We start from the raw sequence: 143,363 nt of genomic DNA on the forward strand, positions 1-143,363 counted from the left end.
TGTTCTCCTTCCTTACTGAGAGACCCTTTCTTCTTAACATTTCCCTACATCATCAACACACCATCCCTTCTCTCCAGGTACCTTCATTCATTGTGAAAATGGGAAAAGTCTGTCTCATTGATTCTTCCAGAATTCATCTACCTCAGAACCTTTGCATTTGCTATTACCACCTACCTGCTACTTTCTTCCCTGAAATGTTTGGTTACTGAATCCCTCAGCTTCTTCAGATCTGTGATTAAATGTTACTCTGGCAGAGCAGTTTAATTTGACTACTTAGAAGAATAGCAATTCATCCCTTCCTTCCTTCTCTCCCTATTTTTTATCCTGATTTATTTATATTCCTTAGCATTTACCATAACCTAGTGCATTTTATATTTTTCTACAGCCTCTCTCTCCTCTCCAGAACCGAACACTAAAAGGGAAGGATTTGGTCTACATTTTTTCATTGTTGCATCCCCAAAGCCTAGGATTGTGACTAGAACATAGCAGGCACTGAAGAAATGTCTGTTGAATGCATGATTAATGGATGAATAAATGAAAACCCCTTACATGTCTGTATGTTGGTGTGTATCTGTGTCTGGGGTTGCATGCTTGTATTTCTGGGCTAAGAAGGTTCTATTTTTAAATTGCATGTTTGCTTCTGCATATGTGCTTCTGAACCCATGGAGGATTCTCTGGGTCTGTGCATATTGTGCTTCTGAATATGAGCTTATGTATTTTTCTGCTTGTGTCCTCTAGTTGTGTGTGAATGAGTCTGGACCACTCAGCCCAGTGTCAGGATCCTCGGAGGAAAGAGGATTTGTAGCTGTCTTTCACCAGGAGAGGGCACCAGAGAGCCATGCGCCTCAGCTCCGGGGCCGAATCGACAAATCTTGGCGGGGAGTGTTAGGGACCCAGGAGACCTAGAATCTGCAAGAAAAGAGGTGCAGAACTCTCCAGGCCAGCATTATTGTAAAGTTGTGCAATTCCTGTGGCTCCTCTGTTATTTCCCCTCGATTCATCCCTTAGACCGCCAGGCACCCTCAGCACCCCTGAGCGGTATTTGGTTAAGGGTTGGAAGATGAGCTGGTTGCCACACTGAGCCCTTTAGAGGAGACCCTCTCCTGAATGTCCTCATTACTCTCACCAGAAATCCCCTCCCTCCCAGTTCCTCCATCTCTCGACCCTAAAGGATCTCCAACTCCTGCGTGCTTAGAGATCTTCCCGTGGCTGCTCTGTCTTCTGGCCAGTTTTCCGAGAGGCGGGATGAGACGAGAACCGGAGGCCTTGGCCCTTCAAAGCCGTCGAGTTGGCTGGCTCTCCCTCTGGATGGGTAGATGCCCAAGATGAACAAAGGAAGAGTCGACTGTGCCTCTTCGCAGCCGCTAAGGACTCCAACGCTTAGTCTGGCCCCACAGTGGCTGAAAGAACCCCACTACCCCACCCCTCGCTGCGCAGGGGTTCAAGGCCAGACCAAGAAGATTCTCCAGCTCCGGGTTCTGTAGGTGGGGAGAGGACTGTTCCTCCTTGACTCCAACATTTACTAGTCAATTGAGAATTCTTAATTTGGAGAATCTGGGGTTCTTAATTTGGAGAATCTGGTGTGGATTTTTTTTTTTTTAAAGAGGTCTTTAAGCTCTTTAACACGCCCCTCCCACACACACATACTCAAACACATACACTCACATGCCCTTCCCCTCACGGTCATCCTCTGGGTTAGAGGGTCGTCCTCAGTCCAAGTCCCCCCACCCCATCCACTGCCCAGTTCCGTCGCCCGGGAGCCAAGATTGTGTCTCGAAATGGGAGGGGCGCGGGAGGGCAGGGGTCCGGGCCGTCCTGCTCCAGAGCTCACGAGCTCACGACTGTCGCGTTCTTTACCCCCTATGCCTTTGCCCTCAATTCCTTTCTCTGCTCTCCTGCCATCTCAGTTCCAGCGAGTGGAGCGAGTGTGTGTGCGCGCGCGTTGGGGGGCAGGGGGAGGGCTGGCGGAGGGAGGCGCCGTCGGAGGGAGAGTAGACGTCAGGAGGAGGGAGGGAGGGAGACCGGGAGACAGGGAAGGAAGAGAGGGGAGAGAAAGGGAGAGCGGCGCGGAGATCGAAAGAGACCCGAGATAAAGCTTGAGAGCAGAAATAATTGAGGCGGGGGGCGGGACGAGAAGAAGGACTGGGAGGAAAGAGAAAGAGGCGCGGAGGAAGGGAAGTGAGTTTGTGCGCGTGAGTGTGTGCGTGTGTGCAGGGCGGGCGGGGGGCGGGCTCCGGGCTCCCTCCTCCCAGCCCGCTCCTCTCGCTGGCTCGCCAACTCCGGGCCCCAGCCGCGGGCGGGCGCACGGCGGGCGGGCAGCATGCTGAGCCTCCTCGTCTGGATCCTCACTCTCTCCGACACTTTCTCCCAAGGTAAGCCCCCCACCCCCAGCCAGCCCCCGAAGCTCGGCCCCACCTCGGGGCCCGGGGCGCGCCGCCGCCGGGGAGCTGGGGTGCCGGGGTGCCCGCGCCAGGCGCCGGGGTCCAGACGCCGCGAGTCCTGGGGGAGGGGGCGCGGAGTCACCGCGCTGGCTAGGAGTTTTCCGTTGATTTGCCCAAGTTGTTTCCTCTGGTTGCGCGGGAGAACAGAGAATTGGGGCCGCGAGGGCCGGGGTCGGAGTGAAAAGGGGACCCGAACGCTCAAAGTCTTTCTTGGAGCCTCCGGCAGCCCCGCCTGCCCCTCTGTGGCCGGGGGTCCGCACTCCTGTACCCTAGCTAAAGAAAAAGCTGGAAAGCGGGTGGGATTTCAGATTTGGGGTGGTGCGCGGAAAGCAGGGGACCCAGTCTCCCGAAGATGATGCTGAGGGATCTCCCTACTCCAGCCCAGCCCCTGGGTTGGGGAGAGGAGTCTGACCCGCGGTTCTAAGCTGCCCGGGGCTGCCCTCTCTGGAGGAACGCGAGTGCTTGGGGCCTCTGGTGGGGTTTTGGAACCGCTGCCCTGGAAGAGGGGGAGGTTCTGGGCTGGGAGCGGAGTTCCAAATACAGCTTCAGGCGAGGCTGATGGGGAGGGGACACTGAAAGTGGTTTGGCACCCACTTGGGGTCACAAAAGAGTTGATGTCTGGGGGCTCATTTGGAACTGGCAGGGGAGAGCCTGTGGTGGAGAGAGATGAGGATGTTGTTAGTGTATCCTGAGCAGGGCTGGTGTGTGTGTGTGTGTGTGTGTGTGTACACACCAAAGGTCCAGACTCCAGCCAGGACTGGGGTCTGTGGGAGAGGGTTCTGGCATCCTGGGTCTGACTCCAAGGGAGATTTAATCCTCTGAGCTCCACTCCCCACCCCGAATAGAGCTGACACACAGAGAGCAGCACACAAACACTTAAAACAGTCACAGACATTGAGACAGACTACTCACCTACTGAGACATAGACATACCCACAAACGAACCCCACAACGAGACAGACACATACACAAAGACACAGACACATCTGAGGAAAACAGATTCCTCCCCCACAAATGGCACACACTTGCACATTCATATACCCCAGCATCCAAACTCATATGCACAGTTCATGTATGCAGGCGGGCATTCACAAGGACATGGAACCCACTTATGCACACATACACTTCCACATACATCAACCCTCGAGCAAACAAAGAAACTTGAAGAGACAGTCACACAGGCAGACACCTATGGAGTCCACAAAATGGAGGAGGTGGTCTCTTTTGGGGTAGGGGCTGATCTGAGAAGAGGAAAATCCGCTTGCATGGAAGAGCCTCAGGCATAGCCCTGCTCAGTTCCCTTCCTGGTTTGTGGGTGTGTGTTGGGGGTGGGGTGTTTCACTGGACCCCTCCTCTCCTTGCCAGGCCCCACCCCAGCTGCGAAGGCAAAGCCCAGTTGAGTTGGTGGGGGCTAGTCTAGCCTCATCTTTTCTCCCAGGGCATCCAGCCCACCCCCCAAAAAAACACCCTTAAGGTATGGGAAAGCTCACACATCTGGTGGAGTGAGAGTGGGAGGTGGGGTTGGGGGAAAGGGGGAGGCCTGGCCTCCTGGGTTGGCAGGCCAGGCCAGCCACTTGGCAGAAAGTTGGGAAGATGACTTAAGATGACTTAAGTTCTGACTTTGTTCAGCCAGGCTGTGAGGGAGGGGGAGAAGGGGGAGGGCTGCGCCGTGGGGGAGGGCTGCGCCGTGGGGGAGGGGCGGCTGGGTCAGTATTGGCCTGTGTTGGGGGCAGGCTTCTGTCTGTCCCTCTCTCACAGCCCTCCCGTGTCAGCAACATGGATACGGATGGGCTTGAAGGAACAAAAGCTGCAGTTAGCAAACAGGAGAGACATGTGGGTTGAATCAGGGACAGGAATGGTCAGAAAGAAATGTGTGTGTGTGTGTGTGTGTGTGTGTGTGTGTGCCTCTCCCCCTTTGGAAAGGGGGAAGGGGCTGGGGAACTCAGGAGCTCCTCCCACCTCCTGGCCTCCAACTGTGGTGTGTGAGTGTGAGTGTGTGTGTGTGTGAAAGCTGGACCTCATGAAAGTGTGCAAAAGTATTTGGGGTGGAGGGGGAGGATACCAAAGAAAGGGAAGGGAGGGAATAGTCCTGAGAGGAAATCACTGTCGAGTGTCCAGGGGAAGCTCTGCAAGGGGCTGGGAGGCTGGGAGGGAAAAAGCAGGAGTCTGGGGAGAAGGCAACAGGCTAGGGGGTGGGGTGGCAGGCCCCCCTCTCCTTAGTCGCCGGCCTTAGAAAGGAGGAGTTCTAGACCAGGCACCGGGGCAGGGAGGGAGGAAACAAGGGTGCTGCCATGGGGTTGAGGGATGGGGTTGGGGGTGGCCAAGAAGGCAGCAGAATTGAGGGGAGCAGAGAGAAGGAGCCAAGAAGGGGAGATTCAGCCTAGGCCCAGAAATAAAAATCGCATTTTAAAGAATTTCAATGGGCTTCATCAATCTTCATTTTTCACTAAATAATTTTCTGTATCTTATCTAAATGAAAACCATTATCCTTCCCCCCGTTTCCATCATGCGCTGGCTCCTCAGACTGATTGCGCCGAAAATTGAAATATTTATTCATTTTCTGGGAGATTTTCTCGCTCCCTAGTCTCGGGGAGGAGAAATTGAAAAAGAAAGATTATAGCTAATCAGAGCAATGTGGGATGACAGGCCAGCTCGGGGCGGGAGCTGCCGCCACAGGAGGGGTGGCTGTGGGGGTAGGGTGAAAAAAATCTGTCCCTCTCATCCCCAGAGCTCCCCCTGGCATTCCTGCTATTGCTTTGGAGGGGAGTAAAGGGTAAAGGGAAGAGGCCCCAGGGCCTCCTAAATTCCCAGTATTTAACTCTCTGAGCACAGCTACATCCTGGCAGAGAACAGCTAGTCTGGGAAGGTACTGGGAATTGGCCCTCCCCTCCCGGTTCTGCACATGGATACACACACACTCCAGATGTCCCACTTCTGCCCAAAGCAGGGCATCGAGCTTGGGGAAGAGGCAGGGGAGACTGGTGGAAAGCAGAATACCGGGTCCCCCTCCTTGACCTTGATTGGACTCCACCTTCTGTCTTCTAAGTGAGTACTCAGACCCAAAGGGAGGCCAAGTTCTTGGTGCCACAGTCCTGGAACCAGATCAGCTAATCCGGAGGAGACAGAACCCAGTCCTTCCCACCTTCTTACCAGAACTGGGTGTTGGCCATCCTGGTTGTACCTTTGGCTCTCTGGTGGGGTAGCGGTGAGTGAGGAAGCCCTCTGCCCTTATCCCCTGCATGCATAGAGTGTCAAGCTCTGATGAAACTCCTCTAGGACCCCATTATGTAAATGGGGACCAACTCTTCATTTCTTATCCTATAGTTTCTAGTTCAGTGTTGTGCATACAGTAAATGCCCCTTAAATATCTGATCAATGGATTGATTCGATGACATTGCCGCAGTGTTGGAGGGAGGCAGGATTAAATGGTGATTAAATCACAAGTTGGTACCCAGCTACCACCTTGGTAGTCATGCAAGCTTAACCAAGTCATGTGCTCTACCCGTGCCTCAGTTGGCACATCTATAAAGTGAGGACAATCATAACGCCTTATAGGGCTGCAGTAGCCATGAAATATGTTGATCTGTGGAGAGTGCATGGAACAGTGTCTGGCACAGAAGTGCTCAGTAAATGCTTCATGTGGCTTTGGGTTTTGATGTAAGTGGATCAGTAGTGGAGCTGTCTGTGCAGACTTCTCTTTAGGATTCTCCTTTTGTTTACTAGCCCCAGCTCCCCTGATTCTTCGCCCTGGGCTTCAGTCAACCTCTGCTTTGTATCTCATGGAAAGAAGCCAGTTGTGGCCAACCCAAAGAAGAAAACTCAGCACACACCCCCTGCCCCATTTCAAGACATCAAGAAAGGTCACAGGAAGGGACTTGTGGAGAGGGCAGAGTAGAAGGGGGTTGGCATTCAAGTGATAAGGAGCCAGGGCTCTCCTGTGATGAGGGACGCTAGCTCCAAGGTGGTGCATTTCAATCTGGAAATAATATGAATCATTTATTGAGCCCTCATGCTAATTACTAATTATGCATTAGCTAATCTAATCTATACAACAATCCCTCCGAGATCTACTCTGTCAGTAACCCATTTCATGGATGAAAAAAACGAGGCTTGTTTATTATTTTTGGTACTGGGGATTGAACCCAGGGGTGCTTTACCACTGAGCTACATCCCCAACCCTTTTTATTTTTATTTTGGGACAAGGTCTTGCTTAGTTGCTGAAACTGGCCTTGAACTTGTGATCTTCCTATGTCAGCCTCCCACATGTTTGGGATTACAGGTGTGCACCACTATACATGGCTAAATTATTCCTTGATGCATATGACAGTGCTTCTAAATGACTTTTAAAGAAAAGGATTTTATTGGCAAGTAAGTTTTGCAACCCCATGTTTTTTTCTAATAATAAACACAGCCTTACAGGCCAGTGAATTACAAATTGCAAACTATCCCTGTACTTCCAAGGCTGATTCCTGGAGAGGCTCAGAGGCACACAGAGGCCTGGAGTGAAGCATTCGCAAATGTCAGCTTAGAAATCGGTCCAATGCCTGGCACACAGGGAGGCCCGGGCCTTGAAGCCTTGTTCCAACCTGCCTGATCAGGCCCTCAGCCCTGCTTCCTAGCCTGTGTCTTGCCTGGCCAAGAGTAGAGGGAAGGTGTTATGTGAGGTCAGCTCTCAGCTGGAGGTGGCACATGACTATTATAATACAAGTGACTCAGAAGGCTGAGGCAGGAGGATCCCAAGTTCAAGGCCAACCTAGGAAACTTGGTGAGATGCTGTCTCAAAGTAATAAATAAAGAGAGTCAGTGGTGTACCTCAGTGGTAAAGTGACCCTGGGTTCCATCCCCAAACTAAAACAGAGTTACATGGCTTGCCACAGGGTTGAAGTTAGAGTTGGAGGGAGGGACTAGAAGGCAGCTTCCTTAATATCCCCAACTTCTGGGAGTTGTTTCCATCAGAATAGGGAAGTTCCTCTCCATGCTTCCAGAGATGAGAAAGCTGTGCCCCTTTCTGACCTACTAGTTCCTGTCGGGTTTCTTCCCAGGGTTACCGGCCAATTGACTTGGCAATCTCCCAGAAGGAGCTTTGACCTGGAAAAGGCTGGGGGTGCAGCAGTGGCTCATCAGTGAAGGAGGAGAAAGAAGCCTCTGTGTCCTTGATCCTGAAATGTGAGGCCAAGGAGAGGCAGTCCTAGGAGTCGAGAAGGAGAACCAACCCTTCAGAGTGAAGGAGAAGACCATTTGCTTTTGTGGAGGGCCTACTTTGTGTTTGCATATATTAGTAACTAATTTAATACTGACAACAATCTGGTAAAGATAGATGTTAATCCCATTTTACATTTGGACAAAGAGGACTCAAAGAAGTTAATAAGATTTTATATTATAAGATAAGCTAGTAGGTGACAGAGCCAGGGCTGGAATGCCAGTAGGGCAATTGGGGTGGCAAATAAGGATGGATCCCAGAGGAAACTTCTGAAGGCCACATGTCTATCTCTTTTGCTTTACTGATGCAGGCAAGCCTATGGGTGCAGGCTCACTTTATGCACATGATATAGTCAATGCCCTAGTGCACGCTCCCACACACCCATTTTTCACCCTCATGTGCATTTGGACAGTTATCTCTTTCTTTACCCCAGTCCTTCCATTCACCAGATGCACTGGTGTGCAACAGTGTAACATTTCTGTGTATCATTTTCCCTCAAACTGGAGTCTTGGAAGGCACTACTTCCTGCCTCCTCTGGCATGCTCTGTGTCCTCTCTGATGGATGCACACTCTTCCATATTGAGAAAGTCAGAGCCCTTGAGATCCTGGTTCTCTGACTCATGTCCCTTTGCATCATTAGCCTCAGCTTTTATACCTTCCTACCCCTGATTTTCTAACAATGGCAAACCTGATTGAGTTCTTGGAGCACCCAGGATGGAAGCTTCTTAACTCCCATATGGCCTGCCACTGAACATCAGTTCTCTTCCCTCTTTCCATCCCACTCACTCTCCCTACCATGCATCAGCCTCTTCCCTTGTGGAAGGAGCTCCCAGATTCTTCTCCATGTTTAATTTCTTCAGCAACTTTTATTAACCTTTGTCCTCTCCAGGGTCTGCAGTCCTATCCCTCTCTGCCCTTCTTGAGCCCATTTAACAAAATTGGGATGGTATTGAAATAAATGAGCCTTGCAGTCAGCCAACCTCCTCAGGATTGAAGGTCTTAAATCCAAGGATGGAAATCTCTGGCACTCTCCAGCAAATTCCATTAGTTTCCCAGGAGACCAGGCTGCTGCTTCATTCCTCTGCCCCGCCCCCTCCCAAGGTGATGGAAGAGTATCCCAGAAGCCTGTGGGGCTTGGGTTTTGAGGCAGGGAAGGGACACAGGAAACTGAGTCTCAGAGGTGCTGTTCAAGGCCCAGCAGGGCTGTCCCAGGAGACTGCCCTACCCCAGGCTAGTTTAGAAACCATAGAGACTTCTCGAGAACAGAACCATTTGTTTTCTCTCTGCTGTGTATTTCCTTCTGAGGGATTCTGAGTGGAACTAGTACAAACTTTGTCCCTTCACTCAGCAAAAAAGTATAGTCACGAGTTGTTTAACGATGGAGACAATTTTGAGGGATATGTTATTAGGCGATTTCCTTGTCGGGTAAACATCACAAAGTGTACTTGCTTAAACCAAAATAGCTGTGGCATCAACTAGGTGACATAATTTTCTGCAGCCACAGTCGTATAGGTGGTCTGTCATTGATGAAAATGCCCTTTTGTGGCACATGATTGTGTATTTGTGTCGCAAAATGAATAAAATACTATCCCTGCCCTTAAGGATCTTCCTTCACGATTTAGGTGCAAGTTATTTGACTTTAGTAGACTTTAGTTTCCTTTTCCACAGAATGGGGACAACTTTTTTTTTTTTTTTAAATCAACAAATATACATTACTATACGCAAAACATAGTGGTAAGAATTATGTGGCATTAAAAAAATGATAGCAGAAGATCCTTCCCCTTCAAGAAGTTAAAATACACATACTGGAAGTTTCCTTATAATGCAGAAATAGAGGGGGCAGTTGGTGGTGCCGGAGTAGTGTGCAGGTCAGAGCTGGAGTGTTCAGGACGGGGGAGTTTGCTGTGAGCTCTAGTGACTAGGAAAGGCCCCTTGGAGGAAGTGGGCCTAAGGATTGGGCCCCACGTGGGTGTGGCAGGCAGAATGATAACATCATCAGTCAGGCCGACTCCCCAGCCTAGGTGTGGCTGCCTGCTGGGTTGCATGGAGGTTGGCTGAGGACGTGGGCTGGAGAGAAATGAATGAGGTGGTCTTAAGCAGTGGACTAGGGTCAGACCCCAGAAGAACGGCCAAACCAGGTGTGCGGTCCAGGCCTGTAATCCAAGCAGTTTGGGAGGCTGAGGCAGAAGCATCCCAATCAAATTGCCTGGGGGCAACTTAGTAAGATCCTGTCTCAAAATAAAAAGTATAAAGGGCTGGGGGTATAGCTCAGTGGTAGAGGATCCCTGGGTTCAATCCCCAGTACCCAAAAGGGCCAAGTCAAAGACTGTCCTGTAAGAAGCAGGGAGCCAGGGACTTCTGATATTTAAGCAGAAGGTATGTTAGAAACAGGTATGGTCCCTATCTCACTCTTTGTGAAACCCTCTCCTCCCCTTAAACTCTCCCCTGCTCTCACCTCGTTCTGGGAATTGAACCCAGAGATGCTCTTAACACTGAGCTACATCTCCAGCTCTTCGTTATTATTTTATAAAATTTTGAGACAGCATCCTGCTAAATTGCCCAGATTGGCTTCAAACTTGTGATCTTCCGCCTTAGCCTTCAGAGTCCCTGGGATTACAGGTGTGTCACTACTACTCCTGGCTCCTCTTAAACTCTTTATTTGCTGAAGCTGCTGTGGAAATTCGCAGCCCCTATAGTTAAAAAAAAAAAAAAAAAAAAAAAAAAAAAAAAAAGATGAGCTAGACAGATAATCAGGGTTTGGTCGGACAAAAGGAGCAGAAAGTCAGAGAAATATCAGTTCCTCCGTGGGAAGTCTCTGATCTGTGACCTGAGTTTGGGAGGACGAGGAAGTCTTTTTCTCTGTGAATTCTTGGGTATAAGATAAAGATGCCTGGAGACAGAGTTCAAGGGAGATAGCCAAGAGGAGAGCCCTGCAGCCTCTAAGATACCTGAATCTGAGTCAAGGTCCTTTGTCATCTGTACCCGGTAAGCCTGGGCCACATCTACAGGACCCAGAGTCAAGGGAAACATCTGATTCCATTGGCGGGAGGGCCAATTCGTGTTTAGTACCTTCAGGGTCAATCCTAGGCTGTCTGCACTGGTCAGTGGCCTTAGCTCTAAGTGCATTTAGGGGCTGAGCCTAGAGATTCCAAAAACCTCTGCCAGGAAGTGAGCTCTGGGCTTTCAAATGGAAACCTTTGAAGAGGGGCCCGCTGGGGGGTGAGAGCTTGTGCTCCTAAGCAAGCCATTGTTTTCGTGTGTGTGTGTGTGTGTGTGTGTGTGTGTGTGTGTGTGTGTGCGTGCGTGCGTGCTGGTCCTAGACCAAACCTGGGGATAAAAAGGTGAGTGAGGTTTAGTCTCTGTCCTTGAGGCATTCTTAGCCTGGTGTGAGATGGAAGTATAAACACATATTGACAATTCTATAAGATAAAGGTTGTAAGAGAGGTATGTGAAAAATGCTGAAGTCTAACTGTCCGAGTGAGGGGGAGCGGAGGCGCGAGCCGGCGGGGGAGGGGACGTGCACAGATGTGAGCTCCGGGGCTGCCCGGCCTCTGGAATGCAGGCCGTTCAAGATATCCTGGCTCTGGACAATCCCTGATTGTACCCCCTGCTCCGGATGGAAGGAGCCGAGGAATCCGAAGGAGTGAGCCGCGGGCCCTCCCGAGGATTATGATTTCCAGGAACAAAGGCAGTTTATATAAAGCACACTTTCCCCAAATCTCCCATCCTCTTGTGTCCAGCTTCCTCCTTCCGACCCCCACCCTCACCCAGTAGGGCTGGTTTCTAAATTAACGTTGTTCTCCTAATCATCATAGCAGAGGTATTATTATTGTTGTTGTTGTTGTTGTTGTTATTTTGCCCCCTCCTTCCTGAATTCTCCCAGGAACAGCCTGGGGCCCTGCTCGCTCCATTACCCAGCATTGTCAAGCCAGGAGGTGCTTTTAACTGCTTCTTCCCATTCGATTCGCTTAACTGGGAGGTTATTAAAAGGAAAGGAGCAGAGATGGGCCAGCGGGAACAGAAAAGAGAAGAGCAGAGTGGGAGAAGGCATTTTCCAAGAAGCAAAAACCCAGGGACAGGGAGTTTGGCAAGTGAAGCTCTGGGTCTTGAGTCCCTGAGTCCCTAGACATCCAGGGAGACTTCCTGCCTGGACAGAACTGGGTTTTAATCCCACACCCTGAGCAATTGACCTGCTGCTCTGTGCCTCACTCAGCCCCGCCTCCCGCCCGGCCCCTCCCCCACACCTTCCCGCTTGAATGCACTCAATGTGGGATAGAGTGGGGGCCAGACACCCTACACTGCCCTTTGTGCCCATCTCTCCCCCCACACTCCAACCGGCTGCTGCCCCTGCTAACCCTCCCACCCCGCTGTGAGGAATCCCAGGTCTGTACTCTGTGGATGATGTTGGATTCGAGGCTGAAGTACCTATCGCCCAGCAAACATCTGGGATGTCTGATGAGTCAGTGGGTGAAGTGAGAATGCAAACTCATTTTAATGTCAGTGTGAGTCAAATATAATTAGAAAGGAAAAATCTGACTTTGCAAAATAAATAAATAAACAGATTCAATGCAAAGCCAAGTTGAAATGGCTTCTGGATTATCTGGACAAGTTGTTCTGTTTATGCAGAAAATTGAGAAGGGAGCCTGTAAAGCTTGAATTGAAGGGATTTAGTTGGTACACACTGCCTTGGGTTTCTTACTAGGGTTATATCAAGGCACTATGTAACCCTGAGAATGCCCTAGGACCTCCTAACCAGAGAGTCTGTGGGAGGCTCAGCCTCTCTGCCTGTCACTTACTTGGAGCCTCAGTTTTCTGGTCTATAAAATGCAGATGACTATTCCTACTTCACAGGGTCATTGTGGACTTATTCAGACTTATTCAGAATATATTAAGGAACAGTATCTGGTACTCAGTAAATCATAGTTATTAATATTGCACAGTGCTTGCTTTTCACAGTACACAGTCCAAGGCAGACCTGAGGGGAGAAACAATAGAATGAGAGATGAACCAATAACAGGCCAAATATAGATAAGTCTTTGCTAATGGTGGAAGTGACCAGCAATGTGGGTAATCCCTGTTCTCTGGGGTTCAGGGATCTTTGGGGAGGCCATAGGAAATAATGGAAAGCACCCTGGTTTATAGTTAGGTCTGTGTCTTAGATTTGGAGATTGAATGAGCCTCTGTTTCCTCATCTGTAAAATGGAGTGATTTCACCTACCCACCTATTTTAAGCCCTGAAAAAAAAAAACACTCTCAGATATCGGTGCAATGGTACACGCCTGTAATCTCAATGGCTCAGGAAGATGAGGCAGGAAGATTGCAAATTCAAAGCCAACCTCAGCAATTTAGCGAGGCCCTGTCTCAAAAATGGGCTGGGGAGGGGTTGGGGTGGTAGCTCAGTGGTAGAGTTCGGTCCTTAACACAACATAAAAATAAGCAAATAAAATAAAGGCATGTTGTCCATGTACAGCTACAAAAAATCTAAAAAAATAAAAAAGGCTGGGGATGTGGCTCAGTGGTTAAGCACCCCTCGTTCAGTCTCTGGTAAAAAAAAAAAAAAAAAAACAAAACCAAAAAAGCACTCAGAACAGTGAACCGTAAGCTTGAGTATCATTTTAACTACTTTCTCTCCAGAAGGCTTCAACTCATCGTGTGTGTTAGAACAGAGGCTTTCAAATTTTAGTGTGCTTATGAAACATCTGGGAAAGCCAGGCCCAGTGGTGCATACCTGCAATCCTAGCAACTTGGGAGGCTGAGGCGGAGGATTGCAAGTTTAATGTCCAGCCTGGGCAACTTAGCAAGACCCTGCCTCAAAATAAAAAAAATAAAAAGGCTGGGGGGTGTGGCTTGGTAATAGAGCACCCTTGAATTCAGTCCCCAGAACTGCAGAACAAAACACCTGGGTATCTCCTTAAAAATCAGACTCTGGGGCTGGGGTTGTGGCTCAGTGGTGGAGTGCTTGCCTAGCATGTGTGAGGCACTGGGTTCAAGTCTCAGTGCCACATTAAAAATATATATATATGTATAATAAACAATAAAGATATTGTGTCCATCTACAACTAAAAATATTAAAAAACAAAAAACAAAAAAAGCAGACTCTAATTCTGAAAGGCTGGGCCAGGTGGAGGTTGGTGGACGTTGTGCATTGGTGCCAGACTCCTGGTGCGGCTGATGCTGCTTGTCCTTAGGACCACACTCTTGAGGTGTGAGACGATGCTTTCCTCTAGGGAACTAGATCTGCAGCCATTCTAATGGGAATCAAGAGAAAATAGAATTCATTAACAGAATTCGCTTTTCAGCCAGCTTAGTTGTATAACACAGCCCTGATGGATCATTGATTCAGGAGTCCTGATGTGTTTGTTTTAGGGAAGCTGGTTGTGGGACAAGAGAGGGTGCAGAGCTTGCCCAGCTGTGCCTGTCCTCAGCTGCTACACTGACCTGTCCATCTCCTCCCTGCCACCTCACCCACTCCCTGCCAGATCTTTACTCATGCTGCCAGCTGCGAAGTTGAAAAGCAACCAGCCAGTGTGTTGGTGGAAACTCTTCCATGCCTGAGCCAGTTATTTCCATTCATTTTTTTTTTTTAATTGAAAAGTCCTCATAATTCTTCTCAATGGGAGATTCAGGGGGTATCATTTTGATAGAGCATCTTGTCAGGGTCTTGACCCTGTTGGTTTGACTTGAAAACTGGGTCAGGAGCAAATTGTGTGACTTGGGAAGGAAGGGATGTCCTCAACTGGGGGCATGATTTGTGGGGAGCATTCTCTGGGTATGTCAGCTTCTCATCCTATGACCTAACAATTGCTCAGCCAACATGATGTGCTGACTCAGTCTCCCTCCCATCTTCATTGCTGTAAGAGTGCGAGGCTGCTGAGGAAGATCTATAGGTCAGAGAGGAAAGACCCCTGCCTTAGGGATCTCCTGGTTCTGTGAGGAAGCTTGAACAGGAACACCCATTGACTCTCCTTTATCCTCTTTTCTTTCCCATGAAACTTTTACACATTTGACCATCTGCAGTTGTGCATGGGAATGCATGCAGACTATGAGCATCAGTCTTGAGGGGTTTCATAGTCAATAGGGAGGGGATGAGATGGATCAGATTTGGCTTCTTGGATGGAGAAAAAACCTGATGTCAGAAACGAAACTCGACGGACAACTCTTTAAGGACCTCAACATCAGCCAATACGATGTCTCATACCTGTAATCCCAGAGTTTGGGAGGATCAAAGATTTAAGGCCAGTTTGGGCAATTTAGTGAGGCTGTCTCAAATTAAAAAATAAAAAGAACTGGGGGTGTAGCTCAGTTGTAGTGCCCCTGGGTTTAATTCCTCCTACTACCAAAACAAAACAAAACCCTCAGCATCTTTGAACTCTTAAGATTAATATCTCTCTCTCTGGTATGGGGATTAAACCCAGGGGGGCATTGAGTTACATCCCCAGCCCTTTTTTTTTAATGTTTAATTTTGAAGCAGGGTCTCACTGAGTTAGTTGCTTAGGGCCTTACTAAATTGCAGAGGCTAACCTTAAACATGTAATCCTCCTGCCTCAGCCTCCTAAATCACTGGGATTACAGGCATGGGCCACTGCACTCAGCTTCAAGATAACTCTTTTTTTTTTTTTTTTTTTTTTTTTTTGGTGTGGTACTGGGGATTGAACTCAGGGCCTTAGTGCTTGCAAGGCAAGCACTCTACCAGCTGAGCTATCTCCCCAGCCCAAGATAACTCTCTTAATACCAAATTAACGGGAGTCAACCAGGACATCCATGTTTAAAAAGAAAGGAGTTTCATCAGCTGTCTCTGTACTCACTCTCATATCTGATACTCTCTGGTAAGCAGGAAGTTCTAACCTGAAAACTTTCCATTTCCTGCATGGAAATGGGACTGTAACAGAATACATCTTCGGCCTTCTCTGTCTGATACATTTTCTCAAACTTCAAGGCAAAGTTCCTTATATTAAGAAACAAGCCTAGAGAGGTCAGAGGTGAGGCTGCTTCTGAGGCCTCATGTGAACCAAAGAAATTTCTCTCATTAGGAGTCAGATTTGCTTTCCGACAAACCACCTAGACTGCCCTCTTCAGTGTCACCAGCCAGGGCCAGAAAGATGGAGTTCACAGGAACCTGACTGAGTCACTGTGCCCTTACCTGTCCAATTTCCCCTTCTCTGCAGCTCAGAGCAGCTGGGGGCCTGAGAGCTCTGGTGTCCTTCCTGTATCTCTAACCATGGCCTGCAGGCCCCTCCTCCTCCCTCCACAGGGGGCAGGGGTGGCAGGCTGAGAGAGATACTGGCATCTGCTCCTGAAGCCAGGTAGGTAGGGAAGTGGGCACAGAGGGTGGTGGTGGGGTGGGCTTAACCCACAATCAATATCTGTTTTACAGGAATATTTTCCTCTTGGAATCACAGGGATGTCCTCTGCCCAGCTTTGTGTGGGTGGATACCAAGTAATATCAGTGTGGACAGAAGAAGGAGAGGATAGGGCATCAATGGGGTGCCTGCCTTTGGAAATCTCCTAAATTGATGAAGGGGTTGGGCATTTCCCTGGGATACAGGACTTATTAGATAACTGTAGATTCTTAGCTCTGACCCTGAACTTGAGAGAAGAGACTTGATTTCTGCTATTAGATAGGTAATTACAGTAGGGGAGATGGTAACCCATATTTAGAGGATAAAAACACAAATAACTAGATTATCACAATAATGGGTGTAGATTTTGAACCCTGTTATGCATCTGCACAGAAGAGGATAGGAAGAGGTACTAGAAACCATGTATAATGGTGCACTCCTGTAACGCCAACTACTTGGGAGGCTGAGACAGGAGGATCACAAGTTCAAAGGTCAGCCTCAGCAACTGAGCAAGACCCTTAGCAACTTAGTGAGACCCTTTGTCAAAATAAAAAATAAAAAGGGCTGGGTGTATAACTCAGTGGTAGATCATCCCTGGGTTCAATTTCCAGTACTGATGGGGGTGGGGGGAAAAGAAAAAGAAAATACTAAAAATACTGCAGCTGGGCAGTCAGGAAAAGTTCCTTGGGAGAGATGGAGGAAAGGGCAAGAGGGAACAATGGAACCAGGTGGGAAGGAGTGACAGGAAGGGAGAAAAGTAGGGGAAACCACCCTGTAGGAGGAGGGCTTGGTGGGAAAAGAGTGGAGTCCAGGAAAAGCTCTGGAGGCTCTGGGGAGCTAAGAGCCCTGGTATCACCTTGCTGAGTGCAGCCCCTACAGCATTCACACCAGCCTGTGACAGCTGCCAACATGGACAGGCAGCCCTGCACCCTGGGTGAGGTCTGGTCCTCAGGCAACTCCTGGTCCCTTGAGGACAGGGTGGAATGTAAATCCTCCAAGAGGGTAGGCCTTTGGTCCCCCCGCAACCAAAAGGAGTACAGAGGCCTGTCCTGGAGGAGACAGTGACAAGTTATGTGTGTTTCCAGTGTAGAGCCTGCCTGTGTTCAGGGGTAGTGTACCCTTTTTCAAGGGTAGGAGGATAGGACAGCCATGGCCTGGGGTCCTGGAAGCTCAGCCTGTGGTCTGGCACCCGACAATCTGCACAGCCTGCTGTGTGGCTTCTGTCCACCAGCAGAGCCGCCGGCCCCCATGCTCCAGCTCTCCCTGCCCCCCAGCCAGATGCTCCCTAGGCCTTCTTCCTCCTGCTGTCCTTCCCTGTCTGTCGGTCTGTCACTCGGCAGGAGTGAAATGCGCCCTGCTCCTGAAGCATTTGGTGCTTGATAATTTGTGGATTATAGCTAACTCTCGATAAAGATTCCCCTAATTGCTTGGCTCACCTCAGGTTCTATCATCAAAGCAAAGCCGAGAGGCCCCCCTCTCGCCCTCCTTTTCTTTTTATTATCTCTTAATTAATCACTCTGGCTTTCACACTTAGCAGATAATTACAGTCTCCTGGGCATGCAGCTCATTTTCATAACCTCCTGCTCCAAGCCAGCAGCAGAGGGGGTGGGGAGGAAGAAGGAGAGAAGGGGAGAGTGGGCAGAGCCATGCTGGAGGAAGGTGGGGGTGCTGGCAGCCAGTGGGTGAGACCAAGGGGAAGAAGAAAGGGACATGGGGAGGAGAGCAATGGGGAACAGACTACGGGAACCAGGACCCTTGGCCTGCCTATCAGGCCCCAGGAGGCCCTGCCACTGGATAGGAGGCCAGTGGTGCCTGCTGAGGAGGGCCCCACAAGGGGACACAGTCTTATCCTCTGAGCTGTGTGCTTCTGGCTCCCTTGGCCTGCTCTGAGGTACAGCAGGAGGAGCATAGGTCAGAAAGCCTAGGAGGAGCTGGAGATGGTCCCAAGGAAAGTTCATGCACCCATGTGCTGCGAAGTGGGGTGCATAGAAGTGGGAGGCTATGACAGGAGAAAGAGACGGCAGTGCCCTCAGATTAGGACCCAGGCCTGGGAACTTTTCTGCTTTGGAGGGAGCAGAACACACACACTGGGACCTGAAGCCATGGAAAAGAAGAGGGAATGTTCACTGCGTAATAAGGTCAGAAGAAGGGAGAGGCCAGAGAGCTTAAGCCTTCCTTTCCCAGGTGGAGGCTGTGCCAGGTGTTTCCAAACCTGCTCATCATTCCCATTTTAGAGGTAGGGAAAACTGCCATGGCTCAGGGAGAGTAATGTGTCCGAGCCACACCAAATTCAATCCAGCCTTGTCAGATTGACTGAGAAAGGTTCTGTTCTTTTTGTTATTGTTGTTCTTTTTTTTTTTTTCCTTTTTGGTAATAGGGATTGAACTTGAACTCAGGGGCATTTTACCACTGAGTCACAACACAGCCCCATTTTATTTTAAAACAGGTTTTTGGGCTGGGGTTGTAGCTCAGTGGTGGAGAGCTTGCCTAGCATGTGTGAGACACTTGGGTTCAAGACTCAGCACCACATACAAATAAAATAAATGTCCATCAACAATTGAAAACAACAAAAACCGAAAACAAACAAACAACAAAAAAACAGGGTCTCACTAAATTGCCTAGGCTGATCCTGGCAGCCAGAGGGCGAGACTCCTAAACAGCTGGGATTACAGGCATGTCCTACCCAGCCTAATGAAAAGGTTGGTTCTTAACCATGGATGGGCCCAGTCTCCACAGGGTCAGAGCACAGGACAGGAAATAAGGGGAAAAGGGAGGGAGAGGATGCTGTTCCTGCTGGGCCCTCACCTCTGGACCTGAGCGCCCACAGCAGTGCCGGTGCCAGCAGGGCTTTCCTTGGATTTCCAACCCAGAGAGAAGCAGAGAGACCACAGGTCCAGATTATGGATCTGAGAGGCCCAAGATAAAAGTTTATCCAGTGAGTTAGACAGAGCGTCTAACTGGGATCCAAACCTCCAGCGTGTGTTCTCTATCCCTCATTCCTGTGTCTCAGCAAGTCTTTGTGGCCTGGGCTTCTGCAAATACTAAAGGAGGAGGTGGGGGCTGCTATCCCAGTTGCCAAGTAGGTTGAGGGTGGAGATGGAAGTTCGAGGCCAGCCTGGGCAATTTAGTAAGACCCAGTCTCAAAATAATGAAGGACTGAATAATGAATGTAGCTCAGTGGTAAAGCACCTTTGGGTTCAATCCCCAGTTTAAAAAAAAAAAAAAAAAAAAGAAGAAGAAGAAGAAAGGATGAGTCCTTGCTAGTCTAGATGTGGCTTTTAGCCCCATTTATGCCCCTAATGGAGTGACCCTACTCAGTGACCTGGGTCTGTTTTCTTATCATACAATGGGAAGGTTAACCTCCAGGATTCTTTCTGGCTGCCATTTTCTGACTGTTTGCTGTCTTGTGGGAGTCCACCAAAAGGACTGGCCTTTCCCTAATGAGGCCCTGGACCTCTCTGATTAATTTTGTGAACTATGTATGGCCAGAGGTCCTGATTTCAGAGGGCCAGAGCAGGGGTATCCCAGGAGGAGCAGCGTTTGCTCAGGAACCAGAGTGGAAGCAAAGGTTTTATACATGTTCAGATGTGGTCTGGACTTGGGGTAAGGTGAGCTGGAACTCTGTACCACACCCCCTAACACCTACCTACACCCACATTGTCCTGGGGATGGCCCAGCCTGCTAGAGGAACGTGGGGATCTGACCAAGGGTGTGGGTGCTTACGTGTGCGTGTTGATAAGATTTTCTCCCTGAAGAAACATGTTCTGGCTTTGCCCTGAACTTTAGCTTTGGTCTATGAAAAGGTTTTGCAGAGTCTTGTGGGAACATAAATATTTGGCAGATTTCTTTCCCTGAAAGCTATTTCTTCTCTTTTCTTTTTCTGGGAACTTTAGCCAGTAAGATCAAGGCCCCTCCACCCTGCCCCTCCTTCCTCCTCTTTGTGAGACACCCAACCCCCTCTCTCTTCTTCTCCAAAATCAAAACAAAGTTAACTGGTGTGTACTGGGAATCATCCTGGGGCAAACTGGGCCAGAAGAAAGGAGTGAAGCAAACAGCTCTCCCAAGAGGAGAAATTACAAGGGAGGGGAGAGAGAGAGAAAATAAGAAAATGCATCAGTGGTGAAAAGCGAATTCCAGACATTTAAAATTCTTTTGGTTTTAATCATCTCAGAGGCCTACCAGAGCTGAGTTGTGGGGGAAGGGAAAAAATGAAAACCAGGGCCATCTACTCCCAGCTCCCAGGAATCTGGGAGCCTGTCTGTAAAGACTAAAGCCTTCCACTTCTCACTCTTCTCTGCCCAGACCCCCACGACCTCCCTCTGGCTTCTGACCGGCTTCTGACCGCTGGCATCCACTGGAGCTCAGAAGGTTTTCCTCCTCCAGAGAGCCCTTCCCGACTAACCCTCCCTTTTATCTCATTTTACAGGCTCAGTTTACACTTGGTTTTAAAGCATTGACCTTTCAGTTTTCTAGCCAGATTGCAAGTTCCCCAAGGCCCCGGATTATGTTTTGTTCAAAACAAAACACAACTAACAAACAACAAATACCAGCCTCTTTCAGAAGCCATGCCTGGGCCCCCCTTCCTGTGGGCTGGGGCCCTCAGATGAGGCCTCTTTTCCTCATTAGCGAAGTGGAGGCTTTAAAGTGTAGAGAGCCCAGCAGAGCCTGGAAGAGACTCCAGATGGAGTGGGAGGTGTGTTCCGTTTGCCACCTCAGAATTCCCTCAAGGACTGCCCTGTGGGAGGGTTAGCCTGTCCCTTCCTCAGGGACAGCCCCTGACACGGTGGCTAGACAGGGTGGGTGGGATGGGATGGGGTGGGGTGTGTGTAGGCACTTCCCTTTCTCTGGCCTGCATGGGTGTTGAGGTGAGGGAGTGAGTCAGGAAATTTTGTTAGCCAGGGTGGTTGGATCAGAGGGAAGCAGAGTCCAGGGAGGAGAAGCCAGGGAAGCCAGATGTGAGCATGTCCCAGCAGCCTCGCTTGGAAACCTCCCCCAACAGCAAGTTCCCTATTTCTCTGTTTTCATCTGGAGGCAGCCCTCTTCTTGTTCTCATGACCACAGCTGTTTGTCCCACTCCATATTCCTCTACCCCTCTACTTTCCTGAAATTTTGATTCTTGGGGCCTTTGTGGGTTTTTTTGTTTGTTTGTTTGTTTGTTTGTTTGGATTGAACCCAGGGGTGCTCAACCATTGAGCCACATACCCAGCCCCTTTTTATTTATTTATTTTTATTTAGAGACAGGGTCTCACTCAGTTGCTGAGGCTGGACTCAATCTTGCAGTCCTCACACCTCAGCCTCCCAAGCCACTGGGATTAGGGCATGAGCCACCAGGCCTAACCTTTTTGTTTGTTTGTTTGTTTGTTTAATATCAAATCTTCCACCTCCCGCCCCCTGCTTCCTCAGGGCTGATCTCAGGATCTCAGATGAGGATCTTAGGTTGATTTTTAGAGTTGATCTTAGGATGGAGTCCGTGGCCTGATTTTTTACCTCTTCTTGGACTGCTTCTTCCTAGAGGAGTTTTGTGCTCTTTCAGAGCCTCCGGCTGCTTGTTTGCTCACTAAAAGATGCTGATGATGCCAGAGGCCCAGAATGAATGTGCTCTTCAGCTTCTGGGTTAAAGGGCAAGTCTGGAGTTCAGACTGCTCTGTTCAAATCCAGGACCTGCCCCCTCCAACCAGTGTGACTTTTGTGCAAGCTGTTTCACCTCCTAGCAGAAGAACAGTGCCATCCACCTGGAGTGATGGAAAAGATTGCACAAAATAATCTGTGTAGAACCCGTGGCATGGTCTCTGAGGTGTTTTCAGAATTTGGTATTAGTTAGTTCTTATTGTTTAATTGAATCCTAACTTCTTTTTTGTTAAATCATTTTTTTTCTTTTTTTAATGATACTGGGGACTAAACCCAGTGGTTCAGTGTACCACTGAGCTATATAACCCTAGCCCTAAGTTGCTGAGGCTGATCTCAAACTTGTGATCCTCCTGCCTCAGCCTCCCCATCTCTGGGATTTTAGGACTGCACCACAACGCCCAGCTCAAATATTTTATGGTACAGAGTGATTTAAAAAGCCCTGGATTTGTAGTTAGGAGACCTGGGTTCAAATTCTGTCTTCTTAGTTTTGGCTCAGTGATCTTGTGCAAGTCTCTTTTCCTAAGATGACATGGGATTCAAGAATCCTATTGTGCGACATCCTAGCTTCTGCCACCTGCAGCATTGGGAGTTAAAAATGTAAGGTAAGGTGAAGTCCTTGCGGGCAGGGTCCCCTTCTCTGATTGGTCTTGCATCTGCTCCCCAGTGCCTGGCACCAGCACGCCAAGAGACTGGAACAAAGAATATAGGAATGACTTGCTTTAGATGGGCACAGCTAACCCTGTTGTGGGATCTGTTTTCCTTGCTAGGGTGTGTGCAGCTGCATCCTGGGCCTCTACCCACTAAAAACAGTGGCACCTCCCTTTCCAGGTGCAACAATAAACAATCCTCCAGCCAGTGAGATGATGCATAATGAGATGATGTAACCCCAGTTGCTCAGGAGGCCGAGGCAGGAGGAACACAAGTTCAAGGCCAATCTGGACAATTTAGTAAGACCTTGTCTCAAAATAAAAATGCAAAAATGACTGGGGATGCAGCTCAGTGGTAAAGTGTCCCTGAGTTCAGTCCCCAGTACCAAACAAGACAACAAAACAATAACAAAACAATAATAACAACAAAAATCCTCCAGATGATTTCAGATGTACTTCAGGAAGTAAAATTTTCTGACCTGATATCCACTGAACTAACCAGAGGAAAAACAGGAGCCAAAAATCAAGTCCTCTGATTTCCCATCTATAGGTTTTTCTAAAATGCCACATCATGATCCATTTCCCCCTTTATCCAAATATTTAACCTTGACCTTATGCCCCATATAATTAAGAGAAAGAGGCCAGGTATGCTAGCACACATCTATAATCCCAGTGACTCGAGAGGCAAAGGCAGGAGGATCACAAGTTCAAGGCTAACCTGGGCAATTTGGTGAGACCCTGTCTCAAAAGGAAAAATAAAAAGGACTGGGTATGTAGCTCAGTGGTAGAGGGCCCTTGAGTTTGATTCCCGGTGCCTCAAAAAATAAAAGAGGATTCTATTGTTGAGATATTTTGTTGTCCAGTTAATTTTAGAAATGTTAAGGTTTCCATATAGGCTGTGACTTGCATATCCAAGGTTTGGGCTAGGGAGACAGGCAGGTGGCAAAGTCACCTGGGTAATCCACTGGTGGCGGTGGGGGTGGGGTGGGGTGGGGCATGAATGGAGGCCCTGACTTCCTCTAGGAATGTCTGAAGTTTGTGATAAGGTGCACTAAAGGATCCACCACATCTCTGCTCTACGCAGGTAAAAGCGGGAGTCCTGGTCCTGGTGGTACCAGGTGCTTGCTGTGCCTGCTCACCTTCCACACAGCCTCTCAGCCCCTCCATGACCAGGACACCTGAATACAGTTGGAAACTCATAGATTTAATCCAACCCCTCACTGCAGGAAACAAAACCCAGGACCTAGAGGGTGAGTGACTCACTGCCCCAGAGCAGGGGTTAGAACTGGAAGTTCCACCTTAACCTCCTCCTCCCCAGCCAACCAGCATGCTCTGGAAAACTACTGCTCCCTCCAGGTCTCTCCACAGATGCCCTGCCTTCCCCCCTGTTGCACAGATCAAAAAGTCCTTTCTGACAGGACAGGACATAGTGGCGCATTCCTATCATCCTAGTGAAGGGCTGAGGCAGGAGGATGGCAAGTTGGAGACCAGCCTCGGCAACTTAGCCAGACCCTGTCTCAAAATTAAAAAAGGGACAGGGGGTGTGGCTCATTGGTAGGGCCCTTGGGTTCAGTTCCCAGTATGGGGGTGGATGGGGGCACTTTCTGGGGGTGCTGGGTGGTGACAGAAGGAAGCTGCTTGCCCATTAACTACTGGAGAAATTGAGGCCCAGGGATGGTCCTGAGCGCCTACAGGCTGGCACTGCTCCTGAGACGTCAGCAGATCCCCCACCGTCCCCAGATATGCCCTTATCTTTCCACCTCTGCCCCCATCCCTCCTCAGCACCCCCTCTTGCTGTCATGGCAACCAGGGGATTAGGACCAGCTTGGAAGCCCAAAGATATGGGAGAGGGCTTAGAGAAGAGGCAGGTGGAAGGAGGTAATGAGAGAAGGAGGTGATGATAAGGACACAGCTGGGTCGGGGAAGCGGAGGGCAGAGAGGAAGGTGAAGGGAAGCCAGGAGAGGAGAGAAACCTCATCCCTAGTAAGAGAGGAAAAGGAGGAGGGGGAGAGAAACCTCAACTTTTATTTAAAATCAGAGAGCAGTTGTACGCCTGGAGTTGTTGCCATGGCAACGGCAAAGAAAAGGAGATAGAGAGCTTGTGAAGCCGTGAAAACCCAATAGGGGTAAATGTTTAAAGCCAGGAACAAAAACCATTCAGAGATAATTAAGTAACAGGCTGCAGGTTCCATACTCCTGTCCATTGTCAGGGGACTGGGCCTGAGATTCCAGCCTGCTCTTCCCTCTCTTCCTTCTTTACCCTTCACTCCTTCCCCTGGCTTATGAAGAGGATTTCAGAGAAGCAGCCGGGGAACACACCAGTCCTTCACCCCATTTTCTGCCCCCAGTCCTAGCACCTCACCAAGGCTGGACAAGTTTTCTTTCCCTACCTTTTTTTTTTTTTCTCGGTACTGGGGATCTCTCCCAGGGGTGCTCTACACTGAACTACACCCCTAGCCCCTTTCATGGAATCTTCCCAAGTTGCCCAGGCTGACCTCTAACTTGCAATCCTCCTGCCTCACCCTCCCAAATTGCTGGGCTTAGTAGGTTTATGTCACCGTGTCAGACTCTCTCCCTCCCTGTTAAGAAAAATATGATCTTTGTAGGGTGAAGAGGTCTTTGGTCAGATAAATGGGAGGATTTCTGGACATTGAGTACCTGATGAATGAGTTGTGAGCTTGCTCCCTTCCTGGGTTGCTCCAGGAGAAAGGTGAGGACAGCCTCCACGTCCAACCTCTGTGGACTGTGACCTCCTGCCACTGGATTGTGGGGGTGCTTGGGTTGTTCCTCCAGGAGAAAACCTGCTAGCCAGGCCTTCTCTAATGCCACCTCCAATTCCTCTGTGACTGTTTCTTAGGATTTTTCCAGGCTAATCTTCCCAGACCTCAAGATGCCAAAAACTAAGCTGATATTTATGGGGTTAGGTACACTCTGCAGCATTTCTTTCTTTCTTTTTCTTTTTTCCCCCGGAACTGTGGGGAGAGTTTTCTTCTTTTTTAGATGAGTCTCTCTTGGGCCCCTCATCCACCCCAGACATCACAATAGCCGGCTGGCCCCTTGCCCCATCTCCTTAGTGAAATAATCCTTTGAGTTCTCCCTCCCCCTGTCTTCAGATGCCTCCCAAGAAATCGTGAATATCAGAGAGGGCTGTGATGTCCTTTCCTTCCTCTCATCTCAGGATGCAGCTCTGAGCTGGGGGCTAAAATAGCTGAGTCGGAAGAGTCCTGTTTTATGTCTTCAGCTCTCCCTCCCACGGTTGTCACCCACCTCCAGTCCGTTCCTGTACGAACTCTCAGTTTTATCCTTGGACTAAGCCAGACAGTTCCAGAGTTGCAAACCGAGACCGAATGGTTTTGGCCCCTTCAAGAACTGCTTTTCCTGAGCTGAGCATCTGGCATGGTGCCACCAGCCTGCACTGAGGAATGTTCTAAAGAGCAGCCCCATGAAACTCCTCAGTATATTTATGGTAGGGATGTCATCCAGGATATGGTTCAACACATCATAGTGTCCTTTTATGAGGATCTATTGGTGAAAGTTCCGTAGCGGTACTTTTCCTAAGTCATTGGGTGGTTCTTATTTTATAGATACAATAAATTATGTCACAAAATTTGAATCTTTCCTCTTTGCATCGGCTGCCTGGAAGCTCAAGGCTGAACCTTCCCATCGTCTCTGATGAGGCATTTGGGATCCTATGGCATATGTTTAGTTCATTAGCTTTACCCCAACCCAACCTCAATTTATTTCTCATGTCCTTATTTACTTTCCCTGCTTCCCTAATCACCACCCTGCCCTTCCAATGTCTAGTCTTTTCTCTTAATTTGTATTTTATTTTATTTATTTCTGACTATTATTTTGCCGTACTGGGGATTGAATTCAGGGGCACATTCCCTCTGAGCTACATCCCAGCTCTTTTTGTTGTATTTTGAAGACTGGGTCTTGCTAAATTGCTCAGTCTGAACTTGAATTTACGATCCTCCTGCCTCAGCCTCCTCCTGAGTAGCTGGGATTATAGGCATGTGCCACACTATGTCTGGCTTAATTTATGTTTTGTATCATTGACCAAAGGTGTCCGAATGTGTTGCCGCAAATCCTTTTTGGAATGAGTAAACTAGTTAAATGAGTTAAACTATACGAAACATGTAGCATTGTGCCTGGCAAATTGTAAGAAAGCAATGAGAATGTTAGCTACTATTTTAAGGAACAAATATTATGAATTGTCTCTAATCTTCCTTTAGAGGCACTGTAAAGATGGACCAGAGGCTGCAGAGAGCTGTCCAGAGTAAAGGCCGTCTGTAAATATAGTTAACACCCAATTGACCCAGTAGAAGGGAGAGCCTTGACATGGACAACACCCACTCTCTGATTCTTTTTTAACCTTTTTTTTTTTCCAAACTTTGGAATGCATCATGGTGATAACGATGATGATAATAATCAGATTTGCCTTGCTTATTAGAGTTGACTTGGACTGCTATTTAAATGAGTTTCTAATTCCCTGCTCACACCAAGACTGACAACCGAAACATCCTGGGTGGCAAAGGGAATCAGCCTGCCCAGGATTAAGATTTTTCCATGGATAATCTCCAAAGTGAGGATCCCATGTTTGAATTATTGAGAGCTGACAGCATTTCGTTGGATCAGTTTTGCCTAGCCAGATGAGGGAGAGTACAGTCTCAGGAAGACAGAAGGGTGAGATGAGGGGTTGACACAGGGGACCTCTGTTGAATAGCCTTGTCCCCCATGCCCTAGCTCAGGGGAGGCCAACCCTGAATTCTTGGTTTCTTTCTGGTCTGTTGGTTTCCACTGGACCTTTCCTTTGGCCCTGGGGGGCAAGGAAAAAGAAGAAGAAAAAATAATTGCCATGACAGCTCTGTTTTTTTTAAATCCACATGTATTGAGCACTTACTATGTACTAGGCACTTTTAGGTACTATGGATGTGCCAGGACCCTTTAAGCTCTTCTTCCTGTTTAGGGTGGGATTCTAGTTCATTTCTTACTTCTAAGTTGGAGAAGCTGTTGAGTGGCTGCACAGTCCAGGAAATGGGCATGTCTTCTAACCCTCCCCACTCCTTCTGAAGATCTTTGCAACCCTTTCTCATTTTCTCTGTTACCCTTTTAACCTCACCCTCCCTCTCAAGGACCTTCTTTTTCCTTTCACATGTTCAAGATCTCTCTCCTTTATTTCTAATTAACTAATTATTTTTGGTACCCAGGACTGAACCCAGGGGTGCTTTACTACCAAGCTACATCCTCTGCCCTTATAATTTTGTATTTTGAGGCAGGGTCTCTCTAAGTTACTCAGGGCCTTGCTAAGTTTCTGAGACTGGCCTCAAACTTGTGATCCTCCTTCCTCAGCCTCCCAAGTTGCTGGAATTACAGGTGTGAGCCACCACGCCTGACCCAGCTCTCTCTCTCTCTCCTTTTTATTTCCAGCTCTCCATTATTTCTATTAAAATAAATTCTTTAGAAAGAACATAGTTCCACATTGATTTTTTTTTTTTTCTTTCTATCCAAACAACAGAAAACCTATTTCTCAATTACTTACAAGGAGGGGGAAGACACCCCTTCCAATCCCTCAGTTGTTTTTTTTTTTTTCTTACTAAGAAGACAAAAGATCTTTCAGAATTAGAGAGTAGAGGGGGAAAGGAGGAAAAAAAAAAAAAAGAATACGAAGAAGAAGGGATTCCAGTTAAAAATCTTCATCAGGGTTAAAAACCTGACAGAAAAGCTTTGTTTGAAGGGAATGTGAAGTGGGGCGGGGTAGTGAGGGAACTGGCAACTCTCAACCTCAGAAGGCAAAAATCTTGAGAGTTGAAGGAAATCTAGAGATAGTGAACATTCCCATTGAAGTAGTAGACTAGCTTTGATTTCCTTTTTAACAGGAGTCTTGTTCTTCTGAGGCCGGTAGAATGCGCTGAGAGGAAGGACTGGGGGCGGGAAGGAAGGGGAAGCAGGAAACTGCCATTTTAGTTTCATCCAGGGTCAGAATTGCCAAGAGTGTTTGGGAGTGGGGGGGACAGGCCTGGAGGCCTTGGGCCACGTGCTGCCCCACCTTCCCAGCCTACTGCTTGCTGAGAGGGGGTAAGAGAGGAGTGGAGTTGAGGTGAGGCCCTGGGAGAGACCTGTGGGCAGGTGGGAGGCCTCCTGGCCCTGATGTCCTGGTCCCCTGGAAGGGGATGGGGGTGGGCAAGAGCAGAGTGTGGTGAGAGGGCAGGTGATGTGGGAGGAGGAGAGGTGTGAGACCAGGTTCCACCCAGTCAGCTGCTCTGGGACGTTGGGCAGACAAGATCCAGTTTTAAAACAGCAGAGGTAGAGCAAGAATGAAAACCAAGGGGGGCAGGAGCACTGTTGAAAGGGTTAAGAATGGGACAACTAACCTGGCGCTGTGGAGCACACCTGTAATTCCAACAACTAGGAGGCTGAGGCAGGAGCATCACAAATTTAAGACCAGCCTCAGCAACTTAGTGAGACCCTGTCTCAAAATGATCAGGTCTGGGGAGGAGGCTCAGTGGTAGAGTGCCCCTAGGTTCAGTCCCCAGTACTGCCAAAAAAAAAAAAAAGAGAGAGCGAGTGGACAGCTAGATTGAAGATGTGAATACAAAAACGGATACCTGGACCTCAGGGAGGACTGGAATACAGAGGGGAAGAGGAGGGGACAGGATCCCATTCTGCATCCAGTCCACATTGAGGCTGTTGGCTCGTTCAGGTTGAGAACTATTTGTGGCAAGTGTTTTAAATCCTAGGCTGATTTCACCCCAGCTCCTGGTATCCAGCCATCGATTGATGTGTCATGAGAGAATATGAACCAATTTTAATATTAGCCAGAACAAAACATAATTAGGAAGAGAAATTTGCTTCTGTTATTGCTGCTGCAGCAAAGTTACATAAGATTCATTTAGATGACTTGGGAGCATCCTCCCCATTCCTGTCCCCATATCTCTGGCTTGAAACAGAGGCACAGAACCTCCCCTCTGCCTTCTAGAAGTCCCAGAGACAGACATGCTGCCCGGGAGCACGCCTGTCTCTGGGCCTGGAGCGGATACTGAGCAAAGAAGGCAGAACGTGTGGGCTCAGGGGAACAGAGGGGGAAGGGGCAAAAGACAGAGGAACGGGCTGGAGGGGGAGGAAATAAAGAGCCCGGGCAGGCTGGGCTCCTGCGGTGTTAGGAAGGGAAGGCAAAAGCAAACGAACCAAAAAAGCATCGAATTATCCCTCGACAGTTGTAGAAGGACAAGGTGGCTTCAGGAGGGGATTGACTCTGTCTGTCCTGTATTGGTATTATCACTACCACACTCAGGCAGAGGAAAGGCTGTGGAGCATTTTGGCAGAGGCACCGCGTGATTGGAAGTGGGTGAGAGGGGGTGGCACCTGGGATGACTTTGTGGGGTGCCGTTTGTGCTGGACGTTCAAGCCGAAGACAATCCAGTCTGAGCTCCACACTGGCCCCCTGGGCGCTGCTTTTCACTTGGGCCACTTAGCTTGGGTGGAGGGAGGCAGGAGTGGAAACTCCAGGCCTAATTGCTAGGTCTCTTTCAGCTCTTCCAGGGAGCAGGGGGCAGGAAATTCCTCAAATTCCAGGCTTGTAGGATCATTGCTGAGCGTTAACCGCAGAGCTAGGGAAAGAGGCAGGGAGGCAGAGAGAACTGCCTCCTCTCCATCTTCTTTTCCCTTCAGTTTTAAAACAGCAGCAAAATTAGAAGGGTGTAGAGGGGCTGTCCCCTAAGAGAGAGACCTCAAACATAACAATGCCCAGGTGGAGAAAGCCCCAGGTCTGGGAATCCCAGAGAAATTAGCCCAGAATCCAGTAAGTTTGAGGTTCAAACACACACCACTGTGGACAGGGATAGGAATGTTTTTCCCAGGGTGAATTTTTGAGCTCTGAGGAATAACAAGTGGAGAGGAACTTGCCTCTGGAGAACCTAGGCAAGAACTGTCTTGTTGAGATAAAGGATGACCCTGCACGGAGCGCAGGGAAGGGGTGCTAGAAGGGGTCGGTCCCCAGATTTAGAACAAAATTTGCATTTGCTCTAAGGGGAAACCCAGGCGAGTCTTTCTCCTATCCCAGCCACCCTCCCAGCACACCAGGTCATACCACCTCACTGTTCCCTGGGCAGTGTAGACCTCCATTGGGATTTGACTTCCAGAGGCACTTCAGAAGCCACAAGAAAGCAGTCTCCTTACTCCCCTGCCACACCCCCGGCAAAGAATTAATTCTTCTTTCCTTTAGGCTTCCAGAGCAAATGGCTCCTACTTGGACGGTATGTTCCATTTTCATCACAGGGCCTTGTTTACCGCCATCTCCTGCAGGAGACCAACCCTCCTTAGGACTGAGAAAATGACTTCTCATTTGTAACTTGCCTGCCTCTCTTTCCTCTTCTCTCATTGCATAGGAGAGTGACAGCCCCATAGTAAATAAATACACACAGGCTCACACAAATTCCTGTTGAGTGAATATCCCAGTTCTTAGAGGGTGGATTATCCACTCGTTAGGCCCCCATAATGAGGTTTAATTCGAAGTCTGGTTCCTTTTCCAACTCAGCTCTTCACACTATCACTTAATACGTGCTCAGAGAATGCAAACACTTTTTTAATATTATCTTCCGCGGCACATAATTAGGTGCTGCTAAAAATTCATTATCATGCTTTCCGATGCCAAAAAGAAATGACTTTTGCATTATCCACACCACTGCTTTCCCTCAGTGGTGTGGTTAACCGAGATGTGACTGTTTCCATTGTAATTGATGATGGGGACCCCCTTAAAGTGCAGTTGGATGTAGAGGTCTGAGGAGGAAGAAGTAGTGGCCCATGTCCTCTGTAATCCTTTCTTCTCAGTTTGCTGAGTGTCCTGGGATTTGCATAGGGTGCAATCTGAAAGTGGCCATTGTAGGATGGCATCTAGGAAGGCTCTCAACCCAAACCTCAAAAATTCAGTCAAAAATGCCAGATCCCACTGGGCATGGCAGTACATGTCTGTAATCCCAGCTACTCGGGAGGATAGGGGGGCTGAGGCAGGAGGATCAGAAGTTCAAGGCCAGCCTGTGCAATTTAGTGAGGCCGTGTCTCAAAATAAAAAGGGCTGGCGAGATAGCTCTGTGGAAGAGCAGCTCTAGGTTAAACCCCCGGTACTGGGAGGGTGCGGGGAACAGAAGATGGATCCCAGAGCTGGTAAATTCTGCTTCAGGATGGGATTATTGGATTTCTTTTCTTCTTAAGACCTGTGTGACCCTCTTTGGTTATCCAGACTCTGGTAGATGAACAGGAGAGATTTTTTACTGCATGATAGTGCAGATTCTCCATTTTTTAAAAAATGCAGAATCAGGTTGACGGTGTGATACCAATATAACTCCTTGATCGTTGTGATTTAATCAACTGGTGGAAATATCGTGGTGTTGTGGAAAGTATCCTGTTTGATCCTTTACTCTTATCTTAGTTTCCTTCCTGACTCTGCTGTTAATGAGCTGTGTGACTTTGAACAAGTTGCTTAACCTTGCTGGGCTTTAGTAACTCCTAACATAAGGAGGTTGGGCTAGCCAAAGGCTCTTTTTAGCTGTAGCTTTTTGTGTAAGTCTGTAATTGAGGTTGAAAAGAAATGTGCATATACATGATTTTTGAGTGAAACTATTTGCTTTCTATAATAGGTTACCATAGGTTATAATAGCTTCTATAATAAGATACATTATAAAATGTTTTCAACCCTTCTCTCTCCTCCCTTTCCTGGGGAAGACTAAAGTCTTCCCCCCACCCCAATCCCCCCAGGCTCAGTGGGTGAGGCAATTGCCGATTAGGGACTTTTTTCTCTTGATACTGGGGATCCAACCCAAGGGTGCTCTATTAACTGAGCTACATCCCCAGTCTTTTTTATTTTTTATTTTGAGGCAGGGTCTAAGATGCCCAAGCTGGCCTTGAACTTGGATCCTTCTGCCTCAGCTTTCTAAGTCCCTGGGATTATAGATGTGCACCATTGCTCCCAAATGTGATTCACTCTTTCCCCCAGATCTCTCTGCACCGTCTACCCCTGGTTCTTTATGGGCTTTAGGCAAGGGACTTTCCTTAGTGCTTTCTGTTCATTTCTAAGTCCCAGAGGCAAATTATGCCTGTTGCTACCAGGATATATGTAAACAGCCTCAGATAAATATAATGCAACCCTAGGCCTTAAATACTGAAGAGACAGGAAATAGCCCTGGGTGTGGCGTGGATGGTGCTGGTTTGGCCAGACTTCCTTAAAGATGTCTGCAGCAGGGCTCCGAAGGAGGGGACAGGGCACAGGGCACGGATTGCGGGGGAAGAACAATGCACTCCAGGTGCGTGGGGGTGCAGTTGGGGTTGGTGAGGCTTGGTGGGTAGTTGTTAAACCCTTATGCACCTGGATTCTTAGTGGGAAGCTTTTGTGGGTTCTCCAGAAGGAGGTCGATGTAATGGAATTTGAGAAGCTCCGTTTCAATTTCTGTGCACCCAGAAGTGAGGAAGGCAAAAAGCAAGAAGCTAGGAGGATTAAGAAGTGTCATTATCATCCATATGAGGCCTGGGGTATGCCAGAGGTGTGGAGAACATTTTAAATATCTGGAGGAAAGGAGTCTCAGAAGATATCTATACAAGCTTTGACCTGTGCTAAACAACTATTGTATGCTGGGGTGTCAGATGTGGAAGGGACCATAGAGGTGATCTAGTTCCTGAATTAAGAAACTGAAGACCTGAGAAGGGTTCCAACCACCCCTGGCCCTAAGCCACTCAACTGACTCTGAGCCAGTCTGGGCTAGAAGCCCTGATTTAGGATTCCCATTATAGTGCTCCATTCCAGGACTTTCTCTCTCTCTCTCTTTCTCTCTCTTTCTCTCTGTCTTTTCTTTCTTTCTTCTAGGGATCGAAGCCCGGGGTGCTCTTTTGAGACAGGTTCTTCCTAAATTGCCCAGGCTGTCCTCAAACTTGTGATCCTCCTGCTTCACCAGGGCACTTTCTGTTACAGCTAAGTACCACCCATAGACTTTGATCTCTGCTTCCCTGTTGACTTTGCATCTAGTGCCCAAGGGGCTCCACTGGATAAGAGGGACCTTAACACACATCCCAGGATCCCTATAATACATGTGTCGCCCTCCTATGGTATGAAGTCAGGATTTGCTTCAGATCCTTTCCAGCTACCCAAATCTCAGGCCCTATGATTAAACTCCCTATACAGCCTCCAGAAGAAATTGCACAATAATGTAATCAGAAAGGAGGGAGGGAGGGAGGGCCCAAGTGTTCAGGCAAGTACTGCTCAGCTAGGCAACTCTACCGCCATCCGCAATTCCTTTGACAAGTATGAGGACATCTGCAGACCTTCTGCCCAAGTGCCAGGGGCCCCAGCCTCCTTCCAGTCTGTTTCTTCCTGGGGAACTCTCATCTGCATATGTTCAGTGTGTGCAAGTGACAAGAGATCTTGGATTGGGTCCAGGAGGAGCAGGGAGGAGCTAGTATCGACCACCCTAGATGATGTTAGAGCCTGCAGGTGTCTTCTGAAGTTCTTTCTGGGAGCCCGTATGGCCCCTACCCTCCCTTCTCCATGGCCTGCAGCCATGAAGTAAGCCACCCAAATGCAAAGTTCCTGGCCTAGACGGTGATACCATTCCCCCATGGTTTCAGAAAAGGCAAAAAAAGTGCAAATTGTGTCCTGAGGATCTCTTCCCACTACCCCCTTTGAGAGGCTCCCTAGGGCCTGGGCCACGCTTTGTCATCCTTGTCTACAAAGAAGCTTCCTCACCCTCTGGCTGGAGGGTTGGGGGAAGACTGTAGTTTTAGACAATCAACAGTATGTCTTCATTTCAGTTAGCTTCAATTTGCCAAGCGTTCATAGAGAGCCAGACACTGTTAGTTTGCTGAGGAAACAGAGGTGAATACAATATGGTTACCTGCCTTCCAAGTGCTCACAGCTAAGAAAGTTTCTATTTAAGATCAACAACACTGGTCTGAAATGTAGCAGAGACCGACTATAGAGAGAGGTACTTTGAGGCAGAGAACAGGAAGCATAATAATTGAAATCCCGTGACCACCAGATTCTCCCCACTACCATCAATTCTCTCTTCTCTGGTGAGCAGACAGGTTGGTACAATGGAGGGAACACAAGAAGAGGAATCAGAAGACTCGATGTCTTCTCTTAGCTTTGCCATTAATACACTATGTGCACTGGGTAAATCATGTAACTGCTCTGGCTTTCAGGGCCCTAATTCTAATAACTCGGATTTTTTTTTTTTTTTTTTTTTTTTTTTTTTTTGGTGCTGAAGAACCAGAGATGCTCTACCACTGAAGTATACCCCCAGCACTTTTTATTTATTTACTTGCCTTTAAATTTTGATACATTCAGTTTCCCAGGCTGAACTTGAACTTGGGATTCTTCTGCCATGGCCTTCCAAATCACTGGGATTATAGGCATGCACTACCATGCCCAGACCCTAGTTCTAAACTGAGATGGGATTAAATAGTTTCTTAGATCTCTTCCAGCTTGAAGGTGCAGTCTGTTCAGGAAGGCTTCCTAGAAGAAGTACAATTATATATTTTTTATTTTATTTTGTGGTACTGGAGGTTGAACCCAGGAACACTTTGCCTCGAAGCTATAGGCCCAGGTTTGTTTTTTTGTTTTGTTTTGTGATTTTTGGGTACCAGAGATTGAGCTCAGGGGCACTTGACCACTGAACCACATCCCCAATCCTATTTTGTATTTTATTTAGAGATAGAGTCTCACTGAGTTGCTTAGTGCCTTACTTTTGCTGAGGCTGTCTTTGAACTCGTGATCCTCCAATCTCAGCCTCCTGAGATTCTGGGATTACAGGTGTGCACCACCATGCCCAGCCTTTATTTTTATTTTGAGACAGAGCCTTGCTAAATGCCAAATTGGGCCTCAAACTTACAATAGCTGAGATTACAGGCGTGTACCACCACACCCAGCCAAGAGGTGCAATTTTAGAAAATAGGAAGGAAGCCTTCAGTTATAGTGCTGGAGCTAGGCCCATGGTGCACACCTGTAATACCAACCACTAGGGAGGCTGAGGCAGGAATATTGCAAGTTTGAGGCTATCCTGGGCAATTTAATTAGACCCTGTATCAAAATAAAATGAGAAGAGCTAGGGGTAGAGCTCAGTGGTAGGGCACTCCTGGGTTCAATTCTCAGTACTGCAAAAAAAAAAAAAAAAATAAAGAGAGAGAGAGAGAGAGAGATAGAGAGAGAGAGAAAGTTATTGTGTTGGAAAGACATCCTGCTGTCTAATTTCATCTTGGGAAGAAGGAGACAGGAAATGAAAGTAGGGAGGGAGATGCAGGTCTGGACTCACATTATGAGCAGTGGTGTTAGAATGGTGGACCTGGGGGTCAGGGTGGCTCCAGTTGCAGAAGACATACTGGACAGCATAAGTTTTCATAGTAGAACTGGCAACATGCCAGGTAAAGGCCATCCGGATGACCTCCTGTGGCAAATCCCCCTCCCTCCAGCCCCACTGGGCCTGTACTGACCTTGGAAATAAAGTCAGCTCACCACAGGCTACATTTTTAGATGGAGTGGGGGCGGTGTGGCAAACCAAGTTGAATAACTCCTCAGAGGTTGGAACTTCTTGCCCTAAACTATGGAAACCAAATCCAAAAAAGAGGTCCTCCCTTCAGTCCTCAGCAACAGCTGCGGATGGCCCAGATGTGGCTGGGATGCACCTGTTGCCAAGATGATCCAGGTGACGCCTACCTGAAGCCTTTGCTCCTGCCTCCTCTGTGTGGAGATGGTTTCTCCTTGACCCTAACCCCATGAAATGTTATGTGTCACTGGGCTTCATATTGGGGACCAACTAGTGGATTTTGAATGCAGCAGGGCACTTAGGTTGCGAGAAGTCAGATGCCTCCTTCCCCCATATTCTCTTCCCACCAGGAAAGCGAAGGAATGTCCACAAGTACTGATTTCAGTGTGGCAGAGAGGGGATTAGGAAGAGGATAAAAGTGGGAATGGAGGAGACAGTAAGGAGAGGAAAAGAGAGACAAAGAAAGCAGAGTTGGGAGTAAATGGAGCAGAAGAAAGGTGGAGCGAAAGACCGGAGATGCTAGGAATGAGAACTGGGAAGCCAGGGACAGAGCCAGCTAGGGATGCAGCAGGGAGAAGGTCACACAGCCAGAGAGAGGAAACAAAGGAGGGGAGGGGCCCTGGAAAGGTGGTCTGGGGAGAAAGCTGGCAGGGAAAAGAGGCAGAGAAAGAGGAGGAGAGGAGAGAAGATAAACCTGGCAGGGGAGCCATGCATCCCGGAGCCTACAGAGGCCAGAAGGGTGAGGTGGGAGAGGAAATGGGGGCAAAGGAGATGCAGAGGAGAGGGCAGGGAAAAAGGCAGAAGAGGCACGCATGGCTAGTTTAATGAGCCACTCTGCTCTCCCACTCCCCAGAAGAAGCGGCTGCTAATTATGCCTCCATCCTCCGGGCAGGAGGAGGTCAGGAGGGCTAAAGAAATGCCCTAGCCAGGCCCACAGCACTGAGTGGGGTGGGGCAGGGGCAGGAGGGAGTGCTGAGCTGGCAGGACAGCAGTGGGGGCCCCTGCCCTGCACCACCCACGCCTCTCCCAGGCTGCCCACATGCACCAGGGGTGATGGTGGAGGGGTGCACCTATTTTTCTTGATGCTTTGGCGCTACTTTCCGCTAGGGTAAATCATAAGAAAGCAGAGACCATGAGGGAAGAGGGGACTGAGAGAAGGGAGCTACAGGCAGGGCTTTCTTCTATCCACTCCTCCACGGGGCCTTTTTCCCTCTCCAGTGTCTGGTCTGGATGCTTCCCTTCCACATCTCACAGGCACAGAAGGCAACCTGGGGACAGGTGGCACTTTGGGCTCAGATCTGTCTACCAGTCTCCCTACTCCTGTCCTGCTGGGTGACTAGGAGTGCTCTATATACCTGACCCTGGACTTGCTTGTTTGGGCTCCCTGAGCAATATGCTCTACAGAGAGGTAAAGGAAAGATGACCACTGTCCCAAGAGGAGTTTATAACCTAATAGGTACTGGCGAGAGATGAGGGACAACATCCTTAGAGAAAAACCAGGGAATGAGAGAGACACTGCATGAAGGTGGAAAGAGTATGGACTTTGAAGCCATGTACTTGGATATAATCATTTATAGGTCTTGGACAAATGTCTTCTTCTCTTTTTTTTTTTTTTTTTTTTTTTTTTTTTTTGTGGTGTTGGGGATTGAACCCAGGGCCTTTTGCTCACAAGGCAAGCACTCTACCAACTGAGCTATATCCCTGGTCCTTTGGGCAAATTTCTGAGTATCAGTTTGTTTACTTGCTAACCATGTGCAAGGCATCTTTCTTTCCCGTTTCTTTTTTTCTTCCACTACTGTGGATTAAACTTGGGAGCACTTTACCACTTAGCTACATCCCCAGCCCCTTTTTTTTGTTTTTATTTTGAGACAGGGACTCACTAAGTTGCCCAGACTGGCCTTGAACTTGGTGATCCTCCTGCCTCAGCCTCCTGAGTAGCTGGAATTATAGGCATATCCCACTGCACCTGCTTTTCCAAGCATCTTTTTAAGTGATATTAGTGCATTTGACTTTCACAGTGATCCTACAAGAAGAGTAATTATTATCCCCATTTTACAGAAGGGACGCCTGCAGCACAAAGTTAGGTCACTTGTTTAAAGTCTCACAGCTAAGATGTGACAAAACGGCTGAGATTGGAGTTAGACAGACTGACCTGGAGATGGTGCTCCTAACCCTCTCTTGGAGATGGGGATAATGTAACTAAGTGCACAAGTGTGGGGAGAATTAGATGAACTCAAAGTACTGGGTGCGTAGTAGGTCCTCAATATGTTTGTGTCCTCTCCTATCAAGTCAGTAAATGCTGAATTATCATGTGAGTAGCATAGCCAGAAACCTCAGAGCAAGGACAAATCACTTCCTATTAGGGTGTCTGGAAAAGACTTGACCTTCAGAAAGAAATAATAGCACTTATATAGAACTCAGTCTTAGGAATAGGACAGGGGCAGCCCCAGGGAACATGTGATAATCCAGAGACTACTTCAGAAAGGAGCCGCACTCCTGCCTCCCCCGTGTCCCATGTGGGTTCTCCTGAGGCTACTTCTGTTACTAGCCTATTACCATCCACTGCCATAGGGTCTGCTCACTCCTGCCTCCATGTTTGGAACATCCAGGGTAGACTGCCCTGTCTCATTAAACCACCAATCCTTGACCTTCATCTTGTGCTAAACCAGCCACAGTTGAACCACGACTTGATCAGTCTTGTCTGCCTGCTCAGGTCTGCCTGGGCCTGGGTCCTCAGGGGTACCCTTGTATGGTAATTTGCACTAGTTGGGCTATTGCTTAAGCCTCCCTAATGCTAGGGATTGTGTGACTGTGGCTGTGTGGTGCATCCCACCCACAATAGCTAGAGATAGGCCAGTGAAATTTAGGAAGAATTTGGGCTATATCTTTCCTTTTTAGTTGTTTCCAACATTGGATATAAATCTAATTTTTTTTTTTTTTCTCTCAGTACTGGAGATTGAACCCAGGAGTACTCTACCATTGACCTACATCCCCAACCCTTTTTATTTTTTAATTTTGAGTCAAGGTCTCAATAAGTTGCTGAGGCTGGCTTTGAACTTGTGATCCTCTTGCCTCAGCTTCCTAGGTAGCTGGGATTAGAGGTGTGTGCCACCATGCCGGTCACAGATCTGGCTTTTAATTAATACCAGCTTTTGCAAGGATCTCTAGAGTATTCATCCCATTTGCTGATGTTGTATCAGATCTTATGCAAGGCACCGAGGATAGTGAGTATGACAGTTTCTGTCACTGGGGATGGAAAGCCCAGAGGACATCTTCCTGGTGATAAACCCTGGGATGCTACAGCATCTTACAAGTTTGCTCCAGTTGTTATTTATTTATTTATCTCCTTTGTGGTGCTGGGGATTGAATTCAGGTGTTACGTGTGCTGGGCAAGTGTTCTACTACTGGGTGACACCCCCAAACTCTGTTTTTCTCCTTTTTAACTAAGTAATTGAACATAGCATTTTTCCATTTGCTAAGGATTTCATAGTCCCTTTATTTAATTTTTACCGCAGTACCCTGAAGTGGATATTATCTCCACTTTATAGGTGGACAAACTGATAATGGAGAGGGACCAATTCTCTCGCCATCGATCTAATAGAACCAGGTAGAGGCAGGGTGCAGAGCCTGACCTTTCTCTGGGTATTAGTGTACGTTCCACTGCCCAGCACTGTCTGCTGAAAATTACCCTACCCGGAGGCCTCATTTCCCTTTAAGTTGGAATAAATGACCTTTATCTTTGTGGTCATCTGCACAAACCTTTATTAAGCACATAATTGTGTCTGGCTCGGTGTGGATATGGTATGAAGAGATGCGTATGGTCTGGCCCCTGCCCTCTGGGGCTGCAGTCCAAGTCAGAGGCACTGACATGGATAAACCTGTACAGGACATGTAGCCAGCAGAATGAAAACAATGATGTGAATTGACAGCGAAGTATTTACAAGACTGTGCAGGGCCAGGGTACGTGTACTTTAGAGATGGGACAGAATGAATAACTCTTGCCAAGCTGCCTGGGTGGATCTCTACAGTGCCAGATCATGGGGTACATTTTCAATGGCCATTCTAATTCTCTCTCCTTGCTATAACAAAAGTTTCTGTGTGTGTGTATGTGTGTGTACTTTTAATACTTTTTCTTCAGGCAGCCAGTGCACAATTGGGTTGGTTGTAAGGAAAGTAGTTATGGGAGTCCTATATTTAGATAATGATTGGGAAAATTTTAGCCCTCCTGTAGCAATATAGTGCAATTTATTCTCCTCCAATATTCATCAAGTTTATCTCTTAACACTGAGCTTTTATGAGATAGAATGAGCACCTGTAATATAGGAGGGAGAGAAAGCACTAAGTAGCAACTCTGAAATCAGAGAGATATGAATTTTAATCCTCGACCTGATAATATTGAGTCACATCCATGACACTGGGTGACTTATCTGAGCTTGCTGAGCCTCAGTTGCCTCATATGCAGTTGGGAAAATTATCTCTACCTTGCAGGGCTGTTTGGAGAATTAAGTGAGATTGTGTGTGCAAAGCATTTTATCACCTTGATGGCTTAGTGTATTTTTTTGTTAAATTTTTAATTTTATATTTTTAGGAGGTAATGCGCATGGTACAAAAGTCAAAAAATGCAAAAAGGGTAAACAGTGAAAATACTTCTTTCTCATCATTTTCTTCTAGCCACCCTTTCTTTTTCCTTTATGTATTTTGGTCCTTATAAAACCCCTGTGTGCTAGGCAGGGCAGAGTTAATGATCCTCATTTTTCAGGTATGGAAATTGAAACCCAGAGAGGGTGAACAAGTAACCTAAGGTCATCCAGATGAACATGGGGAGATTAGAACCCAGGTCCTCTTATTGGTAGCCCCACTTTTTGGATTCTACATTTCACATTAGAAGTCATAGTCAAAGATCAACCCCAAGTCTGTGGGGCCATAGACTCTTGAAAGTCCAATGAAAGTTACAAATTGCCTCCTTCCTTACCCCTCATATGCACATGCCATTTGCACTCTTGTATATAATTTTATTTATTTATTTAGTACTGGGGATTGAACCCAGTGATGCTTAACCACTGAACCACATCCCCAGCCCTTTTTAAATTTTAAGACAAGATCTCTAAGTTATAATCCTCTTGCCTGAGCTTCCTGAGACGCTGGGATTACAGGCCTGCCCCAACACACTCAGCTTGCATGTAATTTTAGATGATTCTTCAACCACTAGAAGCCCAAGGAGCCAAACCATCCCAGTGCCTTGTTTATATCCTGAATAGGGTTTTAACTTATGGGGCTTCTCTGGGAACAGTAGAATATGCCCAGTGACCTGCAAGCCAACTCTGCTCCACAAGAAGCTTGGGGTTTTGAGCCAGAAGTTCTGATGTCCACTCTCAGCCCCAGTATGTCTTCACTTCCTGACCTTGGATGAGTCCCTCAGTTTCTCTAAGCATAACTTTCTTTGTCTATTAAATGGGATTGTTGTAGTTCGTCCCCAAAGAGTTGTGAACTGACATTTATGAAGTCGTTTTGCAAACTGTGAAATTATAAACAAATCTGTGGTATTACTTCTGGAGGAGGTGAAGAATCCAGAAAAAAGTAGACTCATGCTCTCATTTCACCTAGCAGCTTGAAGAGTGCCATTGTGTTTGGGGAAGTCTGTACAGTCATCTACCCCTCGTGTGTGTGTGTGTGTGTGTGTGTGTGTGTGTGTGTGTGTGTGTGTGTTTGTCATGGTCCTGGGGATCAAACTCAAGTGCTCTCTAACATAGAACTACATTCCCAACTCATTTTACTTTTTTTTATTTTGAGACAGGGTTTTGCTAAATTGCTGAGGCTGGCCTCAAACTTGCAATCCTCCTGCCTCAGCCTCTTGAGTCCCTGAGATTACAGGTGTGCTCCACCTACCGCACCTGACTATACCCTTGTGGAGTGGGCATCCTGGAACCAAAGTCCCCAGCCCTAGGTGTGAATCCTGAATCACGTACCATCATCAAATCTCAAACTCCATCTGCTTATCCCAGTCCACAGTGAGCAATAATCCCATTATTAAGATGTGTCTCATTAAGACATCGCTAAGATAGAGCAAGCAAACAGCCCAGTAGAATGGAGGCTGCTGCCTGGAAACACTTCCCTCCCCTCCCCCATTCATTAATGATTATGGGAGGTTTTATTCCCCCCAACAAAAGTGTTAATTAGATATCATTCTGAACAGGGATATTACACAAATGAATTAAATTCAAACCAATCAACAAGCCAGCTCTGTGGTTCAGGTCCCCTGAAGGAGAAGGGAATTGAAGGCTGTAATGGGAAGCAAATGGTGCGATGTCTTCCCTAATATAGAATAATAGGTAGGAAAGTCTCCTTCAGTTCTAGCATCGCTTCTTTGATGGCAGATACCTTTATCCTCCCACCTCTTCTGCCTTCTTTTTCCTTTCTCCCCTTTGCTGAACGTGTTTGGGCACAAACACCCTGTCCATGAGACTTGGAAGATAAGGATTCCCTTCATGTGTCTGAAACTGACCTGACTCTCCAGTGGTATATTTTGAGTATGTTCTTTAGGCCTGGGGGCCAGTTGTGGTTGGAAAGAGACTATGTGAAGACAGAAGACTCCCCCTAATCCAGTGTCTCTCTGTCACTCATCACCTTTTTTTGAGGATGAGGCCTTGATTTTTTTTTTTTTTTTTTTTGCACTGGGGATTGAATTCAGGGGTGCACTTCCACTGAGCTACATCCCCAGCCCTTTTTTGTTTTTATTTTGAGACAGGGTCTCACTAAGTTGCCTTCCTGCCCCAGCCTCCCCAGTAGCTGGGATCATAGGTGTGCACCCGTACCTCCAGTTTATAGACTGAAAAGTCTTTTTAAAACATTTAAAACTGGGAGCAATGATGCACATTTGTAGTCCTAGCAACTCAGGAAGCTGAGGCAATAGATCACAAGTTTGAGGCCAGCCTGAGTAACTTGGTGAAGACCTTGCATCAAAATAAAAAACGGAAAGGACTGGGGAGGCTGGACCCAGTGGCTCATACCTGTAATCCCAGCCGTTCGGGAGACTGAGACAGGAGGATCGAGAGTTCAAAGCCAGCCTCAGCAAAAGTGAGGTGCTAAGCAACTCAGTGAGACCCTGTCTCTAAATAAAATACAAAATAGGGCTGGGGATGTGGCTTAGTGGTTGAGTACCCCTGAGTTCAATCCCTGGTACCCTCCCTACCCCCAACAAAGGACTGAGGATATAGCTCAGTGGCAGAATGCTCTTGGGTTCAATCTGCAGTACCAGAAAAGAAAAGATCAAACATTCAAATGAGAAGAAAACTGGACAAAATTAGATATTAGACACTTGGTATGTGATGGTAACTGGGGGACTGGATCTCTTGGGGAGACTAGAGCAGAATCGAGAAATAGAGGCAGGAATTCTTCTTGTGCTGGGAGGGAGGCCACCTCTGCAGGGCTAGGTGCTGGGTGGGGGTCAGGAGATGAGCTGGTTGTGTTTGAAGCAGGAAGCACGGGCCTGGGAGCAGGCGGATGAGTTAGGGTACCAGGGGGCTGGTTGTGTGGGGACTCACTAAGGGTGGGGCTGATTTTCCTCTAGTGCCTCAGTTTCTGTCACATAGTAGGTGCTCAAATAAAAGTTGTATTTGATGTAAATGGTCTGTAAGGGAACTGGGACCCCATCCCCTTTTCTTTGGGATCAGTAATAGGAGTCACAAGGGAATGAATCCAGAATTTTAGAATTGTGTTCTTGAAGAGAACGCAGAGGTTAGAAAGCAGGTCCATCGGTCCACCTAAAGCCCTCCTGGCATGTTTGAGAAGAACTGTGCTCTGTAGCCCCTCCTTTAACTCCAGGCAGGCTGCCCCTAGGAGGAAGAACTCACCCTTCACAAAGTCCCTTTCACGGATTGTCCCCAGTCTTTACAGATCATCCCCAGAAAGGATGGGGGATCCCTCTTCCCTTTGAGAGCACCCCACCACCATCCCTGAGCCTCAACTGCACAGGAGATATCACAACCACCCATGAGCACCACCTTCCCTTTCCAGGGGCACCCTGCAGCTCTGGGCCGGGTCTTGAGCTTTTGGGTGCCATTCCCCCACTGTCCCTTCTCTTCTCGTCTTGTAGTTCATTTTGTTGACCTTTCCACCACCACTCCATTCAGGAAGTTGTTGAATTCTTGTCTCAGCCTGACACTGCAGAGTCTTCTTTCTTGTATAGCCTTTGTCTATACACTGTGGAACCAACGCTAGAGTTACAAGAGGAAGTTTTATTTATTTATTTTTTTAATTTTTAATTTTTAATTTTTTGGTACCAGGGATTGAACCCCAGGGCGCTTAACCACTGAGTCATATCCCCAGCTCTTTTTTATATTTTATTTAGAGACAGGGTCTCGCTGAGGCTTAGGGCCTCACTAAGTTGCTGAGGTTGGCTTTGAACTTGCAATCCTCCTGCCTCAACCTCCTGAATCACTATGCCACTGGGCCCAGCTACAAGATGAGGTTTTCATCCTCTTCTTTGATTCGATTTCCCACAGATTTCCTTTTCTCAGTTTCTACTTTATATCCAAGTAGTTGGCTTTCTTTATATTCCCCAAACCCAAGCTCTACTAGGATCCCAAGCAAATGTCCAAAATTGAAGGGAGTTGTTGTCCAGCCTCTGTTACCATTTATCTGGACTTCTACTTTGCAGTACAGTTTAGGGGAAAGAGAATGTGTGTTAGGAGTGTTAGTTTTCTATCACTGTTAGAAAATACGTGAGATAATGAACTTTAAAAAGAGGAAAGTTCAATTTTCATTAACGGTTTTGGAGATTCCAGTCTTTGGATGGTGGACTCCATTGCTTTTAGGCCTGTGGTGGGGCAGTAACTCATGAAAGGAACTCATGAATGGAGCACATGGATGAGAAAGCCATTCTTCCCTTCTTGTGACTGGGACGCAAAGAGAGGAAGAAGATCTGGGGTTCTAATATCCCTTTCAGGGACAGGTCCCCAGTGACCTAACTTCCTTCACTAGGCCCTACTTCTTAAAGGTTCCACCACCTCCCAATAGTGCCTTGAGCTAGGGACCAAGCCTTCAATGTATGTCCTTTGGGGGACATTTCAGATCCAAACTATAGCAAGTAGTCAGATGTGAGTTCAAATTTATAATCTCACCATCTGTGTAACCTTAAGGAAATCACTGAGCTTCTCTGAGATTCAGTTTCCTTGGGATGAGTTTTTGTGGTTTGAAAAATAAAATGGACATGAAAGTACTTTGTGAATTATAATCCGTTCATCAAACATAAATGGTGTGTGTGTGTGTGTGTGTGTGTGTGTGTGTGTGTGTGTGTGTGTGTGAGAGAGAGAGAGAGATGAAGAGAGAGAGATGAGGTGACTGGGGATTGAACCCAGGAGTGCTCTGCCACTGAGCTACATCCCCAGCCCTTTTCAAAATTTTTATTTTGAGATAAGCTCTCGCTCAGTTGCCTAGACTGGCCTCAATTTGCCCCAGCCTCTTAAGTCCCTGGAGTTATAGGTGTGTATCCCCACTCCTGTCCACATAAGTGATTCTTATTGCTTGCTATTCCTATGTTAGTCCTGGTGTCAATTACACAGTTAGGAGGGATCGGGGGACAGGGATCCTTGTGGATGATCTACAGTTTAGATAGCTAGAGTGGACATGGTTTTGGATATGGGGATATCCAGTAATTACTGAAGATAATTTACTTATGCACATTTACTTCTCATCCCAGCAGATATAAATGAATATTATTTTTTTTAGTAAAGAAATTCAAGCATGCTAAGGAAATCAACATTTAAATTCTCTCTGTTCTATATTTTCTACCTAACAAACATCTATATTAAACTGGTTGTGTGTGTACCAGCACTTGCATTTATTTTTTGCCATCTTTCCCCCCTTGCCTTCTTTTCTTCCACCTCTTTGGGTATGTCTCATATCTTGGAATCTGGGAATTGAAGCAGGAACTGGTAAGAGCTATCCCTCACTGCCTTCTGGCTAGGTAGCTATTCAGGCGCCTACCCTGCCTCTTTTAAGGGATCAATTACTTACCATCCGTCAGTTTCTTTTTTCTTTTAGAAGGAAACCTGTTTAGAACAGCCCCCCTGGGACTGGGGCCCCCGGGCAGGGTATCACAGCATCGGGAGGTCCAGATGCTGTATGTTGATGTACAGTTGCAACTGCACACATGCAGCCTGACAGCAAGAATCGCAGAGCGTTCTGCACCGTCTTGGGCATGCTTCCACCATGAGTAGAGGGACAAGGGTATTAAGACTGAGACAAGAGCCCACCCTGCACACCAAGAGGGTGGATCGGGGGAAGGAGGGAAATCAACAGGGAGAGAATGAATACATAACGAGTACCTATTCTGCACCAGACACTGCTAGATATTCTACTTACTGTTGACCCATTTAATTAAATTCTCATAGAGCCCTGTTAAATAAGAATTACTAACCCTGTTTTCTGAAGGTGTTAAGACCCAGAGTAGTGAAGGGAGAACTGGGATTCAAACTCAGGCCTCTGACCCCAAGGTACTGACTCTTTTTAACCAGTTTATGGTCTCTTAGACCTTCAGTGAACCTCCTTATTGAAGGAGATAGGCCATGACCCTGCTAGATGCACATCATATGGTTAATAACACTAATTGGACATTTGGAAGATTTTAGCCATAATCTATATCCCATTAGCAATAGTGCCAATTATTTGGGAGGAACATAGCTTTTTGCCCCTTAAATAGACATTTTACCACCGGATATGGTGGTGCACACCTATAATCTCAGCCACTTGGGAGGCTGAAGCAGAAGGGTTGCGAGTTCAAAGCCAGCCTGGGCAACTTTGAAAGACTGTGTCTCAAAATAAAAATGAAAGGACTGGGGATGTAGCTCATTGGTAGGGTGCCCCGGGGTTCAACCCTCAGTACTAGGGCATGCGGGGACATTTTCCCACCTCAAAATCCCAGAAACTTAAAGACTCCAGAGAGCCAAAGGATGGATTCATGCATTCATAGAATTTACACAGTTCTTTTTTTTTTTTTTTTTTTTTTTTTAAAGCAAATGACAAAGACCCAGTTTACCAGCTTTCTTAACCCTAAACTTAATATTACATATTTAAAGAGTCCTCAGTTCTTAACAAATACAGACCACCAAGCTGTGGAGAGATACTTCTCTAAATTGACACTCAAAACCTAGAAATACTAGGAATACTCCAAAAGTATTATGGTTTTTTTGTTTTAGATATAGAAGGGACCTTGGGCCTTGACATTGTTAGTCAAGGGACATGAGTCACATAGACTACAATGCAAATGGTGCCCCCTGGAGCACAGAATCAGTATGGAATTCCACAGTTCAGTCATTCATTTGTTTGTTATTGTTTTTGACTTATTTTCTGGTTTTGATCCATCCAGATGGATATTATGGTAAGCTTGAGGCACCAAGTATGTGGATCAGCTGGCTTGGGAGGAGTTGGGGATTTTTCAGGGGCTTAGGGAGCTACTCTGGGATGAAGGATGTGCAGCTTCTTTACAAACTGGACCTTGATGGGATGTGTGTGTGTGTGTGTGTGTGTGTGTGTGTGTGTGTGCGCGCATATATATATATATATATAGAGAGAGAGAGAGAGAGAAAGAGTTTTTATATATATAATATATATGTAATATATATATTATATATATATATATATTTATATAAAGAGAGAGTTGTTTGGTTTTTGTTTGTTTTTTTGGGTGGTATTGGGATTGAATCCAGGGGCACTTAGCCACTGAGCCACATCCCCATCCCTTTTTGTATTTTATTTAGAGACAGGGTCTCACTCAGTTGCTTAGGGCCTCACTAAGTTGCTGAGGCTGACTTTGAACTTGTGATCCTCCTACCTCAGCCTCCTGAGTCTCTGGGCTTACAGGTGTGTGCCACTGTGCCCGGCTTCAATGGGACGTATTGATGTTCATCTACTGGGTGACCCGTATTTATAAATGGTGAAGGGACTTGAAGAATAAGGGCAATCTGAGAAGGCTCCTGGATCTCTCCAGGCTTAGGCAAGGAACAGGGTCCATGGAGGGGATTCATGAATCCATGGAAGGGCATCCCATGAAAGGGATATGGCTTGATGGTGGGGATAAACTCCCACAGACCAGGGAGCCTGGAGTAACCTTGGTTAGCCATTGGTGTTGAATCCTCCATTCTTAAAGTGAGGGGTTGGATTGGAAATGTCTGAGGCCTCCTGACAGCTGCAGGAGGCTGGGGTCAGAGAATTGTAAGTTTAAGGCCAGCCTGGGCAACTTAGTGAGACCCTGTCTCAAAATAAAAGATAAAAAAGGGCTGGGGATGTAGCTTAGTGGTAGAGCGCCCCTCAAGTACTGCCAGAAAAAGAGAGAGAGAGAGAGAGAGAGAGAGAGAGAGAGAGAGAGGAGAGAATGTGTAGAGTGAGCCAGTGGGGGCAGTCTCACTGAACAAGAGTGGCCAGCAGTTGAGCTGTGTGACTTTGATCTGTCTGAGGAGCCTTGTGGGGTTTGCCTTGAACTTCAATGGGTCCTTGGCTGGGATCAATCTCAGCTGTGTCCCTGAAGGCCCCCTGTGTCTCTTTCAGATCTCCTATGGTAGACAAATTTCAGAGGATGCCATGGGGCCCTCTGGTGCAAGGTCAGATCTGGAGTCCTGGACGCCTGGGTTCAAGTTCAACAGACTGGGATTGGACCATGGCCAAGTTGTATTATTGCCCAGGCTTCCCTGTCTGCATTTGTGGGAGGGGTCAATCATACTGACTTCTCAGGGGATTGTGAGCATTAAGTGACTCATTGTCCATAAAGTAGTTAGCAGAGTGCCCAGCATTCACACGTGTCCAGTGAGTGACCAGTGTTTTAATTATTGTCATCCATCAAGTCTTGTCTCTCCTTTCTTTAATTTTTTTATACTGGGGATTCAACCCCAGCTGCTCTATCCCTGACCAACATTCCCAGCCCTTTTTATTTTTTATTTTGAAGTAGGGTATTGCTAAGTTGCCCAGATTGACCTGGAGCTTCTCCTACCTCATCCTCCCTCGTGGCTGGGATTTCAAGCAGGCATGATGGCAGCTGAACGTGATGTACTCGTTCCCCAGATCTCTCCTGAGGGCCCAGAGAAGCTGCCTGCCTACCTGTGCTCTGGTCTAAGTCCTGGATGCCTCCCTGATTCACCCCCTGCACTACTCACATTCCTCCCCAGCCCCCAGGAAATAGTCCTAGACTCTGTCAGCTAGACCCGGGTAGGACCAGTATGCCAGTTGCTGGTGGCTATAGTTGAGTCAGCCTGACTCTGTGCCCACAAACCTTCCCAGGAGGCTCTCCTCAGGCCTGCCACCCATCTGCTGGCTGATGAGGGAGGGAGGCCAACTCTTTCTTCCTGCCTGTGGAAGAGGTCTGTGCAGAGACCTCAGCTCTTCTCCTCTGTGCAATCTGCATCCTGTGCTTCCAGCCATGTAGTCCTCAATTCAACACATGTTCATGAGTCTTCTATGTGGCTTGCCCTGCTCTGCTCCCTAGGGATCCAACTGAGATGAGGCAAAGAGGACTGTGCCTTGGTATAGCTGGAGGGGGTCAGTCAGTGGTGTTGGGAGTGGGTAGAGGATAATAAGTGAGCAAGAACCTATAACTAGGGATAGGTATTGTGGTGTGGAAGATAAAACAGGTGACATGAAAGAGACCGGCATCTCTGGGACCCTTTAATCCTTTGTCTTCCTAGCCCAGCACGGTGGCACACACCTGTAATCCCAGGGACTCAATAGGCTGAGGCAGGAGGATCACAAGTTCAAGACCAGCCTCAGCAATTTATCAAGGCCCTACACAACTTTTGGAGGCCCTGTCTCAAAATAAAAAGTGAAAAGCAGTGGGATGTAGCTGAGTGGTAGAACTCTAGGTTCAGTCCCCAGAACCACCCCAACTTTCTCTTCCTCTTTTGAGGGATACTTCTTGGTGTGTAGTAGGAAAAACTGATCTTAGCACACAGAGATCTCACAAACTGAAGACTCAACACAAATGGGGTTCCAAAGGGTCTGGGGTTCCAAAGTGAAAAATCCTAGGTCACATGCAGGACACCTAGCTGTGTGTCCCTCTGCTTCAGAATTTAGAATACATCGCAGGTCCTCCATAACTATTCACTGGCTGAACTAGGATGAAGGGCCGTGGCATTACAGAGAGACGGCATTCCACAGACATAAAGAACAGCTTTTTAATAGCTGGAGCTGCTGGTGAGTAGAAAGGGCTGTTCCATGAGGCAGCAAGCCCTGCAGCCCGAGAGGGTTCAGGAAGAGCCTGGATGGCCACATGCTGGGCATGCTGGAAGGGTACTTCCGATTGAGAGGGAGGTTGGACAAGGTGACCTCCATTGTCCCTTCCAACACTGAGGCTCTGCCATTATCACCACCCCTCCCCAGGCTCTGCCTGCCCGGTCTCGCGTCATGAATGCCTGGACTTTGCTGAGGACGCCTGCGTCTGGCTTAGGATGGAATTGTCCACAAAGAGGAGCCCTGACTGCTCGGCAGTAAAAGAGGGAAAAAAAAAATCACTTGGAAATATACTTCCCTTTACTGACCCTGCAGCTCTGTCCTCGTTTTATTTTTCTGTATCAAATTGCCAACAGTAAAATTGCTGGATGCACAGCATGTGCTGTTTGCTTCCTTTATGGCCCCTCGTTCCCACCAGTTGGCCAGTGGAGAAAACAATTAGCGGCATTGGCTCGAGACTCAGGCTGGAGGACGCGGGAGCAGCAAGGGCCGAGCGGGATGTGGGAGCCCAGCAGGCTGGGGGACGGGGGCCAGGACGAGCGTGCACTCACGTCTCCATATGCCTAGATTCTCCCACAGCACACCTGGCTCCAGTTCATCAGGCTGGGCTTTTTTCTCCAGTCTCTCCATTTGTCCCAGCGCCCACTGTCTTGAGGGGCCTGGTTGCTGAGCGCAGTTGTTCCCTTTCCCTCCCCACTGCCTCATGTCTCCTGTTGGGCCCGTGCTGTAAATACAGTCTGGTCATGCACTGTTCGGATTGTCTATTTCCAGGCCCTCTTTCCAAATGGCCTAGATGTTGCTACCTGTGTTGTGTGTTGGTCTCAGAGGGAGGTCCCAGAGGGCAGGGAACGTGTCTGTCTTGTTCTTTATAGAGACCTGTGCTTGTCACCTCTGGGTGTTGTTGTTATGTTTTTTTTTTGGTTTGTTTTGATGTGTTTGGTTTTCTGTTTTTTGGCAACCAGGCCATCTCCTTGTGGCTGTTGATTTGCTTTGAAGGCAGAGCTCAAGAGAAAAGAAGGTTGGTGCACAAGAGGCTCCCTGTTGAGAGCCTGAAACTGGACCTCCCCTGTGTGCTTGTCCTCAGGACAGTTCCTCCATCTCTGCTCACACCTGGGGAGTGATGTCACTCTCGGTTCCTTCCTTCCTTCATTCACTCATTCATTCATGCACTCACTTGTTCAGTTAAGCACGTTTACTGAGGCCCTTTATAAGCCCAGTTCTGGGATTGGCCTCCAGGAACGCAGACACAAGTAAGAACCAGTCTCTCACCCTGCCTCTAACAGGGGAAGCAGTCATGTGAGCTGAGAAATGCTGAAAAGCACAGCGAACAAGCCTCATAACAGAGGTGAGGAGGGCTGAAATGGAGAAGAAACAGGAGCAGGGATTGGGTGGACCAGGGTTCAAATTCCAGCTCCAACTTTCCCAAGTTTTTCGCATGAATGAGCTAAGGTTTAGTCAAATGGTGGTATCTATCTTCTGGCACTGCTGTGAGGGAAAATTAAATAGATAATACAGAGCCTGAACTCTACAAACACAGAGTTGTAAATTCTCTCTGTTGTTTGGGACAACATGAAAGGAATGACTCACTTTGCCTGGGCAAGTTAGGAGGGCTTCACAGTGGAATTGGTTGTGAGCTTTGAGCTTATAACACAGAGAGCGTTTTCCCAGGTAAAGATGGTGAGGAAGCCGGGCATGGTGGTGGACCCCTGTGATCCCAAATGCTCGGGAGGCTGAGGCAGGAGGATCGCAAGTTTGAGGCTAATCTAGACTATTTAGAGAGTCCCTGTCTCAAAATAAAAAATAAAAAGAAACTGAGGATGTGACTTAGTGGCAGAGCTTCCCTGACTTCAATCCCTACTGAAAAGAGAGAGAAAGAGAGAGGGAGGGAGGGAAGAAGAAAAGAAGGAAGGGAGGGAAGAAGGAAGGAAGGAAAAAAGGATAGAAAATGGAATGGAAAAGCATTCCAGAAAGTGAGAAGAAGCATTCCTTTAACATCAACCCTAGTAAAGGAAAGGTCTGGCCGGCTCAGAGAAGGAATGCTGTGTGCTAGGGAGTGGATGGCCGAAGATAAGGTGGAAAGGGGGTTGGGGACCTGGTTATGCAGGCAGTCCAGGTAAGGATTTTGAATTTTGTTGTCACCAGCAGGGACATAATGGAGGTTTTTAAGCAGCAAGGGATGTAACCAATTTTGTGTTTAGGATAATATCTCTGGGGGACAGTGTGGAAATAAGAGTGGCACCAGGGGAGAGACAACAAAAGTGGGTGTAGATCCAGGAGAGGCTACATGCAGTCATTCAACAGATGTTTATTGAGCAGCTGTTATGTGCCAGGCACTCCACTGAGCATTGGGGTACTAAGATGAATTAAATAGGATCCCTGGGGGAAGAAGATAAATAGAGAACACAATAAGCTATGGCAAGGTTCTGCTTGAGGGAGGCACAGGTCCTGCTGAGACTGAAGGGAGGGTCAGCTCATGAAAGAGGCTATGGTGGAGGCCCCGCTCATTCATCCACAGAGGCGGGTGTACATTGCACAATTCAGGGGGGTGTCATTCACGCAGATAACTAGGCAGGGTGGTCCTGGTGTCGAAATTGTCCAGGAGAGAAGGAATACAGGCTTGAACCAAGGGAGAGACCATTCAGGAGAGAGGAAGTCTTCGATTCAAAAAGGGTTCCAGGGTGGGAATTGATAATTAACTGGAGGTAAGATTTGAGGGAGAGGAAGGCGTCCAGGTCCCCAAGGGCACAGTCCCTCTGGAAGGTATGAAGGATCAAGTGTATGAGGGGAAAGCAATGCTGGCAGATCCTCAAGTGGGACGGACCCCTGCCTGATGGGCGTTACTTCTCCCATCCTAGAACTAACCCAGATGGGATGATTTCTCCCCACCAGCCAGATCCCTCTGTCAGTCCTCTCCCCAAACTGGATTCAGGTCTCAGCTCTTTACCCGCTAATGCATGGACAGTGGTAGCGAATCTCCCCTTGGGTAGGGGCAGGGTGATGAGGAGGGCTTTTTACGCTGTCCGCCTCAGCCTGGGGTTCGAGTTTGGGCTGCTGCTCTTGTGGGCAGCAGCTGGTTTGGATGGCGGGGAAGGGAATGGGGTTGGTGAGCTGGGGATGGCGAGGAGGCTTAGGTAATTGGTCTGGTTCAGAGATTTTTTTTCTGGGGAAGGTGGTGAGAAGAGCAAAGTGGACCTTAGAAGTTCAAGGGCCTTTGCAGGAGCTCAGAGCACTTGCTGCAGTGCCGGGTTTCTAAAGCTTGAGATGTTAGGGGAGCATGGAGTATGGGCCAGGGAGAGGAAAGAGCCACCCGCAGCCCTGATGTCAGAGGCCGGTCCCGGACTGTGACTAGACAGTGGTGGTGTGACCCTTCCCACAGACTTGAGCCTGTGTGTTTTTGGCTTGGAGAGAGTTGGTAACAGGACAAGGTTTCCAGGTGAACACACAGGTGAGGAGCAGGGGCCAAGCCTGGGAGTTCAAGGGACAGAGTGAGGGTGCCCTTCTATCACTTCCTGTTCCATCAGGAGGCAGTTATTCAGAAGGAATGTTTAACCTGGTCCCACAAACACTTGCGTCTTTGGCTCTGCCCTTACACTGTTACCCGGGCCTCAGTTTCCCCATGTGTAATATTGGGTGCCAGTTTCTCCCTCACAGGGGTGTCATGAGGTGAAGTGAGACTATGGAAATGCAAGTATCTGATAACCTGCAAAGCTGCACCCTGCTGTAGCAAGAGCTAATGTTACAGAGACCTTACTAAGTGCCACACACTGTCTGTGTGCTTCACACATACACAGGGCCTCAGTTACAAGTCACAGTGCCTTGAGGCAGGGACAGTTATTCCCAGTTCTGTAGTGAGGACATGGATGCTGGGCAGCTGGGCTCTGGTCTGTGCCCTTCACTACCTACTGTACTCTCCTTGTGATGGCGTGTGCTCTGCCACATGGAGGATGGTCACCGTTGCGGGGATCCACAACCCAACTCTAGACAGAAGCAGATGTGGAGAAAAGCTGTGTGCAGAGTGGGCTGTGAGGTCCACTGGAGAGGCTGGAGATGGGAGAAGACGTGATGGCACACGCCTGTCATCCCAGCGACTCTGGAGGCCAAGGCAGGGGGCTTGTTGAGTTCAAGGCCAGCCTAGGCAACTTGGTGAGACCCTGTCTCAAAATAAGAAATAGAAAGGACTAAGGATGTGGGTCAGTGGTAGAATACCCCTGGGTTCAATCCTCAGTACTATCAATCAATAATAAACAAATGAATGAATAAATAGATAAAGGGAGTGTTGGGGGCTGGGGTTGTGGCTCAGTGGTAGAGCGCTTGCCTAGCATGTGTGAAGCACTGGGTTTGATTCTCAGCACCACTGAGAATCAATGGATCAAATAAAGGTCTATCAATATCTAAAAAATATTTTTAAGAAGGGGGTGTTGGAAAAGAAGAAAATGAATGAAGAACTCCTTAGAAATAAAAACTGTCACACATCATTGTTCCTGCTAGCATCTCATCTCTCTTGTGGAGGGAGAGGATTAAAAGACCCTGACTCTGCACTCCCTCCTCCATTCCTGCCCCTGTGTACCGCAGTCCCTCCCTTGGCCCCTTCTGCTGCCTCCCTGCCCCCAACCTGTGGCCTCCACCCCAGCCGGATCAGATATGGCCTTTGTCTTTCTGCCTGGCTGCTCCCTTTCAGGGGATAAAGGCCTCTGTGTCTGGGAACACTGGTAGTTCAGGGGAGCGTGGGGGCAGCTTGGGGATCTTTCCTTGTCACCCTGTTGTCCCTGTTCCCCATCACCCTCCCCTATCCTGGAATGAGTTCGGGACAGTGGAAATGGCCTGTACTCTCTTGGGTTCCTGCTCAGGGGAGAGGGAGAAGCAGAGCAGAAAATGTGCTTTCTGGAGAGGCCCAGGGGAGCCGGGGGTGCTGATCCTGGGGTGAGCCCTCCCTAGCTCACTCCATCACTCCCGTCAGGACTAGCTATGGCCATGATGAGGGGGCTGAGGTCCTGGCAGCCCTGTGCCATGTTGGGTGGTGGCTTATCCTGTGGGGACATCATGTGCTCCCTCAGGTGGTGGAGGGGTAGTAACTGTAAACTAGCTTAAGGTGAGCCAAGAACCCTGATGGTGATGACAGAAAGGCTAATGCAATTTGATGTCACTTTGTAATCATAATTATTACTAATAGCTACCATTTACATAGCATTTACTATGGCTAAGCACTTTATATTCTTCAGTTCATGTAATTTTTTTTTTTTTTTTTCCCCCCCAGTGGTGGGGATTGAATCCAGGAGTGTTCTACCATTGATCCACACTCCCATCCCTTTTTTATGTTATTTTGAGACAGGGTCTTGCAAAGTTGCCCAGACTGGCTTTGAACTTGCCATCCTCTTGCCTCAGCCTCCTGAGTCTCTGGGATTACAGGCCTGCACCACTACATCTGGCTAGTTCCTCTACTCTTACAGTCATATTTTATAGCTGAAGGAATTGAGGCTCAGATGTTACTTCACTTGTCCATGGTGACGTTATCTTTGAGGTGATATGTCAATGAGGCATTCGTTATCTAAATGACCATGCTCTTAATAGCAGAAAGATCTCACATTTTATCCTGTTTTCCTTTCCCAGCTCTGCAAATTACTGGCTTTGTGGCATAGGCAGATAACTTAATTTCTTAAAGCCTCCATATTTCCATCTGTACTATGGGATTAATAACATGTATTATTAATTAATTCCATTAATTATGTTATGATTAACAGTGGGTGTGGGCTGGGGATATAGCTCAGTTGGTAGAGTGTGTAATCCAAGGGACTCAGGAGGCTGAAGCAGGAAGATTGCAAGTTTGAGGCCAGCCTCAGTAACTTAGCAAGACCCTGTCTCAAAATGAAACATGTAAAGGGCTGGTAATGTAGCTCATTAGTAGAGCATCTCTGGATTCAATCCCCAATACCAAAACAAAACAAAACAAAAAAACAGAGAGATGAGCTTGATGTCTTCAACATTCATTTATTCGTTTGTTCATTCATTCATTCAGTTAGCAGACGCAAGCTAGCTGTGCTCTATGCTGGGGACTGTGCTGCATGCTAGATGCACAAAAACGAGCCAGGTGGAGACTATACCTGCCTTTGTGCAACCAAGCTGTCTCTGCAAAGCATGATAAATGCCATATATAGGATATACTGTATAAGAGACAGCTGTCAAAAAGTGGCAGAGCAAGAGGTGGACCCCCTGCTGCCTGTTACTAGCTTTGGGCTTACTGTAAAGTCTTCCCTGGGGGAGGGGACAGTCCTCTGCACTGCTCTAGAAGTTCCACATCCTTTCAGGACACCCACTTTAATGGGAAGTGAACCAACTGGACTTCCCTATAGGAGGACAGTGGGGAAGCTTCTAGAAATCATGTCAACCCACTTATTCATTTAATATTTTTAAAGCACCAAGTACCTTTTCAGAGTTTATAGCAAGGAAAAGGAAAAGAAAACCCCTACCCTCACAAACTTTATAAGGCTCATGTCTAGGAGACAGCCAATAAGCAAATTAATAAATAGAACATTATTAAGTCAGATAATGATTAGTACTATAGAGGATAATAAAGCAAGAGAACATGGTGGGCTGTGCTCAATTTTAGGTAATGTGATTAGGGGATGTGTTGGTTAGCTTTCTGTTGTGGCAAAATACCTAAGATAAACAACTTAAAAGGAAAAAAGTTTTATTTTGGTTTGTGGTTTCTATCCCTGGCTGGTTGATTTCATTGGTTTTGGACCTATAGTGAGGCAGAAAATCATGACAGAAAGCACGTGGTAAAGTCCCAATGTCTCCTTGCAGGGGACACCCCCAATGACCTACCTTCCTTCCACTACCTTCTACAGATTCCTCCCCTCCCCCCCAACAGCACCATAGGCTGAACTAGCCTTTATCATACAGGCCTTTGGCAGACATTTAAGATCCAAACCATAACAGAAAAGAACTTACTCAGAAGATGATAATCAAGAAAAAAACCTAAAGGAGATAAAGAAGTAGGCATATTAACAGTAAAAAAACATTCTAGGCAGAGATCAGCATGTGTAAAGAACCCGAGATGGGAATGTGCCTGGCACATTCGAGAAAAAGTCAGTGTGGATGTAGTGAAGCTAGCGGGGTGGGGGTGGGTGTGCAGACCCGTGTGTACATGGTACGTGAATAATGAAGGGCCATAAAGCTGCAATACATTTCTGACACCAACCACCCAGAGTTAGTGCACACTCCACAGGTGAAGGGTACAGCCCCCAACATGATTGCCCCCACTTCAGATTCCAGCCTCAAGTTCAGGAGTTCCTAGGCCACCTGCACTTCTGATCAGTTGGCTACAAATGCAGGTGTTTCCAGTCTGATTAATAGAATGACTTAGGAAAGTGCTATATTTAGTTATAGTTTTTTTTAATTTTATTTTAATAAAGGATGTGGATTGGGAGCAATCAAATGGTCCTGAGGTCTGAGAGGGTCCACATATGGAGCTTTCATGATCCTCTAACTGTGGAAGCAAGACTATCACTCCTCCTGCATATCACTGTATTCACCAACCAGGAAGTTCCCATGACCCCGGAATATCCAGAGTTTTTGTGGGTTTTCACTACTGAATCATTGGCTTGTGATTGCATTCAGCTTTCTGTCTCTCTTCCTCACTTTGAGGTCATCAGGTCAGGCTGATATTAACCCTGTAATCACCAGCATGGCTAACCCTGTCCAGTCACCTCATTAGCCTAAACCCAGGTGTGGTCCAAGGGTCTACCAAGAGTAACAAAGACACTCCCATCACTTGGGAAGTTCCAAGGGTTTAGAACCTGTGTCCCAGGAACCAGGATGAAAACAGACAGGTTCTTTATTGAAGGAATCATGGGGACTTCTGTCCTCTTCCCACCCCACCCCCATACTAGGGATTGAACCCAGTGGGTGCTCTACCACTGAGTTTTATCCCCAGCCCTATTTATTTATTTATTTATTTAGTCACTATTGACCTCAGGGGCACTTTACCCTGGGCTAAGTCCCTGGCCCTTTTTTATTTTTTGAGACCAAAATTACTGAGGCTGACCTTGAACTTGCCATGCTCCTGCCTCAGCCTCCCAAGTTGCTGGAATTACAGGTGTGCGCCACTGCAGTCAGCTCATAGGGACTTCTTTAACTTTGAATGATTCTAGAAGTCATTGGTAGATTTTGAGCAGAGGAGTGACATGACGTAATTTCTATTTTAGTAGAATCCTCTGGCTGCTATGTTAAGAAGAGACTGTATGAGGAAAGGGTAGGGGCAGGGAGACCCACCAGGCTTCTCCCTGCTGCAGTTACCCAGGCACGAGATGATGGCAGGGCACCTGTAAAAGCTGTGTGAAGTGATCAAGGTCTGGAGTTATTTAGAAGTCAGAACCAGCAGGATTTACTGATGGATTGAATGCAGGGTAAGAGGGACAGAGGAGTCAAGGATGAAGCTGAAGCTTTGTCTTAAGGTCCTGGAGGAAATGTCATTTACTGAAAGAATGGGACTTCAGGGTGGAAGATCAGGGATGTTTTGCTTTTTCTTTTCTGTTTTTTTCTGGTGGTACTGAGGATGGAACCCTGAGCTTGTTCATGCTAACCACGTGCCCTGCCACCGAGCAACACCCCCTGTCCAGGAGCTCAGTTTTGAACATGTTAAGCATGAGATGCCAATTAGATGCCCAAGTGGAGATGTTAAATAAGCAGTTTGACAGATGCAACTGGGGCTGGAGGGAGAGATCAGAGCTGGGATAGAACATCAGAAGAGATGGCATTTAAAACCACATGACTGGAGGAGTCCACACAGGAGCAAAAGGGAAGACAGAACAGGGCCAAGCGAGACCCTGGGAGTGTGGGACACTCCAACAGAAGATGAAGCAGGCTGTGGATGGGGCAGGGGAATAGGTGGAGAGTGTGGGACCCCGCAGGACCAGTGGGGAAAGTCCTTGCCAAGGCAGTGATTGACCGTAACAAGTGCTGCTGTAGGAGGACTTAGGGCTGGGGGTCGCTCAGTGGTAGAGCGCTTGCCTAGCATGTTCTATCCCCAGCACTGCAAAAAATTTAAAAAAAAAATTTTTTGTTTTTCTTAATAGATGAGGACTAGTGTTGGATTTAGCAACGCAGAGGCATCTAGTGACCTTGACAAGAAAAGTTCTGGTGTTAGCTCATGAGAGACTGGAGGAGAAAGATTGTATACATTACTGTACCGAGCACTTTGGCGATAAAGGAAAGCAGAGCACGGGGGCAGGGGTGGCTGGATGTGGGGTCAAGAGAGGGATTTTTTTTTTTAAGCAAAGAGAAAAAAAATGCAGCCCATTTGTATGCAGATGCCAGTGGAAATAGCAGTTTAAGAAACTAGGGATGTTTGGTCATGAGTACAGGAGACTCTGGGGGCATGTCATAACTCTTCACACATGCTTAAAGGACTGTCATGTGGAAGAGAATTAGATTCATTTTATGTGACTCCAGAGAAAAGAATGAGAACCAATGGCTAGAAGCTACAGAGAAGGATTGTCGCACAGCCTAAATGGCAATTTTGTGCGTCCATTCATTCATTCATTCGGGGAGTCAGTGTTGGATGCTGAGTGTGGGGCCAGCACCAGCCTAGGCACTGGAGCACCATTGTCATGAAAAAATCAGCCGCTTCTAGCAGCCGAAGAGAGCAGCACAGAGAGGCAGGGTGATGCGGCGTGGAAATTGCTGACTAGGTTGGTGGGGGACAGGGTTCAGGAGAAGGTCAGGCTGGGCGGGGAAGCCATAATGGTTGGCTGACGATCTTCCACCTTCTGATAACTGAGAGCCTGTTTGGCCTAAACAAATGAGGCTTAAAAAGGCACTTGGACCTCAGTTATCAGGTACATTTTCTGGATGACTAGGCCTTGTAGATAAAGCCTTCGTAAAAATGATGTCTGATAGATGGGTGGTGCTTTATCATTTCCAGAGCAATTTTAATCCCCAGAGCAGCCCTGCCAGGGTTGTTGTTATCCCTGCCATATAGTTGGGTTCACAGAGGCTCAGAGCAGTGAGCCTTGCCTAAGGTTGAAAAATCGGGATAAAGATGGAACTTTAGGCATGTTGGTGCATACCTGCAATTCCAACACTTTGAGAGGCTGAGGCAGGAGGATCACAAGTTTGAGGCCAGCCTCAGCAATTTAGTGAAACTCTGTCTCAAAATAAAAAGGACTGGGGTAGTTCAGTGGTAGAACTCCCTTGGGTTCAATCTCTACCACCAAGGCGGGGAAAATGGAGCTGGGGCCAGAAATCAAATCCACAAGTCCCTTGTCCAGTGGACCCACCCCTACCAGAGCTGCAAAATACTGACTCTTAATTTACCTGCTCTCTGCTCCGCCCATGCACAGGGGTGCTTTGGGGCCAGGGTTTAGGTCTCAGATAAAATATTCCCTATCACACACCCCTTCATCCAAATCTAGTTTCCAGCAAGAATTTGCTGTAATCAAGCCAGATGGTTTCCTTCCTCTGCCAGGGACTTTCTCTCCTTTCTCATGCTCTTGCTTCACATTCTCTTACTTCAAGAAATTCTCTGGGGCGTGACTGTAATCCCAGCAGCTTGGGATGCTGAGGCAGGGGGATTGTAATTTTGAGGCCAGACTAGGAAACTTAGAGAGACCCTGTCCCAAAAGATAAAAAGGGATATACATCAGTTGTAGAAAACCCCTGGGTGCACTCCCCAGTACCAGAAAAAGAAAAAAGGAAAAAAAAAAAAAAAAGCATAATAAGAAGAAGAAGCAGGAAGTTTTCTGATGCTCAACAGTGGCTTAAGAAGATGGCATACCCTGTACTTCCCGGGCCTGCAGTCCTTGGGTTTCTCAGATATTGGTGAACTCTGTTGAGCCCAAAAGATCAAGGAGAGTCAGACGTCTAGAAACCGTAAATCAGAAGGGTGGAAAGAAGGAGAGGACAAGAATAATAATGATGATAATTAAAACTTACCTAATACTAATGTCATCGACATTTTACAAATGAAGAAACTGAAGCACAGGGCCATAAAGCACATTGCCCCAGGTTGACTAGTAGACAGGGCTGCTGTGTGGACAAGCTTGACCACTGTGCTGTACACAGGGAGGGTAAAGCAGAGAACCAAGGCCAAGAAAGGCTTTTGTTCAACGTGATTGTCTTGAGCCTTCAGTGGCTGAAGCTGTGGGGGAAGAAATTGATCTAGTTCCTGCTCTCCATCAACTCACAGCTATAGAATCCCAGAGCATCAAAGTGGGATGAGACCTTGGAGGTGTCATCCAAAGTGGGACACAGGGAGGTGAAGTGAAATGCCCATGAGGGAAAGGAGAATGCACGCCTTTACACGCTCACAAAAATAAGATGAAACACAAGTGGGCATCAAGGCAGGCCATTAACAACTGCAGTCAGCACCTTTTACTGTCAGTAAGGGTGCTGGGTGCTGCTGCAGAAATGGAGCAAAGTCCTTGCCCTCTAGCTGGAGAGGAAATTGCAAGGGTAGGAAAGAGTATGATCTTGACCAAGAGAGTGCAGAACCTTTGACATGTTTGAGAGAGAAAGAGCATGACTTGGAAAGCTGAGGCAGGAGGTTCACAAGTTTGAAGCCAGCCTGGGCAACTTAGAGACCTTGTCTCAAAATTAAAAAATAAAAAGAACTGGGGGCTGTTGCTCAGTGGTAGAGTGTTCATGTAGCATGCATGAGGTCTTGCATTTAATGCAAGTACCACCCCCCCCCAAAAAAAAAAAAAAAAAAAAGATGAATTGAAAACATAGTGTCCACCTCACAGGACTTCAGTGCTTCAGAGTTGGAGGATGCACTGTTCCATGGGAGCTCAACTGGGACCTTGGCCTGGGCTGGGGGCCTTAGGAAGCCTGAACTGCACTTTGAAGGATGATGAAGGGGACTTCAAGGGATGGGAGGGGGTGCCTCCTAAGGTAGGGAGGGCACTGAGGTCAGAGGCAGCTTGGTGTGGATAGGAGTCTCTGAGAGCCTGGGATTTCTCGAAGGTGAAGTACGCAGTGGAGAAAACAGAAGAGAATGCTAAAGAGGTAAATAGCAGCTAGATTGGGCAGAACCTAACCTAATTTGTACTTCATCTGAAGTCAATGGGGAGCCATTGAAGGGTTTTACGCAAGGTGGTGCTATCATTAGATTTGTGCTTTAAAAAGATTGTTCTGGCAACTGTGTGAAGAATGGATTTAAGAGGAGCAAGCTGGAGGCAGGGGAACCAATTAGGAGGTTATTGCAGTAGTCCAAGGGAACGATGAAAAGGACTTCAAACAAGGTAGTGGGGGTGGAGAGGAAGGGATAACATCAGGACCTATTTAGGAGGGATATTCAGTGGTACCTGCTATGACATAGAAGACAGGAAAGAGTCTGGGCTGAGTCCCAGGTTTAATGAGGGTGAAGAGGTAGCAGGATTGCTGGGTAGAAAGTCTTTAAGGAAGTGAATCTGAGAATATCCATATCAGAGCAGTGAGCTAAGGAGGGTCATCAGAACAGTCCACAACTTTTATAGACTGAGCTGATCTCAAGTGATGATAAGAAATTCCTGGGAATCCCTGGATGAGGACCAAGGCTTTGGCAGTTCTTCAGGTTTAAAAACAAAAATCAATGTCTGGAGGTAGGGGCTGAAGGAGAGAGGGATGTGAATGTGAGTGTGTGCAAGCCCACATGTCAGTTGTGGTTGAAGGGTCAGGGTTCCTGGGTTCCAGGGACTCTGGACTCCTACTGTACATTTGAGGTGTCTGCAACAGTTCTGCCTTACACCGGCAGTCTCCTAGTCAAATAGTGCATCAATCCAATTCCCTCCATGCCAGAGTTCTGCAAGGGGTCGAGGAAATCAGATAGAGGGCTTGGAGGCTAACAGGAATACAGGAGAATATTGCCCATTAAAGCAAGAAGTCACTTGTTTGAGAGGCCACTGAGCTGACTGCAGTTCAGTGTGTTAGGGGACCTTTATGGTGACAGAGAACTTGAGGGCAGAGGGAGATGATGATGGCACCTGATTAGAAGTCCAGAGGGAGTGACTTATGCTTCTAGCTTGGCTGCTGACCAGCTTGATGATTCTAGGAGATTCTCCTCTATGGTCCTCTATTTTTTCATTTGTGTGGCTAAAGGATTAGGTTAGATTGTGGAAATCATGTGGGTTTCTCCAACTCTAAAATTTCATGATTCTGAAAGATGCAGTCAGATCCTGCTCTAGGGGTGCTCTGGTTGATCCCTCCCTGGTCTCACTTTCTATACTTTTCCGAAGTCAGACCTTTTCTGAATTCTTGATAATCTTGAAATTGAGGAGTTCTCCTTCCTGTCTACCTACTCTTTCTCCTGAAGCAGAGGGTGACATGAGAACCCTCATTACCAGCTTCTGCTTCCTGCTGTTATCTATGATGGCAATTGATAAACTATTATTACAAATAATAATATGTAATGGTCATACAGTGAATATCTATAGATGACAGAGTTGGCATTAATGAAACAAACATCAGCTAATATTTCAGAACACTTACCATGTGTAATCTTGTTAAATCCTCATAATTGTCACCGTTACCAACAACCAGCACACGGCCACACCCCCACTGATACTAGGCAGCTGTTCCTGCTCTTAACTTCTGGTTACCTCCTTTGGGAAGGGACACAGTGAATGGATGCCCACTGTGTTTTCTCCCTTCTGCCCTCTCCCTTCTCCTAACTCATTCTTTCTTGCTTACTCTTTTCCTGGGAAGGGGGAAAGAATACAATTTTAAGAATCTTCCCTTCTGTGGCACCCCATCATCTACAGAATAAAGTACAAACTTCTGAGAGTGACCTTGGATGGCTGCTGGGCCAGGGATCCTTGACCTCTGCCTGCCCACCACCCTGCCAGAATTCCCATAAATACCCTCGCTTGCTGTCTGGTTATCCAGACTGAAAGCGAACCCTGCTTTCCCTCAGGTTCTGCAGTCTTCCAACCATGAAATCCTGTTGATTCTACCCCCTTGGTATATTTCATATCCATTTCGTTTCTCTTCATTCACTTACTTTGACATCCTTATAATTTCTCTCAGGAGCACTGTAGCCACTCCCTGCTGTACCCCGCCTCCCGCAACTACCGGCAGCAATGTTCTCTTTAATCGCTTCTCTTAAACACCAGGACAAAATCCGAATTGATCCGGCATAGGAAACTCCATAGGATCTGGCTCCAGCAACCTCCTTTGCCTATCTTTCCTCTCTCTCTTGAACTCTAGCTAATCAGAACAGCTGGTGGATGCCACAGTCCACTGAACATCCCTGCCCCAGTCTTTGCTCACATTGATCTTCTGCTTGGAAGAGCCCCCTGCCCCCAACACTCCTCTTGCTGCTTGGGGAACCCCTCCCACATTTCAAATCTTCATCTAAGTGATGTTCCTTCTGCATGTCTTCTGTCCACCAACCTTGCAGACCTCTTTTGTTGCACCTGTAACCTCATGCTGTATTTAAGTGTGGAAGTCTGTACTTACCTGTAAATTCCTTGAGAGCAGCAGACGTGGGATTCCACATCCTGTTTCTGTCTTCAGGCACAGATCCTGACACATAGTAGGGTAAATGTGCGTTAAATATTGAGTGGGTGACTGGGTGAAGTGGCATGTGCCTATAAGCCCAGCTGAGGCAGGAGGATCACAAATTCAATACCAGCCTGTGCAACTTTGTGAAAACCTGTCTCAAAATAAAATTAAAAGGTCTGGGGATGTAGCTTAGAGGTTTGATCCTGGGTTTGATCCCCAGTATCACCAAAAAAGTATATATATAAATATAAAGTATACATATAGCATATAAATGGTATTTATAATATAAATATATGTGATGAATGAATGAATGAATGAAATTATAGACTTGCTACAATCTGATCCCAGTCCACCTGTCTTTTTCTTATCTTTTGTAAACAATAAAAATGCAGCTCTTTATAATTGCCATATACAAGTTGCTTGCAAGTGTATCTAAGGGGGTTATCATTTTTAATCCTCACAACCCTGCCTTCCCACAAATACCCAATGCCCAGCAATGCCACACTATTTTCCAGACACACCACATACTTTCTTGCCTTTACCCTCCCTGCTCCTTTTGCCCAGGTGTGACACATCTGCTTCACTCCCACATCTACTGGCTAAAGGCTTAACTTTGCCCCTTGCAAAATGCTCAGATTCACTTTCTTCTTTTTTCATCATTGAAATTAATAATTTCTTTCTTACCCACCAAAGCTGATGATTGACCTAAGCAGTCTTCTTCTTCTTCTTCCTCTTCTTTTTCTCAGTACGGGGATTTAACCCAGGGGCTCTCTATCACTGAGCTATAGCCCCAGTCCTTTTATTTTTTGAGACAGGGCTTTGCCAACTTGCCCACACTGGCCTTAAACTTGCAATCCTCCTGCCTCAACCTCCTGAGTCTCTGGGATTACAGGTGTGCACCACTGTAACTGCTCAGCCTGAGCATTCTGTTTCATGGATATTATTAATATCTCAAGGGCAAGTCTTTATCTTAATAACCGTTATGTTATGGTGTTCATCATGAACTCTGGCACATAGTAGGTCCCCAATGTTTAATCTGCTGATAGAATGGAACAGAATTGAACTGAATCTATTATATAAGTTTCAAAGTTCTGCCAGTTTTCGCTGGGATCACAGGCCAAAGGAAATCAAGAAAATGGTGGAATTGATTTGGAATGAGGGTAAAGGTGGACCCAGAGGGGAGACTGCTTCAACTTGATGGAAACGTACAGAAGTTATAAACAAGACTTCTTCTTTCCACCATGTTGCCTGTGAACATTTATGGAAGCATTGTTATTACTATCATTTAATTTTTTATTATTTTAGCATCCTGAGCTCTGTCTAAGTGGTGTGCTGATGGTTAACCTATGCCTGTGCTGGGGACTCATTCATGGCTCTTTCTCATTAAGGTTCCCAGAGTCCCCTCTTTGGCCTCAAAGAACTCACACCATCTTGGGAGTTGGAAGACATCTTCCAGATTTTCTTTCTAGCCCATCACTTTACAGATGAGGATACAGGGCCGGGAGTTGGGGTGCTGGCTCTCCCACAGTTTCCCTGGTAGTAACTGGAAGAGCTGGAGATTAGCCCAATTCCTCTGATACCAGTGGTCATATTTATGTTGTTGTCATTTGTGGTGCTGGGGAAGGAACCCTGGGTAGAGCTAGGCAAGTGCTCTATCCCTGAGCTACACCCCCGGGCCCCAGAGGATATGTTCTTTGCTATATTCTCTCTACTAAAATCTGCCCCACCAAGTTGCTATTAGAATTCCTCATATTCTGTCTTCATCAATTCTGTTCAATTCCACAAATGTTTATTTTATCAAGTATCTACTCCTGCAGAGAGATCTGTGCTGGGGGATATTGAAATAGTAAAGCCATGGGGAAATGGTGGTTGCTGCTCTTGACATGTTCACTACCTAACTGTGTCTGAATGTGGGGATGCTCCCCGGGCACACAGGGACCTTCTTTCATAGAGCATGTCAGAAGGCATCTTCCAGGTTGTCTCTGAGGGGGTTCTTGCCACCCCCTTTATCGAACCATCCATCATCAGTGTTTTACCACTGATGAAACCGGAGCTCAGAGTCTCAGCTGGAACTTGGTTGTACCTAAGGTACGAGCACTTGCAACTCTGCCACCTGCCTTCCCCTCTGAATGGATGAGAACGAAGAAACCCAGGGTTGCCTTGCCTGCTGTGGCGCACCTGAAGAAGATGGTGGCAAAGAAAGACACTAAGCCGAGGAAGGGGAGGGGCTTCTCCTGAACTCCTGAGCCTGACATTTGCTGTCATCACCAACAGCTGTTTGCAGCTCAGCGGCTCCACTTCCCTTGGTTCCCTCAGGCCCCTTCCACTTCCTTCTGGAAGAAACACATCTTAAATCTTTTATTTTTGCAGCTCTAACAGAGCTGGGGATCCAGGAAAGATAAGAGAGATAAGGTCTGGGGGACCTGAATCTGGGGTATCTTTGTTGAGAAGCTGAGGGGTACTCTTTGTGGGTTGCCTCAGTTCCTCCAACCTCACAGGGAAGAGCAGCAGCCCCCTCCCTGTGCCCTGGCCATCCAAGTGTTGTCTCGGGAATACCAACACGCTGTTAATTTGTGTGCCTTGCAAATACTTTATTGGCATCTCGTGGTGTTGAAAGTCATGTAATTATGAGCTGAATTTATATGTCGCCAGGGCTGCCTGGGCGCCCTCCCTGCATCTCCTTCCAGGCACTGCAAATATTGAAGGCTGGCTTAGAAAGGAATCAAAACCTACCCCTCTTTATATCTGTGCACCCCGTAGATAAGGTTTTAATTGAAAATTGGTTCGTCTGTTCGCCATGCCTAATTATAAGCTGCCTGCACTGCCAGTGGGGCACACGGACAGAAGCCCAGCACCCTCAAGGAAGACCTAGGGTTTGGGTCCCGGATGGGGATGGCATTGACTTTGGCAGCTTTCCCTCTTCCATATCCACCACCTGAGGCCTGACTCTGCCTTGCCTCCCTCCTCCCTTCCTCTCCATGGCTGGTGCTTCTCCAGTGAGAACAGGATGTAGCACACTGACAGCTTCCTCCCTTCTGCCCTGCTGGGAATGTACTCCTCCCTCCTCATCCTGCCCAGTCTTTTCCTTCCACCCCAAATGGGCACAACCAGTTCCTCTGTGTCAGCACTATTCCCTCGGCAACTACTCCACAACACCTCTGGGTCTGCCTGGAAGTCACTCAGTACCATCTGGGCACTTCTTTCACATCTAGCTTTGTACCCCCCTCCTTCACAAGGCCCCGTAGAGCAATGACAGACATTCTGCCCTTGCATACCCCTCCAGAGGACTTGCCTCTCCCATGGGGCTGGAGCATCCTGCACCCTCGGCAACTCCTCACAGGCAGAAACAGGTTCTGCACCTGGGGAGGTGCTTGGCAGCACCTGGGAAGTGGTCTTGGGCTCTTTCTGCCTTCTGTCAGGCACCCCCGAAGGCTGATGACCATGAGGGAGAGAGGTAGGGATCAGGTTGGCTGCCTTGCCTGGACAGCGCCCATATGTTTAATTCAAGTCCTTGTGCAGAAGAGGAGCACCCAGGATCTGCCCAGGTGGGTGTCCGTGGCCTGCACCCTCAACTGCCCTCTTGTCTTGGTCCCAGTCACATGTCGTTGCTGTCACATTTGGCTCCAACAATAACTCCCTTGCTGGAGAGCAGGAGGAAGAATTCATTTTCCAGCTCCAGCAGGGTGGCTGTGAAATATGATTTCTAAAGTGTTAATAATGCATCACGTTTAGATAGCACTTTACATCTTCCAGAGCAGCTGGCTGGGCAGGGGGGCTGACAGCCTGGGCTTGGGGGGGCTGACGCCTGAGTCTCATCTCTGGACTCCTGGAACACATGCTTACTCCTTGGTACCTTAGTTCCTTTTCCTGAAATGGGGAAAGCAGTCCTTCAGTCTTCACTTTCTCCCGAATACAGAGCTGCCTCCCCTTCTACCAAACCTCTGTTTCTCTTTCATTCATCTCCTCGCATGTCTCCAGCGTTCATTCCTTCGTTCACTCAACAAACCCTGATTAAGTGCCTGTTGTGTTCGAGGCCTGGAATGCAGAGATGCCCCTCTCTCTGGGGTCTCTTGGGGGTGGATGGGACAGAGAGGGTAAGGCTCCTCTACCTTCAGCACTGTGGCCTAAAGTGAGAACAGCGGAGGGATAACACCTCCACTCTGCTTTATTTGGTGACTATGGGATGCTCTCTGCAGGCTCCCAATGTTTTTTAGGGGAACCCAGCAGCTCACATCTATGAACCCAGAAAAGACCTCCGCCTGTCTTTTGTGATCCACTCAGAGTCCCTAAGCCTTTAGGGCCTTTGACCCTTTAAGACCTGGATCATTTCTCAATCCATGACCCCTGTGCCTTTCACATGTGAACAAGATAAATAACCCCATCTGATCATTTTTCTCCAGGGTTTTCATCCCCATTCATGCCACAGAACCCTTTCCCACCATCTCTCCATCTTCTACCCCATAGCCACAGCCACGTCTATAGCCACTGTTTCCAGAAAGCCCTCCGATGGTGATCTGAGGAAAAGAGAAGATATGTAATGGCTAAGATGGCCACCCCAGGTTTCCCCATCATTTCCACCCCAAAAAGCAGCTGCCCTTGACATTCCAGCATATCTAGGTACTCCCCTCTTTGGAGCAGTTGGCCCCCTGAAAAGTATCCCGAAATTCTGTTTTTGTAAGTTAAAATCATATTAATTTTTAGGTGACCTGGATTTCTAATTTCTGGAAGTCCTGCTTCTACCACCAACACTCTGCAGTGTCTTTGGACCTCAGTGTCCTCATCTGAAAAATGAGGCCATTGAAAAGGTGGTCACCGGGGGCTTTCTCTAACCTTTGATGACATTGCTACTTCAAACAATTCCTGAGTGCACTAATAGGGAAAGAAAAGAAGTCCTTTGATAAGCATGTAATTGCATTCCCATTGGTTGATTTCACAGGCCAAGTTGTGGGGATGTCTTTCCGGAGAGGTGTCTTGATGGTGCTCTGTCATGACCTTAGAGATGGCTGGTGTGTCTTCAGCCATGCCTGTGACCTGTGGATCTGGCCCAGAGTGGATGCTCCCAGAGGGCCAGGCCAGGGGCTCTGTGATTCTGTTTGTACTTTGTCCTGCCCCGCCGGCTAGATACTAACTGGAAGCTCTTTGGTACCTGGGATGAGGACTCTTCCTGCCTGCTCTCATCCCCTCTGACTTCTCTTGCTTCCTAGGAAGACAATTCCTCACCAAGTTTTCCCAACGGGTTGTGCTGCCGCTGCTGTTGAGCTGACACCAGAGCTGACGAGTTATTAAAAATCCTTCATTATTATTCTGTACTGCCTCCCTCCCTCCTCCCTCCCTGCCCTGCCCCAGGCTTCCAAGGCCCATGGCTGTCACTGAGAAATGCCTGGAGGCCCTTAGCCAAGAGCAGAGGCAAGCTTTCCCACCCCCCTCCTCAAAGTGGCCCCCACAGATATTGGCAGCTGGCCAGAGGCAATGGGTCCCACTCAGGGCTAGTGATTATGACACCAAGTTTCCTGATCTTACTTTCTGCAGGACTTGGGGAGCTAGTGCAGGTGTTTGGGGGCTCAAAGCTCTTTGTAACAAGAAACGGTTGGAAGCCAGGAGGGATTTTCAGTCTCCTGGGATCTTGGTTAGGGAGACATCTCCTAGGTATGCACGTTCCAGATGACATCTGGGACCCGATGCTTCAGCCCCTGGGGAAAGCGTGACAGGCTAACTCCATCATCCCACTCCCTGAGCTGGGGGTCCAAACTCAGCTCATCCATCACACGTCCCCATAATCAGATTTGGCTGCGGCAAGAACAGAACATAATACTCGTCGGATCCTCTCCCAGGCGCAGCGGTGACAGGTCCTAAGAGATGTGGAGAACCTTGCTCCTTGGAGATGTGAGAGGGTGGGGTGGGGCCTGGAAGCAGAGGTCCCTGCAACAGAGTCATGGGGACAAACAGGAAGAGGCTCCGGAGGAGCATCTCAGCACCCTGCATGGTACCCTCGCCCCACAGCCTTCCTGAGCACCCTGTAAAGTACCCCCACACCCAGGATCTGGGTAAGGGGTCAAGCTTTGGAGTCTGTTCACTTCCTCTGGCAGATGTCTGTCTACGCAAATTTGCCTGTTCAGATTTATTCTTATTGCTGTCTTGAGTATCACGTTCCTTTGTTCTGTGGCTCATAACGTTGGACCAGTCCCCAAACCCATGTTCAGTCCCGGTTTCTAGGACCTAGCCACTGGGTCAAAGGGGTAGAAAGCTTGGGTGGCTGGGTTAGAGGCAGGTGAGAGCATCCATAATTAGTCTGAGAGTTCTGGGGCCTGCCTCCCACCTCCATGGTGCCTCCAAGTTGAGTTGACACCTTTTGTTTGTCTCTGCCTTTGATGCCCTGAGTGAATTCTAAGGACTGCATCCATCCAGGGGTGTGGGGGCAGAAAAAAACTGGGGTTAGAGTTAGATGCAGTCGGAGTTAGGCACAGTGGCCTTTAGGGTTAGGGTGGGGAATAGTCAGAGCTGGGATTTGGGATTGACTAATGCTAAGTATGAGGTTGGGAGAGGCAGGAGGGGTTGGGCTGTAAGAAGGGGTTCCTGGTAAGGACAGAGGTGATGGTTTAGGTCATCATGTATTCCACACACATCTGTTGATCACTTATACTGTACCAGGCTCTGAGGGGACTCTGCATGCTTTACCTTCAAGAGGCTCATGTTCTATTTAACATTTGGGGCTAGAGTGATTATTAGGGTCAGTCTGGGCTTGGAAGGAGTGTGGGGTTGAGGTTGGGAGAGGGGTGACTGTTTGCAGTTAGGATTGAGGTAGGAAGGCAGGTTAGTTGTGTGTCGCCATAACGGCTGGTGTGAGGTTTCTGTGGAGGGTCTTCCTCCAAGGCTCTGCTCCTTAATTCTCTCCTCCCAATGCTTACCCAAGCTTGTCCGTGCTGTCTAAGGCTTCCTGGACTTACTGGAATCCGTTTAATGACAGCGACCATCTGCCACCCCTCCTGGTGATCAGCCCTTCCCCTTCTCTCCTGCTCCTCCTCTGCTTTTCCCTGTGGGGAGTCTGCATCCTGTACTCCTGAAGGGGGATGCTGAGACTTCTGTCCCCTCTCACAGCTCAGGTGGGGGTGGGTGTCTGTGACCCTTGCCCTCCTTCTTCATCTTCTGTAGTCACTAAGATGCACCATTTGTGCCCCATTCAGCTCTCCTTCCCCTCCGACGCTGCCCTTCGCAGCTCTAGGTTCTCACACTCTGTCTTTCACGCATGTGGGACCCTTCTGGCTTCGGCTTCGGTGAGTTTGAGTTTTCACCATTTTCTGGGGAGCTGGCCTCTCCTGGTTTCCCATTTGGCCTTTAAAGCAGCACCTTCTTGTCACACCCTCCTCCTTTCCCCTCACTCATTTCCCAGTCAGGGCAGAAGCCTCCTGCTTCTCTTGTTTCCATCTGCTCTTCCCCCTCTGTCCACCCACTTCAGAGTATACTACCAGCCCAGCCTGGCCTCCTCTGCTGCCTCTTGGGCAGGGGAAATTTTTCATCATCTCCCGCTCATCAGCTATGTGGGACAGAATCCTTGCCCACCAGTCAGAAGCAAGTGATTCTGTTCGAAATAGTCACTTCCATGGGTTTGAGATTTGAAGGAATGTTGGAGTAGGGGCATGAGGCAGGAAGTGTCTCTTCCTCTCATTTCATTCCAGGTAAAATAGCATGACTCCCAGGCTGTCCCCAAGCCCAGAGTGTGGGGGGTGAAATACCAGGATCAGGAGTGGTATGGGAAGTAAATTTCACCAAACCCTCTAAGGAAAGATCAGACCTCTCCCATCCTCACCTTCCATTTCTGAGAATACTGCACATGAACTCACTGAGGACCTGGCTTCAGCAGGCTCCTTTGTGCCCTGCCCCCTCCTCAGCCCTTCCCTCGCTCTTGGAGCACTTCTGGGCTCCCACAAGAACCTACCTCCTGTCCATCCATGGGAGACTGTGAGTTTGATTGACTCTGATACCAGGGAGGGCAGAGGCTGCTTGTTGGAATGCACGTCACCCTGTCCCCCTCTCTGGGAGATAATCGAGGGGGAATATTGGCTCATCCAGGAAACGAGGTGCTAAATTTGTTGTGAGATTGGTGTCACAAGCAATCAAAGGGAGCCTCTCCGCATGGAGGGCTGGGCAGCGAAATGAGAAATCATTAGGTTATTGCAGCAACCAGGGACAGCAGAGGTTGGGGAAGAAGAGACCTCCTCCCCATTGCCCTGGAGCGGTGTTGGCAGGAGCAACACAGGGAGATCAAAAAAGGAAGGAAGGAAGCAGAGGTGCGGAGAATGAATGTGAAGAAAAGGCAGGCTGCTTTCTCAAGGTTTCTCCTGTCCCTGGTTGTCTGCATCCTCATTCCCACCACCCCATCAAGCACCTGTCTGCAGCTTTGTATGAAGCTTTAGGGAAAACCTTCATCGGTAACATGCTTCTGGCTCTTCCTCTGGTGTCTGAGCTGTCCTGAGACAGATGTACTGACCCAGGACAAAGAGGCAAGTGAGCAAGGTTGGGTGTCACCAGATCAGTGAAGTATCTTGGTGAGTAGAACAATTGAGAAAGGCATGCATGAGACAAAGGTCCAGGCTGGAGCGGCTGGTTTGGATGGAAAGGAAATCCAGGCCTCCTGGATGCTGCCTGGACTAGGGGATCTGAAGACTGAGATGGGTGTGGGTCTGGTGCAGATAGCAGAGTGGCTAGCGTGAATACAAGAAGATTGTCCTCCCTTTTGCTAACCTCTTGCTTCCTTATAGAAATAAGGTCACCAAGCTGCCCTGGCTTTTATGTGCTCTGGGGTCTCAGAAATAGCCATCAGATCAATATGCATAATCTTGAAGAAAAAGTCTCTCATGGCCTCTTGCCATGGCCTTGCAATTGGTCACTGCCACCATGTCCCCACCAGTGTTCTAAAAACTTCTGAGGGTGGTTAAGATGAATGGTTTGGGTCTTCCTGGTCCTTTTCTGCTTTTGGGGCAATTGTGTTCCACCTAGCAAGCAAACCAAGACAAGCAAAGCAGGAAAGATCAGGGGCAGATACGAAAAGCCCAGAGTTCCCCACGTAGTTCCTAGCCCTGGAGGCATCAACCTGAAGGCTACCTCTGGGCACTCCCTTCCCTGTGCAGGCAGGCTTCTTGAATGAGCCATTAATTATGGGGCCTCCACTTCCAGCTCCCTCAGCTCCCTGCAGCAGATTAACATTCTGTGCCCCTTGCACGTGTAGAATGAACCAAGTTAGATGGATCGATTCAGCAGCTGGTTGGAGCTGCTTTTACTTTATGCAGGATTGATCTGGATGACCCCAACTTGGGGCTTCTAGAAGCGCCTTTGCGGGAAATCTTTTTAATGGAGATTAATTGGAAAAGCCTAACATGTCCTGGTTATAGGCAGAAAGTGTCCTGGTCTCCCTTTTGATGACTACATACCAATATTTGTATATAGATGTGTAGTAACACCACATGCTTACCTAGACAGGTGAATGCCAACCGGGACTCACGTACCTGCTCTATGCACACATAACACTTACCACCACATACAGCTTTATTCCTCCTGATGCTTCTCAAACCTATCCCCAAACCTTACCAGTTGACACATGGCTTTTGCAACTGGCATCAGCCACAGTCTCCACTTTTCTTTTTCTGAATCTGGACTTCTCTGTGTCCACTGTCCCTCAATAGCTCAGAAGTTTCTGGAGGGCAGAGACTGAAGAATGCCCAGAAAGGGAAAGTGTTAAATGTTTTAAAATGTCTGATCTTGTTTCCAATTTCTTTATGTGCTTGAATCCCAGCCACTTCCAACTGCTCACTGGACTTTCATGTCTTCATGTCTTGACTCATGCTGTTCCCTTTGTCTGAAATACCCTTCCCCCAGTTCTCTGGCTGTTGAAATCCTGCTTGTCTTCAAAGCTCAATGCAATTCTCATCAGTAAGTGTGTATTTATTGAATGTAATACACATATTATACATAGACCAAGAAAAGCCATGAAGTATATGGCTATAAAAAGAGCAGACAATGGCCAGCAGGGTCTGGGTCTTAGCCTGAGGGACTACCAGTTTGGAAGCCAGACATGGGGCAAAATGCAGTTAATTGACCATTCAACAAACTCCATTAAGGTGTTCATTCAGCAAGCATTCATTGTAAGAACCCTGTACCCATGCTTACAAGAATATTTAGGGCCAGGTGTAGTGGCAGACACCTGTAATCCCAGCGACTCAGAAGGGTGAGGCAGGAGGTTCACAAGTTTGAGGCAGCCTGGGCAACTTAGCAAAATCCTGTTTAAAAAAAACAAAAACAAAAAAAGAATGAAAAAGGAGGGAGCTGGGGATGTAGCTTAGTGGTAGAGTGATTTCAAAAGAATATTCAGGTGGACCAGGTTGGTGCCACCACCAAGCCCACCCTGATTTCATCCCCAGCATTGGTCGGTACTGCATAGCATGACACTGGTAGAGTGTTTTTTAGCACTTAACTGGTTATTAATGCAGATATGACTTCCTGTTTATCTTGTATGCCCATCCCAGAGAGCACAGTGTCTGGCTTACCAAGACACTGCCAGGCTGAGCTATTTCCAGGATCCTAAAGGCTGTGTTTTCTCAATTTCACTGTCCATGACCTCTGTCTTCAGAGAACACTTTTCCCTTCTCACTGGGATGACTCCTACTCATCCCTCAGAGCCCCGCACAGATATCACTTCCTCTAGGATTCTTTTCTTGACCTTGGGCACTTTTCTCCATGTTGCTCCATCACAGTGCACATCACACTGTGTTGCTTGGATATTTGGGGATGCCTACTGGATGGTGGAAGGATTCCCACGTTTGCCTTTACAGTCTAGGGTCTGGGACAGTACCTCATATGTAGTGTGCACTCAATATGAATAAATATTTGTTACATGAATGAATGTACATTAAATTGAGTTGACTTTTTCTGTTTTAATCCATAAGTCATTAGTGCAGATAACAAAATAATAAGCATTTATCGAGCACTCAAGGTATGTAACACTCTATTGTACCAGTCATTTTAGAACATGCACAACTATTGCTTCCAGGAGTTATACCATTTAATCATCTCTAAAAGGAGCCATAATAAAATACAGGATAGCTACAAATGAGACTACAGGTCTACATCGGTACTATTATCTTCAAGTCCCATCACTACCTTGTTGAAGTTGCTTGGTTAGTTGCCATGGTATGAAAATTTTACTTACAACTTTACCTTCAGTTTCCATCTTAGACTGTGTTTTGACCAATTCTTTTCCCTCCAAGATGCTTCTGTTCACAATTCCCTCCTTTAAGCTTCAAGTAAGTCCACCTTAATAGTACAAACTGTTGTGAATTGATTATTTGATTGGGCGTATGTCCAAAGTAAGAAGAAAATGTATGGATATAAATGTATGGACATAAACAGAATCCTAAATATCATCAAGTGCTCTCTGGAACATGGCTGCCAGGTGATTACACAGTTTTATCTTGGACACCTGTAGTAATGCAGAGCGCACAGCTATGTGCTATTAGAAAGTTCTTATGTGAGTAAAAATATCTGGGATCTACAGACGCTAACGTGTGGCCTGCGGTTTGTATGGAAGGTGCAGTCATGGGGCCTGGACTATGAGCTTGTAAAGTGTCAAGTCAGATGTTCACAGGGGCACTAGTGGAGAGCCAGGTGCCCCTGTGGAGAGCATTCATCAGAACCCAGGCCTCTGCCCATATTGGTTGCTCATCTTGTTCACTCGCTCAGATGGTCCACCTGGAGTGCCAGAGAAACCTGCAAAGTCATCGTGATGATGTGTTCCAGATTCTGGAAGGAGAATAATATTTACACCTGGATCTGTTGGTCTTTTTTATTTTTTGATGGAGAAGGTGGGGTCGGGGCTATGGTAACATAAAAGCTCATTAAACTTGAAGCAGAGAAGTGTCCTTAGGAGCACCTGCCTGGTATCAGAAGATCTGGATTTCCTTTCCAGCATAGAGAATGCTCCCACTGCTGCCCAGAGCTTCCTAGATCTCTTCAGTGTTGAGGCTGTTTATTTAGGAGATTGCTCCTAAAAGTGCCAGGAGAGCTTTGGAGGGATCCGGGCCCAGCCTGAGTTTCTTCCTGGGCTTCGAGCCTGTTGGGGGAGCTCAGAGGTACCATTTTGGCTCCACTCGGGCTGTACTTTGAAGCTCTGTTCATAATGGCGTTAACTAAGAATTTTTAAGCGGGCGGAGGAGCGCTTTCACAGCAAACTGGCGCTGTCTTAATTATGGAGCCGCAGGGAGGCGGTGCGCCCCTCTGCTGAGGGAGGGGCCGGAGGGCGTGGCTCTGGAGGAGGAGGACCTGGGGCCGGGCCCAGGAAAAGGTGTGTCTGCCCCCGGGGGGGGGGGGGGCAGGAAGGCAGGACGCGAAGGGGTAACTGGCCTGGGTCCTCAGAGGGCAGGGATCAGAGCGCTTGAGGGTGCTTGCGGGAGGGAGGGCTCAGTGGAACCGGAACGAGTCTTAGCTTGGGGAAGTCAAGGCCCCTGACCTCGGTGGCCTCCTAAATTGCTTCAGATACAGCCCACCACCTTCTCCTTTCCTCCTGTTCTTTGGCTAATCCTTTCATAAACTCCTTCCATTTCTCAAGGATTTCGCTCCTTTTCTTTGACCTAAAAGCTCAAGACCTGTAGAAGAGGCCAGAAGGTGGTAAATCCACCAGACCCCAGGCCCTGTGCCCGCCCGTCTTCACCTCCCTGGGTCTTCTCCAGTTTTTCCCCCTGCTCCTCTCTCCTTTCTTATCTTTATTCTCATTGCTTTTTGTTCTTGATTCTCATTTCTTATTTTTTATCTATCATCCTGTCTTTTCTTCCACAATTCTCTCACGGTCCCTCCTTCGTTCCTTCTTTTGCTGCAGGAGCAGTTCCAGGGAGAGGAACTTGCATCTTGCCCCAGTGCAGGAGAAGCATGCTTTGGGATGCGCCCAAGTCTCTAGAGAGGGGTTTCTAGAGAAGCCAGCTTAGAAGCCACTAGGAATTTGGAGACATGCCCACCCCAAACACCGCCCTTCCTCACTGTTCCTCTGTTTCTTCAAAATAAAGGGTGTTGTGTTGGTGATCTATAGGCCTTTCCTTTGAGTCCTCTTTCCTCTCTCTCTCTTTCTCTGTGTTTCTCTCTCTCTTCTTCCTTTTGTACTAGGGATTGAACCCCCAGAGACACTACTGCTGAGCCACATCTCTAGCCCTTTTTAATGTTATGTTTTAATATAAATATATATTAATAAAAATATAAATATAAATTATATTTTAATATTTATATATTTAAGTTGCCCAAGCTGGCCTTGAACTTTTGATCCTCCTGCCTCAGCCTCCCGATCTGTCTCTTTCATATCATAGTACGCCTTAGCTCATCCTTCCCTGTTCCTTCCTTACCTGATCTTTCGCAGCCTCTTTCTCACTCCTCCTGCCATCAGCTCTCTCTTTATCTATTTTGCTCTCTACTTTCTAAGATGTCTTCCTTCCATCCTATCTCTCTCTCTCTCTCTCTCTCTCTCTCTTTTTGTGGTGCTGGTGCTGGGGATCGAACACACAGCCTTCAGAGTGCATGCTAGCAAGTGCCCTGCTGCTGAGCTCCAGTCCTGGCCCTCCTTCTGGCTTTGCGTCACTTTGACTATCCTGCGTCTCCATTTCTTTTCCTCCCTCTGTGTGTGTTCTGAGACAGCAGAAGGAGCAGGGGTTGGCTTCTCATCCAGCTGCTTACATGGTTGAGGGTGAGGTAAATGCGGGGCTGGATGCAGGGGGGCAGATGCTCCCCCTTCTTGCCTGCCTTCTCTCCTAGCTCTGCCTTCCCTTATCTCTTGCAGCCTTCTCTGTCTCTGTCCTAGTTTCTGTTCTTTTTCTTCTTAGTCTCTGTCCCCTGTATGAGCTAAGTCCTGGCCTGCCACCTGCCTGCCCCCTCCACCTCTCTTCCCTTGCCCACTGTAGCCAGATGGAAATTCAGGTTTTCTACAGAACCATCCACCAGCCCTGCCACCCTCTTTCTGCTCCCGCCTGTCATACCTGCTACAGCCAACCTCACTTGGGCTCACCATGCTATTGTCCTTCTCATAAAACATTCTCAAGGTCCCCTGCCAGGGCACATTTGCATAGAGCTGTCAGATCAGGTCTGGCCCAGGTGCCTGGGGGTTGGAGGCCCAAATGGGGCAGGTGGGAGTGCTTCCAGTCACACCTGCCAGTCTTTTTCAGTTGGAGCTCAGTGTCCTTGTGAGTAGACCTGGGCTGGCAGGTGGCTTCAGTGACCCAGGCTTGCCTGTCCTCTCTCCTCCATTCAGCCACCATGAGCCCTGTGGAGGGAATGTGAGGAGCTCTAATGGGGACTTATTCAGGAAAACAGTAGCTTCTTTTTTTGCTAGGATGCCCCATCTAAGTCTTCCCTGCCACTGTCCTATTGTCACAAACCCACAGACTTCCCTCTATACCCTTGTCTGAGGGTGACAGGACATGGGACTGAGTCCTTAGGCGCATCCTCAAGTCTCCCAGTATTGGAGACTGAACCCAGGGCCTCGTATGTGCTAGGTAAGCACTCTTACCAGTGAGCTGCATCCCCACCTTTCAGACAGAGTCTCAAAATAAGTTGCTAAGGCTGGCCTCAGACTTGTAATCCTCCTGCCTCAGCCTCCCTAGTAGCTGGGATTACCAGAATGAACCACCCACCAGGCTGTCCTCAAGGTTTGCTGAAGCTCTGGACAAGAAGGAAGCAGGAAAAGAATCTTCCAGGACATCAGAGTTAGGGAGGCCCTTGGGAGCCAAGTTATTCAGCTCCTCCCTTTTACAGTGTAAGGAAGCCAAGATCCAGAGGGGAGGTGTGACCTCCCTTCCCCACAGCTGGTTGGTGGCAAAGCCAGGACTAGATATACCCACTCCTCCTGACCTCTGGCTCAGGGGCCTCTGCCCGTCCCTGGCAGGGCTGTACTAGCCCATCCCCCTTGCCTTTTTCAGGACTCAGTTCCTTTCTCTTTGGGTGACTAATCCACTGGCCCAGACTAGTAAACCCAGTTGCTCTGTCACTGTGAACACCAGCCAGCCCCTTGTCCGCTCAAATGCAAGGAAACCAGGCCAGACTGTGACCACTTGTAAAATCCCATCTGGTCCCTGGAAAGAGTTCCCTTTGGCCGTCCTCCCTGTATCACCAGCCTTAGAAATGGACATTGGGGTGCTGTGGCCAAGCAGGTTGGGGTGAGGTAGGAGAAACTGGGTCCTCTGCCTGTGGCTTGGCTTCCTGAAAGGACTGAAAGGGAGAGGGTGGTAAGGGAGCGCCAAACCCGGGCATTTGAATACCCTACTGCTTGGAGTCTTTTCCACTTGCATCATAAAATGAAGCCAGAGTGCTCTGGTGGGCAGGAGCGTGGAGGTGATGTTAGTCCTTGAATATTTGGACTTGTCTGGGGGCGGGGCGCTGTTTGTCATTTTGGATTCTTCATCTGATATACATAGTATCTCACATCTACTCAGACATTTCTCTGAGCCAGTCAATGGAGTTTCCTGACCCTTGAAGTCTTATCTGTCAAAGGAGTGGCTTATAGTCTCTAAAGACAGTCACATCAAATTTTGACATTATAGGACTCAAGGCTGGGCCCTGTATAAGGCAGAATCAATAGACCAGACCCTCCTGCCTGGTCAGCTGGGTGGGCACAGACCTACCCCACTGGGGAGCTTCAGGTCTAAGGGTCGGCCTCTGTGGGCCACAGCCTGGCCAGGGTTTCTGTCTTTCTCCTGTCTTTACTCTGCCCAGCTTCAGCCCAGCTCCCTCTCTCCCTCTCTTTCTCCTTTCCTCCCTCCTCCTCTATCCAGAAGTGTCAATCTCTCCTCTCCTTCCCTCTTTGCTGGCCCAACCCAGAGAAGTGAAATCCTCTTTTCTCCATGAGAATCCAATGTGAGGGGCTCTCTGGCTGTTGTATTTTTTATAGAGCAGGAGAGGAATGACTGGGGTGGGGGGAGTCCAGTGGGGGTAGGGGAGAGCCGAGATGTGAGAGGAGAGAGGGAGGGAGAGTGGAGTGTGGAGAGATTTAGTTCCATCTGAAAGCTGTCGGTGCGAATCAAAGGCTTCCCTTTGAACCAGCAGCAGGATCTGGAGTGGAGAGCTCAGGGACTGCTCCGGCCCAGGGGGTTCATTACTGCTCGTTTGATAAATCCGGGGAGACAGGGCCTGGCCTCCACCATCCTCCTCTCCTGCAGCCCTGCTCCCTGTCTTCTCATGTGCTTGGCCCCACTCCCTCTCCGGTTCTGAGCCTGGCAGGCAAGGCTCTGGGAACATGACCACCAGGGCACACGTGCCAGGACACAGTAGACGGGTGCCCATGGGTGCAGAAGCAGATGTATACTTGCATGTAGAGCTGCAGGAGGGTGTACCTATGGGCCTGTGAATAAATGTGTGTGCTTGCGTGTTGTGGTACACACATGCCCATAGGAAGTATAGGACTAGCCAGGCACGGAGCACCTGTAATCCCAGCTTCTGTGGGAGGATTGCAAGTTCAAGGCTAGTCGTGCAACTTAGCAAAATCCTATCTCAAAATAAAAAATAAAAAGGGATGGGCATGTGGCTCAGTGGTAGAGCACCTCTGGGCTCAATCTCCAGTTCAAAAGAAAAAAAAAAAGTGCATGACTGTGTGAGACCGTAAGCTGTTCCATCCCATGATGGATTTAGAGGCCACTTCCTAGTTCTCAATTAAAAATGGGATTTGAGGGCTGGGGGTGAAGCTCAGTGGTAGGGCCCTTGCCTAGCATGCATGAGGCCCTGGATTTGATTCACAGCACCACAAAAACAAATTAAAAAAAAAACCAAAAAATGAAATTTGACTTCTTGGTCCTCCCCAGGCCCAGTGGGAACAGGAGATGCGTTCAGACACAAAGATTGGCTTAGCTCTGTACTCTAGTGCTGTGAGGAAGGAGGGGGAAGTTGGAGAACAGAGCTGGAAGGCTAGTGCCCCATGAAGGTCGGGGCTGAGAAGGGGCAGTGGGTGATGCTGAGGAAGAGGAGAGTGTATCCAGGTGAGGGGACAGCATCCAGGGGAGGCAGGGAGGCCTCTGGGACAGGTTTGTGCAGTGGCCAGAGTCTGCGTTGGGAAGTCCCAGAGGAAGGCACCAGTAGCCAGGCCACTGAGGTGACACTGCAGGGGGAGACTGGAGTTCTGGTCCCTTGGTGTATTTGCTGGGTCCGTACTTATCAGTTGATTGATTGGAGGGAAGTTGCTTCATGTCTCTGAGCCTCAGTTTCCTTTTAGGAGTAATAATTGCCCCTATCTCATTGAGTAGTTGTGTGTATGTCAATGAGGTGCTTATCACGGTGACCAGCACTTCATATGCAGAGAATATCTTTTTCTTATTACTGCCGCTACTAGCAACCATTGGTGACTCAAAGGCTGGCATTTTGTGACTCACTGAAATGTCTCTGGATGCTATTGATGGTCATCCTGGCCTTGGGTACCACTGTTCCTTCACGTAGGAACGTTCACGTCAAGGCTTCTCCTTTGTTGGTGGCAGCCTGAAGGGCAAGTCCTGCGTAGGTATAGGGCCTTGGCCAGCCCTGGATCTGAGGATCACTGCCCTCGCTGGAGAGAAACAGGTGGAGATGGAAGTCTAAGCTATTCGTAGGTCTAAGTAGAGGGCAGATGGACAGAATTTAGGGGCACCGTATTTCTCTTTGGGACAAAGGCCATGAATCCGGTCATCCAGGAAAATGGATATGCTACAGCATGGCGTAATGCCAGGGGTAGGAATTCTATAGCTAAGAGGCCTGAGTTCAGATCCCATCTCTGCCTCATAACAGTTATACCTTCAGCGTCCTGAGCCTTATTGCCCTCTTATAAAATGGAATACTAGGGCTGGAATTGTAGCTCAGTAGTAGAAGGCTTGCTTAGTATTGCAAAGTCTTGGGTTCAATTCCCAGCACCAAAAAAAAAAAAAAAAGAGGAAAGAAAAAAGAAAAGGAAATAATAACTGCCACTAGATGGTAGAGTATAATGCAGAAAACAATTTCTACAAGGCATCTTCCGTGGTTGGGCGGTCCCAGAGGAAGGCAGCACATAGTCAGCATCTTATAATTTGGAGTATTTATTTACTTATTTATTTATTTTTTTGTGTGTGGTGCCAGGGATCGAACCCAGGGCCTTGTGCTTGCAAGGCAAACACTCTACCAACTGAGCTATCTCCCAAGCCCTGGAGTATATACTATTAAGGAGCATTGCTAGGCAGTTAGGAGGCTGAGGCAGGAAGATTGAAAGTGTGAGGTCAAGTTGGGCAATTTAGTGAGAACCTGTCTCCAAATAAAAGCCAAAAAGGTAAAGAGCCCCTGGGTTCAACCCCCATGGGGAAAAAAAAAAAAAAAAAGAGGGGGAGAAAGAAAGAAAAAGGGGACATTGCTGGGGCTAATGGGACAAGAAAAGTAACTCAGAGTGTCTCTGCTCTCCGGGGCGCCCAGAAGAGTGGGAGAAACAGAATCACACAGATGAGTAACTTTTAATCCAAGGCAAGCTGTGATAAGTGCTATAACCAGAAGCCCAAACAATGCTATGGGAGAAAAGAGGAGGGAACCCTTCCAAGTCTGAGGCTAGAAGAGCTTTGTGTTGTGAGAATGGGGCAGAGAGGGCATGAGTTCACCTGAAAGGAGGGAGGTCTGGGTTCCCTGGCTGCTGCCTCTCCTCACCTTGGCAAGAAGCATGGATCTCCTGTGGTGTTGCCTGGTGCACTTCCAACTGCTGCTCGGGGCCCCTCCGACTCTGATCTCTTCTACCCTGTTCACCCTATGAAGCTGTCAGCTTCCTGCAAACCCTGGCTCAGCCTTCAGGAATTTCCCATTCTGGTGGGAAAGACAGAGGATACAACATGGGGAGTGGATGAAGAGCCTGAGACCCCCTGAGTCACCTCGAGTAACTTGTTTTGAAGGAAAGGACTGAGCCGAATCCCCCCACCACAATCTACACACCTCCACTGCCCACCTCTCGGACTGTCTCTTGGTCCCTGTCTCTCCACCTTCCTTCTCAATATTGGTCTGGGTCTGGATCACTTCACCGGCAACTTTGTCTGGGATCTTTACATGAAGGCCCTGGCAAGCAGGCAAGCAAGCACGTGCATTTTCCATCCCAAATTCTTTCTAATCCAGAGCTCCATTTCCTTTCCCTAGTCTCCTTTTGCTCTCCCTCCGTGTGAGCATCTGTATTTCTCAGCATTCATTTGTGTCTCTGTCTGTCTACCCCTCGGGACGTGTCACGCGTGCATGCGTGCTCCTACTCCTGTGTGTGCAGCTCCGTTTTTCTCCGCCTGCCTTCACAATGGTTGCTTAAGAGTTCAACAAACCTGTGATGTAGTCTGAACATCAGGAGGGAAGGACATCAAGCAGGTTGAAATTCACTTAAAAACATGCGCAGAAGTATGCTGGTCCCAGAGGTGAGGCCCTGGATTTGATGCTGTAACAGGAGGATGGTCTGTTTTCCTCCTCTGTCTGCAATCAGACCTTTTCTGATTCCTGCCCCCCTGACTCTTCACCCTACAGCCCACAGTTTTCCTGCATTGCTGTTGGGTACTGGTTTTATTTCCTGAAAGTGGGCACAGTCGCAGAGTGGGACTGAGAATTCACTCCAGGTCCAGGAGACTGTCCTGCAATAGATGATGGAAGGCAAGATCCTCGGGACATTGGGAATGTGCTTGGATGTGTGCACATGCCACACGCTAAGTCATGCGTTCTGGGTTCATGATACCTTCTTCACACTCAAGGACTTACAGTGCCTTGTGCCTCCTAAGGCTACCAGTTCCCTCTACCCTTCCTACTAATGATAATGATCTGCTGGGCCCTGTTTGACACCTGCACCCCCAGTTCACTTTCCAGGTGTTTTCCTCCACTCTCTCACTTCCCTTCACCTTCTCACCACAACAGAAACTTCCAGTCTGTTTTTTCTACCTTTCAGCTCTGCTCCACATTTCTTTTTTGTGGACCTTCCCAAGACTCAGTCCTGCCTCAGCACTGTTCTTCCTCCGACTGCAGAGAGAGGGCGCTGTCTCCTCTACTCTCCTATGTTGCCTCTGCTCTGTGTGCCTCACCTGGGGTGCAGGAGATGCTTTGCTTCCTTCTCCTGGTAGGGTTCCACAGGTGGAACTGGTGACTTGGACATTTGCTCCCTCACACTCCATCAATTGACAGACTTATTCTAAACTCCTGTGGATTGCTTGGGAAGACAGAAATAAGGTGCTCTGAGGGAATTCAGGCAAGTCATAGAAGAGTCACCCAGAGGAGGTGACTCTTTGAATTCCAAGGGAGCACAAGGGAACAATGCCCCTTCCCCCAAGGCTTGTGCAAGGGCAGGAGGGGATGATAGATGCCTGGTGTGGAGTGTGTGGAGTAGAGAGAACGGGACATGGTGAAGTCAGACTTGGGGCTTTTCCCTAATCATGAGCCAATGTGGGTACCACCTGGGGTGTCTGGACTCTTCCTCACTCACTATCTTGACTGCAGGGGCTCTTTTGGGACCAGAAACCTTGCTTATGACTGGCAGGCTGGGATTTAGATGACCTTTCCATGGAGTTAAATTCTGAGATCACTTCATTTCCATCCTCTCTGGAATCTGCTGAGTTGTGGCTTCCATTCCCTTCCTTCCAGACTAAGTTGTTTTAATCAGGCCTAAACCCAGGGTGAATTTTACTTCCAAATCCCCAGAAAGACAGATAACTACTTTCTTCACCTTGAGCCTGCTTAGGTTTCCTGCTGTCCCTCCGGTTGTCTAACTGCTCAGGTGAGGTAAATAATGACAGTAGCTCTCATTCAGTGTGTACATGCAAGGGTCTGAATCAGATGTGGCACCTAGCCCATGTCTTGGAGTAGGCATCAACATTCCCAAACTTACCAAGGAGGAAATGGCCAAGATCACTGGGTTAGGAAGCCCCAGAGGCACAATGTAAACCGTGCTCTCTTTCCCACGCTTGTGCTCCTAGGTTTTGAGCAGAAAGGAACTTTTGCAGTTTCCCTCAGACCTGTCATTGTATAGGTGAGCAAGTGGAGGTCCGAATGAGGAAGCGATGTGGCCAAGGAGGCCCCACTTCTTACTTCTGCAAAATCCATCCCCATCCCCTGACTCTGACTCCAGGCGCTTCCCGCCTCCATCCTGTCAACCACCACCTCATTCCAAGTGGACAAGGAGCCAGCTGCTCACTGTCCTCTGGAGACTTTGACAAGAGACCAGAATGTCCAGGCTCCATGCAGGAAAACCATGGACGTAAATCCCATCTCCGAGCCAGGGCTCACTGGCCACCCCACTCTCAAGCCCTTGACTAGGGCTCCAGGGGCCATGGGAAGGAGAAATGTGAGTGTGGAGAGTTTGCAGTGTGTAGCTGCACTAGGGAAATGCGCAAGGATATGAATAAATTTGAATAATAATGAGGGCAATGCCTGAATTAATAATGCTGGCTGCTCACCTGACCCACCCTTCCCCCAGGATCTCAGCACCTGCCACCCTCATCCCTCAAAATGTGAATGAGCCTTTCCTTCTTTAGGAGAAGTCAGGACAGCAGAGGTGGGGAGCTGTTCACAAGTATGTGGGAGAAAAACACTTTCTAATTTCCTGGTTCCCTGCAGCCCCAAAGGGCTGAACTGGTGGTACACTTAACCAAGAGTGAAAAGATTGCTTGAGATTATATTGTCCTCTGGCCACCAACCTGCTTCTTGGTCCCCTTTGTGTACCAAACCAATGTGGATGGATGTCCAATGTCCAGGGACTTGGAGGGAGGACAGAGTGTGGCCTCTGGCCTTGGGAGAGAGGTTCCTATTCCAGAAGAACAGATGGGACAAACACCCCACCCACCTGTTCTCCTGGATCTCCTGACACACGAAAACATGGGCATAAGCCCTGATAGCATGAGACAGGAAATCCTGCAGATAGAGCTGCACCAACAGGGATGAGCCTGGGGACAGCTGGGATGCCCAAAGAGCCAAGGGTCAGTTTAGGAGGGTTTCCCGGAAGCAGGCAATGTGGAGTAGATTTGGGAAGAAGGGAAGAAATGGGGCTGGAGGAGAAAAAAGAAGGAGGAGGGCTGGGAATTTGCTCAGTGATAGAGTGCTTGTCTAGGCCCTGGTTTCAATCCCCAGCCAAAAAAATAAGAAGGGAGAGAATAAGATTAGGATTCTGGGGGACTGAGGTCACAGTTCAGTGACAGAGCACTTGCCTCACACATAAAAGGCCCTAAGTTCATTCCCAGCACTGGAAAAAATGTAAACAAACAAACAAAACTAGGAGTGTCAGCAGTGGCTTAGAAAAAGGCATTGAAATGGTGAGAGGTGAGTTACCTTCATTCCTTTACCAACAGAAGCAATGGCAGATCAGAAGAATTTGGGGAAGATGAGTTTGGAAAGAATTGGATTTGGGGATTGTTGGCTCTGCAGAGACGTGGGGAAGTAGGAGAGACAGAAGAGGAAGGAACCCCTGAGTTCTGGGGAAAGCCGATTTGGTTACCTTGGTGTGACGGATTAGGAGATGGCAAAGAAGCCCAAGGCCTCTCCCTCTGCTCTCCTCTAGCCACCCCACCTCCTCCCCGCTCCTTGCCCCACAGTCCAGCAAAGAAAGCTGATGCCCACTGTTCTTCCAGCTCTGCGCAGAGCCCAGGGCTGTCGGGCCGACCAGTGACGGGAGAGAGCTGGTGGGTGGGAGCAGTGGGGGAGAAGAAACCGCAATCCAATTCCCTGCTCCATTTAGGCTCCACAATTAAAGGCAATTACTCTGCAGTTCTCTAATCAAATGCTCCCGGCCGAGCTGCCAGCCGGGCAGCCATGTGTAGCTCCTGCAGCCGGAGGGAGAGTGGAACAAAGTCACACGGCCTCTCAACTCTCATGGTTTAGGAAGCTGAGTGTGTCCAGGTGTGTCCACATGTATACCCTTGTGCCCTGGCACTTGGGTCAAGGGGTAATGCATGGATCAGGGCCAGTGTGCCAAAAAGTGGGCTCAGGACTACTTTGTTTTGAACCTACTCCCCATGCAGGAAGCTTCTATGCACACATATGGCATATGGACAAACTTGCCCTGTAGAATCTACCATTCTGCACTTGCTGGATGCGTGCATGGGGGAATCATACCTGGCATAGTTGCACGCATGTTGGTTCATGACATGAGTCCAAGAGGAGTCATGGTGTTGTGTCCATGTGTATGGATGGGCCTGAGTCCCAAGGACCTGGTAGGAGTTGAGGGGTAGACTGCAGCATTACCAGGGGCTTTTCTTACAAATGCATTGTGCATTAACTTGGGTGTGTGGAGATGTAGTGGGTGGGGTCTTAGACGACCAGCCCAGGACCTGAAGGACAGCTACTCGGCTTTCACCCCAGCTGTACTGTTAACTCACTGGGTGTCTGTGGTTAGGATCCTCTTTTTCCTGGACCTCAAAATGGGTTGGACCAGACCCATCTCTAAGGCCTTTATATAACACTGCACCACCGCTATGATTTCTAAGCACCTCAGCTCCTGAAACCCACTCCCCTGGGCCACAGAGGGAGAATGGAAAAAAGGGCACGCACGTGACATCTTGGAAGGATGGAGTTGGTGCTGAAATGGGGCAAGGGCCAGAAGGTCCTCTTCCCTGGCCCGAGGCTGTCTCCCATCTGCCTTTTCTCAGGGTGGGGGCCTGAGAGGGGTGGCCTCTTGGTTGAAGACCCTCTCATTTCCTTACACAGTACCCTCTTTGGCTTTGCCAGGGACCCAGACCCGCTTCAGCCAGGAGCCAGCCGACCAGACTGTGGTTGCCGGACAGCGGGCTGTGCTCCCCTGTGTGCTCCTCAACTACTCTGGGATCGTGCAATGGACCAAGGATGGGCTGGCCCTGGGTATGGGCCAGGGTCTCAAAGGTGAGTGGGGCTGCCCAGCCACCCAGCTTCCAGACAGCCCCATTTTCACCCCTATTCCCAGCTTAGACTTGCGGCCTCTCTCCTTTCTTTTCCTCGGGAAGCTCTTGGCCTCCCCTCTCCATCTCCTCCTGAGCTTTGTCCTGTCCATCCTGCATCTTTGCCTTTCCTCCCCACTGTGGAGGCTGAGGAAAGCCAACCCCATGCCTGGGAGATCAAGGGAAACCAAGAGACCTCTGCATAAGACAGACAGACAGACACTGTGAGGTGCTGCAGGCCGACAGGTCAAATAGGAGATGCTGGGACCGTACCGTCACCTGCATGCTGGCAAGCTCCAGCACTTCCTTTGTCCCCTCAAGTGCATCACACACGCTGGCTCTGCTCCAGCTTCCCCCAACTCAGGCTGCATTTGCTCAGAGGCCAAAAACTCATTTTAATATCAGCCTGAGCATTTATTTAGTTATTCATTCAACAAGCGTTTATTAAGCACTGGCTATATAGCCAGTGTTGAAGAAAACAATGATTCAGTCAGAAGCAAACAAACAAAAAATCCTCCTTTATTCCCAAGCAAGTAAAGAGATCTGTGGAAAGGCCACCTGACAGAACGGGTGAGGAGTCAGGATATCTAGGCTGTAGTCCTGTCTTTGCCACTACCAGCTGGGTGATCTAGGAAAATCCCCTCCCCTCACTGAGCCTTGGTTTACTGCAGTGTGAAACAGGCCCACCAGTCACTTTGAAGGTGTGCCTGCCTTCAAAGTGCATCTGTGGGTTTTGCAGTAAAGGAGAGAATGTGCCTTGCAAAAACATATTGTTAGCTGTAAAGTACTATAATAGCGTATGGAAGGACTGTATATTTCTGTTCTTACTTTTGAGGGGGTTGAGATTACTTGCTGTGGGTTCCAGGTATTAGCACAGGTTGGGGAAATTTGTGTGGAGCAATCTATAGAAAGGGTTTGGTGCATCTATTGATGATGGAAAGAGAAAGAAACTAGGAGAGAGAGAGAGAGAGAGAAATCAATAGATATGGAGTGAGAAGGATCGATAGCCTCTGGACAGAGGGAGATAATGGGAGGGAGCTGGTGGTGGGAGGGCAGGAGAGTGGGCTGGGATGGGTGGGAGCCTGCGGGGAGGAGGGTACAGGAGACTGAATGAGAGGCCCAAAGGCTCAGCGGCCCACTGAATTCAGCCCTCGTCCATACAAGGAACCAGGGCTCTGGGGAGGGGCTCCTTCAGAGAGCTGCAGGACTCTGCCTCATCACCCCTCCCCTGGTGAGTGGCGGGGGCAAGACCGTGGCCGCCTTGGGCTTCCCGCCTTGGGCTTCCCGCTGCCTTGCAAGTCCCACAGAGGCGCCCCCAGTGAGCTCATGTCTGTGCGGCGGTGCCCTATATTTCCTAGCGCCCACACACTCTCCCTCTCTCCTTTTCGCCCTGCTGGCTGCCTTTCTCCCCCTCTCCCTTTGCTATCATTATGAGAGACATTTGTCTGCAAACAGCTTCCGAGATTTCATCTGCTCCTGCTCATCTCCCTGCTCCTGCTCTCCCCTGGCTTCTGCTCTCCCCCCTGTTCATCCCTCCTGTTTTATGGCTCCCAGTCTCGCCATGGGGGGTCCTGACATTATGGAGTCTGGCACTTCATGATCTCACCTGCCAACCGTGCCCCAGGAGAGGGCAGAGGAAGATGTGCTGGCTGGGGATGAGTGTGGGTACTGACAGGAGATGAGATGTTGGGGGAGGATGAGTCCTTGGGACACAGTGGTCCCGACTCCAAGGCTGGGCCTCATCCTTTCTGTTTCTGCAGCTTGGCCACGGTACCGGGTCGTGGGCTCTGCGGACGCCGGACAGTACAACCTGGAGATCACAGATGCCGAGCTCTCTGACGACGCTTCTTATGAGTGCCAGGCCACGGAGGCTGCCCTGCGCTCCCGGAGGGCCAAACTCACTGTGCTCAGTAATGACCCAGGGCCCCTCAGCGCCCCCAGACCCTTGTCTCTCCCGCTCTCCAATTCCCTTTTTAATTCTGCAGCTTCTTCCTCTCTTCCTGGCCTCATCCCTGTCCCGCTGTCTCCCTGGTTCTCTCTCCTTCCTTAAATGGCTTCCAAAAACCAATGCAGATGAAAAGTGTTTAGGGGGCTGGTGGCCATGCAGGTTGTGTGGGCCTCTGCTCCAGCCTTCGCCCAGGCCAGTCTGGGGGCCCAGCCCCACCTCAGGACTTAATGCTGCGGAGACAGGGCTGTCCTGAAGGAGAGGAAGAGTTGGGATGGTAGAGATGTGGTCCCTCCCTTTCCCAGCTCACGTGGCAGTCAGGACTGGGGTCAGAGAGTCTCTCCTTCCTCCCTTCCATTCCTCTCCATGGCCTCTGATCCCCAGCAATGGCTCTTTGCTCCTTTTCCTCTAAACCAGCCCTTCCAGCCTCAGCTGCCTCCTCCCTCTCCCCCGATCTCCCTTTCTCAGTGCTGACCCCTCCTCTTAGATTCACCTGGGCCTCCTCAGGGAACAGGGAGCTGGAAGGACCTGAGGGCTGGACCCCAGAGGGCCGGGGCTGGGGTCCTGCTGTGTCTGCTCCAGGCTGTAGCTGTAGGAGGGCTTGCCTCTAGGAGCCCTGCTCCCTGCAGGAGTCTATGGGGGTGGGGGGGACAGAGCAGATGTCCCTCTATGGTAACCCCTGGGGCCATGTGCATAAGGAAGGGACTCTCCTGCAGGAGGCCCGGGAATGAGGCCAGCCCTGGCACGCCCCTCACCCCTCTCTCCAGGCCTCCCATCTTTCTGCCTCTCCAGATTCATGGTATCGAGGTGCCTCGGCCTCAGTTCTGCTTGTCTCTAACGTGAACCTTTCTGCCTGTGACCCTCTGTTCCCTCTGTTGATTTTTGTCCCTATCTCTTTCCTTCCTTCAAATGGATTTATTCTGCTTCCCTCTCTTTTCCCTCCCTGTAACCAGAAATCACTGAAGTGGGGACTAAGGAGAGGAGCTGAGCTTGAACACCAGGATGCTTTCTATTTAGAGGGAAGAGGAGTGAGAGTGTGACAAGTTGTCTGGGTGGGCTGCTGGGAGTCCAGAGACCTGGGTCATTTTGATCCTAAAGAGGTCACGACCCCTGGGCACAGGGTTTCTCATCCATAATGTGGCACAGTGACGCCAGCCTTTTTTAGCAATTGCCGCCTCGCTGCTCCCTGCACAGGGAGCTGTAAACTGTGAAGATCTGGATAAGTGTGAGGTGTCAGGATAAGTGAGGCCTGGAGGAACCCAGCAGCTGGTTTCTTTGGATGTAAAGGCCCCAAAGGACTAGGATTCAAGGCTGGTTGGTGACTTGCTTTTCCTCTCTAGGACTAAAATAGGAAGAGTAGCCAGGAGCAGGACTGGGAATGGAGAGGAGGAATTAGAGCTGAGCACAGGATGCCAACACATCATCTTGCATCTTGTAATGGCACGCGGGGCCAGGCGTTCCAAGGGAACCACGACTTAGGGGAAATTCTTCCTTCATTTACCCTCCCTTACTGCCTCTATTTTGGACCCTGGAAAGTGCTACTTCTGCCTTGGAGAACTCCCATCATAATGAAGGGTCCTGATGCTCTTCACTTCTCTCTCCAACCCCAGTACAGAGATGGAGAGAGAAAGATGAAGAAAATCCTACTAGGCACCTAGGTGTGGTGGGAGCAAGGGCTTATAATGGCCTCCATTGACTTGGCTGTCAAGGAAGACTTCCTGGAGGAGGAGGAGGAGGAGGAGGATATCAAAGGGAACCCTAGATGGAGGAGTACCTTGTTCAAAAGCTTGTAGGTCAAGCTTGTAGGTCAATGAGGGTGTGCTGCTTGAGCAGGGAAACTGGCTTGTGGGAGGGTGTGGTCAGTGTTGGGTGGGGTCTTCCTGGCCTGACTTGAAAGGATGATTGGAGCCAGGGAAAGCCTTAAAAGTCAGAACTGCCAGGGAGGTAGGTTTAGTCCAGCTGCACCTTTCCCCTGACTCTGTCCCCTCCTGGTCTCTTTCTTGAGTGCTGAAACACCTGGCAGAGGCACCACACAGAGGTAATAAGAAAGCATGACATTTCTTTTCTTTTCTTACTTTGCAGTACTAGGGATTGAACCCAGAAGCACTCTACCCCTGAGCTACATCCCCAGCTCTTTTTGCTTTTTGTGTTTTTGAGGCAGGGTCTCACTAAATTTCCTGGGCTGTCCTTGAACTTGCGTTCCTCCTGCCTCAGCCTCCTGAGCGGCTGGGATTACAAGGCATGTGCCACTGGGGCCCCCAGAAGGCATGCTATTTCTTGCAGCCCTCCTGCAACCAAGAGCCTTGCCTCCTGGCAGCCTGGGGCCCAGAGACTGGGCAGGGCAGAACTGAGGAGGGGACTGTGCCCTGGACCTGGGATCAGCCTTCCTACACACCAGGCTCATAAACTCCCCTCATCCCCAGCCAATGTGCCCTTGCCCCCCCCCCCCCCCCACCTCCCCAGGCCAGCATCTTCACAGAATGAACTCTTTCACTCTTCCTTACCGCAGGCTTTGAGAGGAGGCCTCTGGCTCCCCCATAGAGGCAGATGCAGACATGATATAGATCTGTAGACCTACAGCTCATTATTCACAGCAATAACAACCAGAGTGCACTGCGATGAGCTCAGCTTCGGGGTCGGGCAGGCCTGCTTCACATCCCAGCTCTGCCACTGAATTCACCCTCACAGCTCTGAGTGCATTAGCGTAACCTTCCCAAGCCTCAGTTCCTTATTGGTAAATTGGGGTTAATGATATTTCCATGAAGGATTAATGAAGTATAGCTTGTGGTAAGGTAAAATAAAAACATATACAGGAAACCGATGGCTGACAGAAGGTAAAACTTCCAAGGAAGGCTGAAATTATTGTTGATCATGTTACACTTTACAGGTGGCTTCACTTCCTTGATCTCGTTTTACGTCCACAACAACAACTTTGGGGAGTCGGTATCAATGTTATTTTTGAAATTTTACAAATGAGGAAATAGAGGCCACTGACACATGGGCATACTGATATACATTTAAGTCATAAATCCTAAGATCATGTTCATATGCACGTGCACACGGGGACTCCTACGTTCTAACAGCTGGCAGAGAGATACTGCCATGACTTTTTTTCCTTTGCCCAGATACTGAAGGCAGTGATGGGCTTATAGGGAGTAGGTAAAGAGTTTGAAAGATTCTAGAAAAGGGTGGGCTGGCGGCAGAAGTGACAGATGGATAGTTCTTCCCTGAACAAAGGGAATGGAGAGCTGATAGGAGAGCTCAGAAGGTTGTCCTGCCTGCGGGAGGGGCCCCACACAATTGGGTGTGTGTATGGCATCTCCACCTGTAGAAGCTCAGGGCTCTGATTATCCAGCACCTTACTTCCTGGTATGACAGCAAGATGTGACCGTTGAGGGGCCCTTGGAAGACCAGGAGACCCTGAGAGACAGCCCCTTACCCATTTCTCTCCACATTTCTCTAGTTCTCAAGCTGTTTCCCAACTGCATCCCCAAACCTGCCTCCATCTGGCATTGGAACCAGATACACCAGGGTGCAAGGAGTTGGAGCTGGGGATTCAGGACAGTTAACCAGACAGGAGCCAGCGGGTGGGGAGGGGATCAAAGTGAACACATTTTACATATCACAAGAGTCTTACACAGTAGTCTACGTACAGCATCTCACTGACACTCCAGTGAGTAGGCATTATGATTCTGATGAAGAAACTAAGACTCACAGACCCCAGAGACTTGCCCCAAATCACAAGGGCGGCAAACAGGTGCTGGGATCTGAAACCACAGCAACTCGATTCTAAATTCCATCCTTTTCCTAGAATACCATGGGGCATGCTTGAGTTGCACAGAACACTAGGACAGGGCTATAAGTGGTTCATTGCTATTGGAAACCCCAACATACGGAACCTCATTTCACAAACTCTAAGACAGCCCTTCCTTCTCCCGCTCCATGAACCTCCTGGAGTCTCCTTTCAAGGGTCCCATTTGGAAAACTCCCTCAGTGTCCTCCTTGTCTTTTCAGAAAGAAGGGAGGGGAGCAGTGAGCATTCGCTGGCGAACGCCTGTAATCCCAGCAGCTCAGGAGACAGAGTCAGGAGGATTGCTAGCTCAAAGCCAGCCTCAGCAAAAGCAAGGCACTAAGCACTCAGTGAGACCCTGTCTCTAAATAAAATACAACATAGGGCTGGGGATGTGGCTCAGTGGTCAAGTGCCCCTAAGTTCAATCCCCAGTATCCCGCGCCAAAATTAAAAGCCAAAAAAATCTTATTTCCAGCTGATCATCACTGTGTGGACTAAAAAGATTATAATCAAAATCCTCCTGCCTTTATCCGATCAATTGTCCATTTATTAATTCAGCAAAAATCCCCCCAAGTGCCTGCTAACTACCAAGCTCTGGCTAGACATTGAGGGTTTAGAGTAAATAAAAAGAGCCCCAAGGGAACTCACAATCTGATTCACCTGAGCATTTAGAAACCTGCAGAGATTTGGGATAGAGAAGCATCAGATATCTGACAATTTGATTCTTTAAGCATTTAGTAGAGGGCTGATTTGGTCTAGGCACTGGAAACTATATTAATATTAGTAGGGGAGGGTCTCTGCTTTCCAGGGGGTAACAGTTTTGGTTGGAATATGGTTAGATAATTATTGCAAGTAACTCAAATACAGATAAGAGCTGTATCTAGATAGTGCTGAGAGCTGTGGGTGACTGGCTGGGGAACAGGGCATGAGAAACTTGTGTAGCAACTGAGGCTTGGGCCCCAGCGGCAGCCATGAGAGAAGGGTGTACCATCATGAATGGGGTGCAGAGCTGCAGGGCCTGACTCTAGGACCCCAGAGCCGGGGCTGAGGTGCTGCGCACTCACCATGTTCAAGGCTGCTGCAGCCATTGAAGGTGTGTGAGCAGGGGGGTGGCAAAGTTTTAACTGTGCCAAAGGGAGAATAAGGTGCTGCAGAGTTGCTATAAAAGTCTTGCCCATCTGGTTGCCCCAAGGCAGAGGAGCAGGCTGGAGGGGATGGATGTAAGAAGCCCTGTGGGGGTAGACACCCTTCCCTAGGCTGTGAGCTGTACTCAAAGCCTGAGATCCCAGCCCTTTCCTGAGTTTGAAGCTATCGCTCCATCTGTAGTGTCCACAAGCCATGTGTATACATGAGCCATGATGTGGGGTATGGTACCAAAAAATGACTCAGGCTTGGAAAGTGTGGAGGAGGATGCAGGGATGCCTCTGTGGACAGAGGTTTTGGTCAGGAGCACGCTGTTGGCTGCAGCCTGGGCTGACTCTGCTTTGCTTTCCCCCGCAGTCCCCCCGGAGGACACCAGGATTGATGGAGGCCCTGTGATTCTGCTGCAGGCGGGCACCCCCCACAACCTCACATGCCGAGCCTTCAACGCCAAGCCTGCAGCCACCATCATCTGGTTCCGGGATGGGACGCAGCAGGAAGGTGCTGTGGCCAGCACGGTGAGACCCTGGCCTGCCCTGCTGGCTTCCCTTGGTCCAGCCCTAGGTCACCTTTCCTTCCCCACGGGGGTTTGACCATAGACTGGGGAGAGCACAGATGTGAGAAGGGACCCTTTCATTATACACTAGAGACAGAGCTGGATTTCCAGGTTCTCTGTGCCATTTAGCTGAACAGCAATGAAGAGTAGTAATAATAGCTGCCATTGATTAAGCACCTCCTGTATGCCAGGTATGGCACATGATAAGCACTTTCTGGACAGTCTCCCTTAATCCTCATACAAGTCCCAGGAAGTAGGTGCTACTTTGAGCCCACAAAGGGGTAACTGATAACCAGAGAAGTTGCATGCCTTGCCAAGGTCACACAGCTGGCCAGTAGCACAACTGGAATTTATACCTGGGTCTGACAGTGCTTTCTCTCCACAAATCACTTCTACCTGCTTCCTTCAGCATCAGGTTGGCACGCTATCCCAATCATGACAACTAAGAGGTTGGGGAAGCAGGGATTACTGCTTATGTTTTATTGATAAGGAAGCTGTTGCAGTAAGTGACTTGCCTGAGATCACGTGGCAAAATTGATGGTAGAAGCCCTTCTGGTGGTGCACGCCTATAATACCGGGGACTTGGGAGACTGAGGTAGAAGGATTGCAAGTTGGAGGCCAGCCTCAGCAACTTAGGGAGACTTTCTCAAAATAAAAAATGAAAAGGGCTGGAGTGTAGCTCGATAGAGTACCCTTCGGTTCAATCTTGGATACCATGGAAAAGAAAAAAAGAATCTTTGTTTCTGGGGTTCCTGGGCTAGCCATGGGAAACATATGTGTGTACATGTGTGCCCAGACCTTTGCTGAGCGCTGCAGGAGATGCTTCTCAGTGTGGGAAAGAGAATGTTCTTCAAAGGATAAGCCTAAAGGATTCTGTCTTTAGCTCTATTCTTAACACACTGTATGACCTTGAAAAATTCCTTCCACTTCTCTGTGACCTTAGTGTCACCATTTTATAAGTGGTCATTTGGCCTCAGTAGTTCTTAACCCTTTACCACCAAGGACTCTGTTATTTTTCTCTTGTAGGGTACATGTTTCAAAATATTTTGGCTGCTGGGGATGTAGCTCAGTGGTAGAGCAATTGTCTAGCATGTGTGAAGCCCTGGGTTCAATCTCCAGTACTGAAAAACAAGATATATATATACACACATATATGTGCATATATATGCATATATGTGTATATATATATTCACATAAAATCTGTCAAGCAAGTCAATTTGTTATGGTATTTCTTGTCTACCCCTTTTCATATTTATTTAAGCCTGTGGCACTTTAGAGCAACATGAGTGTTATCGTACTGTCACCGCCCCCAAAGATATATATATGATTGTTGAACTGCAGGACCTTACCTTGGTTCATGGCATCATTTCCCTTAGGCAGTTTACAATATGGAAAACAGCTTGAGGGCTCTTGTGACCACTTTTGGGGACCTCTGCTTGCATGTCACGGAGCCAGTGTGAATCTTTGAGTCTGTGAATCCCTTCCCTAAACTCGAGGATTTTACAGGTTAGTCAGAAAGACCCAGCACTGAAACACCCCAGTGAGCCAGGCTGGATGTGCCTAGAGCTGTGTGTAGGACACCCTGACTGTGAGAGGCCAAGTTCAGGCTCAAAGTCCTGAAGCCTGGGCTGGCCCCAGGAGGCTCTCCAGAAAAGAAGGGCTCGCACTGGGCTCAAAGAATTCCAAGAATGAAGCTCAATGCCACAAGGGAAACTGTACATCACAAAGTGAATTCTTGTGCAAGCTATGAACTTCAGTGATAATATGTCAATATTGGTTCATCCATTTTAACTAATCAGTTAATTTATATTTGAGGTACCAAGTATTGAACCCAGGACTTGTCTATGTCCAAGCTATATCCCCAGTCTCTCTCTCTTTTTTTTTTTTTTATTATTTTTTAATTTGTTGTAACTTGTTGTACATGACAGTAGAATGCATTTATACATTTTGATAGATCATACATAAATGGAGTGTAGTCTCTAATTTTTCTGATCCTACATCTTGTAGGATCACATCAGTTTTATTTTGAAACCAGGTTTCACAAAGTTGCTGAGGTTGGCTTTGAACTTGTGATCTTCCTACTTTAGCCTTCCAAGGTGTTGGGATTACAGGCATGTGCCACCACACCTGGTTATTGTAATAAATTCATCACACCAGTGCAAGATGTTAATAATGAGGGAAACTCTGAGGTGAGGAGACTATATGGAAACTATATTCTGCTCTAAAATACTGAAGTCTGATAAATGGAAAACAACAACAGCACATCATGATGCAGAAGCTGGCAGCAAGGGAGGGAGCTGAACTTTAAAGTCCCCCATCAGCCCAAGCTCAGCTCCCAGTGGTCCCCTGAGAGCAGAGAATTTTTAGCTTGACCATGTCACCCACCTTGGTCCTTCCCAGGAACTGCTGAAGGATGGAAAGAGGGAGACCACCATCAGCCAGCTGCTCATTAACCCCACAGACCTGGATATTGGACGTGTCTTCACCTGTCGCAGCATGAATGAGGCCATCCCCAGTGGCAAGGAGACTTCCATTGAGCTGGATGTGCATCGTGAGTGTGATCCCTCAGAGGGGCAGTAGGGGCTATGAGGTGGGGAGGGGATGCAGGCAGCCTTTGAGAAGCCCAAAATAAGCATCCCCTGGAGGCCCCAGGGCAAATGTTCCCTTCCTTGTCTTCAGTTTTCTGGTTGGAACTATGGGCACTGAGGGCTGACAGAAGGGAGGTTGTAGTTGCAGAAAATAAAACACAGACCAACAATGCCTTATCCACATTTCCAAACTAAAGTGATTTAGGGGTAAAACCTGAACCCAGGTTCCTCACAGTCTTATTTAACTTAAGCTTCTGTTGGGTGTGGTGGCACATGCCTATAATCCCAGCAGCTAGGGAGGCTGAGGAAGGAAGATAGGAAGTTCAAGGGCAGCCTTGGCAACTCAGTGAGACCCTGTTCCAAAATACAATTAAATAGAACTGAAGAATGTGGTTCAGTGATAGAGTGAGCATCCTTGGATTCAATCTCCAGAACTGCCAAAATAAATAATAAATAAAGTGGGTCATATGTTTCACTTCAGATGTATTTATATGTCACTGTGACATTGCCCAAATGCTGCTGGGGGTTTTGCATAGTCGAGTCTTTCTAAAATTTTGAAAAATTCCAATTCCAGTCCCAAGGGTTTCAGATAAGGGATTGTGGACCTGTACCTGCTTCTTGGAGTTGTGAGAATTAAATAAGTTAGAGTATAAGAACACCTAGTATGGGGTGTACTTACCTGGTAGATACTCAGTAAATTCCCTCTGCCCAGGGAAACATGGGGGTGCCATCAGCAATTGGGGATGCTCCCATCCTTTCCCCTTGTAGTGAGACAAGCGAGCCCACACTGACGCCTAGTGGCCATCATGTGTCATTACATCCATCGAATAATTTGTCCCTTGGGTACCATCCTTTGTGGTCAGTCACCCTAGCCAACCACCCTTCCACCTATATAGAAAAGATGAGGGAGATGGTTTATTCATTGGACCTAGTGTGCTATAAACCCAAATTCCCAGATCACACCAGAATGGCGAGGTCTGAACATATGTGCTAGGGAGAGAATAAGAAATTCAAGGGACAGAAAAGACCCTGACTTCCTGTCCCCTACTTTGCAGACCCTCCTACAGTGACCCTGTCCATTGAGCCACAGACGGTGCAGGAAGGCGAGCGTGTTGTCTTCACGTGCCAGGCCACAGCCAACCCTGAGATCCTGGGCTATAGGTGATAGGGTCGGGGCTGGGAGCGCTCTGGGAGGGATAGTGGAGAGGCTCTTGAGACCAGGAGGTGGGGGGTACTGCAGAGCCCAGTGTTCCTGGATGTAACTGAGAGCGTGCCAAGTCCTGATCCCACTTCTGTGTTGCATCCTCCCCCAGGTGGGCCAAGGGGGGATTCCTGATTGAAGATGCCCACGAGAGCCGCTACGAGACAAATGTTGATTATTCCTTCTTCACGGAGCCCGTGTCTTGTGAGGTCCACAACAAAGTGGGGAGCACCAACGTCAGCACTTTAGTAAATGTCCACTGTGAGTAGCTGAAATGATAGGGACAGGAAGAAAGAGCCTTAAAAGGGTGGAGGTGGAGGGGAGAAAGGATCTATGCAGCTGAAGGAAGTAAGATGGGGAAACCATCAAGGGGAGGTAACGGGGCAGGGGCAGGAAGAAGAGACTGATGAGCTTTGGACCTGACGAGTTGCTTGTGTTTATCTCAGTTGCCCCTCGGATTGTAGTTGACCCCAAGCCCACAACCACAGACATTGGCTCTGATGTGACACTCACCTGTGTCTGGGTTGGGAATCCCCCCCTCACCCTTACCTGGACCAAAAAGGACTCAAACATGGTAAGATTCTCCCTGGCCATTCTGAATACTGGGAGGAAGGGGTATGACCCTGGAGGTCTAGCAAGGGGCAAGGAGGGGGCTGGGATTCTTTTTAAAATTGAACCTGGGATATATCTAGGGTTCTGGGATTTGGAGAAGGATAGTACTTGCAATCAGCCCTACCCCTGCTCACTCAACAGCTGACCAGTTCAGAGGCTGTGGGAGGGACAACCTGGCCTATGCATGGGATGCAGCTGGTGGGGGAGGAGGAAAGAGGGCCTGAGGTGACATTGCTTTGGTGGCAAAAGAGCCAGTAAATTAATGGTGCACAGGAAAGTGGGGAAGCTGGAATGACTCACTAGAGAAGAGAATGTCGGATTCCACAGCTCTAGAGACCCACTAATGTGGGTCTAATGACAGTTTGGACCAGAATGGTAGGAAGAGGAATTTCAGAATAAAGTGTCCTACCTGGTTTGGCAATAAACACACTAGAGGAGATCATTAAAAGGGGCTTTATCTTAAAATTATTGCAGCCTCCACCTGCCCTCTCTGGCCTTCACTCAGTCCCTGCCCACTCTTGCACAGATGATACGTTTAAGTGCCAGTGTGTTTAGAGTCAGGAGATGAATCAAATGGACTTGGGAACTCTGTTTCCCTTCTGGGAATTCACATGTGGCCCTTCCTGCTTTCTTTCCAATGCCTCCAATGCGGGGCCCTCACGGACCTAGGGGTCCAGGCCTCCTGGCTCCCCACCCGAGGCTGCTCTCTCTGCCCAGGTCCTGAGTAACAGCAACCAGCTGCTTCTGAAGTCGGTGACCCAGGCAGATGCCGGCACCTACACCTGCCGGGCCATTGTGCCTCGCATCGGAGTGGCTGAGCGGGAGGTGCCACTTTATGTAAATGGTGAGTGACCTGAGTGGGGTGGGGGTAGGGGCTACTGGGCAGGACCTGCAGGTTCCGACTGGCCCTAAACATGTCTTCTTGCTCCCAGGCCCCCCCATTATCTCCAGCGAGGCGGTGCAGTATGCTGTAAGGGGCGACGGAGGCAAAGTGGAATGTTTCATAGGGAGCACTCCACCGCCCGACCGCATCGTGAGTGCTGGGACCCAGCCTGGACCCCAACCCCTGCTACTCTGCCCTGCGCCCACACAGCCTCCTCTCGCCTCCTCTGGCTTGGCGCCTTCAGTGTCCCCATCCCCTTTCCTGGTCTTCTAATCCTTTACCTTTTCTGTTCCTCTATCCCACCTCCTTCTTTAACCAGGAGCATATCCCATTGCATCTTGAATCTTAGTGTCTTGCTCTATAAAATGGAAATAGCACTATCACTCCTTACCTGTAAGACTGCAGTGAGAAGTAATTAGTCAACAGGTGTGCTGAGGCTGGTGGAGCCCCTGGTCCCTGTGAGCTCGCCTCTCCTGCTCATCGCCTGTGCTTTCACATCCCTCCTGATCTTTAATTCCTTCCTCTTCCCTTCTCCTTCCTCCCCTTGCCTTGCTTGCTTCCTCCTTCCCCACAGGCTCTCCTGTCCCCCCTGCCTATTCTTCTCTCCCTTCTCCTGCCTTCCTCCTTCCAACCCCTCACCACTCCTCCCTCTTCTCCCTGACACCATGAGCCATTAATTCGTTCCATGACCATTAACCGTCAAACCCCTCATCACATTTAATGACCATTTGGCTAACTCCAGGGCTGCCCAGGGACACTTCATTACCACGGCCGCCCGGGCAGCGGACCACTCGGCTCCTGGGGGGCAATCTTTGCAGAGCTAGGAGGATTGATCCCTGGAAAGGAGCCAGTTAGTTCTCGGCTGCTCCCCTTCCTTAGCTCTACTCTGTGGGTGAGGACATGGTGGTGGTGGGGTACCTGGCTGGGAGGTCAGGGAGGCTGGGGTCTAGGGGATGCTCCTTCCTAGTTCCTGCCTATCACAAGAGCCTGTGATGGGTCCGCAGTGCCAGCATGCAGGTTCTTGTGGGTTGGTTAAAGGTAAGGCTAGCTGCAGTTGTAGCTCAGTGGTAGAGGACTTACCTAGCACATGTGAGGCACTAGGTTCAATCCTCAGCACTACATAAAAATAAATAAATAAAATAAAGGTTTTTTAAAATTTTTTTTATTATTATTATTATTTTTTTGTGGTGCTGGGGATAGAACTCAGGGCCTTGTGCATGCAAGGCAAGCACTCTACCGACTGAGCTATCTCCCCAGCCCAAAATAAAGGCTTTTTAAAAACAAACAAACAAACAAACAAAAAAAGCTAAGGCTAAAGATTGAGTTATGGAATCCTAGACTCCAGAATTGGAAGAATTTTGAGTATTGTTCATTGCTAGCCTGATTCTCTCATTTTACAGATGAAGAACCTGAGACCTAGAGAGGGAAAGAGAGGCTACACAGGGATTCAGGGATAGGAGAAAGCCAGGATTAAAGCCCAGGGTCCTCAAGTTCCAATCCAGAACTTTCTGTGCAACATCTGGGGTTCCCTTCGTTGGGTCAGCTGCATCCACATCACTTGGGATCATAATAAAAATATCCCTAAATCTCTTCCCTGGAGGCTCTCCTTTTTACAGAATTTCCCTAAGTAAATTTGACATTCTCCATATTTATGTTTGGAAGCCAGTGCTCCTCTTAGAGTAGAGATTCAATGCCAAGGGTTTGAGGCATTAGGTTTGTGATGTTATAGCATAAGTGACTTTATAGGGTAAGTGTTGGTCTGGGCTTAGGACACACAGGGCAAGTGGGAATGAGGGTGCTAGAGGGAGGAGCAGGTGACACCTGGGCAAATGCTTCTGCCACTTCCTCCTTTCTTACCACCTTCCTGTCCTCCCCACCCCAGGCTTGGGCATGGAAGGAGAACTTCCTAGAGGTGGGGACCCTGGAACGATACACAGTGGAGAGGACCAACTCGGGCAGCGGGGTGTTGTCCACACTCACCATCAACAATGTCATGGAGGCTGACTTCCAGACCCACTACAACTGCACTGCCTGGAATAGCTTTGGGCCGGGCACAGCCATCATCCAGCTGGAAGAGCGAGGTGACTGGCCGTGCACAGGGCAGCCCAGGGATTCTGCTCCCTCTTCTCTCCAGGGCAAGGCTCAGAGAGAGAGAGAGAGAGAGAGAGAGAGAGAGGACTCCTTCTCTTGAGTAGCCCTACCAGCTAGCCTTGGTGCTCAGTTGGGAAATTTGCTCTCTTATGAACATTTATTGAGCATCTTTATGTGCCAGGCTCTGCAGTAGGGGCTGCAGGGACAGTTGTGAATAAGACAGAGTGCCTGCCCACAAATAACTTTCAGCTTAGTGGAGGAACTTACAGAGTGGAAGCAAATGAATTCGAATAGAGAAAAATGATCTGTACAAGGGACTAATGCTACCTATCTCCTTGGGTGTTTTGTTAGGATTAAATGAGACAATATTTACAAAATGCCTGGCATATGACAGGTGCTCAGTAAGTTTGGGATCCCTTACTGCTTCAAAAATCCTTAGTCTGATAGGAGAGATGTGTTCCCTCTTTCAGGCACTGCTGGCAGGATGGATTGCTGTTGACTTTTGGACATCCTCAAGTCTGATAAGGAAAAGACAGCATTTGTTTTTGTTCTTGAGAACTAACCATTGATATTGGGTATAGGGAACCATAGAAAATGACTAGAGATCTCATCAATTTAGATTTAGCTGAGGATGCCACAGGGCGTGATGTGGGTAGGGAGAGGAGAGCGGTGTGGCTGGGGAAGGTGACTAGAGAGTGGAACATACATGGCAGATCAGTGTTTGGAGACAGCTGTCCCCAAGCAGGGAGGGACCCTGCCTAGGAAGGGGGGACTATACTTCATGGTCAGGTGAACCAAAAGAGAGGGGCAGACAGACTAACCAAGGGCCAGAGTCAAGCTGATACCCAGCTGCAGGGATGGGACACAGCCATGAACTCAAGTCTGGTCCAGCTGAAGCACTACAATCCAGCAACAATCCAGACCTCCCTCTCCAGTGCAGCCTGAACTTGAACCTCAGATGGTCCACAAGCTCAGTCACAATTTAGGCTTGTACACCATCCAGGGTTGCCACTGTAGCTTGTGGCCCACACTGAGCTCAGATCCCCAGTAGGGCTCCACCCTCACCCCTGCTCCTTTCCTTCCCCTATCGGAAGAGGTGTTACCTGTGGGCATCATCGCTGGGGCCACCATCGGCGCAGGCATCCTGCTCATCTTCTTCTTCATCGCCTTGGTGTTTTTCCTCTATCGACGCCGCAAAGGCAGTGAGTATGGGCCCTGCACACACCTGTCCCCACTGCCCCTTCCAGGGCACACGGCAGACAGCGCCTGTGAAGGGCGAAGGGGGTGGCAGCTGAGCTCCCCAGCTCGTGGGTGCTGGAAGCAGCCACTGCAGAAAGCACCTGAGCCAGCTGCATCTCCCCACACCAGGTCGAAAGGACGTGACCCTGAGGAAACTGGACATCAAGGTGGAAACAGTGAACCGAGAGCCACTCACGATGCATTCTGACCGGGAAGATGATACTGCTAGCGTCTCCACAGCGACCCGGGTCATGAAGGCCATCTACTCGGTGAGGGCCCTGTTCTTCCCCAGCTTTGTGCCCTCTTCACACTCTCAGGACCAGCTCCACCAGCTCTCTGAGAACTGCAGTTTTCTCACCTGCCTCAGTTTACCTTGGTCCTGCCATACACACTCCCACACACAAAAACTCACACTTCCACCCACACGGACACTTACACACTCACCCCTATCTCCACACACACATGCCAGGTTAGTTTCCCTCCAGCAGAGGACAGGCAGGGGTGGCATTCCCTTAGGCTTCTTTTGTCCCATCTTTCTGCCACACAGAGTCAGACTTGGACATCCTTAGATATTTTCTGCTCCAACCCCCTCATCACTGAGATGAGGAAACAGCCCCAAATAGCAGCTCACATACACAAGGTCACACTGCATGTTAGCAGCAGAATTAGTGCTGGCTAGCCAGGGGCAGTGGCACATACCTGTAATCCCAGAGATTTGGGAAGCTGAGGCAGGAGGTGTTCAAGCAAGCCAGCAAGACCCCGTCTCAAAATTAAAAATAAAAAGAACTGGGGATGTAGCTCAGTGGTAGAGCACCCCTGGATTCCATCCCCAGTACCAGGAAAAATTAATGCTGGAAGCCAGTCTCTGACCTCTTCCTACCACATCCCAGTGCCTCTGCTGGGGGAAGATACAGAATGCAAGTCTGCCTCTGACCCCAGACCTTTCCCTTAGCAGGTGACCTCTGGGCATGGGGACAGGGTTGGCGAGGGGGGACAAGAGCAGGGCCCCCACCTCCTGACACCCGCTCCTGCCGCTCTGCAGTCCTTTAAGGATGATGTGGATCTGAAGCAGGACCTGCGCTGTGACACCATCGACACTCGGGAGGAGTATGAGATGAAGGTGGGAAAAGGGCTGGGGCTGGCACGAGGACTGACTGGGAAATAGGGTCTGAGGGCCTGTGGGTGGAGGAGGTCTGTGGAAGGAACAGTGGGGGTAGAATGGTACTGAGGGAACAGGGGAGAGCCAGACAGGGAGGCCCAGAAAGCCGTGGTGAGACTGATCCCATCAAGAGGAAGCTCCAACCTCCGTCCTCTTCTCTCCTTGTCCCCCAGGACCCCACTAATGGCTACTACAATGTGCGTGCCCACGAAGACCGCCCATCCTCCAGGGCAGTGCTCTATGCTGACTACCGTGCCCCTGGCCCTGCCCGTTTTGATGGTCGCCCCTCATCCCGTCTCTCCCACTCCAGCGGCTATGCCCAGCTCAATACCTACAGCCGGGCCCCTGCCTCTGACTATGGCCCTGAGCCCACAGCCCCTGGCCCTGCTGCCCCTGCTGGCACCGACACAACCAGCCAGCTCTCCTACGAGAACTACGAGAAGTTCAATTCCCATCCCTTCCCTGGGGCAGCTGGGTACCCCACCTACCGACTGGGCTACCCCCAGGCCCCACCCTCCAGCCTGGAGCGGACCCCATATGAGGCGTACGACCCCATCGGCAAGTACGCCACTGCCACTCGATTCTCCTACACCTCTCAGCATTCGGACTACGGCCAGCGATTCCAGCAGCGCATGCAGACTCACGTGTAGGGACCAGAGCATGGCTGGGGCATCTCTGCGGGGCAGAGGAGAAGGCTTCTCACAGCTGTTCCCTGATATTCAGGGGCATTGCTAATTGCTCCCTTCTTGGACCAGCCTTCCTCCTCCCACCATGGCAGGTGGGGAGCAGGTCTCCCAGAAATACCCCGTCCCGAGGATGGTGCTCTGTGCATGCCCCAGCCTCCTGGGCCTGCCCTTCCCTCTTCTTCGGGAGGTTGTGTCTCTTCTGACCTATGCTCTTGCTGACCCTGGCATGGGGACAGGGAAAGTCAAGGTTGGGGAAAACAGAGGGGCACTTTTTAGCATTCCCTTTCTATCCCACCCCTCTGGTCTCCCATAAGTAGACAGTGGGTACGCAGGGGTTGGCAGGCTTTGACCTAGGGGTCATTTAAGTATGAGAGTGGGTGGCTCTGGCATAGACAGATGGAAAACAGGATAGCCCATCCAGTCCCTTTGTTTGCTTTTATGTCTTAGATGCATCTGTCTCTTAGGGCACTGCAGAAGGGACCTTGGGTTTATGTTGGCTCTTGTCTACAACAGCCCTGGCACTGAGTTCAACTCCAGCCTCCACTCGGCTGGGATCAAAATGCTGGTCACTCTAGCTGCCACTGTGGACATCTTTCTGTCAGTGTGCAGAGGGATCCAGAAATCTCCAGTAGCGCAGCTCCCTTCCCTTCTTCCCCTGCTGGGGCCAGCCAGATAAGTTGCAATTGTGGTGGAGAAGGAAAGGTCAGGACCCTGTCCTGATTGATCAGCAAAAGACCACTGTGCGCTGTGTGGCAGTTCCCAGAACCAACACTAGAGGGAGGCACTCAAGCCCTTTTCTCTCCCGGTCTGCCCCATTTCCTCACTTTAACCCTTGAACCTCTTCTGGGAGTAGTAGGTTGAGGTAGGGGTGTTGTAGGCTATTTTTCAAAGGCAACAAAAAAACAATGAAAACCTCATTTGGAAAGAAGCTGTAGGGGTTACCCCTCCCCAATACAAGTCCCAGTGGAAAGAAAAAGGGATACCTGCTCTTCTCCACCAAGTTCCTGGCACCCTCCATTACCCTTTCAGTCTCCAAGCACTTTGAATCCATTTTATACATTCAGGTGGTCCAGGTGGGCTCTGATAGGGTTAGGGAAGGGCATAGTTCTCTGACTTTGCTGTCGTACCCTAAGCCCCACCAGCTGGTTAGGGCCCACCTTCCAGCGGGGCATGGGAGATGTTCTCTCCAGGGAAGTTTTGGTTTAAGTGTCTTTTTTCCCCCCTTGGACCAATCAGATTCCTTCTTCCACTTCAGTGCCTTGAGTGTCTAGCTTTGGATGACTGTCCCTGGTGGGCGGTTGTGCAGGGAGCGGTACTTGGGAAGCTTCAGACAGGCTGTCAAGTGTTACTGTGTCAGAGGAGAGCCAGGTGAGGGGACCTGGAGCGGAAGCGGGCCTGGTAGTGGCTCTGAAGGAGAACTCAGTGCTGATTGGATGGAGAAGGTGGCGCGGAAGGTACTGCAGGCATTCTAAAGCTCGTGCTCTCGTCCCACCCCCACGTGCACGCATGCCCACACACATTCCACGCAATCGCTTCTCAGCCGCCACCTTCTGACCAAAGAGAACAGGCGCCCCAAAGAGAATCTGTACCCTTGCCCAGGCCTTGTCTTCCCAAGGAGCCGCGTCTGCAGTTCGCCTCCTCACCCACTGCCAACCTGATGGGAGGGGGGCTTCATTGCAACTCCCAGAATGCTCCTTGCCCTTTCTCGGTGGTCACCATTCATTAGTCATGTTCGCTTTAATGAGTTACATGCTCATCAGCCACGGGCCATCACCACCCTTACAGATGGGTCTGTGGGGTGACATTCCCAGCCATTCCCTTGCTGATGAAGACCACGTAGTACACGGGAAGCCAGTAGCTGCAGTTCCAGCCTGTCCCTGCATCCTCCTCCGCTTCAGTGGGACAGTCCCTGTGAAATGGGACCTACCTGCGACATTTGCAGGTTTCCAGCTATAGTCCATCCCTGGAAGCTCATACACTCCTACAAAGTCCTTTCATGGGAGCACAGTGAAAAGATGTCCAGAATGCAGATTCCTGTGCAGATAAATTTGTGCAAATTTTCATAGATACCAGAAGCTGTGGCTAATTCAAACTAATTCAACTTAAGTCTAAATAGGGTGACTCTTAAAACAGGAGTATTCAAAAAAAAAAAATCGTTTTTGTTTGAGGTTTGGCCAGATTCTCATATCCTGTTTTGGGGTTTAAATGGTGGGAGCCTGCATGGTGGACCAAGTGGAATAGCTTATCTAGGGAGGGGAAGATGCCCTTGAACAGGGGGTTCTGTTATCTGAAGCTGTAGTTCCCAGCAGAACTTGGCAATCCTGATTCCCTTTAACGTTACCATTTAGTGGGAAGAGAAAGGGGCTAGTGGTCAGGAGATCCAGAATCCAGTTCTGATGCTGTCATTTACAGTGACCTGTCCTAACCTCTATGTTCATCTCCTCCAATTTTCTGTCCTGCAAAATGAGGGGATAGAGTTGCACAAACCTGTAATGATTCTGTTTTTGCTTTGTTCACGTGGGGAGGTATGGAGAGGGACTGTGCTTCTCTGATAAGGAGTTGGGAGCAGTAAGCCATTGGTGAGGGTTGGGGAGCTCAGGGGTTCTCCCCTATTGAAAGAAGCTTTCACCATGTGCTCATTATCTTGTCAGAAGTGTTGTGAATTAATTTCTACTAGGAACCCCTTTATTACAAGCAGCAACAGCTACCCTAGTTTTCTGTGCTGCTCCCCACATGATTCTGACAGGTTTGCAAAGGAGACTGACTAGGGAAGGGCATGGTGGATTTCCTTTACTTGCTCCCAGGTTACAAGCATCTCTTTGCTTGAGGGTGGTGATGGGTCCTCTGGAACACTCTACAGACCAAAGGACAGCTCATCCTGCTTACTGAACAAGGCAAAGCCTGCAGTCCCAACTATCTTGAGCTGGGGTGGGAATGGGTCCAGCTGACCCCTCTTGAGGGAGCAGGTAGAGGGAAGAGGAGGCCAGTGGTTTTGACATAAGCTTTGGGTCTCAAAGAGATTCTTATTACCTTGGATGAGCTATGGTCTCAGCTTGTGAAGTGCCCAGACTGCATCCTAAATCCTGGATCCCTCAAAGTCCAACCATAGAGTTTGCATGAAATGAAACCTATCATGGTGAGAAAGGACAGCAGTAGGCAGGGATGAGATCAGTGCTAGGCTCCCTCAAATATCAAGCTTGGAATGAAAGTTTAGTTTGACCACCCCGTGTCCCAGCCATTCGCTCTCCTCATCCAGCAGTTGCTGCTTTCCTTAAAATTTTGAGGGAAGCTTTTTCTGCCTTTGAGGATGGAGCACAGTTGCAGGGTTGTCTCTGGCCCTCCATCCCTGTTGTGAAACCGCAGACACTGTCAGGAGCATCAAGTCCTGGGCTCCTTAAAACAGTCAGATGGTCTCTCCATACACCTGGCCACAAACAGCAAGGTTAGACCATTGGGGTTCAATGAAATCCTTGTTAAAGCCAAGACCCCAACTGGGAATGAACTGACTTGGTCACAGCCTTCACTCTATGGCTGAACCATAGGACCTCCCAAAGCCACCCCAGGCTCAGAAACCCTGGTCCTCTATCATTTCAGTTCCGTGTGACCTGAGGCAGGTCACTGCTCTGTGCCTCTGCAGGTCATTCTACATGTTGGAGAAATCACTCCAGAGAATTAGTAAGGCTCCTGACCCTGGTGTGCCCAGTGAGGAGGTGATGGGGGAACAATGAGGTACACAGACAAATCGATGTCATTAGAAAGACATTTATTTTTGTGAAAAGGCTATAAAATTGGCATCTATAGATCTCATTTCCTTCTCCATTCCCCTCATGGTATTTCTCTCGTCAAAGCCAAACTGTTTCTGAGGCCATTAGCTCACCTCTGGCAGCTTGGTTCTGACACTCAGCCTCTGGGCTGGTGAGGAGAACGGAGATGTGTGGCTTGGGAGATTTCTGAATTTGGGAGATGGGGCAGAATCCCATTTTCTCGCATCACTGTGAGGGAACTCCAGGCCCTGCCGCTGGAGAAATAATTGCTGCACAGAAGTCACAGGCCATAGTGGGCAGTTCTGGTACAAGCCTGCCCTTAAAAATAATAACAACAATAATAATAACTCCATGTGCATAGAACTGTCATTTATTCCTACCAGTCTGCTGTTCCCCATCCCTGGGCTTTTTGCTGGGCCCTGACCACTGGTCTCTGCATTGGTGGGTCAGGGTCCTTCCTATTGGCTTCCGGAGCTTTCAGATTCAGCACCTGGGAACACACAAACTCTGGGGAAAGAATAGCCAAATTGCCAATACAATCAAACTTTTGACACAATCTCATTAGCAATAGTGACCCAGAAGATTTTTGCTGCCTCCAACTTCACCAGGAAGAGGCCCAAGGCTCCCTGTGGTCACATTTTCTACCCCTTTCTTGGGATTGCAACCTCTATTTCTGGCTCCAGTTGAATTTTCTCTGCCCAAATCCCAATAAATGGATCCATGAAGATAATTAAGAGAAGAAGAAAAAAATATTATTTTTGTTAGGACAAACCATCGTAGATTTTTAGCAATGTGTATTTGTGTGTCCCTCACACCTTTTCCTATTCTGCCTTTTTTTTCTTTTTTTTTTAAATATTATGTACTATATTTTTAGTCTCAAACACACTATATATTATATATATTTAATTTTTTTATATATATAAATATAAATGTTTTAAAAAGTATGATGTTTTGTGTTATTTAATATATAAGCAACTAGATACTTAAAAGCCTGTCTGGTTTGGAGTGAGATGGTCCAGGTTTGGGAAAAAGATTGCAGAGGCTATATATCTGTGTCACCTCCAGGCCATTGCGGCAAACATCCTATTCACCAGTTTGTGACTATTACAAAACCCTGAGGCCAGTTACGGTAGTTCAGGGATAAATACTAGGAGCTCTGGGTTTTGTTGTTTGTTTTGAACATAGACTCCCAATGTTCTGTACCCAGCCTGATTATGAGCATGGGAAAGGGGGAGCATTTGAATCTAGGATCCAGATCCCAAAGGAACTGGAAGTGGGTTTGCAGGCAGAGTTGGTTTTATTTATTAAAGTGCTATGGTTCGGGTAAAAAGCAAAAGGTTGCCACGTTTCCAACCTTTTGAACTTGTGGTGAAACAGATGGTTTGGCAGTGTACACACAGAGGACACCCTGCTGAGAAATCTTAAATTTTCTGAGTTTTTCTGGGATTTCACTGTGAGTAGTTTGAGGGAACATTTGATACCTGGAATTATTTTCAAATAATGATTTTGAAAGTTATAACTCATGAGAAAAATGCTGGGGCTTATCACTTTCCTCATCTAGTTAACGACTCAGCAAGCTGAAGACTGTTCACAGGAGACTTTTTGTACACAAGGGAATAGAACACAGCCAGGGATAGAGGGTATCAGAACCCTCTGATATTATTTCAGAAAGAAATATTTTTAGATAATGCAATCTAAGAAGGTTGGAGGTTATAGGCGCTGAAGCCCAGGGAGGGTTGTAGGTGCAGGGTTTGGAATCTGGAGGCAGGACTATGGTCTATAGGTTCCCAAGGTGAGTATGAGATGGGAATGAAAGACCCAGTGAGGGATGAATCTAGAGGTTGCAGCCAGGTAAATTGCACTGGCACAGATTTAAAAAAACAAAAACAAAAACAACAACAACAACAAAAAAAAACAGCATCCATGATCAGCATCTAGAAGCAAATAGATTGCCCACATGTAGTGGTACAGACCTATAATCCCAGCCACTCTGGAGACTGAGTCAAGAGAATCACAAGTTCAAGGCCAGCCTCAGCAATTTAGTGAGACACTATCTCAAAATAAAAAATAAATAAATAAATAAATAAAAAGGACTGGGGATGTGGCTCAGTGGTAAAGCCACCAAAAGGGGAGAAAGAGACAAGTAGATGACTGTGGGGGAGGGGAGGGGATAGAAAAGGAGAAGAAGCAAAGTTAAGCAAGCTTGGAAGCCCAGGTGAATTCTGGTAGGCCATGTGGTGTTGGCTCCAATGTCTTGTTCTTTGTCTGCTTGCATATCCTCACTTCCTGTGCTGCTTCCTGTGTGCGTATAGGGTGAGGCTCCAATGGCCTAAACCCACTCTCAACCACAGAAAGGCCACAGGAGTTCGTCCTTGTATATTGGACCTCATCCTGTGCCAGAGGCCTTGGTCCACTTTTAAGTTAACTCCAGCCCCAAGACAAATAATGACAAAGCCTCTGCGTCACCAAGCATTACCAAGCTTTAAAAAGTCACTCCCTCTTGTGAGGTCTGCCTCATGACAGGCGCTCCAGGCCTAGCTTCAGACATGCTCCTTTCTGCACTTTCACAGCAAAAGAGTCAAGTTCAAAGTCCTCCAGAATCTGACCCAAACCAAGCCACACTTCAACCCAGTTGAATGGGACTATGCCTTGTTTGCAGTATGGCCCTGCATTTTCCTGCCTCTCTGCTGTTGCCAAGCTCTTCTCTGCCCAGAAGGCCCATGTCCCTTTACCTTCTCATTTCCAAATTTTATTTATCTTTGGGGTTTAGCTCAAAGGCCTTTTCCTTCTCCTCTAGGAAACTTTAGTCATCTTTTCTCCCTCTGGGGAAGTCTCTCAGCCATCTCACCCCATTAATACCTTCTGCTTTGATCACAGGTATAGAACATATCTGGTGTAGAACACATCTGCACTTCCCTCCTAAAAGAAGGACACTTGAAGGCAGAGATCATGTATCATTTATTTGTATGTCTCCATCACCCAACCAGCATGCCTAGTCTGGAGTTGCTCAGAGTGTTCTGGAGGAATGTGGGAGGGAATCAACCCATAAAACACAGTGAGTCAAGGGAATTGCACCTGGAGGAGCTCATGCTGGGTGAGCAGTGCACCAAGCTGTAAAAAGGTGTGGACTCAGGTCAGTGCCAAGTGGATGAGCATGACCAGTGCTTGATACTGAGCTCTCTCTCTGTCCCCGGGGCTCCTGGGCAACACCAATCTGACTACTTTTGGCCAACATGCTATAAACAGAAGTGACATGTCACTTCCAGACCAAAGCATTTAATTGCCAGTGTGAGACTCTCCAGCTTTTTTTTTTTCCTCTCTGCCATAGTGACAGGAGCTCATTGATTCCAGATGGTGCAGTTTTACAGTAGTGAATCTCTCTTCCTGGGTTCCCAAGTGACTATGTGAAGCAGAGTCCCTTTGCCAACCCATGATGAACATGTAATTTGAGGGAGAAATGAATCTTTATTAAGATACTGACTTTTATCTCCCCTGTGGTGCTGGGGATCAAGTCCAGAGCCTTACACATGCTAAGCCACTATATGCTAGTACCACTGAGCTACTTGTGATTGTTTGTTATAGCAACACAGCGTGTCCTATCCTGATTAACATAGAGAGTGTTAAAATCCTTCCTTCACCATTTGGTCCTTGGGTAAACTACTTCCTATCTAAATATCTCTCTTTTCTCCTCTGTGAAATGGGAAAGTGAACACCAGTCCCTGTTTCATGAAAGTACTTAGCAGAGTTCTAGCACAGGAGTCCTCAGTAAATGTTAATATTTGTTAATCTAGAGGAAGGGGACAGTGGGCATCTGCTCTTTCCTTTCTTTGCCCCTTTCCTTAGAGATCTCAGGAAAGCTGTCAAGAATTGCCTATGGATTATAAACAGAACCTGGTTGGGTGCCATGGCGCACACCTGTAATCCCAGTGGCTCAGAAGGCTGAGGCAGGAGGATCTCGAGTTCAAAGTCAGCCTCAGCAGCTTAGTGAGGCTCTAAGAAACTCAGTGAGACTCTGTCTCTAAATAAAATACAAAAAACAACTGGGGCTGTGGCTCAGTGGTTGGGTGTCCCTGAGGTAAATCACCAAAAATAATTAATAAATAATTAAAAAAAAAAAAATAAACAGAACCTGGCCTCTGGAAAGAGAAGATGTAAATAGGTTAAAATCCTGGCAAAGCCTCCTGTGACCCTGTGATACCTGGCAGGTCAACCCATCTTTCCAGGTTACCTATCCACGTGTAAAATCTTTTGAGACTTCCATGACAGGAGACTCAAAATTTTACAAAAATCTTCTGTAAATTGCTATACGTTATTTAAATGGGAGTCCATTACATTAATACTATGGATCCATTAACGCTGTAGCATCCTGCCCCACCCTATCCCCACTCTTGCATCCGAGCCCCACACCCCTGCTGCCGGCCACAGCACCACACAAACCCTGCTCTAGCAGTACACCTGATAGTAGAAGACTGTCCATCCAGCTGGGCCTGATAGAGCCCCTCTCGCCAGGCCCCAGGGCTCTAAATCCAAAAGACCAGCTCTCTGCAAAGCAGAAACCTGGGGGAGGAGAAAGATCATTCACTGGCGCTCACTTTCCCATTTCCTTTACTCAGTGTAATTAGCTACATAAAGGCGACCTCCTGGGGAGAGTAGAGCCATCAGCTCCCAGAATTGAACCGAAGAGCTTTGTCTTTCGTTCCTCTCCACATAATACTGCTCTCTTGGTGGTCGCTACACAAACACATCCTGCACTCATTTGCAAACTGGGGGATATTTCATATTTTGAGGCTCAGATTAATGTTCCACCTCTCCAAAAGAGACACTGGTTGGGACCTCTTTTCAAACAGCATCCTGTCAAGATTCCTAGTAGAATCTGGATCCCAGGGGCATGCAATAGCCTGAAGGGTGACCAAAATCTTGTTTTTCTGAGTCCATGTGATGCCCTCAGTAAAATAAATGTTTACCTGTGGAAAATAGAACCTTGAATGTTGAAGGCGCCTCTAGGACCATCTGGTCCAACTTTAGATCCAAAGAGAAGCCCCAGTTCAGCCTCAGAGACAAATGGGTTCTGTGTTAAGGCCGTTGGGAGATGTGAAAGCACGGTGGCTTTCTGTGAAGTCTGGATTTTGGAATCTGAATGTCTGATATTCCCCAGGCAATCCTTTGGCCTCTCTGGACCTCTGTTTCCTCATCGATAGAAACCACCCTTTCATTTATGCCAAAAAATGTCTATTGAGCATTTATTGCATGTACACACCCTGGGGACAAAACAGGGCACAAAAGAAGGTCCTTGCTCTCTAGGAACTGCACTGAAATGGCAGAAGATAGACAATAAGAAAATAAACAAAATCAGAGAGTTATAAACCCTAAGGAGAAAGTGCTATTGGAGAAAGCACTTCTCTTATAAGTGGACAGGTGAGCTGGGTTTATATCTAGGGGAAAGAATAGTGTAGGCAGAGGGAACAGTAACTGTGGAAACTCCGGTGTAGCCCCACCATGGTGCAGGCCTGTTATCCCAGCAGCCTGGGAGGCTGAGGCAGGAGGATCATGAGTTCAAAGACAGCCTCAGAAGAAGAGAGGCTCTACTCTCTCTAAATAAAATACAAAAAATAGCGCTGCGGATCTGGCTCAGTGGTGGCCCCTCAGTTCAATCCCTGGTACCCAAACAAACAAATACGAACAAGTATCTCTGGTGCAGAAATGAGTGTAGAGAGCTCAAGGATCAACAGAGTGTGATGGCCTGGCATGCCTGTGATCCCAGCTTCTCAGGAGGCTGAGACAGGAGGATGGCAAATTCAAGGTCAGCCTCTGCAACTCCGTGAGACCCTGCCTCAAAATAAAAATAAAAAGGGCTGGGGGTGTAGCTCAGTGATAGAGTGCTTGCCAAGCATGCACAAGGTCCTGAGTTCCAGCCCCAGGAGCAAGAACAACCACCACCACCACTAAAGACTGTGGCTGGGGCTGTAAGAGAGTGGTAAGAAATCCTAGTAGAAAGGTGAGCTGAACAGGTCCTGTGAGGACTTTGGAAATTAAATTAACCTGAGATGGGAAGATATAATAAGTCAAACCACATGAAATCACTATTCTTGTAGGTCAAAAATGGTTGAACAGTAAATTTCATATGTTTCAACCAACCTAAAACATGTAAACATGCACTACACTTGATTTATTATCACCACTTTAAAAAAATAAATCATGGTTTCAAAAGGATTAATCGGAAGACATTTCTTCTGTCATCAAGCATCAATCTGCTTCCTTGCAATTTTTACCCAAAGGTTATAGTTCTGCTTTTAGGACAGTGCTGTCCAGGTGGGCTGCCCGCTTCTCCAGGTAGCCCTTTTTGATATTGAAACGCAGCCGTCATGATGTCAGGTCTCTTCTGAGAGCTTTATCCATGGTTAATTATCCCCATTTCTTTAAATGATTTATGATATGGTATTCTGAGTCTTCTCATTCTGCTCACCCTGCCTTCTGGTGGGTGAGGTGTTGTTTTTTAATTTTTATTTTTGTGGTATTGAGTATTGAACCCAGGGCCTCGTGCTTGCTGGCCCCATTTCCTACTTCTGTGGATAGTATGGCTCTTAGTCCTATTGGGAGGTAAAGAGACCACCACTCCCTTGGTGGGTAGGAGCCAGAAAACAATGTCTGAATTTACTGACGGATAGGAGGAAGGGAAAACAGAGAACCTGGATAGGTTGAAATGGGAAACTGTCCCCGGAGCAGTATGGTGTAGTAGGAGCTGCCGAATTCCCTAATGTGTTCAAAACTCACTTAGAAGGACAGTCTCAGTGATGCACGTCTACAATCCCAGCTACTCTGGAGGCTGAGGCAGAAGGATCACAAGTTCAAGACCAGTCTGGGAAACTTAGCAAGACCCTGTCTCAAAATAAAAATGAAAAGAGCTGGGGATGGAGGTCAGTGGTTAGAGCACCCCTGGGATCAGTTCTCAGTACTTGGGGGTGGGGGGCACGGCAAACAAACAAAATAGCACACCTGGCACCAGAAGTGACCCTAGACCCTTGTTGCTATCAGAATCAAGATTTCTCTTCTCTCTGGTTTGAGAATCCAAACATGATTCTACTTTAAGCTCTATTAACCATGTGACCTTGGATAAGCTGAGTCTTAGCTTTCTTCTCCATAAAATGGTGCTAATGATACTACGACAGGAGCAGAAGGAAAGAGCTAGCACAGCTGGACATTAGATGAACATGTGCCCTAATCCTAACACTCCACCCTGCTTCCATTGCTAAGTCCCAGGGTCCATCAGCTCTCCCACCCACCAGGCTCTTGCAGGGGCTAAGTGGTGTCTCTGCTTCCAGTCCTTGTGCATATAGGGTCTTCTCCATAGCAGGTTATTGGCAGCAATTCGCTAGGGAATTGTTAACCCACTTGAAAACCAACAATCTCTTTTTAAGTTTCACCACACTAAAAACAGACTTGTCTTAGTCCATTCTGGCTGCTATAACAAAATAAACTGGGTATTTTATAAATAACAGAAATTTATTGCTTATAGTTCTGGAGGTTGCATGGTCCAAGAACAGACTCATGTCTGGTGAGGAGCCCTTTTCTGGTTGATGGATGGCAATTGTCCTTGTATCCTTACGTGGTGGAAGGGATGAAGCAGCTTTCTGAGGTCTCTTTTTAAGGATAAAATCCCATTCATGCTGGGAGCACACCAGTAATCCCAGTAATTCAGGAGGCTGAGGCAGGAAGATCATAAGTACAAGGACAGCCTGAGCAATTTAGCAAGACCCCTATCTCAAAAAACAAAACAAAACAAAAATCAAAAAACAAAAAAACTAAAAGGGGTGGGAATGTAGCTCAATGGTAAACCCCTTCAATCCCCAGTACCAAAAAAAGATAAAAAATAAATTAAAAATCCCACTCATGAGGCTCTGCCTTCTTGACCTAATTACCTTTCAAATACTCCACCCACTAGTGTCATCACCTTGGGCATAAAGAACTCCACATATGAATTTTGAAGAGATACAAACATTCAGACCATAGATGATTTTAACACAATCAGAGTAATTCTTTACAAATGTAAACCAGCTGGGTGCAGTGGTGTAATCCCAGAGACTCAGGAGGTGAGGCAAGAAGATCACAAGTTCAAAGCCAGCCTCAGCAACTTAGTGAGGCCCTAGGCAACTTAGCAAGACCCTGTCTCAAAATAAAAAACAAAAGGACTGCGGATGTAGCTCAATGGTTAGCACCCTCTGGGTTCAATCCCTGGTACCAAAAAAAAAGGATGGGGATATGGCTCAGTGGTAAAGTGTCTCTGGGTTCAATGCCCCCCACCCCCTGCCGAAACAAAACAAAACAAAACAAAACAAAATGAAAATGTAAACCAGGAGTGGGGCTGTACCTCAGTGGTACAGCACTTGCCCAGTGCGTGAGAAGCCCTGGGTTTGATCTCTAGCATGGCAAAATAATAAATAAATAAATATCAGATCACAATTTCACATCACTATTCTGCTTCAGATCTTGCATCTTCCTAGTCCTTAGAATGAAGCCCACACTCATTTCCTACGAGCTCTGTCTTAGCTGGCCCTTGACTACTTTCTCTCCATTTTTACTATACCACTTGCCACTATCATGTCACTGATTTTGCTTTATGTGACATTCTGTCATGAAGTATGATGCTGGATCCCCTTCCTTCAAAGAAACCACCTGAAGTTTTGAGGATGCTTAGTATGGGGGCTTGTGATGGGAGGAAACTAACAATGATTAAGTAAGCGTAGCAGGCACTTTCGTATATGTGATTACAGGCAACTTTCAGAATAATGGGCCTCTGAAGTTAGACCTTCAAGGAATTCCCCTATCCTCCACCCCTTCTACCCAGCTAGGAGAAAGACTCAGCAAACAAACCCAAGAGCTTCCGGCCTCAGAGCCCCCAGGCTGTGGCTCTCTCCTTCTAATAATCTAAAGGGCTATTAACAGTCTCTTCACTTATTAAAACAATTTTTTGATGCTTGTCCCTTCGGCCCTGGCTACATGCCATGAAAAAAAAAAAAAAAGCTAAAATCCCAGATCCCGTTTTTGAAAGGGCAGCTTCCTTACCAAAATAGGAAAAGAAAAATAAGACCATAGACCTAATTGCTCAAGAATCAGTTCTTTTTCTGATGGAAAGACACAAATCCCCAACCTCTGGACACAGGTTCCTCTTGCATTTAAAATCTCCCTAGGGGCGAACACAAAACAACAGCAAAACCTCAAGGCAAGTGCAGAACCATTGGGATTTTGGTTGATTGAGGAGATAAAACCCAGCAATGGGCTGGTTGGGCAGATCTGATTCAGGTATCTGAATATCAATAATGCTGAAGTGCCCTCCGGGCAAGGAAATACCTGCAGGTATTTTATCCATAAAATATTAGAGACTTGAAATTTAGAGTACCAGAATGGCTTTTTAAAAGGCAGGGATTGAATCAATGATCTCTGAGTTTTCCTGTAAGTGGATATGTAGAATTCTATGATCCTGATGTCTTTTAGGAAAGTCAAACTGATTTTGATTATGTGAATTGGGTTTTCAGAAAAATGCAATTTAAAATGTCTTGCACAAAGTTTCCGTTCAGAACTTTTATTGGGGGTAGTATTTTGTTGTTGTTTGTGGGGTTTTTTTTTTTTTGGTGGGGATGGAACACCCAGGCCTTAGTACTCTACCACTGAGCCACCTTTCCAGCCCTGTGCACATGGCTTCTGTATATATGTTCATTGCAGATCAGTGGCAAGAGCAAGGATCGAGGACTTCTACTTTAAAACTTTCCCTGCCCAGTGTGCCTCCTTCCTAAGAGTTAGTACTGCCTCAGTGTACTGCCTCCCACTATTCTCTAAGTTTCCATGGTCATCTTAGAAAAAAGAAGACAGATCACTTGGAAGACATAAATTGAGAGTTCTCTTCTTAGAAAGGTCTTCCACCCCACCATGACAAATTAATTGATTCTCCTTTGCCACCTCATAGCAACCCTGTCCTACTCCCGTGTGTACCTCTGTCATTATTTTTATACCCAGCACAGTTCACAATTTAAAGTAATTGTGAAGCTGAGCACAGTGGTGCATGCCTGTAATCCCAGAAGCTTGGGAGGCTGAGACAGGGATATCAAAGTTTTAAGGCTAGCTTGGGCAACTTAGCAAAACCTTCAGCAACTCAGTAAGACCTTGTCTCAAAATAAAAAATAAAAAGGACTGGGACTGTAGCTCAATGGTAGAGCACCACTAGGTTCAATCTCAGTACAAAAAAAAAAAAAAAAAAAAAAGGAAAGTAATAAGTAATTGTGATGATTGTGATGACAACTTATATCTGCGGGTGAAGTCATGTCCATTGGGGTTAAAAAGTCCTTCTTTCCATAGTTTGGTGCTCTTCAGCAAATACTCTCTCTCTCTCCTTCCCTTCATAGCCAAATTTCTTGAAATTGATTGTTTTTGCTTTCTCACTTCATCCCCCACCAAAAATACTGCAATCTGCTTTCCTGCCAAGACTACAAAACATATTTTGCTGTCTTTATCAAATTCTCACTTTTCCTGTGATTTGTGCTGATAGTCCTAGTTATTCAGGAGGCTGAGGCAGGAGGATTACTTGATCCCAGGAGCTGGAGACCAGCCTGGGTAACACAGTAAGACACCATCTGAAAACAAATAAAACATCACTTTCCAGTTATTTTTTTCTGCTATAGGGTGATTTTTTAAAATACATACTGAGGATTAAACCCAGGATGTGCTACCACTGAGCTACATCCCCAGTCCTTTCTATTATTATTATTATCATTATTATTATTATTGTTCTTGTTTATTTATTTATTTTGAGACAGGGTTTTGCTAAGTTGTCGAGGTTGGCCTAGAACTTGTGATCTTCCTGCCTCAGCCTCCTGAGTGTCTGAGACAATGGGCATGTGCCACCATGCCCCACTACAGAAAAAAAAAAAAAAAAAAAATTTAAACATTGAAATCATTACAAGTTTAATACAAATATAAAATGAATACATGGCAAAAACTGCATTTAATCCATTAATGACAAAACCTGCATTTAATCCATTAATGAATGAGGGATCCAGTAAGTTATTTCAACTGATTCAAAGTTTCACACTTATATAGGCCAAGCAGGAATTTTGAAACAAATGAATTTACAAATAGATATAAAACTGGTTTATCCACAGGGCACTAATCAATTGCACTTCCACTAGCACAACTTATTTGCATTTCTATGAGCAAGAATCATCTGCATCTTCAGTTTTCCACAATTTATAGAGTTGTAAAATAGCTCTCAGACAATGTAGGGCAGAGAGTACTCTGAAGGGTAAGTTAGACAAGACACTCTATAATCTTCTTTTGCCCATTTTAAAGACTTGACAATTTTTCTGGATACTTTCTTGACCCACCTGCAGCATTTGACACTAATGGCCATCCTTGAAGCTCCTCTTTTGCCTTATGGTGTCACGTCAGATCTTCCCCCACCTCTTTGACCACTTCTTCTCACCAGGAGTGGGCTTCTCTGTCTCTGTCCCTTAAACAGAGGTATTCTATGGTGTTTTGTTCTGGGTCCTCGTCTTCCTATCCTAACTTTTGAAGTCAACAAGGTTAGGTAAATATCTATTTCCAGTACAACTTCCTTCGGAGCTTTAGATTGTTTATTTATTTATTTTTTTAATATCCCTGCAGTATCTCGAAAACAACAAGCTCTACCTAAAACCCACTTTGTCTTCTCTGGGTGGTGTGATCTGTCACCCAGGTCCTTAATCTGAACCCTTGGGAGCCAGCTTATCTCTTTCCTTCCCTCCTCCCTCCTATCCAGTCAGTCACCATCCCTGCTGGTCCTGCCTTCCTGCTCAGCTCCAGCCTAGCTGCTTCTTTCCATCTCCATTATGCCTGCCTGGTTCAGGTTTTCTTCATTTTCCCTCTGGATTAATACCGGAATCTCCTATCTGATTTTTCTGCCTCCAGCCTGACCCTATTTAATCCATACTTGACTCTGCTGCTAAAATAATCCTTCTAAAATGCAAATCTGATGTGATACTCTCATTCCTGAAATCATTCTATGGCTCCCTGTCAAGGTTGAGATAAAATTAAGCTCATGAACAAGTGAGTCCAGGGCCTCCATGATCTGACCTTAGTCTCCTCTTCAGCCTTGCCTCTATGTGAATACCTTTATAGGTATAGAAGACCACTCTGGCCTACTTACATTTCCCCAGGACGTGAGCTTTCTTCAGCTCCTTGAAACCAATGGATTATTCCTCTCCAGTTTTATGGTGCTGGGGATCAAGCCCAGGGCCTCCTGCAACTCTCTATCACTACATCCCCAGCCCTTGTTCTCTCCTTGAGACATTTGTATCCACTCACCTTTATCTTTTCCTAACTCACAGTTATTCTGCAAAAAATGTACTGGGCTTTTCCTTTTTCCAGATTTCCTCACCTCCTGCCCCTGTCTGGACTACAGACTCCTCTTACATAATCCTCTCCTGCATCGACATCTCTGCACCCAGGTCACAGGCAAGTTTGTGGCCCTGGCTTTATTTCAGGAAAAGCTGTGGTCCCCCCACCCCCACCCCCTTTTCTTTTTGGATACACTCATTGTTTACTCATGGCTTCTTCAGTAGGTTGAAGGCTCCTTGCTAGCAGGGGTGTACTCCATACAGACCTGTTTTCCTCAGATCTTCAATGTACTCTTTCTACCCAAGGATGGTAAATTTCCTTTCAGGAGGTCTCACTCAAAGCCCCTTACCTTTATATAGTGTATTAGGGGAGAACAGGAATCGCCAAGAAGGGACTATTAAAGCCAAAGAGAAGAACCTATGATGGACTGGTGATTCAGGGCTCTGGTTTCGTCTTTTCAAAACTCATTAATTCATTCCTTTATTCGTTCAGTATTAGACACTGTGCTGTCTCTGGGAGTATGCACAGAAGAAAATTATGGTTTCTGTCCTTTAGGAATCTCTAGTCCAATAGCAGAGATGTACCTGTATGCAAATAACTGTACACGTGATGTAACTGCTAAATACTAGCAGTCAGACTCAAGTGCCACTTAGCAGGAAAAGAAAAGCATTACTTCTGACTGTCGAGTTCAGTGAGGAGGATGTAACCTCTGGACAGGGAATTGAAGGATGAGAAAGGGCAACAGCTTTTTCATAAGGAAGAAAGACAGTCCAGGAAGGGGCAACAGACCGAGCAAAGGCACGGCCAGCTTAGTGTGCTTCTCGGATAAGCCAACAGCCACAAACTTGGTGTGGATTGGGTGCAGGGATTGGGGATACCCGAGAGCCACTGCGTATGCAAAGCGCTTTGCGATCCTCCGGGTCCTAGGCGTCTGAAGCCCGGGAGCGGCAGGGGCGCGGAGGAAGGGCGGAGGGGCGAGGGCGGCGGGTGCGGGCGGGAGGTCTCCTTCGCGCTGCTCTCCACGCCTGGTTTATTATGCACGAGGTAGGCAATTTGCCTTCTGCCCTCGGGACCCATCTCGGAGACAAGAAGGTAGTTTGTTCTCTGTAATGGCTTCTGCTGGAGTGTGGCGGGGCCAGGAGCGAGAGGGGAGCGCGGAGAGATGAGCTGCGCCCGGTGCCCCCGGGCGGCCGCCCGAGCCCTCTCTGCCCTCCGTGGCTTCCACATCCTCCCGAGTCGTGTCCCTGCCTTTCTGCCGCCTCCATGTCTCTACCCGTTCTTTCTGCTCCCCGCTTTGTTTCTTAAGCGTTTCCCTTTGTTTCCTCCATTCCTCCTGATTTTCTGCTTCAGATTCTTTTAGTCCCGCTCCTCCACTCCTTCCTATTACTCCCCTTTGTGCTGGGACCTGGAGCTGAGGGAGGACGCAAGACGCATACAAGGATGATTACAATAGTCATCTTCTCCTGCATGGAACTCAGTCTAGCGGGACATTTGGCTGACTTTCTTCCCGGACCAGACCATCTCTGTCTCTCTTACTTTACCATCGTCTCCTCATTGTCTGTTTCTTAGCTGACCCTGACTTTTGTCCCTATCTCCACAGAAAGACATTTCTAGCACCCATCCCATCATTCCAGGTAGTGAAAAAACTCCCAGACTTTCCAAGAACGAGCGACATGCCCTTCTGAGGTCTTGCCCATTCCTCTTCCTTCACCAGAATCCGCCCCTGTCCCAAGCCCAAAGGACTCCTAGTAGGGAGAGGGAAAGAAAAAGAATGAGGAATCCAGACTTCCATGCCATGCTGGCACCTCCTGAGGTGGTCTTCTCTGTATGCTGGGGGGGGGGGGGTAGTGAGGTGACCCTCTCCCCAGCTGTGAAGTCATTAGGACAGTTGCAAAAGAACTGGAAGTGACAAAGGCAGTGGGTCCCAGTGGTCTCATGCAGAATCATTTCCACATCTCACCCCTCCACCACCCTTAATGACACATCACCCCATGCAGTGGAACCTGCCTGTATAACAGTTCATGAGCACTGAGAGAAGAGCGAATGCCTGCTATTTATATACAGATTATACAGATGCCTGAGCTTGGAGCTCTGATAACTTCACCTCACCTCTCACAGCTCAGTTCTCCTATCTATAAAATCAGGAGGTTGCATCAGATGGACTACGAACTGCTTATCTATGACTCTGTGTTAGGGGGTACAAACCAAGGAGACAACCTCAGGCGGGGGAGTGAATTCTGGGTCCTCATGGATTCAGGAAAGCTCTCTGTAGAAGCGGCGAGTCCATGAGCAATCAGAAGGGACCAGGGACAGGGAAGTAAGAGGGGCAGGTGTGTGTCTGAAAAAAGCAGAAGAGAAGCTGGGCTGGGATGCATTTGCAGGTATGAGAAGAGAGTGTTGGGACCAGGATGGTTAGCAAGCAAAAGCAGGTAGAGGAGTGGATGTCCAGGGCTCCAGGACACCCCAGAGGTAGTAAGTAGCCTTTGTGTAAAGAAAGCCAAAAGGGTCTATTAAGCAGTGTCATGCAGAGACATAAGGGCCTGGGCAGGCTGGGAGGAAAGCACCTGAAAAGCAGTCCCTGGCCAAGTCTTGACCAGGGACACTGGTCCAGGAGCATCAGGGACATATGGCCTAGAGTGCAGAAGGACCCAGGTCTTCCTTGAAGAATCTCTTCCAATCCTGTTGTCATCTGAAAACCCATTCCCCTGAGGTTTGCTGGAGTTTCCAATAAGAAGTGGGGCAGTGCTCCAAAGAATTTGGAGGTTTATTGATTTGAGGGCCTCGCACATGCTAGGCAAGCACTCTATCACTGAGCTACATCCCCAGCCCTTTTTATTTTTATTTTGAGATCTCACTCAGTGACCCAGGGTGGCCTCGAACTTTGGGATCCTCCTGCCTCAGCCTCCCGAGTAACTGGGATTACCAGGGTGTACCACAGCGCTTTTTCAGGAAGTAATTCCTCACTGAAGGGCTGGGAAAGCCCTGGGGTGTGTGTTTGTGTGGGACGTGTGTACACATTGTGATGTCTGTGTAGGGAAAGGACCTGTGTGTTTGGATGGGAATAGTGTTGCTGCTGAGGCTGGGTGGGGCTTGGTAGCACCCTCAGCCCCCACTCTAAGGATAGAGGAAGGAGCCAGGGGAAGTCAGAGAACACAGGGAGCTGAGCATAACTAACAGAGATGGTCTGGACCAGGCAGGCGGGGGAGGAGAATGAATGGGCCTGACAAGAAGGAGGCATCTTTCCTCAGTTACAGACCTAGGAGAGAAAACAAAGGAGCAGGGAGGAGGCACAGGGAGAGGAGAGAGGAGGGAGAGCAGAAGCCAAATGGAGGAGGACAGAGGAGGGAGGGCAAGCAGCAGAATGACAAAACCAGAGGGAGGGTGAGCCAAGAAAGATGTCACCTCAGGGGTTGTGTTCCTGTTTTCTGCCCATGTGGGGCCAGGGTCTGAGAGCAGATGGGAGAGATGTTTCAGGCCCTTAGGGCCCAGGGGTCCTGTGGGGAAACAAGTTCAAGCACAGGTAATTTGGGGGTCTGTGTGGGATTGTGGGAATGGAGATGTTTGCTAATTTCACCTGGGGGGTTCACAGGAGGCCAGAGGGAAGAATGAACAGGAGACCGAGATGCATTATGTAGATGTAGAGGGGCAGGGAGTCTGGCAGGTAGCAATCTGTTTTGAGGGACCAGAGGCGGTCAAGGTCTGTACTGAAGAAATGGCCCAAGAGAGAACTACTGATCACAGAGCCTCCTCACAGATGCTTTCCCAGGCCCCTCTGTGAAGACATCAATCACTTCTGCCTTGTTTGTCCCTCCCAGAGGATGCTCACATATTCACTTCTTTTCTTTGATGATATAGACCAACTATGTCATACCCAGTGCCTGATATTTTGTTGGTTATCAGTAGATGTTCCTTTAAAAAAAATGAGGCAGTGTGCTTTATGCTGAGTAAGAACCCCGTGAGATAGTTTCTCCCCCCATTTCATTGATGAGAAAGCTGAGATCTCCTTCAGTTTTGTGAGTATTTAAAGTGAAGTCTAAGTATCCTGGCCTTGAGCAGTCTTTTTTTAAAATTTTTTTTTTGTGGCGGTGCTGGGGATTGAACCCAGGGCCTTGTGCTTGTGAGATAAGCATTCTACCAACTGAGCTATATCCCCAGCCTTGAGCAGTTTTTCTTTAAAAAAAAAAAAGAGGTTTAATGTGTTTATAGACTTGATTTATTTTTTATTAGCTTCCATGCTGGTCAACAGAAAATAATTATAAATTCAAGATTACAGTGACAATAACTACCATTTTAATTTAAAAATGGTGTAGGAGGTTTGTTAGCAATATACATTGTCTTCTAGGTTTTTGCCTTGGAACATTAAAAAATGAAATTCCTGCCATGCAACAGAGAAGGTTTTTAATAGAAAGGAGAAGCATAAAGAAGATGATAGTGGGAGTGGAGACAGTGTTGGTCAGGAATTCAGGAGTTGAAGAGAAACTAGAATTCCCATAGCTCCCAGAAGACAACCAGGAGTAGGGGTTGGGTCTCCTCCAGGTGCTGGACAGCCTCTCCCCCAGGGGGCGCTGCAGAGAATCTTGTGTCGGGTCAGCACTGCCCTGAGTGGTCTGGCTTCTGACCCCTCTTAAAGTACGCAACTTCGGACCTAGCACAGGAAGGTCACCGATGCTCCCTGCATCTCTGTTGTTTTTTAAGACAGCAGCTACCCAGTCCAGAAGAGTGATTGTGCTTCCATCAGAGCCCTCTCCAGTTCTCCCCTGCTCCATTGTCCACCCCAGCTTATCGATGAGTAATGGGTCAGCAGGCCTAGAATCTCCCCCTCCTACTGGGCTGCACCCTGCTGCCTTGCACACCCCTCCCCCCAGGATCTGGAGGTTGCCATACAGGGAGAAGGGTAAGGCAGGGCACAATTTGTCTTGGTGTAATTATCTGTCAGGTACAGCTTGTGAAACCTCAGCCACCTCCCCCCAACCATGCAAGAAAATAAATGACACACATGCACACAGAGACACGCTTGCACGCTCTTCCCCAGCTCTGTTCCACTCAGCCAGACGGGGCTGCTGATGCCTGTGCTGCATTTGGCCACCCACCCTCCCCTCCTTTCCTGGCCCTGACACCAAAGCTTTCATCTTTTCAGCTTGTGCTCCTCTCTGGAAGGAGGGGAAGTCCATTTGGCTTTTAAGAAGTCATGGATGCAGAGAAAGAAAGAAAACAAACAGAGGAGAGGAGTTGAGGTGGGAGAGAGCCTTCTAGAGTTGCCTATAATTTCTAAAATGGACTGTAATGTGACTACAATTGCAATGTACCAAGTCCCTTTTCTGTAGCAGTGACTTTTTAGGGTACAATCAGTGGCTCCCAAGCTCTTTACACACATTCTTCATTGAACATGCACAAAACCTTGTGCAGTGGATTTTTTATTCTCTCTGTGATGCTGAGGACTTGGAGACTCAGAAGTCTAGTGAAGTGCCCCCTGCCTCACAGCTGGTTCTACCCAACTCCAAGCCCAGCTCTTTGCCTTTATGGGATGGGGCTCTGTGAGGGGTGAGGCCAGGTCCTTGATCAAAGGGTTCAGGGGAATGCCTGGGGTGATGACTGCTCATTTTGCCAGAGGTTGTTTTTTTCTTTAAAACATAGACAATGTGGCCACTGCTTTGGATCTTTGTAAGAATTAAACAGGACAACAACTCTTGGTATTTGTTGGGGCCTAAGAAATTAGGTGCCAGACCTCTCTTTGGGATCTTTGTACCCAGAGAAGCTTGCTTGGTTGACACAGGTGCTTTTGAGGACTGAGAGGAGCATCTGGTTCCAAACCCTTCTGTACTCAGGCCCCCTTTAGCAGTGTGGGGAAGTTCATGGATTTTGTCTCACAACTGCATAAACTGAAATACAGAATTACAAAGGAAGTCGATTTTACTGAAACGCAGCTACTGAAAGAATCAAAAAACAAATTTGTGACATAGTAATCTACTACCTCTCTCTTAATAATGCATTCAATAAGCAGATCTATCAGCAGATCTAATAACTATCATAATTTCCAGCTGTAATGAGTATAAGCAACATTTCAGGAGATTTGTATCAACAGGATGTAAAAACATCTTGATTTCTATTAGTGACAGAGATATGGATATTGCTAATAGTACTGGGGTTTGTGGGTGGGTTTCTTTTCTTTTTCTTTTTTTTTTGATTTGTTGTTGTTGTTGTTTGTACTAAGGATTGAACCCCTGCAGTAGGTAGGCATTCTACGACTGAGGTACCTCCCCAGCCATTTTTATTTTTATTTTGAGACCCGGTCTGGCTGAGTTGCCCATGTTGGCCTTGAACGTGGGATTCTCCTGCCTCAACTTCTCAGGCCTTCTTGCCCAGCACTACTGGGACTTGTAACAAAGAAATGCTGTTTGTGAAAGGTTAATGAAAATGTAATCATACCATCCAAGTTTAAAGATCTCCCCAAAATATAACAATGCATATGGTTAACAGAAGAGGGTTAACAGTAGAAGAAATTGACTGAAATAGATGTTCATTTGAATTTGAATTTACAAAACCAGGAGTGGTGAATCGCTCCTGTAGCCCTGGTTTGGGAGGCTGAGGTAGGAGGATTGCAAGTTTAAAGCCAGTTTGGGCTATTTAGGGAAACCCCATTTTAAAATAAAATAAAAAGGGCTGGGGTTATAGCTCTGTGGTAGAACACCTCTGGGTTCGACCCCTAGTACTGAAAAAATAAAAATGAAGAAGTGCAATTTAGGGGTATTCAACTCAGTAGATCAAATAAGGCTTTCCTTATTTGAAGACAGAGTGCTTCTCAGTACATGGACCTTCTTTTTTCCAGGGTCCACTGGCATTTTTATGGATGAGGAAATTGGGAATCAGGGTAGAGTGACACTCTTGAGGGCCCCAAGGTAGAGGCAGCAGAAACAGCACTCAACCCTCTGAATGCCCGCTTTTCCTCTGCCCTCCTCTGGTGAGACCAGCTCCCCTTATCCCTCCAGATTCTGCTGTGGCTCACAGCGGCACCACCAAGAGGAAACTGCTTGGGAAGGTTTGAGTGGGTAACAGGAGAGAGCTGGACTCAGAGGAGCAGTGACAGCCCCTTCAAGCTGCAGAAAAAGGTTTGCTCACCACTCAGAAGAGAGGAAATGTTAGCATTTCCTGAAGGTGAGTGCTGAGCCTACATGCCCCCTTGGAGGTGAGGTCTTCTGAGGTTGCAGGTGGAAGTACCACAAGCCTCATACCTGGAGGATCGAGCTGTACCCCCTACTGACTTTGAGATCTTGAACAAGTTACTGCACTTCCCTGAACCCCTTGTTTACAAAGAAGGCTCATAATAGTTTCCTGTCTGTTCTCAGGGGGAGTCAGGGGACCATGCAGATAAAGTCACTTTGTAAACTCTACAGTGTTATATGGCTTTAATTATTATGAACTGGAAGGTAGTTTTTCCCAGGTCACATTTGTGTGGTTTTCTTCCAGGGCCATTCTGCTTGAACTGGGCATTAATTAATCAGAGAGACCCACACAACTCCAGGGAACTCGCCCTTGACCAACTGCTGCTCCTTTCTGGACTCAGGCCAGGCATTTATGTTTTTCTGCATACATTAAAAAGAATTTACTGATTTGGCTTTTCTTTCCTAATATATTGACAGTGATAATTACAAAATAGCATCTTTAGAATTCACAGAGATCCTCTATATCTCTTTCCACAGTCCTATGAGATAGGTATATTTTTCTCCTTTCTATTTACACACAAGGAAATGGAGACTCATTTATATAGGGAACTAGTGATCAAATTGGTCTGGTAGTCTTCCTTCTCTTTATTTTTTGGTACTGGGGAATTGACAATTGAACTACATCTCCAGTCCTTTTTTTTTTGAGAGCTGGTCTTGCTAAGTTGCCCAGTTGTCCTACAATTCTCCTGCCTCAGCCCCGAGTTGCTGGGATTATAGGTGTGTACCGTGCATCAGGTGGGTAACCCATCTTCTGACTCCTTCTAGTATCTATTTAGAATTAAGACAGACTCATTTTGAAGGAGTGGTGGAGGTAGCACCCGGGAGACAGTATGACATTGAAATCCTTGTTTGAAAGGAACCTGGTATGGGGGACTCTTCAGGGATGTGCTGTTGTCCCTGAGCAGACTCCAGAAGCCAGGTTGGCTGCCTGCACCTGCTATGACTGGAAATTTCATGGTTCCTAATACAGTGGCTTAAGGAAAAACATTCTCTGAAGTGACTTTTCCTGCTCTAGAACCACCCAAATCTTTTTAATTTTTAATTTTTATTTATTTCTTTGTCCTGAGTGGCTCTCCTGTTCTGCTTATGGGGGAGTTCTGCCCTCAGGTGGTTAGAGAGGTGAACTACAGATACATTAACATTTCTGAGGTGTCAGCAGTTATGGATGATAGGCACCTCACTGAAGCTAGTCTGCTAGGATTGTCACTCACTGTACAGAGCCCCTCATGCAGGGATCTGCTCCAGGCACAGATGGAGACCTTGTGAACACAGTCTTTGTCCTCCAGCAGGAAGGTATCTCCAAACTCCACAATGCTTCATTCTCAGATTGTGCTCTCTGCAACTAGAGAAAGCCAAGAACTGTCCTGAGATGATACTGGAGACAACTCTGGTTTAAGAAATGGGCTATCAGATCATAGCCAGGTTCTAACTTGTGAACCCTGGACCAGACATTGAACATGAAATACCTTTTTTAAAGCCTCAAACTATTTTGTGGAATAAGTCACATACCCATCTTACAGATAAGGAAATGCAGGCTTAGGGAGTTTCAATAAGAGGTTCTCAAACTCTTTACTTTATGAACCCATTTGCAATCTTAAACATGGTAAAGGATCAGATTGGGCATGTGGCACATGCCTGTAATTTCAGCAACTTGGGAGGATGAGGCAGGAGGACCCCAAATTTGAGGCCAGTGTGGGCAACTTTGCAAGACCCTGTCTCAAAACTTAAAAAAAAAAAAAAAAAAAAGGAAAGAAAAGGGTTTGGTAGAGTATCCCTGGGTTCTATCCCTAGAGCCAATAAAGAAAGAAGAAAAGAAAGCAAAAATGATGAAGGATTCTAAGGAGCTTTGATTTTTGTGGTAGCATATTTACCCATACACTAAGCTTTAAAAAGTGTTTATTAATTCATGTAAAAATAACAATGAAAAACTTATATGTTACCATAAATAACATTAGACAGAGGAATGGCACAATGTGTATGTTTGCAAATCTCTTTAAGATGCATCACGTAACCTCTCAAAAACTCTTCTGTCTGCTCATGAGAAAATGACTGTGGAAAAGGGAAATACGTCTTAATATCCTTTTGAAGACAGTTTTGACCATGTGCATCCTGTGAAAGGGGCTTGTGGGATCATAGGGGTCACAAGACCATACTTTGAGAACCACTATCTAGGAAATTTGCCTGTGAATGCAGAACTGGTATGAAGCAGTTTAGCCAGGATTGGCACCACAGACTTGTCTGACCTCCTCTATGTGTCCTGAGTCACTCCTTCACATCCAGCACGGCTCTCATTTACCTCTCTGGGCATCAGGGGCCTTCTCCATAAAAGGTTTCCTAAGGCCGTCCAACTCTGATACTTCCTGAGTGTCTAGATGTGCTGATTCTTTGGCTGCTGTCCACCCTGGGAGTCCAGAGCTTTAACCTTCAGTGGGCTGGAACGGCAAGAGAGCATCCAAAGGAATGAAGTGGGGTCTCCTTCCATTCCACAACCCTTGAGGAGACCGTTCTGTGAGTCCCAAGCTTTTCTAGGTGTCTCACCTGCCCCCAGCTTATGGTTTCCCAAGTTTTAGCAGTCGGTGTCCAGGGCTGGTAGACTGGGACTGAGTGAAGGTCCTATCCCTGCTCTGTGTTTTCAGGCAGAGTTCTGAAGATGGATCTCTCTGAATTCCATTCCTCCCACCCACCACCATGAGCCCTCATGAAACTATTGAGCAGAGAAAGGCTTACAAAGGCATTTCAGGTGGCAGAAACAGGAATTACCAGGGACACTGGAGAGTGTTCTTATTAATCTAGCTTTTGATTTTTTGTTGCAATAGTGGTGATTGGAGCTGGTGGCACTCTATCACAGGGCTTCATTCCCAGCTCTCTTTTTATTTTTTTATTTTGTGACAGGGTCTCAGTAAGTCACCCTCAAATTTTGAGGCTGTCCTAGAACTTGTGATCCTCTTGCCTCAGCCTCCTGAGTAGCTAGGAATACAGGCGTGTGCCACTGTGCCTGGCTTAATCTAGCATTTTAACTAGACTTCTTGACTCAGTCTTGTCTCACTTCTATTCATCCTACACATTGACCAGGCCAGATTAATCTTGAATGTTCAACCTCACTCCCCTTCTGAAAAACTTTCCCTGGCTCCCTCTTGGTCTAAATTGAATGTCTTAGCCTTGCATTCAAGGCCAGTCATCACAAGCATGTTCTTTCCTAAACCAAATTTCCCATTGTTCCCCTCTATGCACCATGCGGCTGGCTCACTGTTCTGGGCCTTTGCAGCTTCCTTCCCCGCTTAAATCCAATCTGATTCCCTAACATTGCATCTACTTTAAGAATCCAGGCCCAACTGTTCCAGCCCACAGGGGCCCTGGAGTTTCAGATGCTTAGAGAATTTTCTGTTAGTACACTGTCCTTGTTCCTTCCCAGCAAATGGGAGCTGGGCATGGGTGCTCACTCTTGTAATTTCAGATTAGGAGGCTGAGGAAGAAGGATCCCAAGTTCAAGGCCAGCTTGAGAAATTTAGTGAGACCCTAGAATAAAATAAAATAAAGAGGGATGGAGATCTAGTTCAATGGTAGAGTGCTTGCCCTGCTTGTACAAGGACCTGGGTTCAATCCCCAGTACTGCAAAAACAAAACAAATGAAACAAAACAAAACAAAAACAAAAACGAGAGATCCAAGATGGCGGACTAGAGGGAGGCTGAATTCCTTGTCACTCCGTAACTCCGGATTCAAGCAGAGGATATCTGTTTCTTGATAGCTCACTTTCAGGCGCCTATCATCCGCCATTTGCCTGCCTCTCGCCTGTCCATCGCCTGCCTTACACCTATCCATCACCCAACACAGGAGGTTTACCTCCCGATCATCTGACAACAGTCAGCAAACTGATCGCCGACTACCAGTGGAGCACCAGCTCCCTGCTGTTGTCTGGAAGTTCTCTGTCACAGTACCTGCAGGTTTGATTACATGTGGCTGCTGCCATTTTGAGATAACAGCCAGGCCCCGTAGGACCCCTGGCCGGACTGACTGAGCCCCATGTCCAAGATTCCCTCAGCCTGACCAATCACTCCCTGCCTCTGGGGCCCTCACATTGACTGACTGCTCCCTGCTGCCGGGACCCCCAGACCAACTGACTGCACCCTATCACCGGGACCCGAGACTGACTGATTGCACCCGGCCTCCAGGACCCCACAACCACAGCAAACACACCCGACCTCCAGGACCCCTGCCTGACCAACTGCATCCCGCCTCCAGGACCTCCTGCCGACCATGACCACACCCTGAGCTGCAGCTCCCCATTTGCCAACACATTTCGAAGCCAGAGCAGCCATCTTGGATAATCCTGGAAGCCGTAGCTCCGATCTTAGGGTGGGGCAAAACCCATCCTGAGACGCCTGCTGGAGGCTTGAAGCTCATTGTCAGCCACATTCTACATCCCTCTGCATCCTCTTTGTCCTCCATTTGAAACTGCAGACCTTATTGCAAATCTGTTTGTTTTACTGAAGATAATATTTGAACTCATTCTGTTTATTATGACAATTTTGTTATTGTCCTCATAGGGGCTATTTGGTCTAGGATTGCATAGTGTCTGAATTGGGCACTGCTAATATTGATCTCCCCATAAAGAAAGGGTTTTGGAAATCTATAGGGCCACTATAAGCCTATAGGGGGAAATCTGCAATATCCCAGATCGGCACTGCTAGAGGGGAAGATACATGAACAATATGAAAAAACAAGGGAATAAAATGATCCAAACAAATCTAGATTCTATAGTAATAGAATCCAATGACAGTATGTTAGAAGAAATGTCAGAAAAGGACTTCAGATTATACATGATTAAGATGATTTGCGAAGCAAAGAATGAGATAAGAGAGCAAATGCAGGCAATGAATGATAATACTAATAAGTTGAAAGAGTAACTGCAGGAAGCAAAAGATCATTTCAACAAAGAGATAGAGATTCTAAAAAAAAAAAAACAAAAACAAAAACAAAAAAAAACCAAACAGAAATCCTTGAAATGAAGGAAACAATAAACCAAATAAAAAACTCAATGGAAAGCATCACCAAAAGACTAGACCACTTGGAAGACAGAACCTCAGACAATGAAGACAAAATATTTAATCTTGAAAATAAAGTTGCCCAAACAGAGAAGATGGTAAGAAATCATGAACAGAATCTCCAAGAACTATTGGACATCATGAAAAGACCAAATTTAAGAATTATTGGGATTGAGGAAGGCACAAAGATACAAACCAAAGGAATGAAAACCTATTCAATGAAATAATATCAGAAAATTCCCAAACCTGAAGAATGAAATGGAAAATCAAATACAAGAGGCTTACAGAACACCAAATGCACAGAATCACAACAGATCCACACCAAGGCACATTATAATGAAAATGCCTAACATTCAAAATAAAGAGGATTTTGAAGGCTGCAAGAGAAAAGCATCAGATTACATATGGGGGAGACCAATTCGGATAGCAGCCGACTTCTCAACCCAGATCTAAAAGCTAGAACGGCCTGGGACAATGTATTTCAAGCTCTGAAAGAACATGGTTGCCAATCAAGGATCTCATACCCAGCAAAACTAACCTTCAGATTTGAAGATGCAATAAAATCCTTCCATGATAAACAAAAGTTAAAAGAATTTACAAATAGAAAGCCTGAGCTACAGAATGTTCTCAACAAAATATTCCATGAGGAGGATATGAAAAACAACAATGTAGGTCAGCAAAGGAAGGAACTACCTTAGAGAAAAACCACTCAAAGGAGAAACCAAGCTGACTTAAAAACCAAAAATAAGCCAAATGACTGGGAATACAAATCATATCTCAATAATAACCCTGAACGTTAATGGCCTAAACCCATCAATCAAAAAGGCATAGACTGGCAGAATGGATTAAAAAGAAAGACCCAACAATATGCTGTCTGCAAGAGACTCATCTCATAGAAAAAGACATCCACAGACTAAAGGTGAAAGGATGGGAAAAAACCTACCACGCACATGGACCCAGTAAAAAAGCGGGGGTTTCCATCCTTATATCAGATAAAGTGGACTTCAAGCCAAAGTTAGTCAGAAGGGATAAAGAAGGACATTTCATACTGCTTAAGGGAAACATAAATCAGGAAGACATAACGATAGTAAATATTTATGCCCCAAACAATGTTGCATCCATATACATCAAACAAATCCTTCTCAATTTCAGGAATCAATAGACCACAACACAATAATTCTTGGTGACTTTAATGCACTGCTGTGACCACTAGATAGATCTTCCAAACAAAAACCAACCAAAGAAACCATAGAACTCAATAACACAATCAATAACCTAGACTTAATAGACATATATAGAATATTCCATCCATCAATGAGTGGATTCACTTTCTTCTCAGCAGTACATGGAACCTTCTCGAAAATAGACCATATGTTATGCCACAAAGCAGCCCGTAGGAAATGCAAAAAAAAAATGGAGATACTGCCTTGCGTTCTATCAGATCATAATGGACTGAGAGTAGAAATCAATGACAAAATAAAAAACAGAAATTACTCCAACACCTGGAGACTAAATAATATGCTATTGAATGAAACATGGATAACAGAAAATATTAGGGAGGAGACAAAAAAATTCTTAGAGGTCAATGAGGATGATGATACAACATACCAAAACTTCTGGGACACTATGAAAGCGGTAAAATTCATTGCATGGAGCGCATTCCAGAAAAGAACAAAAAGTCAACAACTAAATGACCTAACATTACAGCTCAAAGCCCTAGAAGAAAAAGAACAGAATAACAGTAAAATAGTAGAAGACAGGAAATAATTAAAATCAGAGCTGAAATCAATGAAATTGAAACAAAAGAAACTATTCAAAAAATTGACAAAACAAAAAGTTGGTTTTTTGAGAAAGTAAACAAAATAGACAAACCCTTAGCCACACTAACAAAGAGAAGGAGAGAGAAAACTCAAATTACTAAAATTCATGATGAAAAAGGAAATATCATGACAGACACCACTGAGATACAGAACATAATGAGAAGCTACTTTGAAATCTGTATTCCAACAAAATAGAAACTACCGTAGACATTGACAAATTTCTAGAGACATATGCTCCTCCCAAACTGAACCAGGAGGACATACACAATTTAAACAGATAAATATCAAGCAATGAAAAGAAGAAGCCATTAAAAATCTACCATCCAAGAAAAGCCCAGGACCAGATGGATTCTCAGCTGAGTTCTACAAGACCTTCAAAGAACAACTCATTCCAATACCTCTCAAAGTATTCCAGGAAATTGAAAAGGAGGGTAACCTACCAAACTCATCCTATGAAGCTAATATCACCCTCATACCCAAACCAGGCAAAGACACATCAAGGAAAGAAAATTTTAGACCAATATTCTTGATGAATATAGATGCAAAGATCATTAACAAAATAATGGCAAACCATATCCAAAAACATATTAAGAAAATTGTGCACCACGATCAAGTGGGGTTCATCCCTGGAATGCAAGGATGGTTCAACATCCATAAATCAATAAATGTAATCCATCATGGCAATAGACTTAAGGATAAGAATCATATGGTTATTTCAATTGACACAGAAAAATACAACACCTCTTCAACAAAATACAAACAAAATACAACACCTCTTCGTGCTCAAAACACTAGAAAAAATAGGGATAGTAGGAATATACCTGAACACTGTAAAGGCTATTTATGCTAAGCCCATGGCCAACATCATTCTTAATGGAGAAAAACTGAAACCATTCCCTTTAAAAACGGGAACAAGACAGGGATGTCCTCTTTCACCACTTCTATTCAACATTGTCCTGGAAACTCTAGCCAGAGCAATTAGGCAGACCAAAGAAATTAAAGGGATACGAATAGGAAGAGAGGAACTTAAGCTGTCACTATTTGCTGATGACATGATTCTATATTCAGAGGATCCAAAAAAACTCCTCCAGAAAACTTCTAGACCTCATCAATGAATTCAGCAAAATAGCAGGCTATAAAATCAACATGCATAAATCTACAGCATTTTTATATGCAAGTGACGAAACAGCTGAAAGAGAAATGAGGAAAACAACCCCATTTGCAATAGCCTCAAAAAAAAAAAATAAAATACTTGGGAATCAATATAACCAAAGAGGTAAAAGATATCTACAATGAAAATTACAAAACATTGAAGAAAGAAATTGAGGAAGACCTTAGAAGATGGAAAGATCTCCCATGTTCTTGGATAGGCAGAATTAATATTGTCAAAATGGCCATACTACCAAAAGTGCTATACAAATTCAATGCAACTCCAATTAAAATCCCAATGATGTACCTTACAGAAATAGAGCAAGCAATCATGAAATTCATCTGGAAGAATAAGAAACCCAGAATAGCTAAAGCAATCCTTAGCAGGAAGAATGAAACAGGGGGTATCGCAATACCAGAACTTCAACTATACTACAAAGCAATAGTAACAAAAACGGCATGGTATTGGCACCAAAATAGACAGGTAGATCAATGGTACAGAACAGAGGACTCGGACACAAACCCAAATAAATACAATTTTCTCATACTAGACAAAGGTGCCAAAAATATGCAATGGAGAAAAGATAGCCTCTTCAACCAATGGTGCTGGGAAAACTGGAAATCCATATGCAACAGAATGAAACTAAACCCCTATCTCTCATCCTGCACAAAAATCAACTCACAATGGATCAAGGACCCCAAAATCAGACCAGAGATCCTGCATCTTATAGAAGAAAAAGTAGGTCCAAATCTTCAACTTGTTGGCTTAGGATCGGACTTCCTTAACAGGACTCCCATAGCACAAGAAATAAAAGCAAGGATCAACAACTGGGATAGATTCAAACTAAATAGCTTTCTCTCAGCAAGGGAAACTATCAGCAATGTGAAGAGAGAGCCTACAGAGTGGGAGAATATCTTTGCCACTCATACTTCCGATAGAGCACTAATTTCCAGAATATATAAAGAACTCAAAAAACTCTACACCAAGAATACAAATAACCCAATCAACAAATGGGCTAAGGATATGAGCAGACGCTTCACAGAAGAAGATCTACAAGCAATCAACAAACATATGAAAAATGTTCACCATCTTTAGTAATAAGAGAAATGCAAATCAAAACTACCCTAAGATTCCATCTCACCCCAATTAGAATGGCGATTATCAAGAATACTAGCAACAATAGGTGTTGGCGAGGATGTGGGGAAAAAGGTACACTCATACATTGCTGGTGTGGTTGCAAATTAGTGCAGCCACTCTGGAAAGCAGTGTGGAGATTCCTTAGAAAACTTGGAATGGAAACCATTTGACCCACCTATTCCACTCCTCGGCCTATACCCAAAGAACTTAAGATCAACATACTACAGAGATACAGCCACATCAATGTTCACAGCTGCTCATTTCACAATAGCCGGACTGTGGAACCAACCTAGATGTCCTTCAATTGATGAATGGATAAGGATACTGTGGTATATATATACAATGGAATATTACTCAGCTATAAAGAATAATAAAATTATGGCATTTGCAGGCAAATGGATGAAATTTGAGAATATCATGCTAAGTGAGATAAGCCAATCTCAAAAATCCAAAGGGCGAATGATCTCACTGATAAGCAGATGATGACATATAATGGTGGATGGGAGGGGGGCAAGAATGGAGAAAGGAAGGACTGCATAGAGGGAAAAGAGGGGTGGGGGGAAGAAAAAATTAACAGAATGAATCAAGCATCATTACCCTATGTGAATGTATGATTATGCAAATGATATGCTGTTACTCCATGTACAAACAGAAACAACATGTATCCCATTTGTTTACAACAAAAATAAAAGCATGAAAGCAGCAACAACAACAACAAAAACAAAAACGAACAAGAACAATAACAATAACCCTGAACGAGGATCCAAAGTTTTATTCCTTTCAACTGCCTACTTCCTCCAGCCCCTATTTCCCACTGGATGCTTTATGGTGGTTGGGGCTTATTGTCTAGATCCTTGTACAGGGACTGGATCTCCAGACAGACCTGACTGAGGGTAGCAAGGAGAAGCGACAGGAAGAGACAACAGAGGTAGACTCAGAAAACCAAGTCAGGACAGTCACTGTTCACCTTCCACAAGAGAATACCACAAACTTATGCCAGTGGTATTTTAGAGCAAAAAATTTCCTCTGCTAGAGAAAAAAGTGATTCCTCAAAGCAGGGGCTGTCTTACTCTGTAATGAATGCCAGAGGCTCTGCTGTGGGACTCTGGGTAGATAACCAGCTTCTCTGATTCTCTAAGCTTCAATTCCCTATCTATTGGAGCAATAATGTCCTTTTCATAGTGCAGCTAAGAAAAATTGAGGAACATATTGAAAACCAGCATAAAATCGATGCTCAATATTTGTTTTTAAATCAGAAAAACTCCCAGTCCAGATCTTTTGGATGAGAGAGTCCCATTATTGTGGATAACTTGATTATAATGCTTTATAGAATTAGAAGGAGGACTGCTACCCACTTATAAGAGGGAGGGAGAGGATCCTTTATCTAACTGGATGCTTTTACAAAGGGCCAGGTTTACTGACCCTTTGCTGCCATCTGGTGGTCATATGGTTACAATGCAGTCTGACCGGTTTGTCATTAAGTCCCAAATAATACAAACTGAGAAAGTGGGGTGCATAAGGAATTTGGGGATTATGGAGATCCTGGGGGATAAAAAAACTTGGCCATCAGCTCTATGGGAGGGTGACTTACAGTCCCTTGGAAGTATGGAACAATCTGTCCCAAGAGTTTAAAAATACATGTATGTAACTACTAAATGAAGGAATGTTTTACCTAGAAGGAGTTTTGGAGATCTGTTCACACCCTCAACCCCCATCCACTGCTCTGTCACCAATTGATATTCCCAACCAGAGTTTTGTGAGATCTGGCCCCACCTATATCTCCAGCCTCATCCTGATTTTTTTGTTTGTTTTTGCTCCAGAACTGCTGACCATCTCTCTCTATCCCACCAATGCCACAGACTCCTTTTTTTACAGGCCTTAGCTGGCTTTGTCTCTCTACCCACAGGACTTTGCTTTCCTCACCCTAGATCTGTTTCATTTCCACTCATCCTTCAGTGCTCAACCCAAGCATTACTTCCTCATGTGAGCTTTCTGCATTGAGGATAGATATGTCAGAACATCCTCCTACCTGTTGTAGGACAGCAGAGGAATATTTGGAGAGTGTCAGGAGTGCTGAGGCTCTTTCTGCAGCTCTGAGGCATGCACACAACTATCGTGGTGCTCCTCCCCATGCAGGGATGCGTGGAAGCCGCGCCTACTCATGTCCAGGTACTGATCCCCATTTCCCCCTCCTTCCTAGGCAGGTGTGCAGGATGGAGAATAGGTGTGATAGCCAGCTCCAGAGGAATGGTAGTTGATGTTTAACAAAGGGGCCCAAGCTGCTAGAGGTGAGAGGCATCTGTCTTCTTCCTTAGCCACAGAACTTTCCTGTTCCATCCACCAGTCACTTGTGGTCTGTTTCTGCTAAGGCCGGTCAACTCCCTAAACCACCATCACTACCACTACCACTACCACCATCACCACCACTACCATCACCAGGTTCTTGAAAGCTATGGTTTGGGAGTGGACACCCCTTGGCCTGGTAGTAATACCAACCTTTCAGCATCAAGGAACCGATTTCTCAATTTTTGTGGGTTAAAGTGGAAGCAAAAGACCCATGGTTTGAGATGCAGAGTGTATGGTCCAGAATCCAGCAAGGATTTACTCTAATGGTGGGCGAAACACAGTCCCATGATTCTAAGCAGAGAGAAAAGCTTCTGAAGTAGGAGCTCTTGGTTTGAGACGTCCAGAGTCAAGTGGATATAAAAGTGGAGACCAGTGGACACCTGATGTTATGCTTTGGAGAAAGGGTTAACAATGGGGTTGGACATTAGAGGTTTATCCCCCAGACAAATACTCATTTTTAAAGTAAATAGTCAAATTCTGCTATGATAACCCAAACCCAATTGCATGAGAGTATCGTTTTCCAAAAAATTGCCTCTTTAATTTGGACTTCATATGAAAAGAGAGTTAATTTGTTCCAAATTCAGAAAAGATAAAAAAAGAAAAATTATCACTTTAGAATATGATATTTTTAAATTTTGCTAACCCACTAAGTTGGAGGATGAGAGAAAAGTACTTGGTGCTTCAAATCATTTTTTTGAGAATAAATACTCTTTATTTCCAGCATTAGGTGAAGCAGAGGAAGGGCTTTATCTAGAAGGCAGGGTAGGATCAGCTGCTCCATTTCAAGGACCTCCCAGAAGTGAGCTTCCAGTATTGCTTCATTGTGTGGTTAAGATGTGTGCACTCCCAATAATTCCAATATTCAATGGTCAACACGTGCCCAATTTAAAAAGGAAAATTTGAGCTTCGTAATCAATTTTTAATTCTCCACAGATTTTTTTTCCTCTGTTAATGCAGAAATCAAGAGCCATTTATAATTTCAGTCTAGAAGATCCACAGAGAGAAGATATTCAAATTTGGAAGCTGGGTCAAGCCAAAGAACAGCAGGATAAGCGTGTGTTAAAAGGGAGGTGGGAGTGGAGGAGGGAAATGAGGCCTGGGGGGAATGTCTGGCCTTGGATGACTAAAGCAAGATCTTCTTTTCCAGGTTCTAGTCTGCAAGATGGCTAAGCCTCTTAGGCCTGCCAGGTCTCCACCTCCATGGAGTCTCAACCAGGAGACTAGAACTTCATGCCAGTAGTGTTGCCTCCCGGTCTCTGTTCTTGTTGCTTTTGTCGTTAGTGACTTTCCAGGCCAGGATGAGTAGAGTGATCAGAGTCATCAGGAGAGCAAAGAAGAAGAGAACTTTTACTAGGTAGACAGGATCAGAAATGGCAGAGGCGAATGTACCCTTGTCCCATGAGAAGACTGGGAGTTGTGGGGAAGACATAGGTTCTCCAAGACAGCAAGATTGGTGGTTAAGTAGACTGTCCACACCACCAATAAAACACCAACAGAGCTGGGTTTGCTCTTTGTATTATCCTGGGAGTGGGATTGGAGCTATATCCAAGTATCTATTGATCCTGTTCCTCACATGGGACCGTTTTCCTTTGAATTTGCAGAGAAGGCAGAGGAGTTTGCTCAGCAAGGTTGACCAACTGCTTCCCAGGCCAATGGTCCCGAGATAATGGTTAAAAAAGCTTGTGGGTATTGGGTGGGGTTTCCAAGGCTTTATGATGTCACTGAGGTCTGAGCGAAAGGTTCTAGTCCAGAAACCTCTGCACTTTGAGCACTACCTCCCTTTATGTATGACCTCCAGATTGCAAAGGAGGTTCTCCAACTGCCTATGGAAAGAGCGTGCCCCTTCAACCCTCTTTTTAAATAATTTTTATTTTGAAGTAATTTCAGATACATGGGAAGTTATAAAGAAAGTGAGTAAAGAATATAGGGTTATATTCAAATTGGAGACTGTTGAAAGAAAAAGAATGCATGCTCTATGCTTGGAATAAATGGCAGAAGGACCTTCCCTGACTACATCCATTGTTTAAGACAAACAAAAAGAAAACATCAAATCAAATTCAGATCTGACCACAAGCCCTTAACTGAAATTAACTGGGACCCTCATTTAAGTGCATTTCCATTGACCTAACACAATCTAGAGCTCATTTTGAGCCATGGGCAAACGTTTTTTGGGTGCAAATTGATGTAGGCACAATTAGAGAATAGCTTGTGAAGATGTTAAATTCTAGTCCAAAAATGTATATATGCTGCTCACCCCTTGATTTCCTTGCTACTCAGGGGGTCACCACCTTGCTACATTGATCAA

General features: G+C 47.4%; 1 protein-coding gene across 5 annotated transcripts; it reads left to right on the forward strand.

The window, feature by feature from the left end:
* The first annotated feature begins 2,049 nt into the window (after nt 1–2,049).
* Nucleotides 2,050–110,923, forward strand: KIRREL1 (kirre like nephrin family adhesion molecule 1). 5 transcript variants are annotated; one of them, XM_079133730.1, is made up of 15 exons: nt 2,050–2,178; nt 88,140–88,289; nt 90,085–90,234; nt 95,561–95,718; nt 98,157–98,307; nt 99,400–99,505; nt 99,658–99,806; nt 99,992–100,119; nt 100,827–101,001; nt 101,090–101,190; nt 102,923–103,121; nt 104,226–104,333; nt 104,500–104,639; nt 105,326–105,490; nt 105,703–110,923. In XM_079133730.1, exons 2-15 carry the CDS (start codon nt 88,271–88,273, stop codon nt 106,177–106,179), a joined length of 2,226 nt encoding a protein of 741 aa, XP_078989856.1. In that variant the 5' UTR covers nt 2,050–2,178; nt 88,140–88,270; the 3' UTR covers nt 106,180–110,923. The 5 variants fall into 5 exon arrangements, with proteins under 5 accessions (XP_078989856.1, XP_078989852.1, XP_078989853.1 ...); XM_079133726.1 differs by lacking the exon at nt 2,050–2,178 and adding an exon at nt 2,195–2,372; XM_079133727.1 differs by lacking the exon at nt 2,050–2,178 and adding an exon at nt 2,195–2,372 and having other exon boundaries at nt 100,875–101,001.
* Nucleotides 110,924–143,363: the final 32,440 nt, after the last annotated feature.

The sequence above is a fragment of the Sciurus vulgaris genome, assembly GCF_902686455.1.
Source record: "Sciurus vulgaris genome assembly, chromosome: 1".
Lineage (NCBI taxonomy): Eukaryota > Metazoa > Chordata > Mammalia > Rodentia > Sciuridae > Sciurus > Sciurus vulgaris.

Coding starts and splice junctions, on each gene's coding strand:
- KIRREL1 (XM_079133726.1), top strand. CDS start 2,321: ATGCTGAGCCTCCTCGTCTGGATCCTCACTCTCTCCGACACTTTCTCC. Junction 90,235..95,560: donor GGCCAAACTCACTGTGCTCA/GTAATGACCCAG, acceptor TTTCCCCCGCAG/TCCCCCCGGAGGACACCAGG. Junction 101,191..102,922: donor CTCCACCGCCCGACCGCATC/GTGAGTGCTGGG, acceptor TCCCCACCCCAG/GCTTGGGCATGGAAGGAGAA.